Here is a 144,179-nt window from a genome sequence, read left to right as displayed (position 1 = left end):
TGCACCTGCCAGTGAAGGAGAAGTGTTGGAATAAAAATGTGTCTCTGCACCAGTTGTTTTGGAAAGGGAGAAGTCAGGTTGAATTGGATATTACAGTAGCCCAAGACACATTGTAGGTGCACCAATGGTCACAAGTCTGTGCCTCAAAATGAATGAAAAGTTCAAACAAACAGCTTTTGTATTTGCTTCAGTTCAAGTTACATTTTCCCTTCATTTAAATTCTCTTCTGAATACAAGAAATTAACAAGACTTAGCAACCAGCGTTGCTGGGATAAATTTGATGGAAATGATGTCAGATGACATCTCAGTACTGGGATGTACTGCAAATCCCTGTCACTTTTGTCTGAAGGAGCCTTTGAACCACTAGGACAAAAAGTCTTTTGCATCTCCAGATTTACATTTTGAAGAGAGAAACCAGGATCTAACTTTGTCTTAGCTTCTCCAAAAAAGGAAGGGAAATGACATTCAATGCATTGGTGATGGGCAGTTCATCTGTTCTAATGCTTTTTTTCTGCTTTTATTCATTCAGAAATGGGAGCACCATTCTGGTTCATCAAGTATTTTTTAGCTTGCCTCTCACCAAAGAGAAAATTGCCTCCAGCAAGAAAGCAGTGAAAGATACTTTTCTTGAAGGAAAATACAATGCAATGTTTTTACCAGGCAAGTAGATTGTTGAACAATATGTTTTGGCAGAGGGAATTTAACATTATAAATACAGTATATATTGTATGACCCAATTGAACAGATGATAGCACAGTACAGGGACTGTTGCACAGAACTGTCGCCATTTTATGTAACATTGTATTGCTGCCACAATTAAAACCATAAACAAATTTCCTGACATATGAGAGTGATGAGAAAAAGAGCTTTGACCTGTGGCCAAACCGGATATCAGAAGTTTTGAAGGTAGGGGACCTCAATCGAGTACGAAAATGCAGCAGCAGGTCTCGACAGCGATGAAGAGCTGTGGCCAGCAACCAATTGGCATTTGGGATTTATTTGCAAGAGCTAATTAAAGGAAGGCATGGGTAGCGCAGAGGCTATAGTCACTGCAGCTGCCATCTGAGTGGACAGAGTCAGAGTGGTGACCGTGAGGCTTTAGCTCTTCAACGCTTCAACAATGAGAGGCTTCAGTAAAAAAAGATAAGGAAACAAAAGCTTGAGCTTAAGTTTTTTTCCCTTTTATATCTGCTCAGCTAGGAGAGTAGAGATGCCAGACAGGACAGTTGAATGCTCCTCTTGCAGAATGTATGAAGGCAGGGAGACCTCCAGTGTCCCTGATGACTACAACTGTGAGAAGAGCATCCAGCTGCAGCTTCTAACAATTCGCGCTAAGGAGTTGAAGCTGGAACTGGATGAACTCCAGATCGTTCAGAAGGCTGAGGGGGTAATAGTTTGGAAATATAGAGAGGTGGTTGCACCCAAGGTGCAGAACACAGGAAAATGGTTGACAGTGAGGAAAGGGAAAGGTGGTAAGAATCTAGTACGCAGTGTCCCTGTGGCAATACTCCTCAACAACAGATATATCACTTTGAATCCTGCTGGGAGTGGGGGGATTTCCTAGCAGAGGAAAGTCACAGAGGCTGGGTCTCTGGCACTGAGTCTGCCTCTGTGACTCAGAAGGAAAGAGGGGAGAAGAGATATGCTGTGGTGATAGGGGATTTGTTACACAGGGGAACAGAAAGGAGGTTCTGTGAGTGAGAACAAGATTCCTGGATGGTATGTTGCCTTCCAGGTGCTAGGGCATGGAAAATCTCAGATCGAGTCCTCAGCATTCTGAAGTGGGAGGGTGAACAGCTAGAAGTCATGGTCCATGTATGTACCAATGACAAGGGCAGGATGAGTGATGAGGTTCAGCATAAGGAGTTCAGGGAGTTAGATGTTAAGTTAAAGGGCAGGACCTCCAGGGCTGTGCTCTCAGAATTACTATCCATGCCACATGCTAGTAAGGCCAGAACTAGGAAGATTACACTAGTAAACTCATTCTAGTAAACTGAGGCCATCTGGTTCATCGAGTCTGCTCCACCATTCAATCACGGCTGATCCTTTTTTCTATCTCCTTCTCAACCCCAGTTCTCAGCCTTCTCCCTATAACCTTTGATGTCATGTCCAATCAAGAAACTCTCAATCTCTGCCTTAAATACACCCAATGACCTGGCCTCCACAGCTGTCTGTGGCAACAAATTGCACAAATTCACCACCTTTTGGCTAGAGAAATTTCTCCGCATCTCTGTTTTGAAAGGGGTCCTCTCCATGCTGAGGCTGTGGCCTTTTGTTCTAGACCATGGGAAACATCCTTTCCATATCTACTCTGTCTAGGCCTTTCAGTGGCTAAGGAGTTGGTGTAGGAGGGAAGGCATAAAATTTTTGGATCATTGGGCTCTCTTCCTGGGAAGGTGGGACCTGTAGAGAAGGAACGATTTACACCTGAACTGGAGGGAGACTAATATCCTTGTGGGAAGGTTTGTTAATGCTGCACAGTGGGGTGTAAACTGGAGTTGCATGGGCATGGGAACCTGAGTGGCAGAACAGTTAGTGGAGAGGTTAAGGAGGTAGATGTTGGTTAAGATCTCAGATAAAGTTAGGAATCAAAAGGTTCAACATGGTGTGACTAGTGTCCTGAGCTGCTTGTATTTCAATGCAAGAAGTATTGTAGGAAAGGTGGATAATAGTGCTGAAGATGAGGTAGCTGGTTTACAAACAGAGGCAATGCCTAGTGAGGAGAAGCTGTTGATAGGGCACAATTGCAGTCAACAGGATGAATTGTAATGTAAAAGGCAAACAAAATCGAAAAAGGTGAATACAGGATTGATGGTATATTTCAATGAGCACAGTACACAGAATAAGACAGAAGAACTTGCAGCACAGTTGCAAACTGGTAGGTATGAAGTTGTGGGCATCACTGAATCGTGACTGAATGAAGATTATAGCTGGGAGATTAATGTCCAAGTATACACATTGTATCAAAAGGACAGGCCTGAAGGCAGAGGGGGTGGAATTGCTCTGTTGGTAAAATAAATTAAATCGAACTTTAGAAAGAGGTGACATAGGATCGAAAAATATTGAGCGATAGTGGATAGACTTAAGGAATTGCAAGGGTAAAAAGACCCTGAAGACCCTGTTGGGAGATGTATACAGACCCCCCCCCCCCACCTCCAAACAGTAGTGAGGAAGTGACCTAAAAGTTACAACAGGACATAGGTAATGCATGCGAAAGCGGCAATGTTACAATTGTCATGGGGGACTTCAATATGTAGGTAGACTGGGAAAATCAGGTTGGTGCTGGATTCCAGGAGGGAGAATTTCTAGAGTACCTATGAGATGGCTCTTTAGATTAGTTCATGGTTGAGCCCATTGGGGTATCAACTAGTTTATCTGGGTGTTGTGCAATGAACCAGAATTGATTAGAGAGCTTACGTAAAAGAACACTTCAGGGCAAGTGATCATAATATGATCGAATTCACCCTGAAATTTGAGGAGGAGAAGCTAAAGTCAAATGTATCAGTATTACAACGGAGTAAAGGGAATTACAGAGGCATGAGAGAAGAGATGACCACAATTGGTTCGGCATGGACTAGAAGGGCCGAGATGGCCTGTTTCTGTGCTGTAATTGTTATATGGTTATATAATTGACTGACAGGGATGATAAGCAGAGCAGCAATAGCTGGAATTTCTAAAGAAAGAAGACACAACCGTGGTGAACAAAAGAAGTCAAAACCAACATAAAAGCCAAAGAGAGGGGATATACTATAGAGCAAAAATTAGTAGAAAGTTAAGTCCTTTTGTAGCCACTCTACTTCTTCAACACCACCTGCCCCTCCACCTATCTTCATATCATCTGCAAATTTTGCAACAAAACCATCAATTCCATCATACAAACCATTGATATATAATGTAAAAAGAATCAGTCCCAATATAGACCCCTATGGAACACCACTAATCACCGGTAGCCAGTCAGAAAAGGCGCCCTTTAGTCCCATTCTTTGCCTCTTGTCAATTATACACTGCTTCATTCATGCTCCAATATTTCCTGTAATACAATGGGCTCAGTTTGTTAAGCAGTTCATGTGTGGCATCTTGTCAAGGGCCTTCTGAAAATCCATTTTCACAATATCAACTGATTCTCCTTTGTCTATCCTGCTTGTTACTTCTTCAAAGAATTCTAACAGATTTGTCAGACAAGCTTTTCCCTTGAGGAAACCATGCTGACTATCCCTATTTTATGATGTGCTTCCAAGCACCCTGAGACCTCAGCCTTAATAATCAGCTCCAAAATCTTCCCAACCACTGGGGTCAGATTAACTGGCCTATAGTTTCCTTTCTTCTGCCTCTCTCCTGTTTTGAAGAGTTGAGTGACATTTGCAATTTTCAAGGCTTCTGGAATCGTTCCTGAATCTCGTCAGTCTTGAAAGATCATTACTAATGCCTCCACAATCTCTTCAGCTACCTCATTCAGAACTCTGGGGCGTACATCATCTGTCCAGGTAACTTATCTACCTTTAGACCTTTCAGATTCCCAAGAACCTTCTGTCTCTTAATGGCAACTTCACACACTTCATGCCCCCTGATACCTGGAACTTCCACTATACTGTTGGTGTCTTCCACAGTCAAGACTGATGCAAAATGCTTAATCAGTTCATTCGCTATTTCATTGTCAGTACATTTACTGATTTACTAGAATGGTGCATGTCTGAGCATCCATAATTAGAAACATACACTTTTCATGATTGACTATATGTACAGATACTGATCTGATTCATTGATCTATCACATGTACATCAAAACGTATAGTTAAATGATTTTTTTGCACCAAGCACTTGGAACACTGGATGCATGAACTGTTGGAAGAAATAAACTATAGTGTGAAGAAGAGAATATTCCTAACCAGTCAAAACACAAAGCTTGGAGTGACTGGCCTTGTACACACTGGAATTTAGAAGGATGAGAGGGGATCTGACTGAAACATATAAGATTATTACGGGAATGGTCACGCTAGAGGCAGGAAACATGTTCCCGTTGTTGGAGGAGTCCAGAACCAGAGGCCACAGTTTAAAAATAAGGGGTAGGCCATTTAGAACGGAATTGAGGAAAAACTTTTTCACCCAGAGAGTTGTGGATCTGTGGAACGCTCTGCCTCAGAAGGCAGCAGAGGCCAATTCTCTGGATGCTTTCAAGAAAGAGTTAGATAGAACTCTTAAAGATAGCGGAGTCAAGGAATATGGGGAGAAAGCAGGAACAGGGTACTGATTGTGAATGATCAGCCATGACCACAGTGAATGGCAGTGCTGGCTCAAAAGGCTGAATAGCCTACTCTTGCACCTATTGTCTATTGTCTAAAACTTCCAGTTTTTGTATGTTTGATGCAATTTAGGGGTGGCACAGTAGCATAGTGGTTAGTGTAAGGCATTACAGTGCCAGAAACCCCAGTTCAATTCCCACCACTGTCTGTCTGTATGGTTTCTCTGTGACTGTGTGGGTTTCCTCTATTTGCTCCGGTTTTCCCCACATTTCAAAACAGACAGGGAGGGAGGCAAACAAGGTGAGGGAGTGGTATTGCTAATCAGGGATAGTATCACAGCTGAAGAAAAGGAGGAAGTCATAGAGGGATTGCCTACTGAGTCAGTGTGGGTGGAAGCCAGAAACAGGAAGGGGGCAATAACTCAACTGGGTGTTTTTTATAGACCCCCCACCCCAATAGTAACAGAGACATCGAGGAGCAGATAGGGAGGCAGATTCTGGAACAATGCAATAATAATAAGGGTGTTCTGATGGGTCATTTTAACTTACCTAATATTGACTGGCATCTCCTTAGATCAAGGGGTTTGGATGGGGTGGTGTTTGTTAGGTGTGTTCAGGAAGGTTTCCTGAAGCAATATATAGATAAGCCAACCAGAGGAGAGGCTGTACTTGATCTGGTATCGGGAAATGAACCTGGTCAGGTGTCAGGTCTCTCAGTGGGAGAGTATTTTGGAGATAGTGATCATAATTCTATCTCCTTTACCATAGCATTGGAATGGATAGGAATAGATAAGTTAGGAACGTGTTTAATTGGAGTAAGGGGAAATATGAAGCTATCAGGCAGGAACTTGGAAGCATAAATTGGGAAAAGATGTTCTCAGGGAAAAGTATGGCAGAAATGTGGCAAATGTTCATGGAATATTTGCATGTTGTTCTGTATAGGTAGGTTCCATTGAGGCAGGGAAAGGATGATAGGGTAAAAGAGCCATGGTGTATAAAGGATGTAGAAAATCTAGTTAAGAAGAAAAGAAAATTTTACAAAAGTTCAAGAAACTGGGTACTGTTAGAGCTCAAGAAAATTACATGGTTGCCAGGAAGGAGCTTAAGAATGAAATTAGGAGAGCTAAAAGGGGCCATGAGAAGGTCTTGGTGAGCAGGATTAAAGAAAACCTGAAGGCATTCACAAGTATGTGAAGAGCAAAAGGATGAACCGTGTGAGAATATGATCAATCAGGTGCAATAGTGGAAACATGTGCATGGAGTCAGAGCAGGTAGTGGAGGTACTTAATGAAGGACTTTGGCGATTGTGGGGATGACGTTCAATGGATTGACACACTTGAGCATATAGACATTAAGAAAGAGGATGTGCTGAAGCTTTTGAAAAGCATTCAGTTAGATAAGTTACCAGGTCTGGATGAGATATACCTCAGGCTACTGTGGGAAGTGATGGAGGAGATTGATGAATCTCTGGTGATGATCTTTGCATCATCAATAGGGATGGGACAAGTAGCAGAAGATTGGAGGGTTGCAAATGTTGTTTCGTTGTTCAAGAAAGGGAGTAGATATAACCCAGAAAATTATAGACCAGTGACTCTTACCTCAGTGGTGGGCAAATTGTTGGAGAAGATCCTGAGAGGCAGGATTTTTGAGTATTGGGAGAGACATGATCTGATTAGATATAGTCAGCATAGCTTTGTCAAGGGCAGGTCATGCCCTGTGAGTCAAATAACAAGGTTCCCTGTGCAAGGCTCATTCAGAAAGTAAGGAGGCATGGGATCCAAGGAGACCTTGCTCTCTGGATCCAGAATTATCTTGCTCACAGAAGGCAAAGGGTGGTTGTAGATGGTTCATATTCTGCATGGAGGTTGGTGACCAGTGGTGTGCCTCAGGAATCTGTTCTGGGACCCTTACTCTTCATAATTTTTATAAATGACCTGGATGAGGAAGTGAAGGGATGGGCTAGTAAGTTTGCCGATGACACAAAATTTGAGTGTTGCGGATAGTCACAGGGTTGTCAGAGGTTACAGCAGGATATTGATAGGATGCAGAACTGGGCTGAGAAGTGGGAGTTGAAGTTCAACCCAGTTAAGTGTGAAATGTTAGGAAAAATTTGTAATTTATTTTTTTATTGAAGTTCATCAAACAAACATTTCCATAATATGTATTTCAGACACTGTACATATACATCATATTATCATATATATCACAAAATCTCCACAAAGTATTTATCTGGGCTATACACTCATAGAAAAGAGTGGAAAGAAAAAACAAGCAAAAGGAAAGAACTATATACGAATAGGAGTGATTTTTTTTTACAACAGATTCATTGATTTGTGGAAATAAAATCAGGCCTATGAGGCATTATGTAGTTAAACCATTTTTCCCAGTATGAATCAAATTGTTCCAGCTTATGATTAACAGATGCTGTTATCTTCTCCATTTTGTAAATGTACATTGTAATTTCCATTCATGTATTTAAAGTTGGGCTCTCCTGTGATAACCATTTCCTAGTAAGAGTCTTTTTACCAGCCACCAATAGTATATTCATTAAATATTTATCTCTTTTCAACCATTCTTGAGGTATATATCGAAAATATATGGTCTTAACTCTCCAAGGGTATTTCACATTTAAAGAATACGTACACAATGCTGGAAGAACTCAGCAGGTCAGGCAGCATCCGTGAGAAAAGAGTAGCCAATGTTTCGGGTCGAGACCCTTCATCAGGAATGGGGGGAAGAGAGGGCCGAAGCCCAGTAATAGAGATAGGGGAGGGGGTGGGGCCTAGAGGTGCCAGGTGGAAAACCAATCAGAGGAAAGGTAAAGGGGGGAGGGGAAGGGATAAGCATGAAAAAACTGTAGAGATAAAGAAGCAGAAATTTGCAAGGGGAGAGAGGCAGAGGGGGACCTGGGATAGAGGGATGTCCATACATGGCCTCCTCTACTGCCATGATGAGGCCAAACTCAGGTTGGAGGAGCAACACCTCATCTACCGTCTGGGTAGCCTCCAGCCTGGAGGTATGAACATTGAATTCTCCAATTTCCAGTAATTCCCTCCCCCTCCCCCTATCCCAGGTCCCTCTCTGCCTCTCTCCCCTTTCAACTTTCTGCTTCTTTATCTCTACAGTTCTTTCATGCTTACCCCCTCCCCTCCCCTCTTTATCTTTCCTCTGATTGGTTTTCTACTTGGCGCCTCTAGGCCCTACCCCCTCCCCTATCTCTATCACTGGGCTTCGGCCCTCTCTTCCCCCCAATTCCTGATGAAGGGTCTCGGCCCGAAACGTTGCCTACTCTTTTCTCACAGATGCTACCTGACCTGCTGAGTTCTTCCAGCGTTGTGTACATATTCTTTGATCCACAGCATCTACAGTTGTATTTTTGTGTTTCACATTTAAAAATGTCGTAGGGCATTGTGTATCCCCCTCCAATAGTTTTTGATAATAGGGCAGTCCCAAAAATATGATAATGATTTGCATTTTGATTTCCACAATTTCTCCAGCAAACAGGGAGGTTACTATCATAATGGGATTTCTGAGAGGGTGTAATAAAATATCTTATCAAGTTTTTACATCCAAACTCACTCCATTTCTGTGAATTGGTACACTTGCATTGATATCTCCATATTGTTGTCCATTCTTCCTCAGATATAATTATCCCTCCTTCCTTCTCCCATTTTGTTTTAATGTATGAGGTTGAATGTGTTTTAACATTTGACAACCCCTTATACATGCTTGAAATGATTCTACTACCATTATCTGAATTATATGCTTTTCTAAAGAGCTCTATCAAACATGTATTTGCCTTGGTTACATTTTTAAGTGTCTTATTAACACTTTTTGTTAATATTTAACACTTATTGTCGCATCTGTAAATACCGATAAAACCTTGTTTTTCTAATAAGTGTTTCCCTTTAAGCATTTCAAAACTGAACAGTGTTCCTTCTTTCATTATGTTGCAAAGAACTGTTATTCCTTTAGCTGTCCAGTCCTTAAATCTAGCATCCGATTTTTTTGGTGTAAAATCTGAGTCATATGCACACCATTTAAGAATTGCAATATCCCCCTCTAGATTATATTCTTTTATAGTGGTTTTCCATATTTTAAGAGTCAATTTCACCCATGGGTTATCAATAGTATTTATGTACCTTTGCAGGTTGTTATCAGCCAAAATTGCTTGTATGGGGATGGGAAGTACCCGCTCCTCAATGTTTTTCCATTGAGCATCATATGATGGGTTGCATCAACATATCACAGCTCTCAACTGTGCTGCAAAATAATAATCTCTAAGAGAAGGCAAGCCCCATACCCCCTTTTCCTTTGCTAATTGCAAAGTTTTGAGACCAACTCTAGGCCTTTTACCCTGCCAAATATACCTTGATAGCATCTTGTTCCATTCATTGAATTGATTTTGATTAATCTCTATTGGTAGGGTCTGAAAGAGATATAACAGTCTGGGCAGTATATTCATTTTAGTAGACTCAATCCTTGAACTGAGACTGAAAAAAGAAATCAGGCTCCATCTTGCCACATCTTCCTTAATTTTTTATATAGAGGCTGATAATTACATTCTGATAATTTTGCCAAATCTTTTGGCATAATGATGCCCAAATGTTTGAAAGACTCTGTGTGCCATGCCCAGGGGTATCGACTTTCAATTTCTTTTGGTGGGCTATAGTAATATGAAAGTAATTGGGTTTTATCTATGTTGATCTTGTATCCTGATAATTGACCATATTGTTCAAAGGATTGCATCAATTTAGGTAAAGAGTAGGTTGGTTGCCCGAGATAGATCAAAATGTCATCCACATAACAAGCCAATTTATGCTCTGTCCCTTTAATAGTAATTCCCCTGATATCTTCATTTTGTCTGATGCATTGAGCTAATGGTTCCAGATATAACACGAAGAGTAGTGGTGACCATGCAAAACCCTGTCTCATGCCCTGTTCTAGGGTAAGACTATTTGATAACTATCCATTGATTTTAATCCTAGCAGTAGGATTGTCATATAATGTCTGTATAGTTTTAATAATTCTGTCGTGGAAACCAAATCTATGTAAAATTCTGTAAAGAAAATTCCAATTAACCGAATCAAATGCTTTTTCAGTGTCCATGCTTATCACTATTGCTTTGATTTTATTTTTTTGTATATGATCCATAATGTGAAGTGTCCTTCATATATTGTCTTGAGTCTGGCATTGTCGTATAAAACCTGTCTGATCATTACGTATCAGTATGGGTAGAAACTCCTCTAATCGTTTGGCCATGATGGAGGTAAATAACCTATAATCTACATTAAGAACGGATATTGGTCTAAATGACCCACATTCCATTTTATCCTTGCCTTCTTTCGCTATAGCTGAGATTATCACTTCCTTCCAACTGGGTGGCATTTGTGCCTTTTTTAGAGCCCAAGTTCAGAGTGGGGAGTAAAACAGGAATTAACTCATTTTTAAATTATTTGTATCATCTGATCCTGGTGACTTGCTTAATTTAAGCCTACTAATTGCAGCTTTTAATTCAACTTCAGTTATGTCAGCAGTCATCCTTCTATTTTGTTCTTCGCTTAAAGTGGGTAACTCTAGAGAATTCAAGAAGGTGTCAATTTGGGTTATTCTTCCCCCTGGAACTTTGGAATATAGCGTTTGGTGAAACACTTCAAAAGCTTCTTGAACTACACTTAGCTTATTTTTTATCATTTTCATTCTTGGGTCCCTAATTCTATGAATTGTATTTTCTGCTATCTTTTTTTTCAGTTTCCACGCCAGTATTTTCATAGATTTCGATCCACTTTCACAATGTCTCTGTTTCAGAAACATTAAGTTTTTCCTGATTTCTTGCGTAGCCAAATTACTTATTTCATTCCTAATTCTTTTAATTTCCCCTAATGTATCCTGTGCCAAATTCAATTAGTGTTTTTCTCTAATTCCTTCAGCCTATTTTGTAACTCCTCTAATGTTTTATTCCTTATTTTTTTCTTATATGAAGATATCGCTATAATTTTCCCTCTTAAGACCAGAGTATCCCATAAAATGGGAGGTGAAACCTCTCCATTATCATTAAATTCTAAGTAGAGACCAATTTCTTCTTTAATTTGTTCCTTAAAGAATGGACCATTGAGTAGATTTGAATTTAGTTTCCAAATAGTATTCTTTTGTTGTAGGTCAAAATCAACAGATAAATACATAGGTGCATGGTCACTTACATCTATTGTCCCAATTCCACAGGTATTTATTTTGTCTTTGTCTTTTCCAAATGTTATGAAATAGTCTATTCTTGTATATACAGAATGTGGAGCAGAATAATAAGTGTAATCCCTTCTGTCAGGGAAAAGGTCCCTCCATATATCAATTAAACCAACCTTCTCAACAAGTGTATTAACTTCCTTATGTAAAGATTTTGTTTCATAGGTTTTTCTATTGGAAGAGTCTAAGTTTGGTTGTAATTGTAACTTTAAGTCTCCCCCACATAAGGTGTATGAGGACACCTTAAGTCCCTTTGCACCTCTGATGTTTGAATCTTCTCCCCATTTAGATAATCATCTGCGCCATTGTTCCTTTTACCAAAATGCTTTTTCATGCATTTCCTAACACTGTATTCTATCTGCCACTTTTTTACCCATTCTTCCAATTTGTCTTAGTCCTGCTGCTTTGCTTCCTCAGTACTACCTTCTCCTCCACCTATCTTTGTATCATCCGCAAACTTTGTCACAAAGCCATCAATCCCATTATCCAAATCGTTAACATACAATGTGAAAAGTAGTGGTCCCAATACTGACCCCTGAGGAACACCACTAGTCACTGGCAGCCAACCAGAAAAGGCCCCTTTTATTCCTACTTGCTGTCTCCTGCCTGTCAGCCATTCCACTATCCATGCCAGTATCTTTCCTGTAATGCCACAAGATTTATCTTTTTAAGCAGCCTCATATGTGGCACCCAAATCCAAGTAAGTGACATCCACTGTCTCTGCTTTGTCCACCCTGCTTGTTACTTCCTCAAAGAACTCTAACAGATTTGTCAGGCAAGATTTCCCTTCACAGAAACCATGCTGACTTTGACTTATTTTATCATTAGTCTCCAAGTACTCCAAAACCTTATTGTTAACAATAGATTCCAGCACTTTCCCAACCATTGAAATTATGCTAACTGGCCTATAATTTCCTTTCTTTTTGCCTTCCCCCCTTCTTAAAAAGAGTTGGATGATGTTTGCAAGCTTCCAGTCCTCCAGGACCATATCATAATCAAGTGATTCTTGAAAGCTCATGACCTATGCAACCATTATCTCTTCAGCAACCTCTCTCAGGACTCTGGGATGTAGTCCATCCGGTCCAGGTGACTTATCCACCTTAAGACCTTTCAGTTTGTTCACACTTTTACCTTGGTAATTGCAATGGAATTTACTTCTGCTCCCTGACACTCATGGACATCTGGCACACTGCTAGTGTTTTCCACAGGGAATACAGATGGAAAGTACCCATTAATTTCATATGCCATTTCTTTGTTCCTCCATTACAACCTCACCAGCATCATTTTCCAGTGGTCCAATATCGGCTCTTACCTCCCTTTTACTCTTTGTATAACGGAAAAAGTTTGTAGTATCCTGCTTTATATTATTGGCTAGACTGCCCTCTTAGTACATCTTTTCCCTTCTTACAGCTTTTTTAGTTGCCTTTTGTAGGATTTTAAAGGCTTCCCAATCATCCAATTTCCCACTCATTTTAGCTTCGTTATATGCACTTTCCTTATCTTTTATGTAGTCCTTAACTTCCTTCATCAGCCACAATTGCCTAGCCCTGCCATTTGAGAACTTCGTCTTCTGTGGGACTTAGCTATCTTGCTCCTTGTGAACTATTCCCAGATACTTCAGCTATCTCTTCTTCTCCTGTCCACCTGGGCTACTTCCTCGCTCATGCCTCTGTAATTCCCTTTATTCCATTGCGATACTGATACATGAGAGTTATGCTTCTCCATTTTAAGTTGCAGTATGAATTCAATCATATTATGATCTCTGTCTCCTAATGGTTTCTTTACATTAAGCTCCCCTAATAAGATCTGGGTTATCACACAACACCCAATATAGGACAGCCTTTCCCCAAGTAGGCTCAAGCACAAGCTGCTCTAAAAAGCCATCTCAGAGGCATTCAACAAATTCCCTCTCATGCAGTCTGGCACCAACCTTGCATATTGAATTGCTTTATTTCTTATATCCTTCACATACATGAGGGGTAAAAATCTTTACGGTACGTCGCCATTTAAATGTGCAAAGTGCAATCATGGTAATTCATAATAATTTATAATAAATAGAACAGTCAATGTGATATAGAGTACACTCAGGTCAGTGTGACTTCATCAGTCTGATGGCCTGGTGGAAGAAGCTGTCCCGGAGCCTGTTGGTCCTGGCTTTTATGCTGTGGTACCACTTCCCGGATGGTAGCAGCTGGAATAGATTGTGTTTGGGATGGCTTGGGTCCCCAATGAGCCCATAGGCCCCTTTTACACACCTGTCCTTGTAAATGTCCTGAATCATGGGAAATTCACATCTATAGATGCGCTGGGCTGTCCGCACCACTCTCTGCAGGGTCCTGCGATTGAGGGAGGTACAGTTCCCACACCAGACAGTGATGCAGCCAGTCAGGATGCTCTCAACTGCGCCTGTGTAGAAAGTTCTTAGGATTTGGGGGCCCATACTAAAACTTCCTCAATTGTCTGAGGTGAAGGAGGCGCTGTTGTACCTTTTTCACCACACAGCTGGTGTGTACAGACCACGTGAGGTCCCGGGTGATGTGGATGCCAAGGAACTTGAAGCTGTTCACCCTCTCAACCCCAGATCTATTGATGTCAATAGGGATTAGCCTGTCTCCATTCCTCCTGTAGTCCACAACCAGCTCCTTTGTTTTTGTGACATTGAGGGAGAGTTTGTTTAGTTGACACCACTGTGTCAGAGAGATGATTTTTTTCCCTGTAGGCCACCTCGTTATTGTTTGAGATAAGGCCAATCAATGTAGTGTTGTCGGCAAATTCAGTTAGCAGATTGGAGCTCTGGGTGGCAATACAGTCATGGATATACAGGGAGTAAAGGAGAGGACTTAATACACAGCCCTTAGAGCTTTCTGTATTGAAAGTCAGAGGGTTAGAGGTGAGTGAGCCCACTCTTACCACCTGCTGGCGATCTGACAGGAAGTGCAGGATGCAGCTGCACAAGGCAGGGTCAAGGCCCAGGTCGTTGTGCTTTGTGTCAAGACTGGATGGAACTGTGGTGTTGAATGCTGAACTGTAGACCAAGAACAGCATTCTCACATAAGCATCCTTCTTCTCCAGATGTGTAACAGATATTGCATCATCTGTTGATCGGTTGTTTCGGAAGGTGAATTGTAGGGGGTCCAGTGTGAGTGGTAGCATGCTGCAGATGTAGTCCTTGACCAGCCTGTGAAAGCATTTGTTTATTATTGAGGTGAGTGCAACAAGCTGCCAGTTGTTCAGGCATGTTACCTTGGTCATTTCTGATACAGGGATAATGGTGGATAATTTGAAGCAGGAGGGCACTCTAAGCTGGGAGAGGGAGAGATTAAAAAATTCTGTAAACACATCTGCCAGTTGTGCTGCGTACATCCTGAGTACTTGCTCTGGGATGCCATCCGGTCCTGCAGCATTGCGACTGTCCACTCGTTGGAAACATCTGCGTACCTCAGCATCAGAGATGACCAAGTTGCAGGTTGTAGTGGTGGCTTTCCTCGGAGGCTCAGAGTTAGTGACTTCGAACTGAGTGTAAAAGTGATTTAGCTCATTTGGTAGAGAGTCTGTGATGTTGACGGTATCACAACGTTTAGCTTTGAAGTCTGCGATTGTGTGCAGCCCTCGCCAAAGGTCATGTCTGCTATTCGTTGTGAATCTTGACACAATCTTCTCCCTATATTGTTGTTTCACAGTCTTGATAGCAGATAATAGTTGGTTTTCTTGAGCTCTAGTTGATCACCAGCAATGAAAGCTCGAAGTCGCGCGGTAAAGTGCTGCTTGCACGGAACTATTGATTCAGGGTTTCTGGTTTGGGAAGACCCTGACCAACTCCTGGGGTCAAAATCGTCAATGCACTTCCGGGTGAAACGCATGACTCCACTTGTGAACTCGGACACATCCTCATCATGGAAGATATTCCAGTCTACGTCATCAAAGCAGTCCAGCAGCATGGAGGCCGATTGGTTGGACCAGCAATGGCCAGTTTTAACTATGGCCGCTTCTTGTTTCACCTTCTGCCTGTACGTCAGCAAAAGCAGGATTGAAGAGTGATCTGATTTTCCCAAAGCTGGGCGAAGGAGAGCTTTGTAAGCGTTGCGGAAGGGAGTGCAGCAAGTGGTCAAGTGTGTTATCTCCACGAGTGCACACCTGGATGCGCTGACAAAACTTCGGTGAGACTTTCATCAGCGATGTTCGATTAAAGTCACCGGCGATGATGATGAAGGTGTGCATTCTCCAGCATGTTGATGGTCTCGTACAGTTCCTTGAGAGCCAGATCAGTATCAGCCTGTGGCGGAATGTACACGCTGTGATGATAACAGCTGTGAACTCCCTAGGCAGCCAGTATGGTCTGCACAGCAGCACCAGGGATTCCAGGTCCAGGGAACAAAATGATTTGAGTGCACACACATTCTGGGCATCACACCAGGCTTTGTTAACTATGAAACATGCCCCTCAGCCTTTACTCTTCCCAGAGAGGTTTCTCGGCCTGTCTGCCTGGAACGGGGAGAACCCAGAGGTTCGATAGCGTGGTCTGGTATCTCCTCTATCTCCATGAAGCACAAAATGATAGGAGATTCTGGCTCTCAGTTCACAAAGCTTGCTGTCCAGGGACTGAACATTGGCCAGGAGTATGCTAGGGAGCGGTGGCCGATTTGCAACCCGTCTCAGCCTCACCAGGATGCCAGCCCTTCTCCCTCTTCTCCAGTGCTTCTTCCGAGGTAGTGGCGGTGTAAGAGATGAATCTCCCATGAACCGCAAAAGCAAAGGATCCAAGTGTAGGAAAGGTGGCACATAATGGGTAAATACCGTTTCTTTGGATGTTCAGAAGGGTCAGTCTATCATATCTGATGTGACTATCAGCTACTTGAACAGAAAATGCTAAGAAACTCATAGAAATTAGTCCTATACTGTAGATTTGGAACGGAGCTCACAACATGGCCACCATACGCGGCACCATCTTGGCAGTCATAACATTTCCTCGATTACAAGTCCTCCATTACAATTGTGTCATTAACCTTATTACATGCCTTTTCCTGCTTCCTTTCCAACCTCAGCCCTACATCTTGGCTATTATTTGGAGGCCTATATATGATTTCCATAATGATTTTTTAATCTTTGTTGTTTCTTAACTTCACCCACAAAGATTCCACATCTTCTGATCCTATGTTACCTCTTTCTAAAGATATACATAATTCCATTCCTACCAACAGAGCCACACCACCGCCTATGCCTTTCTAACTGTCCTTTCGATAAAAGTATATCCTTTGATGTTAAGCTCCCAACTATGGCCTTCTCTCAGCCACAGATCAGTGATGCTTTGTTGATAACTGGGAAGGTTTTAGCATAGCAGAGTTGAGGATGTAATCAGATCAGCCATTATCTTACTAAATGTGGAGTATGGATGAGGGGTGGATGGAGGAGGGATCAGGTGGGCTAATTCTTATGATCAAACAGGGATCAGCTTGGAGAGGCTGATCATTTCTCCTTGGAAAAAAGGAGGCCAAGGGGAGATTTAATTTGAAATATACAAGGTTATTGCAAGTTTGAATAAGGAAGTCAAAGTAAAGTTGCTCCAACAGCAACCAGGGTCCATAGATTCTGGGCTTCAGAGAAGAAATATACAAGTGCTCTGCAGAGAAAATATTTTCACACAGTTGGTGGCAATGAAACAGAGTTGATTAATGAGCACTCTGAAAAATAAATGCAAAACATAGATTGGGGAATCGGTCAGTTTGGGTCATTCTAAACAGATCTAGCATGAAGATAATATAGTCCAAATGTCTTATTTCCCTGTCATAATGGCTCTATCTGCATTTCTCTTTGATATCTGAAAGATTGAGTGGACAAAATATGTCTGGCTGCTTTTGTTTCCTTACTTTGAAGGAATTTGTATCTTTTCAGAACGTATTCTGTCAGGCCCAATTGCCCGCTAGGGATCTCTGTTGGTGGAATGTCCAGTGCAGGTATCTGTCCTTTGCCACACCGGCTGATAGAAACTTCTGCCAGCATGAGCTAAAGCAGACAACTTAGTACAAATATTTCTCCAAGTACCTGTCTGTAAGATTAAAGACGATTTTAGTTTCATGTCCGAGTAGCACAAAGCTGCAGTGTTAGCCCCTGGCATTGTCGTCTGTGGAGCATCAATTCTAGTTTAACACAAACAAGCCAATGTGGAAAGTACTGGGCAGGTGAATAATAAAGTAAAAGAAATAGGAACAGGACTAGGTTAACTCCATCAAAGACCTCCCTGCCAAGCCAGAACTTATCAAATACACTCATGGAGCATGACATAAGCTTGGGGAAACTAGACTGTTTACCTTTTGGAAAGCTATATAATATTTCCTTCAACAGAAGATGAAATTCCCTGCACCGACAGCGAATTTGGAACAACAAAATTTAAATCCATTGCGGAAATCCCCTGTCAGGGAACGGAAGGTGTTAGGAAAAGAAGATGTGGAAAGAATGGGAAGTATGATGATGAACATGATTTCTGTCTAATACCTGCAATTCATAAACTTCTTAAGGTAGGTACTGCAAATAATGTACTCAAATATAAGGTTTAACCAAAGTTCAAAGTTCAAGGTAATTTTTTTATCAAAATCGAAACATGCTATCATATTGAACACTTAGAATCATTTTCTTGTGGACATACTCAATATATCCAAAAACCATAACAGAATCAATGAAAACTTGCACCAGCTGGGTGCACTGCCGGTGTGCAAAAGACAACAAACTATGCAAATACAAAAAGAAATAATAATAATAATAATATTATTAGCTAGAAAGAAACCAACAAAATATCACATCAACGCTATGCTAGAAAATAATGGAGAAGCGCTGATAAAATACAATTACTTTAACTGCTCCACAACTTGATAGCAGCAACAACAAACACAGATGTTGAACCTCCACAGAATGCTGACAATGAAGCTGAGCTTACAGACAAAATTATCCTAATATTTAACACCACACTAACAGAATATATGGGCATTGACCCAACAAAAAGACCTTACATTCCAAAACAAAATACGACATCAAAATTTGCAAAACATTATTTGCAAAAATCTCAACAATATTATAATACCACAATATTTAGGAAAACATGAAACATTTGAAGAGCTACACATGATAATATACTGTGCAGCATTAACAACACTGTAGTATAATGACTCCCAACTAGAGGCACTCATTAATAGAAGCACCAAAATGGGAGAAAAGATTAAGAAACAAAATTGAAGTCTTTAGAACAGAAATACCCCACCTAATGGAGTATAAAATGGATAAGCTGAGTAAGAAAGTTAAGAGAAAAGCAAAGGACATACTAAAGAAATATAAGGTCCATACAAGATATGATCAACTTAACAAAAGCATTGTAGAATTTAGAGATATGCTAAAACAAATGTTTGGTGCGTACAAAGCAAGATAAATAGGAACATGAAATGTGCCAGTTGAAGAAAGCAGAATGGTCAGTTTAGAAACAATGAAAAGGGATTTTACAGGACATTGAAACTAAATTTGAGGTGCGAAAATGTCACCAACCCTAGCACATAATTACCAACAAACACAGAGATAATGAACTTTTGGTCTAATAACTGGTCAAACAGGGTGATGCACAATGATGAAGTAAGCTAGATCAGGGAGGAAAAAGAATGCACTCATATAAATGAGTTGCTAGGAAAGTTGACAAGGGTAAAGCAGTGGATGTTGTCTATATGGACTTCAGTAAAGCCTTTGACAAGGTTCCACAGAAGGTTAGTTAGGAAGATTCAATTGTTAGGTATTAATATTGAAGTAGTAAAATGGATTCAATGGTGGCTGGATGGGAGATGCCAGAGAGTAGTGGTGGATAACTGTTTGTCAGGTTGGAGTCTGGTGACTAGTGGTGTGCCTCAGGGATCTGTACTGGGCCCAATGTTGTTTGTCATATACATTAATGATCTGGATGATGGGGTGGTAAATTGGATTAGTAAGTATGCAGATGATACTAAGATAGGTAGCGTTGTGGATAATGAAGTAAGTTTTCAAAGGTTGCAGAGAGATTTAGGCCAGTTAGAAGAGTGGGCTGAAAGATGGCAGATGAAGTTTAATGCTGGTAAGTGTGAGATGCTACATTTTGGTAGGAATAATCAAAATAGGACATACATTTTAAATGGTTGGGCATTGAGGAATGCAGTAAAACAGAGTGATCTAGGAATAATGGTGCATAGTTCCCTGAAGGTGGCATCTCATGTGGATAGGGTTGTGAAGAAAGCTTTTGGAATGCTGGCCTTTATAAATCAGAGCACTGAGTACAGGAGTTGGGATGTAATGTTAAAATTGTACAAGGCATTGGTGAGGCCAAATTTGGAGTATTGTGTACAGTTCTGGTCAATGAATTATAGGAAAGATGTCAACTAAATAGAGAGAGTACAGAGAAGATTTACAAGAATGTTACCTGGGTTTCAGCACCTAAGTTGCAGAGATAGGTTGAACAAGTTAGGTCTTTATTCTTTGGAGCTTAGAAGGTTGAGGGGGGACTTGATAGAGCTATTTAAAATTATGAGGGGGATAGATAGAGTTGACATGGATAGGCTTTTTCCTTTGAGAGTAGGGGAGATTCAAACAAGAGAACATGAGTTGAGAGTTAAAGGGCAAAAGTTTAGGGGTAACACGGGGGTTAACTTCTTTACTCAGAGAGTGGTAGCTATGTGGAACGAGCTTCCAGTAGAAGTGGTAGAGGCAGGTTCGATTTTGTCATTTAAAAAAATTGGATATGTATATGGACAGGAAAGGAATGGAGGGTTATGGGCTGAGTGCAGGTAAGTGGGACTAGGTGAGAGTAGGCATTCGGTACAGACTAGAAGGGCTGAGATGGCCTGTTTCCATGCTGTATTTGTTAAATGGTTTATATGGTTAAATGAAGAGATGCAAACACCTGAAATTACAATGAATATGATAAAAGCAATTATAAAAATACTTCCAACTGGATAACCAATAGCAGTGATGATATTTGTAATTATTGGTATAAAAATTTACTTACCCTTTATCTGTACTTGTTATTAGACATCAACAATTTTTTTAAAAATTCTGAAAACCTACCCAAATTTTTGATAGAAGGTAAAACATATCTCTTATTGAAAGGAGAAATCATAAATGATCCATCAAAATATTGTCCTATTACTTGTTTATAAACTATATATAAAGTTGTAGCAACATGCATCTCGCAATGAATCACCACTCACTTAGATAATCACAATATACTTACATAAAAGCAGAAAGGATGTCGTAAGGGCAGGAAAGTATGTAAAGAACACCCGATAACAGATTCTGTAATTTGAAACCAAGCCTGGCAGAAAAGTCAAGATCTTTCATGTTGTTCTATTGAGTACCAAAAAGCATTTCATTCTATCCCACACTCACAGTAAATAGAAGTTCTTAATATAAACTACACCCAACACTTGTGAAATTTCCTCAACGTCTGATGAAGCATTGGCGTACTAAAATCACTCTATCTATTAACAACCAGAATAAACTGAGGCATTTTCCAGGGCGAGCCTCTAAGCCCGCAATGGTTCTGTCGAGCTTTAAACCCATTTTCTAATTTACTGAATCGAATGAAAATTGGGAATCAAATCAGAAACAACCAACTGAATTAGACCTTGACACAACTTTTACATATGGACACATCTTCATCAGTAAAGATAAAGCAATTAATTCAAATAGTAGAACTATTTTCTAAAGGTATAAACATGAACTTCGGACTTGATACATGCACAGCATCAAACAGAAAGAAAGATGCAATAGAGCTGCTGGAATACAAAACAGAGCAGCAGGATACAATACAACCAATGCATGAATATTAAACATACAAGTATCTGGTATATCAACAAGCAAAGAAAATAAATCATCATGCGATATAAGAAAAGCTTCCAATAGAATTTATTTCAAGGCTTAAGAAAATCTTCCAAAATGAGTTCAATAGTAAAAATATAACAAAGCAATATACACTCTTTTGTTATATCTATGTTAAAGTATTCTTTTCTTGGCATTGTACCTTGGTCCAAAACTGATCTGGAAAGTTTACAAAGAAACCTAAGAACATAAAATGACAAATTTTAGAAAACACAATGGACATTTGAATGTGTTTAGGTTAACACCACCTAGGATAGAAGGCAAAAGAATATCAGATATAATAAATTTACAGAACAGTTATAAGCAACTTGTAAGGATATATTTTCATCAATGAATACAGGATTCAGCACTCCACACATTGCAATTCTGATCAGAAGTACGCACCATTAAACTTCAATGAAAGCACAACCAAGTAAAATGAAGAAATTATCAATATAAAAGAAAAAGTTAACCAGTGGAAGAGCATGACCCTACTGGGAAGACATCCACATGATCTGAACAAAATAGTTCTCGACCAGGAAGCATCACATGCCTCAATCAGAGTTGGTGACCTCTTCCCAGAAGCAGAAGGATTCCTTGTGGCAATATATGACCAGGTGGTTGAAACAGAAATATTATCTAAAATACATGGTAAAAGACCATCACATGCAAGATGACAAATGCAGAAAATGCCAAGAGAATCCAGAAAGAATTCAGCACATTTCAGGATCCTGAATCAGTTCAATTCAATTTGATTACTGACACAGGCATAACAAGTGGTAAAGATAATTCACCAAAATCTTGCTTTAAAATACAATCTCAAAAGGAAACTATACCTTACTATAAATACAAGACTGAATAAGTTTTAGATTCAGAGTCCTACAAATTATATTATTCACCAATCTGTTAGTACAGTTCAGAAAATCCATAATAACCATTTGGATATAATAATAGAGGACAAACAAGCAAGAACAAATTACTTAATAGATCCACAAATGTGAAAAAACCTGTGGATGCTGGAAATACAAAGCAACACGCTCAGAATGCTGGAGGATCTCAGCAGACCAGGCAGCATCTATGGAGCAGAATAAGCAGTTTTGGGCTGAGACCCTTCATCCAGATTACATTGTTCCAATAGTAACATCTACAGCTGGTATCATCCCAAAGTCACTACACAATAGAATTAAACAATTAGGCCTACACAACAGTATTTCTGTAAATCTTCAGAAACCACAATACTAAACAACACTATAACAGTCTGAAAGTTTCTAGCAATTGAGAAATGAATGTGCTTGGTTTTGCCTGTACCTCAGGTTTTACCAGTTGAGCTGAGAAAAAATAAAAATACTCCAATAATAACAAAAAATAAGCAACAGATACTGAGAATGTGAATGCAAGTATCCTTGAAAGTGGGTCCACACGTTGTGGGAACAGTTTAGTGATGGGGCAAGAGAAGGTCAATGAAGTTATCCCCTCTGGTTCAAGAGCCTGATGGTTTAGGGGTAATAACTATTCCTGAACCTGGTGGTGTGAGTGAGTTCTGAGGCTCTTGCATGTTCTTCCTGATGGCAGCAGAGAGAAAAGTGCTTGACTTGTGTGGTGGGATTCCCAATGTGATACAACGTAAGGATTTAACCAAACTCTGCAGTAATTTAACACATCTGAGAGTTGTTTTAAAGTTGTTGTGCTATTGATCACTTGAAACATAGAAACATTGAAAACCTACAGCACAATACAGGCCCTTCGGCCTACAAAGTTGTGCCGAACATGTCCCTACCTTAGAAATGATTAGGCTTATCCATAGCCCTCTATTTTTCTAAGCTCCATGTACCTATCCAAAAGTTTCTTAAAAGACCCTATCTTATCCGCCTCCACCACCGCTACCGGCAGCCCATTCCACGCACTCACCACTCTGCGTAAAACAACATACCCCTGTCATCTCCTCTGTACCTACTCCCCAGCACCTTAAACCTCTGTCCTCTTTTGGCAACCATTTCAGCACTGGGAAAAAGCCTCTGACTATCCACACGATCAATGCCTCTCATTATCTTGTACACCTCTATCAGGTCACCTCTCATCCTCTGTCGCTCCAAGGAGAAAAGGCCGAGTTCACTCGAACTGTTTTCATAAGGCATGCTCCCCAATCCAGGCAACATCCTTGTAAAGCACCTCTGCACCCTTTCTATAATTTCCACGTCCTTCCTGTAGTGAGGCAACCAGAACTGAGCACAGTACTCCAAGTGGGGTCTGACCAGGGTCCTATATAGCTGCAACATTACCTCTCAAATTCCACGATTGATGAAGGCCAATACACCATATGCCTTTTTAACCACAGAGCTTGCTTTTGGAAAGGTTTGAAGAGATGATTACAATAATAAAGAGATCACACTGTGACCAGTTTTATACTCAAATAGTCATCCCTCAACACTGTAACCAAAGGAGTATAGCTTGGGTGTCTGAAGATTGTGCTCAGAAGCTCTCAGAGCAGTTACCCTGATTGAATATTCACAGGGATTCTGCTAGTTGGGATGTGCTCTCATTGTGTAAATGTAACACTTACCCAACAGGCTGGTATACTTCTAGGGGAAAAGGAGATCCAGCCACTCACCAACCCCACCTCCTGTACACGCAGGTGCTGTGAGAGTAAAGTTTATGCCCTGCGTAGACACACAATATCAAACTCACACCAGATACCGTTATGGAATACACTTTAAAGATTTTACTAAAACTAAAAGAGTACTATGCAGTAAAGTATATATGAAGGAAAAGAAAATAAAGTAAAAGGCGCCAACTTATCAAAGTTCAGTCAGTTTAGTGGACATCGTTGGAGCTTAACCATCGAACCAATCGACCCCTCGTCACTTTCCTCCGACCTCCACGTCCTCGCACCTGGGACCACCCTGGTGGTCGACCGAGCAGTGCAGCGCACGTCCACCTTCCTCGGCGTCTTCTTCCCGACTCCCTGAAAAGACCGCGAAAACCCCCAAGCTCCCTGCCCCACAAGACAAAATAACATTCCCCCATTGGTCAACAAATGAATACAATTCTGATATCAGCAAGTCTAAAGCTAAACGGCTGCGAGAGAAAGCACTTATCATACAAAGAAGCATTCCTACTCTTAACAGAACAAAGAAGCCATTTTGATTAACATACACAGTACATTGTACATAAAGGTCCTTAGAAGCATTTCTACTTTGATTTTGCAGAAGACTCCTGCTGAAGCGACAAAGAATTTTTCCAGTCTTCTTCATGAATTATCTACGGCCTCACATAAGCAAAACATCAGCAAACCTGGAAATGTAGAAGCTGTCGTAACCATCCTGACGACATTTTCAGAAGTAAATAATACTGTTAATGAAACAGATTTGGAGGTAAGAACAAGCATCTAGCAGGAAAAGTCCAGGGCATTTTCTGCAATGTGTCTTTTACCATTAAAGTGGTTCAGCAAGGTGAACAGTATGTAAGCAGTTTGTGGAACCATACTTGAGGCAGCACAATATTAAGCCCTGAAGCCCATGGGATCACCTGCAAATCATTGTGAAACGGAAGAAAGCTGTGTTTGAAATGATCTATGGTGTTTTACAGCCAAAAATCATGGATATAGAGGGTCAAGTGTAATTCCTAGTAGTTCACCCCATTCTCTACAGTAGTCACAGAGGGTATCAGCATTTAATGCCACATAAAGAGGCGACATAACTCCACCGACCTTGGAGGAAATAGAGGCTTCAGCGATAAGACAGGCAGCCTGTAGATTTACTGAACACGATCTGGACTTTCTCATTAGTTAGATAGATATAAAGAGGGAGCTCCTGTGTAGAGTGAGCCCAGAGCTCTACCAAAGACACCACATGAAGAACCTGGTGTCAATGTGTGGCTGCTTCCTCCATTGTGTCAATACGCCCTCACATCCTCAGGAAATGTCAGGGTGAGCTGCTCAGTTATATTGACAGACTTCAGCAATGGGATCAGAGATTCTTTCATTACTATGTTCTGATTGTTGCAGGTAGTCCTGCAAATGAGGGACATGTCATCAGGGCTCACTTGGGATAATAACTGATGAACATTACAGGTGTTAGAGACAGTGACACACACAAAATGCTGGTGGAACACAGCAGGCCAGGCAGCTTCTATACATAGATGTTTGAATTTCCAGCATCTGCAGATTTCCTTGTGTTAGAGGCAGCGGGTGGTTTTCTGGACTATGATTATGTATTCTCCTTTGATAAGATGTTTCTTGTCAATGGGCTCTTTATTACCGGTGTTCTCCTGGAACATCCTCCTGCTCCTCTGCCTACTCCTCATGCCCCGAAGGATTTTGTTCTGTGTGCTGACACTTACTACTCTCTTGCTGATGCACCATCAATAACTCTCTGAGACGTGAGGCGAGATATCAGCTTTTATTGGCTGGAAGAAAGAACAAGCAGCAATTGACCACTATACTTGGGGCGGAGTCCCCAATCGCCTTTATACCGGGGTCCGTGGGAGGAGCCACAGGAGCAGTCAGCGGTGGAGGGGGGGGGGAGGGGGTTGTCCAGGTAGGTATATGTAGTTCACCACACTTGCAATGTTCAGGTTGTGGAGCAAACACAAGAAAATTGGAGCAGGAGCTGGCCACCAGGCTTCCCCAAAGCCTGTCCTGCCATTCGATATGATCCTGGCTGATCTCAGCCAGCCTAAATTCCTCTTCTGTGTCAGGTCCCAAAAGCCTGACGTTCTCTGATCTTTCAATTACCCTAACTATACCTATTTATCAATTTCTGATAATCCACCAATCATAGGGGCAGCAATTACAGACTCACTACTCTCCAAGAGAAGGAATTTCTATGATTCTAGGTTTTAAATGACTGGCCTTGTAACTATAAAACAGACAATGATTTCATTTCTGCAACCACCAGGATGTCCCTGGACGGATGTCAGCATTGGGATCCCATTTTCTTGGAACACATTAGAGGTCCTTTGGCCCATGACGTGCCAACCTTTTCACCTAATCCAAGATCAATTTAATCCTTTTCTCCTACATAACCCTCCAATTTTCTTTCATCTATGTGCCTATCTAAGAGTTTTTAAAATGCCCCTTATGTATCTGACTTAATCACCACACCCATCAGTACGTTCCACGCACCCTTCATTCTCTGTGTGAAAAACCTAACTTTGACGTTCCCCCTATGCTTTCCTCCAAACATCTTGAAGTTATATCCCCTTGTATCCACCCTGGGAAAAAGGTTACTGGTTGTCCACTCTATCAATGCCTTTCATCATTGTATTCACCTCACATCCTCCTTCTCTACAAAGAATACAGATCACGTTCACTCAACCTACAGTATCTTCATATGACATGCTCTCCAATCCAGGAGGCATCCTGGTAAATCTCCTTTGCACACTCTGTAAAGCTTCCACATCCTTTCTATAAAGAGGTGACCAGAAGTGAACACAATACTTCTCGTGTGATCTAACCAGAATTTTACAGAGTTGCATGACTTTCAAATCACGTCACGTTTAGTTGTCATTCAAACCATACATGGATACAACCGAATGAGAGAGCGTTCCTCTGGGGCCAAGGTGGAAAAGACACACACGACTGTTCAAAATATCAAGAAAGAAAAAAGAGCATAGAAAACACATTTTTAGTCCAAGAATCTGAGCAACAAGTCCCGCAAATTGATGGTTCCCAGCAGTTCATCCGGTAACACTTGAGGACAGCACTGACGAGAGAAGCCACCCCCAACCGAGCCCGGACACCATGCTACAACACAAGCCAGCAACTAGTGGCCGAGTCCTCACTACAACAGGTGACACTGCTGCCTCGCCGCCTCATCCATCACCAATCTTGGGAAGCAGGCCTGCGGCAATCGTTGTCTAACAGGGTCCTGCCATCGCAAAAGTAATGACCAAGACGGTCGCTCACAGTTTCACTGTATGCCACCTTTGCTCCATCTGGTCCCAACGTATCGATGCAGCTATAAAGAAGGCAAGAGAGCGCCTATAATTCATTAGCATTTTGAAGAGATTTGGTGTGTCAACAAATACACTCAAAAACTTCTATTGATGTATTGTGGAGAGCATTCTGACAAGCTGCATCTCTATCTGGTATGGGAGGGGTGCTACTGCATAGGACTGAAGGAAGCTGCAGAGGGTTGTAAATTTAGTCGGCTCTATCTTGGGTACTAGCCTACAAAGTACCCAGGACATCTTCAAGAAGCAGTCTCTCAGAAAGGCAGTGTCCATTATTAAGGACCTCCAGCACCCAGGGCATGCCCTTTTCTCACTGTTCCCATCAGGTAGAAGGTACAGAAGCCTGAAGGCACACACTCAGTGATTCAGGAACAGCTTCTTCCCCTCTGCCATCTGATTCCCAAATGGACATTGATCCCGTGAACATTACCTCACTTCTTTAATATGTATTATTTCTGTTTTTGCATGATTTTTAATCTATTTATTGCACATACAGTGTAATCTATTTATTTATTTATGATTATTACTTTTCTTCTTCTATATGATGTACTGCATTGAACTGCTGCTGGTAAGCTAACAAATTTCAGGACACATGCTGGTGATAATAAACCTGATTCTGATTCCGAATCAGACAATAATACACAACCACCTGCACATTTGGAAGTGGAAAGCTTTGTAAGTGAGTAAATGATTGAGATTTTTATGCCCTGATAGGGACATGTGTGTATTCAGGGATCTATGCAGGCTTCATCTCCTCTCTGTACCAGATCCCCGTAACACCTACTAAACTTGCAAGAATCTCACTGCACAGGCGATTCCACAGATGTTGGAAATCTTGATCAACACATGCAGAATGACAGAGGAACTCAGCAAGTCAGGTTGACTATGGAGGGGAATAGACAGTTGGTGTTTCGGACTGAGACCCTTCATGAGGACGGAACCGTTGACTATTTATTCCCTTCTATAGATGTTGCCTGACTTGCTGACTTTTTCTAGCATATTGTGTTTGTTGTTCTGTATCTTACTGCACAAGGTCCCACCTGCTCTTCACTGAGATAAAGTGGGTGAAATCATCTCTGTACAAGCACAGTGCCTGATGCAGTCATGAGCAGCAGATTGCAAGACAAAGTGGAGATTTAGCGGAGGTATTTGGAAAGATCCCACGGTGTGGAGGTTGGGAATCCACATGACCCTGAGCTTTGTGAAGCTGAGTGTGGTTAATGATCCTTATTCAGCATTTCACATATTTCAGTGATGACAGTTGTTTGTTGAAATATTCCGGTGTGATGAATCTCTGGAATTCTCTATCCCAGAGTGTTGTGGAGACTCTGGGGGAATTTAAGGTGGAGGAATCAGGGAATGGAAATGAATGTATCAGAATGTATCAGGGAATGGAAAGCCCTGGGAACTGGCATAGGAAAGGAGATGAGGCCTTGTTCATATTGAATGGCAGGGCAAATTTGAGAAACCAAATGGCCATTTCCTGTTGATACATTCATACTCCCTCATGCAGATAGGATATGTGTTTTTGCCATTCTTTTTTGGGGAGGGTGTTTCTCTTTGAACTGACTTCCTTGTTTTTTTTGTTTTGTGATAATCGGGAAAAGAAGAATCTCAGAGTTGTTCACTGCACACATACTTGGATAATAAATGAACCTTTGAACATTTAACCCTTGTTGAAGCTTTGAAGATGGTGGAAACAGGCTGTTTGCATATGGCCTCCTGCCCTGTGCTCCTCAATCAGTTCTGCAAGACTAATCAGTCCAATGATGCAGTTGTTTCCTTCAGTAATGGGGTGCTTCCTGCAGTGGCTATCTTACAACAGTGAGAATCTGATTAAGAATTAAGAATTAAGATTAAGATTAAGAATTAGATCCAGTTCTTTGGTCAATAATCAGCGCAGCATGAACTACCAGCTCTGTTCCTTTAGCACTGGTGTCAGACACTACAGTTACATTTGTGTTTGTGAATGGCCTTGAAAGTGATGTTTATCATCACAGTGAATAGGTTTGTTAACAATTTCAATATTTCTACACTTGAAGTGTTCCCTCTGATGGGAGAATAGGTTAAATGATATTTTTGCTTAAAGACAATACATCTTGATGGTCCCAACAGAGAATTAGATTTCAAATTAGGTTAATTATGTGCACAGGTCACTTTAGTGCTGTGACTAATCTAGAGACACATCAGCAGAATAAACAGGATATTGAATGATGTTTATAGAACCACTAAGTGCTTGTTAACAATTACAAGCTTTGAATAGACTTTTGGGACACATTGCATAGTTTTTGTCCCTTTAAGTGGTTGAAGGATAGTAGATTGGCTAATGTTTGGAAAAAAAAGAATAATTCATAACACAGAACATTTTACAGATTTGGCAGTTTAACAATTAGGGAGGACTCGGGTCAGTCACTTGTCCTTTCCAGGAAGAGGAGGGTGTTCTTCTCCCAGAGTAGCTGAAATATTTTTCTGTCTTGGGTTGTCCCTCTGCAAGCCTTCAAAGAGAAATTGCAAAAGTTCTTGGCTGAAGCAAACATCACATTGTAGAAAAAAATGTGTTTTCAGTTCTTGTACATATAACAAGAATGATGTTCTAGAGTGGTTTTGCTATGGACAGCTGTGGAGCCTAAGTCATTGGGTATATTTAAAGTGGAGGTTGATAGGCTCTTTTTTAGTAATGGTGTTACTCATAAAGATGGCTGTTATCAGCCATGGTAGAATTACCAAGCAGACTTGATGGGCCAAATGGCATAAGTCTGCTCCTATGTCTTCTCGTCTTAGAGTCATAGAAAAGTACAGCAGAGAAATAACCACTCAGTGTCAAACCATTTAAACTGCTTACTTCCATCAACCTACACACAGACCATAGCCCTCCATACCCTTATCATCCACATACCTATCCAAACTTCTCTTAAATGTTGAAATCAAGTTCGCACGCATCACCTGTGCAGGCAACTCAATCCAAATGCTCACGATCCTCTGAGTGAAGGCGTTTCTCCTCATGTTCCCCTTAAGCTTTTCACCTTTCAACCTTAACCCATGACCTCTAGTTATAGTCCCGCCCAACCTCAGTGGAAAAAGCCTGCTTGCATTTACCCTGTCTATACCCCTCATAATTTTGTATATTTCTATCAAATCTCCTCTCAATCTTCTACATTCCTAGGAATAAAGTCCTAACCTGTTCAATCTTTCCTTACAACTCAGTTCTTCCTTGTAAATTTTCTCTGTACCCTTTCAACCTTATTTACATCTTTCCTATAGGCAGGTAAGTAAAACCTGCATTCAAAAATCCAAAATAGGCCTCACCAATGTCTTATACAAATTCAATGTAACATCCCATCTCCTGTACCCATGCTTATAATCATCCAAGGAGGTGGGGGAAATAATGTTTCCAAATTTTTGTTTTGACTTTACTAGCCCTGGCTTTTTCTGGTTCAGTATCTCTGAAGATATTTTGAGGCTCTGGGGAGGAGGGGCGCTGGTGGGGTTGAGTGAAGTTTGAGTCAACTTACTTCAGTCATTTCTTGAATGTTCAAGTCTTTATCTTTGTCCATTTCTATTTCAAAAGTATGTGAATTGCTGAGAATTACATTTGATTGATTAATAAAGCATTCTTTTGTGTTTTACAGAATTTCTTGGAAACTGTAAACTCCGTGATTTCTAATGAATCAATAGAAACCTGGGGTATTCTCTCCAGCACGAAAAATGAAACTATCAGTTCTAAATTATTACAGTCAGTGGAGAAATTTAGTAGTCGTCTCAACCTGACGAGTAACCCTTTAGATGTTAAAAAGGAGAATCTACAGCTCAGAGCTACTAAAATTGACAGCCGTAAAACAAAAAGCCCCTTTAATGTAACCTTCCATAATTTTGGCACTGAAAGCTACACCAATTTATCTACTAATTTAACAATTCCCACTGATGCACTTGAAAAGTTGGTAAACAATGTAGTTGTCACAATTGCATATCCAACATTGATTGATATTTTACCCAGCAATGCAAACTTCGAAGGAGATTTCTCAATTAATGGTCTTGTTGTGACAATAACATTAAGTGATAAGAAACCCATTAAAACTAAGATGAACTTCTCAACGAGAAACCCTACACTTGATTTTAACTCTGCCCAATGTGCATTTTGGGACTTTAGTCATAATGGTATATGGAATAATGATGGCTGTACGCCAGATCTTGACGGAGAAAACATCATTTGTAATTGTGAACATTTGACATCCTTTTCCATTTTAATGTCCACTAAGCCAGTGAAGGACAGTATTCTGAGTTCTATAACCCAAATTGGAGTTGCTGTTTCTCTAGCAAGCTTAACAATAACCATCATTATAGAAGCAGTGGTATGGAAGCACGTGACCAAGAGTAAAAAATCACATATTCGCCACGTGGCAATTCTGAACATTGCTATCAACTTGCTGATAGCAGATGTATGGTTTATCGTGGCAGACTCCGTAAAAGAAGATTCAGGAGTTTGTGTGGCCGCGACCTTTTTCATTCATGTTTTCTACCTCGCCTTATTCTTTTGGATGTTCACCCTTGGCCTTCTACTTATGTACCACCTGGTTTTCTTACTCCACAATATCAGCAAATCTGTTTTGATGGGAATCTCATTTGGCATCGGCTATCTGTGTCCAATAATAATTTCAGCCATTACAATTGGAGTTACCTATCCACAGAACAGTTACATAAGAAAAGATGCCTGTTGGCTCAGTTGGAGGGAAAAATACCCGATACTTGCTTTCGTTATACCGGCTTTGTCTATCATCGCAAGCAACTTTATTGTTCTAGTTGTGGTCATATTCAAGCTCCTACGACCAACAATTGGAGACAGGCCCAGGAGCCATAATGAGGAGAAGGATACAATAAAACCGATTGTGAGGAGCATTGCAGTGCTAACCCCAATCCTTGGACTCACGTGGGCATTTGGAATACCAACCTTTCAAAAGAATCCCCATATTGCTTTCCAATACATATTTACAATTCTCAATGCATTTCAGGTATGTATTAAAAAAGGATTATGACATTTGATGTATAACTGTGTAGTTATAAGTGGTTCAGTTCAATAGATGATTTGATAAAAGTCTGCACAACATTTTCTATGTGACAGTAACTAAAGTCCAACACATGGATGAGTCCTGCAGCGTAGGGATCATGGAAAATTTTGTTTTTTGAGAGCCCATTCGCCATGACAGTGAAATAGAATATCACTGAAGTTGCTTGATCTGAGTGTTTGCCGCACTTTGTTTTTTATTTCAGATTTCCAGCATCTGCAGTTTTCTTGATTTCTGTGTCACTACTCCATGGGGCGCTTCTCGGAATTGCAATTTCAACATTGTCAGCGCATCTCAACATGCATCATGGGGGAGCACTGCCATACTTCTAAAGGATAACCACAATTGTAGTGAAGACAAAGAACAATAGATAATAGTTAATCAAACCACTGAGGTACTTCAGGGTTAAATAAGTGACACAAATCTCAATCCAAAAATGGCAGCTGGAAAATTTAAATTCAATAAGTTAATATTGAATCTGAGGAATAAACTGGTACCATAAACACTGGAACATTAGAATTCTACAGCACAGTACAGATCCTTCAGCCCTCAATGTTGGGCCAACCCATATACTGCTTAAAACGAGTACTAAACCCACACTACCCTGTAACCCTCTATTTTCTTTCATTCATGTGCCTGTCCAAGCGGCTCTTAAATACCCCTAATGTTTTAGCCTCCACCACCTTTCATTCCAGGCACCCACGACCCCTGATGTCTCCCCTAAACTTTCCTCCTTTAACATTGTACATATACCCTCTGATGTTTGCTATTCATGCCCTGGGAAACAGGTACTGGCTATCCACCCTTTCTATGCCTTTCATAATCTTGTAGACCTCTATTAAGTCCCCTCTCATCCTTCTACGCTCCAAGGAGAATAGTCACAGCTCTGCTAACCTAGCCTCAAAAGACTTGTTTACCAATCCAGGCAACACCCTAGTAAATCTCCTTTACATCTCTCCATAGCTTCCAAATTCTTCCTATAATGCGGTGACCAGAACTGAACACAATACTCTAAGAAGCATCTATAAGGAGAAGCGCTGTCGATATTTTGGGCCGAGACCCTTCGTCAGGACTAACTGAAAGGAAAAATAGTAAGAGGTTTGAAAGTAGTGGGGGGAGGGAGAAATGCGAAATGATGGGAGAAGACCGGAGGGTGTGGGATGAAGCTAAGAGCTAGAAAAGTGATTGGCGAAAGTGATACGGAGTTGGAGAAGGGAAAGGATCATGGGACGGGAGACCTCGGGAGAAAGAAAGTAGGGGGGGAGCACCAGAGGGAGATGGAGAACAGGCAAACAACTAAATATGGGGTAAGAAGGGGAGGAGGGGCATTAACGGATGTTAGAGAAGTCAATGTTCATGCCATCAGGTTGGAGGCTACCCAGCCGGTATATAAGGTGTTGTTCCTCCAACCTGAGTTTGGATTCATTTTGACAATAGAGGAGGCCATGGATAGACATATGAGAATGGGAGTGGGACGTGGAATTAAAATGTGTGGCCACTGGAAGATCCTGCTTTTTCTGGTTAGTCCTGACGAAGGGTCTCGGCCCAAAACGTCGACAGCGCTTCTCCTTATAGATGCTGCCTGGCCTGCTGTGTTCCACCAGCATTTTGTGTGTGTTGTTTGAATTTCCAGCATCTGCAGATTTCCTCGTGTTTGCACAATACTCTAAGTGTGGTCTCCCCAGAGATTTGTAGAGTTGCAACATGACCTCTTTACTCTTGAACTCAATCCCCCTATTAATGAAGCCTAGCAGCCCATAGGCCTCCTTAACTATCCTATCAACCTGCGCAGCGACCTTGAGGGATATATGGATTCGAACCCCAAGGTCCCTTTGTTCATCCACACTCTTAAGTAACTGACCACTAACCCTGTACTCAGTCTTCTGGTTTGTCCTTCCAAAATGCATCACCTCACACTTATCTGGATTGAACTCCATCTGCCACTTTTCTGTCCAACTCTGCATCCTGTCTATATCCTCTTGTAGCCTTCGATAACTTACAGCTCCATCCACAAGTTCTCCAATCTTTGTGTCATCTGCAAACCTACTCATCCATCCCTCCGCCTCTTCATCTGGGTCACTTATAAAAATCACAAAGAGCAGGGGTCCCAGGACAGATCCTTGCAGCACTCTACTAGTCACCGACCTCCAGGCAGAATTCTTTCCTTCCACTACTACCCTCTGCTTTCTTCCCATAAGCCAGTTTTTTTATCCAAACAGCCAAGGTTCCACTGACCCATGCCTCATGACTTTCTGGATGAGTCTCTCGTGGGGGATCTTCTCAAATGCCTTGCTAAAATCCATGCAGACCACATCTACCACACTACCCTCATCAATTTCTTTTGTTAGCTCTGCAAAAAACTCAATTAGGCTCGTGAGACACAACCTTCCCTTCACAAAGCCCCGTTGACTATCCTTGAGTAGACTGTACTTCTCCAAATGCTCGTAGATCCTATCCTTAAGAATCCTTTCCAATAGTTTGCAGACCACCAACGTAAGACTCACTGGTCTATAGTTCCCAGGATTCTCCCTATTACCTTTTTTAAACAAGGGAACTACATTTGCCATTCTCCAGTCCTCCAGCACCTCCCCTGCAGCCAAAGAGGATTCAAAGATAAAAATAAACTGTTTTACTAATTCACTTCTATACTCTTGGAAGGAAATCTTGTTGTTTATATTGGTAATTGGTTAATTATTGTCCCATGTCCTGAAATGCAGTAAAAAGTCTTGTCTGCTCACCATCCATGTGGATCATTCCGTACACAATACATTGAGGGAGTACAAAGGAAAGAAATCAGAATGTAGAAAATAAGGTATCATAATGACAGTGAAAGAGCAGTACTTTCTTACTTACCTAATGCCTGTTACACCACTGAGTTTTTGGGCAATGATGAAGGTCCTCAATCTCAGTCTATATAAACGCATTCTTCATTGCTCTTTCTGTAAATTGTTTTTTGACTGGCCAAGGTTGATAGTTCTGAGCTGGACCACCAAACCTAGAATGGAATATTACAAAATGTTTGTAAGGTTTTATGGATCTATTTGTTAATTGCTGAAAATTATTTTTCATTTCTAGGGTTTCTTTATTTTGGTCTTCGTAACATGCATGGATAAAAAGGTGAGCTTCCGCTGTTATCTTCACCAGTTTTCCTACAATTTGTTTTGAAGCGAACCTAAAAATATGTTTTATTCTTTTTTTTAAAACAGGTGCAAGAGGCTCTATTGAAGAAGTTCTCATTGATTGGATTTTCTTACCGATCAGAGGTAAGGGAGTTAAAATAGCACACAAACAGAGCAGATTCTGAAAAAGAAAATAACTTTTTATGGTATGTTTAGGGGTTTGGAGAAATGTGGGTAAATGTGAGGTCAGAAAGATGAGTTTGGTATTGGTTTCTCATGGAAACTGGAGAATTAGAGACATCAAAACACCTGATGGTCCTCGGGACAGGGATCAGGCAGCACAAACTTCCTGTGCAAATGAGAATGTAGACAGCAAGAAAAAAGGACAGTGTCAGGAGTCTGAGAGATGGAGATAGAAAAGGATGAAAGAATTGGACAAGATGATAAGTGTTTCTAAGACAGAGAGTTGTGGAGGAAGGGTCACCCACCCACCACACCAACTCCACCTTCACCATCAACAATCACTGAGTATGTTAACGATGTGACAAAGTGTAATATGGTGAATGCATCTCTCCATGAATGGTCCAATTTCAGTTCATGTGCACACTTCTCAAAAATCAAAATAAAATCATATCAAGTTTAATTATCTTTCAAACCATACATGGATATAACCAAATGAGACAGCATTCCTCTGTGCTAAGCTGAAGAAACAGACAAATGCAATCAAAATAACGAGCAAAGAGAAAAAAGTACAAAGTCACATTAGTAAACACATTTTTAGTCAAAGTCAATGAGTGACAAAGTCCACAAATTGATGGTTCATGGCAGTACAACCTGTAATTCCACTAACCCAACACCGGAGGGCAGCACTGACTGGAGAGGACACCCCCAAATGAGGCCATACACCACACTACAAAGCATGTTCAAAGATTGACCCTAGTCCTCTCTACAACCAAGGCGACATACTGCCTCACCGCCTGTCTGACCACCAAACATGGGAAACATGCCTGTGGCAATCAATGTCCAACAAGTTCTTTCAATCGCAAAAGAAATAACCAAGATAGTCACTCATGGTTTCACTAGATGCCACTCATGCCAATTCAAAAGCACCAACTCTGGTGCCTTGAAGTAGTAGGCAGCAGCATTGTCTGCACCCAGGTCAGCTTTCTGAACAAAGTCGGGCTCCTCCTGCAGCCCAACAGCCCGACACAGTTCCCTCAGCCCAAAGGTTGACTTGCCTCACTCGGCCCAAAGGTTGACTTGCCTCACTCGGCCCAATGATCTGACTCGACTCCCTCAGTTCAACAACCCGATTCGCCTCCCTGACTCGCCTTCCTCAGTCTGACGACCCAAGTCGCCTTCCCTGAACCGTCAGCTGGCTCTTCGGAAAAACGAGCAGCTCACTGAGGCAGTAGATCCATTGTACACGGAGTGATTGCAGTCAAGAATAGTCTTAATATGTATTAAAACACATTTAACAAAGAAAAGATCTGCTTTGGTTGGCCCCCAAGAGGCTGCATGTATACATGCCACCACTTTACCAGAAGAAACCCTAAGAAAGAGTAAGATAAGGAAACACAAACCCCATAGAGGGATCAGAAATGGAGTAATTTCAAGTTCCTGGGTGTTAAGATCTCTGAGGATCTAAACTGGTCCCAAGTCTAAGTTTACAGAAAGTCGTAAAACTAGTCAGCTCCATTATAGGTACTAGCTTCCATAGTATCCAAGACATCTTCAAGGAACTGAGCTTAAAAAAGGCCATGTCCATTATTAAGGACCCCCATCACCCACAGTATTCCTTCTATTGTTACTATCAGGAAGGACGTACAAAAATCTGAAGGAGCACACTCAGCAATTCAGGAACAGCTTCTTCCCCTCTGCCATTTGATTCCTACATGGACATTAAACCAATATTTCTGTTTTTGCACTGCTATTGTTTATTTGACTATTTAATACATATAGATATACTTACTGTAATTTATTTATTAATTACTATATTTATAATGTATTGCTTTTTACTGCCGCCATTAAGTTAGCAAATTTCACGACATATGACTGTGATATTAAACCCAATTCTGATTCTGATTCTTCATCTGAGTTGTGAGAAATTGTGAGGAAAAGGTGGAATCAACATTGGCTTTTCAGTGAATATATAACAATATGAAGATGGAATGAAATAGGTCACTGGACAAGCAGTCATTACAACCACCGAAAAAAAAATTATGTAAAATTCATTGGTGTTTAGGTCCACGTATCCATGCCTATCAAGATATGTATTTAGTCTTGCAGATCGTTTCTTTTCATTGTGCTGGTTTTAAACAATTCGGATATTTAGAAAGTAAAAGAGAGGCAAGTGTGGAAATCAGCCCACTGGAAAATGACTCTGGGGAGGTAATAATTGGAGCCAAAGAAGTAGCAGGTGAAAATAATAAGAATCTCACATCGATCTTCACTGTGGAAGACATGAGCAGTATGCCAGAAATTCCTGAGTGTCAGGAGCAAGAAGAGAGTGTGGTTGCTAAGGAGAAGGTGCTTGTGTAGTTGTAAGACCTGAAGGTACATATGCCACTGGATGGTGGGACTAGATGGATCACACCCCAGAGTTATGGAGGTAGGTAGTGCTGAGCAAACTTGTGGGCCTAAAGATAGACAAGTCCTCTGGTCCTGCTGGAATGCACCTCAGAGTACGGAAAGAAATTGCAGAGGTTATAGTTGAGGCTTTGTTGACAATTTATCAAAATTCTCCAGACTCTGGGCAGGTCCCCATGGATTGGAATATGGCGAATATTCAAAAAAGAATATAGGCAAAACCAGGTAGTTTATAGGCCAATTAGTTTAACATCTATTGTTGGGAAGATGCTTGAAGTTATTATTAAGGAAGAAATAGTTAGGCACTTGGAAAGGACCACGACTGTTCACAATATACATTAACGATCTGGAAAAGGAGACCAAGTGTAGTGTATCTAAGTTTGCTGATGACACTAAATTGAGTGGAAAAGCTAATTGTGCAGGGGATACTGAGAGTCTGCAGAGGGATATAAATAAGTTAAACGGGTGGGCAAGATGAGGCAAATGGAGTACAATGTTGGTAAATGCAAGGTCACCCACTTCAGAATGTAAAATGGATGATCAGATTATTATTTAAATGGTAAAACACTGCAGCATGCTGCTGTGCAGAAGATCTTGGGAGTGCTTGTGCATGAATTGCAAAAAGTTGGTTTGCAGGTGCAGCAGGCTATCAAGAAGGCTAATGGAATGTTGGCCTTCATTGCTAGAGAGATTGAATTTAAGAGCAGGGAGGTTGTGCTGCAACTGTACAGGCTACTGATGAGGCTGCATCTGGAGTACTCTATACAGTTCTGGTCTCCTGACTTGAGAAAGGATATTCTGAGTTTGGAGGTAGTGCAGAGGAGGTTTACCGGGTTGATTCCAAAGATGAGGGGGGTTAAACTATGAGGAGAGATTGAGTCACCTGAGACTGTACTCAGTGGAATTCAGAAGGATGAGTGGAGATCTTATAGAAGCATCTAAAATTATGAAAGGGCAGGAAGATAAAGATAAAGGCAGGAAAGTTGTTTCCACAGCAGGTGAGACTGGAACTAGGGGACATAGTCTCAAGATTCAGGGGAGAAGATTTAGGATGGAGTTGAGGAGAGACTGTTTTTCCCAGAGAGTGTTGAATCTATGGAATTCTCTGCCCAGAGAAGCAGTTGAGGCTTCTTCACTAAATATATTTAAGACACAGTTAGATAGGTTTTTATGTAGTAAAGGGATTAAGGGTTATGGGGAAAAGGCAGGTAGATGGAGCTGAGTTTACGGATGGATCAGCCATAATCTTATTGAATGGCGGGGCAGGCTTCATGGGCTGGATGGCCTACTCCTGCTCCTATTTCTTATGTAAGGTTGAGGGGAGTAGATTCAGGATGGAGATAAGGAGGAACTGCTTTTCCCAGAGAGCAATGAATCAGTGGAAATTTCTGTTGAATGAAGCAGTGGAGGCTATCTCAGTAAATATATTTCAGACGAGGTTGGATAGATTTTTGCATATGAGGGAATTAAGGATTATAGGGAAGAGGTAGGTCGATGGTCAGATCAGCCACGATCCTACTGAATGGCAGAGCAGGTCTGACAGGCCAGATTGCCTACTCCTGCTCCTATTTCGTATGTTCTTGTGTTCTCAGAGTGGTAGCTGAAGAGATTGTGGAGGCGTAAGTCATGAACTTTCAAGAATCACATGGTTCTGGAGGACTGGAAAATTGCAAATATCACTCCACTCTTTAAGAGGAGAGTGAGGCAGAAGAAAGGAAATTATAAGCCAGCAACCCTGACTTCTGTGGTTGGGAAGATGTTGGAGGCAATTATTAATGACAAGGTTTCAGGGCACATGCAGACAAGTGATGAAATAGGCTGAAGTCAGCATAGTTTACTTAAGGGGAAATCTTGCCTGAAGTATTGGAACTCTTTGAGGAAGTAACAGGCAGCTATACAAAGGAGAGTCAGCAGATGTTGTTTACTTGGATTCTCAAAAAGTCTTTGACAAGGTGCCACACATGAGGCTGTGTAACAAGAGTCTACGGTATTGCAAGAAAAAAAGCATGGACAAAGCACTGGCTGATTGGAAGGAGGCAAACAGTGGGAGTAAAGGGGCTTCTTTTAGTTGGCTGCCGGTAACTAGTGGTGTTCTACAGGGGTTAGTGTTGGGACTGCTTCTTTTCAAGTTATATTTCCATGAATTGGATGATGGAATTGTGGCTAAGTATGGAATATTGAAAGTTGAAGATAGAATGAATGTGGAGAGGATTTTTCTATAATGGGTGAGCCTAGGACCACAGCACGAGTATAGAGGGAGCTCGAACAGAGATGAGGAGGAACTTCTTTAGCTAGATGATGATGAATCTGTAGAATTCATTGCCACAGGTGGCTGTGGAGATCATTGGATGTATTTAAAGAAGAGTTTGATAGGTTCTTGATTGGTCAGGGTGTCAACGGTTACATGGAGAAGGCGGGAGAATGAGATTGAGAGGTATTATAATATGGCCTTTGTGGAATGGTGGAGCAGACTTGATGGACCAAATGGCTGAATTCTGCTTCTATGTATTAATGGTTTTATGGGCTAATTCCATAGAAACATGGAGATATTGTTAGGTTCTAATTACCATAGTTGTTGGTTTTTGCCCTTTATTGCAAGATGTGCCAGAGGTATGGTGAGCACCAGATGAGGAATTCTTGTTGTAACTGTGTGCAGTCAACTTATTTATAGCAAGCTATACTTACTTGGGAAGTAGCACATATTTTTTCATTTGATTTCATCCTGAATACAAGTAAAGAAAGAACTGGGCTTAGTCCAGAAAAGTTAGAGGAGATTTCATAACACAAAAGGATGTTATTCCCTGTACCCTGTGCCCCGACCAGCCTTCCTCCATGCCTCAACCTTTACCACACTTAAACTCCAGGGGGCTGGAGGCAAATAGTCATTGTGGTAAACTTCAATAGTTCTTCTTTGGAACAGTGTGATATCTGAGATATGGTTTATACAGTTATTTATTTATTTATTTATTTATTTCAGATACGGTGGAGAGTAGCCCATTCCAGCCCTTTGAGCCATGCTACCCAGCAATCCCCAATTTAGTATGAGCCTAATCATGGGACAATTTACAATGACCAGTTAACCTACCAAATGGTATGTCTTTGGACTGTGAGAGGAAACCCATATGGTCAAGGGGAGAACGTACAAACTCCTTACAGACAGCAGTGAGAATTGAACACAGGTTCCCAGTACTGTAAAGCATTGTGCTAACTGCTGTGATGCTCATAGTTCAATGCCTCCAAGAGGGAACATCATTTTTGAGTAGGAAAGTTTTATGTAGTTCTCAATTGCATTCTCATAATTGCTGATGTAGGTCCCTGGTTAAGGTTTCTACTGCTATGCTCTGAGATATTTTATTTTAACAGTTTTCTGTTGAAGCAGTGTGTTCTGTTGGAAAGAATGTTTCTGCTTTGGCTAAAGACAAGGAGCCATGTTGTCCAACTTAGGGATGTTGTGTCAGCCAATCAGGATTGCTGGATGTGTGAGAAGATTCTGGAGAGCTGGGGGGGGGGGGGGGGGTGGGGAAGAGTTTACTGAAGGACAGCTTTTTGGTGGGAGGTGCAGAGAGATGAGCACCAGGGGAGATGCCTGTAGGATCCCATCCGAGGGGGTGACCTGATTGCAAGAAGTGCTTCATAGGTGGATGATTCCAAGAAGGGAAACTCTACTTGCAGTTGCTGATGAGCTGTCGCGCTGTGACTAGAGTGCTACACCCAGCAAATACAGGAATGAGTCCTGATAAAGGGTCTCTGCCAGTAATGTTGACTGTTCACTTGTTTCCATGGACGCTGTCTGGCCTGCTGAGCTTCTTCAGCATTTTATTTGTGTTGTTAATGATTATGAGCACACTTAGACTGGTTTAACTATAGTGGGCCCTTTTATCTTTTTTCTTTCTCTGTTAGCTGTTTGATAAAGTAGAAAGTTGGTAATATCTGATCTTAAAAAACTTATGCTGGTGTATGATCTGTCTTTTCTGGGTTACCGATAACTGTGCATGGGCAGTATTTATAAAGCATTTGCTCAAGTTGATGTTTCTTTAATTGGAACAGCACAACATTCCTGTTTGGTTGAACCCCATATCGTATATATATATAGCCATCCGTTAGTCTCATGAGACCATGGATTTGTGCCTTGAAAGGTTTCCAGGTCGTAGGCCTGGGCAGGGAGACCGGCAGTTCCCCAAGCTGGAAGCCTTTCCCTCGCCATGCCACCGATGTTGTCCAAGGGCACTAGGACCCAAGCAGCTTGGCACCAGTGTTGTCGCACCAGTGTTGTTAAGTGCCTTGCTCAAGGACACACAAACACGCTGCCTCAGGCTGAGGCTCGAACCAGTGACCTTCAGGTTACTAGTCCAATGCCTTATCCACTAGGCCACACACCAACACAACCCCATATCAGACTGACCCTATATGTTTATTGCTTAGGAAAGGTGGCCTTCTCACCATTGAGTAATATGGCTGTTCACAGAGTTAGCTAATGAGCCAAGTTGGTGTTCGAGCCCCGGTGACAGGATTGCACTGATAAGTGTTAAAGAGACATTCTGAACTGAGAAATGGATAAAGGAGGAATTAGAAGGAAGCTGTTTCTTCATGCATTGACACCATCCCTTTACTTTTTCAGTCTGAACAGATTCCTTTCACAGGAAGGGTTATCTTGAAGCATGAAATTGCACTTTCTGGGAGGATAAGTAAGTATAACATAAAACTGAGCACAGCTGGTCTGAAGTAATTACTATAACTTTCTTAGAAGTAGCTATCATTTAGCAGTGAGTAAATCAGTAGCTTGTAGTATTTTAATTATTTGGTTAAATTGGCTACATAGACCTGATTGAGCATAGCATAGAACAGTACGTCACAGTAACAGACCTCTTGGCACAGAATATTGTGCCAAAAAATTAATAATCAAACAGCCAACCAAACTATTCCCTTACGCCGACACAATGACCATATCCCTCCATTTTCCTCACATTCTTGTGCCTATCCAAACGTCTCTTAAATGTCCCTAATATATCTGCCTCTACCATCACCCAGGCAGCACCAACCAGTCACCCACCATTCCGAGTAAAAATTCTGGTCTCTCACATCACCTTTAAAATTGCACCCCCCGAAACACTTTAAATCATGCTCTCTGGTATGAGGCATTTCATCTCTCGGAAGAAGATGCTGTCTGTCTACTTTATCCATGCTTCGCTAATCTTATAAACCTCCATCCGATCTCCCCTCAGTTTCCACCACCCCAGAGAAATCAACCCAAGTTTGTCCAACCTCTGCAATGACAGAAGCCCTGTCTGCCAGTAAGATTGCGTGTTTACCCCCTCAGTAATATTCGGTATCTCCACTCTTGCCTCTCTCCCACTACTGCCTGTTTCTAAGCTTGATGAATCCTCTCTTGCCAATCACCCAACTTAGACTAAACCTCATTGTAGCTTCTACCCTGCCTGTGGTATTCTCCCTTTCCATCTTTTTTCCCTTAAGTGTTTCTTCACAGGATGTGAACTAAGTAGATAAAGCAAAGTGTGTTGCCTTTCCTAAAATGCCTTCTTATTGATTGGATAGTTTAACCTATTTTGGATGGTATTTATTGTGAGCCAAGTCAAGCACTCTTTATATCCAGTGAGGAGAGTATACTTTGGCTGGCTGCAATCAGTGCAGAGCATAGTGAAAGAAGGAAGGTGAAAGCAGTTAGACTATTGTGAGAGTTGGTCAGTATTCAAGTGGTCAATCTTTGGCTCCACAGGGTCAGTGTCAAAGTGGTTTGGGATTGGCTCAATAGGTTTGGATGAGAGCAGTCTTGGTCAAGCATAGGTGGAGGTTCTATGTAAGTAAATGAGTAAGTTTATTTCACACATAGCTAGTGCACTGAGAATGGGTTCAGAAGTAGTGGTATGTTCTTTGTTTGAGATGTGGCAACTGTGGGAAGCCTCCAATTTCCCAGATAGCTGTATCTGCATAAACTGCACTGAGCCTTAGAGATCGTGTTAAGTACCTGCATCTGCAGCTGGATGACCATCAGCTCTCATGAGAAAGTGAGGAGGTGATAGATAGGAGCTACAGGGAGGTAATCACCCTAAGAGAATAAAATTTTAAAATACTGCCCATACTGCCTTATTCTTCCTGTGTTTGACACCTCCCCCAGAATTACGTTATAGTCTGTGTTCTCTGCTCTTCCTCCTCACTCAACCCATTAGATGATAACATTTGGGTATCTCAGTTTCACACTCTGAGCTCTGTCTACCAATCACTCTGCATTTCGTCTCTCATCCTTTTGAAAATTCCTCATATGATCATAACTTTGATCATCTTTCCTCGCTTTTCTCCCATCGTAGCTCATCAGGTTCTAATCACAGTGCTTCATTGGCAGAGAAATTGCACTGGAAGTACAATCTGTTGTTAAAACTGATGTCTTGTTCAGTACTGAAGTAAAGCAGCAGATGAACCAGTAAAAAGATGTGCATTAATATGGCATTACTGCTTAACTTTAACCATATAATTTCCTGTTGCTCTTTCAGAGAAGTCCAATATTTCAGGTTGCTTACATTCAGATAGCAAGGACAAACTCCTGGGCTATTCTACTCTGAATTAACTGCTGAAGCTCAGAAGACAGAACTGACTCTTCAGATGCAGAGGAGATTTGATTACCAGCTCAACAAAACTATTTCAGCAGTGAATTAAGAAGAAATTATTATTTATGACAGAAATTTCAAAACTGTAGGGAATATTTGGTATGTAAATAATATGCATTATTCCAAAGGATAAGCATTTTTTTCTTTGTATCCTAGGGCAATAATTAATATCAATGAAGAATAAGAACATTGTGGATATTAAAAACAATTAACTACTGTATTATATAGATTGGCATAAGATTTTGCCATTAATTAAATAATTCACTCACATAGATTTTTCAAACTGGGTAATTTAGTCATGCAGACAATATTCAGATTTAATTTTAGATAAAAGACACAACATGCTGGAGGAACTCAGCAGGTTAGGCAACATCCATGGAAAGGAACAAACAGTTGATGTTTCACACCATAACCATTCTTCAGAACTTCTGCTTTGGATTTCAAACATTTCAGAGTTTCTTTTGTTTATTTTTTTCACTTTAGATAGCTATATTTGTGTACTGCTTATTTTGTCTGATTACAGGTACCTCCCCCTACAGCCAGTGCAATCTCAGGTATATCTTTATCTCCTATAATGAATCTGCTGAATTTCTCATGGCTTCTTGTGTTTTGTACTTTTCCAAAAGCATAGGATTACTCTCAGCCTCCAAAATTTGCTTTGTTTCTCATTGGAAGGGCGTAGAACTTTGCAGAAACAATTCTCAGGCACATTGGACATCATTACCTTCCTTTACTAACCTTCTTATTGAATACACCACAGATCAGCATGAAGATGTCATTTGGGTGTACAGAAGATAATAGTATTTCATGGGCAAGGGCAATGAAATAAAAATATGGGTAGGAAAGGGGATATAAATTTGCCATAGTATCCACTTTTGATTGCTGTTCCCTGAACCCTGCTGTAACATATACTTGTTTGGAAGCTGCGTGATGTGACAGGAGCAGGCTTTGGTGTGATTGAGTTGCCACTTGTCATTCACTGACTAAGTCACACACATAGGATGGGGGAGATCCTTGAAATTATGCTGTATTTGGAACCAGCACAAATGCCTAAACAAAGGTTAAAATAGACCATCCATTCATCCTCAGTAATATGATTGTATCAGGTTTGTCTGCGTTTAGAGTAAAAAATTAAAGGATCTCTTCCATGTTTTTCATTGCTCTTTTGAGAACTTGATTGATTACTTCCCAACTCCTATCAACATTACCATTTAAATTTATCAATATGTCATCCATGCTGTGGTGAACTACATACACCTGTCTGGACACGCCCCCTGCTGACTGCTCCTGTGGCTCCTCCCACAGACCCCGGTATAAAGGCAATTGAGGCCTGAGCCCAGCCTCTCTGTCTCCAGGATGTAGTATGGTGGTCAACCACTGCTTGTTCCTTCTTCCAGTCAATAAAAGCCGATATCTCGCCTTTACGTCTCAGAGAGAGTTATTGATGGTGCATCACATGCATTCCTCTCTCTCTCACTTACACAGACGATTGAAAGCTTCTTGTGGAGCCAGGAGAAAACTCATAATTCACAAGGGAGGGAAAATGAGCCTTCTCACAGCCTTCTCTAGAGCATTTCACATCGAGACAAAAAAATCATTAAAAGTACTCAGAAATCTAGTTTGTTGCTTTGTGAATCAAAACATTTCAAGTGCCCTCTAACTAACAAGTGCAATAGTATGAGAGGTTATAGTACGAATTACTCCTACCACTGTGCAATTGTTGCCTAGTTCTTTGTTCGACATCATTACTGCTCACTGTGCTGTCCTGTTTCTGGGCTTCCACACGTCTCACACTGTGGTACCTTCTACAAATCTGTGTGTTCATTCCACAGCAAGATTCAATTGAATGGCAGATCACTCACTGTTGAGAGGGAGCAGGATGCTCATTCAATATGAATTTCCTAACTTCTTGGCTGTTAATTTGAAATTATAGAATATTGCTCATATTATTGAATATTGATAGATCTAAATAGAGTGGATATGGAGAGAATGTTTCCTTTCGTGGGGGATTTTCAGACCAGAGGGCACAGGCTCAGAATACAAGGATGTCACATTAGAACAGAGTTGAGGAAGAATTCCTGTAGTCAGAGGGTGGTGAATCTGTGAAATTCATTGCCACAGATGGTGGTGAAGGCCAAGTCACTGTGTATATGTATGTTCTTGCTTAATAAGGGTATTAAAGATTGCAGGAGAAAGGCAGAAGAATAGGGTTGAAGGGACACTGATAGAATGGCAGAACAGACTCAATAGGCTGAATGGCCTAATTCTGCTCCCATGTCTTAAGGTCTTAAATGCTGTTTGAATCAATGAGTACTGAATCAATAACACTGAGGTGCTTTCTGTTGAGTCTTCCTATTGCATGACATTTCATGATGCATTTTGCTTTCCCTTTGGAAAATTGCCCAGAAATATTTCAGTTTAGTGCTTTTGTTTCAGTGCATGATATAGAGGAGAACATCCTGGGAGTCAGAGATTAGGAATATTTTCTTTATCCAGAGAGTGATGAATCTGTGGAATCCATTGCCACCGATGGCTGTGGAGGGCAAGTCATTGGGTACACTTAAAGTGGTAGGTTCGTGATTAGTAAGGACCACAAGGGTCACAGGAAGAAGACAGGAGAATGGGGTTAAGAGGGAAAATAAATCCGGCATGACAGAATGGCAGAGCAGACTCGATGGGTCAAATGGCTGAATTCTCCTCCTATGTCCAATGGTCTTATACTTGCAGCTTGATCAGTTGTGGGTGCTGTATTTCACCATAGCTGTATCCAGGGTAATTGTTGTATATAAATTTATTGTTATGAATCTGTTTAAATACTATGAGTACACTAAGGAAGAGACATGATAGAAGAAGACATAGATATGTAGACAATTAGAATATCTCCCTGGTGTAGAAATGCTGAACACCAGAGGATATAACTTTAAGGTTTGCTGTTGGGGGAGGGTTTAAAGTCCACATAAGGGGCAAGTTTTTTTATGCATAGAATAGGTTACCGGGGTAGTAGTGGAAGCTGGCAGTTTGCTGGATTTAAATAGCTTTTAACTAGACGCATGAATATGAATGGAATGTAGGAATATGAAGTAGGCACAGGAGAAGGATATTTAATACCAATTGGCATCAAGATCAGCACAACATCAACCTATGTTCAATGTATTATAGTAATTTTAAACTGTTAGAGATAATTAACAAGGTTCAAAATACTCCTGGGCAAAGCATTTTTGTGGCAGATGGAAGCATGTTGCTTTCATACTTCAATTTTCCTTTAATAATATCTTAAGTATTGAAACATATGTTTGTTTAAAATATTTTTTCTTGTTAGGGGAACTTTTATCAACAAAAAGTTATGAATGAAATATAACTTTTGTAAATAATTGGAATTCCACAGTCATCGTAGCAGACACCTGTCAGTATATTCTGTTCCTCTTCATGCCTTACCATTGTATTTTATGATATTTGTGAATACAGAGTACAAACAATTGTAATAGATCTGATGTAACTTGTTAAATAAGTGATATGCTGTCAATAAATAAAATCAATGTGAAGTGAATGTAATAAACATATTGACAGGCAGTACAAAGTCAATGCTCACTATTCATTCTACTGTACAGATTTATGTTTGTTCTCAATATAGTGCTCTCTTATTTCTATAACCTCCAAGAGAAGCACAACCTTGTTGAGATTTGAAGACTTGTGTGGCTCGATGACTCAGAGAGCTATGTTGGCTGGAATTAGTGCTATATGCTTTAGCTCTGGTAGGATCACCCATGCCAAACAGGTCAAAGCGTAGAGGCCAGACTTAGAGTGGTTCATCAGTCCTCCAGGATAGAGGGGCATCCATTTAAAACTGAGATGCAGAGACATTTATTTAGCTAAAAAGTGGTGAATTTGTAAAATTTGTTATCACAGGCAGCTGCGGAGGCCAGGTCATTGGGTATATTTAAGGCAGAGCTTGATAGGTTCTTGATTGGACGTGGCATCAAATATGATGGGGGGAAGCCAGGGAGTAAGGCTGAGGAGAGGAAAAAGGATCAGCCATGATCAAAGGGCAGAGCAGACAGGATGGGCCAACTGGCCTAATTCTGCTCCTATGTCTTATGGTCTCCAGGTTTGGGTGCCCAGCTCGGGGCGAATAAACCTGATTTTTGCAGAAACAGCAATGAAGAATCCTTTTACATCTGAGTGTCTAAAGACAGAGATGGAGGACCGTCATTGCTGCCCTAAGTGCCAGCAGCATAACAGGCAGTAAGAATGTAAGTTAGTTCTGTAAATATTGTATCTTGGGAGCAAAGTTTTAATAGGTAACAGGAAAAAAATACATTTCTGGTTATCAGCATTAGAACTGATGAGAGACAGAGACTCTTACAACATTTAAGAAGTATCTAGAAACATACTTAACTTGCTAAGACAAAGAAGGCCACAGACCGACTACTGTAAATGGGGTAAGTGTCATTGGGTATTCAATGGGCAAGCTGAGCCAAAGGGTCTGATTCTGTGCTATATAATTCTATCACTCTTAGAACTCCCTGCCCAAGCCCTTATTACCAAAAGTAGAGCTTTGGCTGAATTTTTCCACTTAAAAAGGGAGCCAGTTTAGTGATCAACATTGTCCAAGCTGAAAGCAATAAATTCAATGCAGGCCAATGACTAAATATTTGCTTTCATAAAACAAATGCCTTAGATTTTTTAATGTGCTTTTTTTTTAAACACATCAGAGTAACAGTTGCAGCAAAGTCTAGCTGGTAACTTGGCCACGCACTGAGTAAATTTGCTAAACTGCTGTGGAAACTTGATCTCTGTAATTCCTGATATGATTATTGTTTCTTAATGAGACAATGTTCAACTTGTTTCAGATGCAACATTCAGAACAATTAACAGAACAGAATGGATCTTCATTTCCAATATTGGCTCAGAGGGTTAGTCCTGACAAAGGGTCTCGGCCCGAAACATCGACAATGCTTCTCCTTATAGATGCTGCCTGGCCTGCTGTGTTCTACCAGCATTTTGTGTGTGTTGTTTGAATTTCCAGCATCTGAAGATTTCCTTGTGTTTGCTCTTTAAATAGTACTCAGAATGTGTATCATGGAGTCTTTGAAATTGAATCCACAAGCTTAGAGATAAACTCTGTGAAATTATCCGCACAGGTTCAGGAGTCTGATGGTTGAAGGGTATTAACTGTTTGTGCACCTAGAGATATAGGATCTAAGGTCCCTGCACCACTTTCCCAATGGCAGCGGTGCGAAGAGAGCATGGATGGAATGAATGTCTAGGGTTGTGAATGGGGCTGGAGTGAGACCATACTTGGAATATTGTGTGCAATATTCATCTCCCTCCTTAACAAAGAATATGCTTTCGATTGATGAAGTTCACTGATTGATTCCTGTGATGGCAAGCTGATAGCTGACAAAAGGTTATAGTCTGTGAGTCAGTAGGGTGGGTCGGTACCATCTGAGGGGAATAATGCTCATAGTGATTTCTGGCAAGGTATACATCTCTAGAGTTAGAAAATATGTGATAGCGTTGCACCAGTGGTAGCTGTATATGTGCTATCATGCATTTTATAACACTACCCTAAAATAAGCGTTTCTGAAAAGTGGCCAATATGAAGTACTATATATATTTTATATGTATATATTCAACCTAGTGGTATTTTGTCATTAGTGTTCCCTCAACATTGAAATCTGTCACAGTGGTAGCTGAGTTCAAGCACTTTTCATCAAATGTTGTTATAAAATTCTACATTGAAAACTATGCCATCGATGGCACTTGCAGTACAGTGCCCAATTACAGTAGAGTGAATCATTTCATTTTTAGAAAAATATTTGTCTGTTGTTTATTTTGGAAAAGTCAATAAAAATCCTAGGACACATATAATCACATGGATTTGTAGAGAATTTATTCAGGAATTCAAATAAGTATTGTTACAAAATCCCGTAACTGGATAACTTACCAGCAAAGATAGAGAGGTCCATTGAAGTCTGATGTCACTATTTTCAAACGTTTTTATTTATAAAGGGACACAAAAGTAAGGTTAATACATACATTCAGATAGTGCACATTGTCAACACTCAATCTAAAGCGCGGGTATAGTAATACTCATCATTAAGAAGTGAGCTCTGCTGGTGTCTAGGGGTTAATAGATTGTCCGTTGGAAAGATAAAAGTCACTCAGTAATCTGCAGGCCTCAGCCCTTTGAAAATCGCTGGGTTTCACGTGGGGCGACCGAGAGAGAGAGATTGGGGAGAAGAGAAAGAACTTGCCGAGTCTTGATGAGGCTTCCGTGAAATCGGGGGGGGAGGGGGTGGAAGCGTTGGTTTCCTCTCCCCGATGTTAGTTAAAAGCGGTTTTCTGTGATTCCAGCCACAAATTCCAATCCCGGAATCTAACGCACGTGGCTTCCTTCAGAATGGCTTCCCACTGCTGCGGGAACACTCTCTCGTGTCTCCTTGATGCGTCTAAGGGGGCTGTCCCCCAGAGACTCTCCTTTATACTTCCTCACGGGGTCGCAGGTGTCAATCAGGTTGGGATGATGCAATCTCTCTCTCAACCAGCCCACCTTGCACGAGGGCTTTTCACGTGGTCTCCATGAGACAATAGTCATTGTCGTCTTATTCTGCATCCCGGGTGGGACGTGCAATTTGGCACGTCTCTCTCTCTCTCATCTACTGGGTCTACTGACCCCCCACCCCCCTTCGACGGGTGCTCTTGCGATTCTCACAAAGGAGGGGGCTGGGATCATAACACCTCCCCTCTTAAAACGTTTTTACCAGCAGTTAAAATGGAGTGGTACACAGTCTTACAGGAGTTTTGAATCTAACACAATACACAAGTTTTTCTTTTCACAGAGTACTACCGTTATACATTCAAGTCAGTATCTAAATAGTTAACGATTACAGTGTCCCTTTCTTTAATATCTTAACATTGCAAACCGTACATCAGACTTCAATTCAATAACCACCTATTTTTTTTTCTTAAGCAACAAAACTAAGGAGGTGTGACCGTAGCTTAGGTGCATTTACAAAAGTTTATGCGAATACTAATCGTTTCAGTCGTTTAACTTAACCGGCAGGTCTCCAAAGGGCTGTCTTTATTATTCACAGGCTTTGGCGCAAACCCGTTCAACCTGCCTGGCTGTCTAACAATGGCATCTCCATTAACCGTCGCCTCTTTTTCGGCGAGCCCCCCAGTAGGGAACTTGAGTAGTTTTGCGTGGTGAACTCCCGCCCGCCCCGTTCATCGGGGTTATTTTAGCATCACCATGCCCCAGACTTAGACCATCTGCACCCAATTCTTTGATTTTACCCAGGTGGCTGGCCCTTTTATCAGTCCCCTTCAAGCTATTGGTGTTTGATTCGAACTCTTCGCTCAAGTAGCATGTCGAATTCAGCCTCTTCACACCCCATCCTGGCATAACAATAGAGTGGGGGGCCCCGCTATCCCCCTGCTCACTCTGTGGGCGATCTGCCAGGTTTAAGATTTCTTCCTTCGATTTGGAAACTACAGACTTTCTGTTTCCTTCAACAACAATCCTCACCCCCCCATTCTTAAATTCGGCATTAACTTTGAACCCACCTTCGAGTACAAACACCGGGGAACTCACACTTCCCCCGGTTACCAAGGTTAACTCTTTTCCCACTGAACCAAGTCCATCTGACCCACAAGGACGGCCGCCCCGTTCCACTGAATCAGATGCCTCAGACTTCTTCTGAGCTCCGTTACCAGGTTCAGCACCTCATGCATCCCCATCTCGGACACACTCAAACGGGACATTGGCCTCTTCCAGGCTTTCACCACCCGTACCTTTTTCAAATTCTAACTTCCCCCGATCCTCCCAGTTACTCTCTGGGAGGGTCCCACCCGGGGAAGGCACAACCCTGCGAGCTGAAACAACCTCCTCGGCCCTTTCATCAGACTCCTTCGAGGCAAGGGTATCCTTTCCATCTAGGACTGCCCTCGTCTCATTATCGGGAACACCTTTAGAACTCTCAAGTTCTTTAAACAATTCTGCCAAACCAGACAGATCATCTATGTCCAACTCTGGACCTTTTAACAGCTTTATCTGTTTCTCATCTTTATTTCCTACCTTTAGGACCTTTCTCTTCGCTAAGGGCAGATCTATCTCCTTTCCCCTATGCCCTTTCACTTTACTACTCTTTGTCTTACCACCCTCTAAACCGTCATGGCACAGGGTCAGCAAAGACGTCTCGGCCAAATCAAAACTGGCCAGATTTAAACTGCTCTCGTTCACAGCTGTCTCTCTCGACATGCTGCGAGTGACCGCGCCGGCGAGAGGGTCCTTGGGCGCTGGGGCGGGGCCACCACACTCTCCGGTCACCAGGTTGGCAGCATTGCTGACCAAACCTTACCCCCTGCTAAGTCTTTTCCCAGCAGGATGTCCACGTCAGCTCTCGGGAATTCTGAGGGCACCCCCACTTCAACTGATCCATACACCAGCTCACAATCCAGAATGACCTGATATAAGGGCACCATTTCTATCCTTTTATTTATTCCTTCCACCTTTACCATGCCCGTTTCCCGACCAAATTCTAGTACCTTACGGCTAACCAGGGAGAGTTCAGCGCCCGTATCCCTCCAGATTCGTACGGGAACTGGTGTGTCTCTCCCCGTCACAGACATGGTTCCGTGTGACAGACAACTCCCAGAGCCTTCTCGTATTCTGTCTACTCTTGGCTCTCTGGTCGATTTGCTGATTATCACGGCACACCCGATAGGGACTGCGGCTTTCCCTCTTCCTATCTCCTTTCTCGGAGCAAAGCATCGAGATGCAATGTGCCCCTCCTTTCCACAATTAAAACAGGTCAAACCCGGAACCCTCTGACCGTCTTGCCTTTCCCCCTCAACCTTACCGCTAGCTCCCGGTGGGACCTCTGCCTCACTCGTCGGACTTTCTCGATCGTTCCCACGGTCTCTCTGGGGACCTTTATTCGAGGAAGTCTTTGTCTTGTGGGTTAGGACATATTCGTCTGCAAACCTGGCAAATTCTGAAATGGACTTATCCGGCTTCTCATTCAAATACATCCGGATCTCCTCCGGAACACAACCTTTAAATTCCTCAATCAAAAGTAACTCCCTGAGACGCCCATAATCCTCGTCCACTCTTTCCACGGTGCACCAACGGTCCAAGAGCACACCCTTCTCATGGGCTAGCTCGGTATACGTTTGATTCCACCCTTTCCTTAAATTTCTAAACTTTTGTCTATAGGCCTCAGGTACCAATTCGTAAGTCCGGAGAATGACCTTTTTTACCTCATCATAATTCTCCACTCCTCCCTCCTCCAGGGACAACTCCGCATATGCTCGTTGGGCCTTCCCCTTTAACACACTTTGTAACAACGCCACCCACTGCTCTTTTGGCCACTTCTGATTTACTGCCACCTTTTCAAAAAGCAAGAAATAACTATCGACATCTGTCTCCTCGAACGGGGGCACCAATCTCAACTCCCTACTAACATTAAACCGCTCTGCTTGGTCTAACCCTTGATCTCTTCGCTCGTTCTTCATCTTCTCAATTTCCCGGTCATGTTGCCTCTGTTTCTCTTTCTCGGACGGTTCCCTTTCTTTCTCTTCTGCTTCTAGCTTCTTTAGGTGAATTTCATGCTGTCTTTGTCTTTCTCTCTCTCTCTCTCTCAACCCTTTCTCTCTCTCTCTCAGCCACTTCCAGCTCTTTTAACTTAATTTCATGTTCCAACCTTAATTTCTCCACCTCTAACTGAACAGTCCCACTTGATGGTACTTTGTCAGGGATATCTTCCAATACCTCATCTTCAAACACATTCTTCCCAATGTAATACTGAGTTATGGCCCTTCGTACCTCCCGCTTTTTCATGGAGGACCTCACTTCTGTGAGGTTCAACCCCTTCGCTAAATTTAACAAGTCTGATTTGGTGGCCGCCTCTAGCGCCCCCACCATCGGGTTTTCCATAAATTCACCCACGTCCATCTTTGCTGGTTTCCCGTCTGGCTACCCGCGTAACCAGATTCAGGTTTTTGATTTACAAGCCCGATTCACTGGCCTCCCAATTTTGTGTCAAGTCCCGAGACGAGAACCCCAACTGTTACGAAATCCCGTAACTGGAGAACTTACCAGCAAAGATAGAGAGGTCCATTGAAGTCTGATGTCACTATTTTCAAACGTTTTTATTTATAAAGGGACACAAAAGTAAGCTTAATACATACATTCAGATAGTGCACATTGTCAACACTCAATCTAAAGCGCGGGTATAGTAATAATCATCATTAAGAAGTGAGCTCTGCTGGTGTCTAGGGGTTAATAGATTGTCCGTTGGAAAGATAAAAGTCACTCAGTAATCTGCAGGCCTCAGCCCTTTGAAAATCGCTGGGTTTCACGTGGGGCGACCGAGAGAGAGAGATTGGGGAGAAGAGAAAGAACTTGCCGAGTGCTGATGAGGCTTCCGTGAAATCGGTGGGGGGGGGGGGGGGGGAAGCGTTGGTTTCCTCTCCCCGATGTTAGTTAAAAGCGGTTTTCTGTGATTCCAGCCATAAATTCCAATCCCGGAATCTAACGCACATGGCTTCATTCAGAATGGCTTCCCGCTGCTGCGGGAACACTCTCTCGTGTCTTCTTGGTGCGTCTAAGGGGGCTCTCCCCCTGAGACTCTCCTTTATACTTCCTCACGGGGCCGCAGGTGTCAATCAGGTTGGGATGATGCAATCTCTCTCTCAATCAGCCCACCTTGCCCGAGGGCTTTTCACGTGGTCTCCATGAGACAATAGTCGCTGTCGTCTTATTCTGCATCCCGGGTGGGACGTGCAATTTGGCACGTCTCTCTCTCTCTCATCTACTGGGTCTACTGACCCCCCACCCCCCTTCGACGGGTGCTCTTGCGATTCTCACAAAGGAGTGGGCTGGGATCATAACAGTATCACTTTTTGTTTATATTCCGTATTAATATCAGTACAGCAGAAAATGTTACCCCACCCCCCAAAAGGTAAAGAAAAAACCTCATTTGGAGAGATTTCTGGATTTTTATCAATGTCATGATATTTTCCATATTGTTGTATCAAATCAAAACAATCTTAAGCATTTGTCATAGCATATAGAATTACAGTACAATAATTCAAATGTGGGGTTCCACACAGCCATAACCTAGGCCCCATTTGGTTGTGAAATGAATATATTTAATCAAAAACTGCTTTCCATACTTACATAACCTATTAATAATCGTAATAATTTTCCAAGTCTTCCACACCTTCCATATCTTCATCTGAACTTTCTACGCTCTCTGAGGTGGATGCCTGGTTCTCACAGTCTGCCAGTCTACACATGTCAGTACACCTCAGGCCATTTGCAACACACATACATTTGTTTGGACAGTTACAGACTGGTAGATCCAGGACGGCATCGGGTGCTGGCTGGTGTTCCATCCAGGGCACCACCAACTGTTCAGCTTCCTCTTCACTCTCCATCTTCCAACCTCTGCCAACAGGGCTTGGCACTTTTGGGTCCTTCTCCAAGCATCTTCTCCATATACCAGCCTGGTAGTTGGCTCGCTGTGCATGTTTTGTTAAGCAGTCCTTGCATGGTGGGAATTGATGACTTTCGATTTTACCATTTTTTGGCACAGAAAAGGTGATACCTAAGCTCATTGACCCTGGTGGTCGATGCTTTTGGGATATACAGGAGACATGTAAATGCCTCCAGTTTGTCCAGCAGTTCTGGGGAGAGGTCCCATTCCTGACCCAACTTTAAAAATGAGTCCTGAGTTTCCCTGTTGCTGGTCAGAAGTTTTAGGGCCCTTTGCCTGCAATAGCAGTTAGTGTCACATCCTGTATATGCGTGCAACCCAATGAAAGCTACCACCACTGCAATGCTATTATATATTTTCTAGCACTACCCCTAGTGTACCTCGCCAAAAATCACTATAAGAACTATTCCCCCCAGATGGTACTGGTGGCCCAAATTTGGGGTCCTGGCTCACAGACTATTAATCGAACTGGGTGTCTACTCTCCAGAGTTTACAAAAAGAGAAGGGATCTCATTGACATATTTAAAATTCTTGCGTGCTTGACTTCCTGGATGCAGGAATGATGCTTCCCTGGCTGAGCAGTAAGTGATGCTGAGGGGGAACGATCAGTAATGATTTTGTTGAATAGCAGAATACATGCAAACAGCCAAATTGCTTTTACGTGTCATGTTCTGATATTCTTATGGAGTGCCAGTCAATCAGGCTGCTTTGTGTTGGAGTCAAGCTTGTTGAGTATTGTTATAGCGTTACTCATCCAATCAAGTGGAAGAGTATTCCATCACACTCCTGACTTCCACTATACTGATGATAAAAGTGTCACAAGCTGAGTTATTCTTCATAAGGTATCCAGACACTGTTTTGTTTTATTTACGTGGCTGGAGTAGCTATGCTCCTCATCAGCTGTGATCTCTTGAACGTCGATGATTAATAACAATGGTAAGGTAAATTTCAAGAGAAAGTGGTTTAAGTTCCACTCTTGATGGAAAGAGCCATTACCCAGACTTCCTGTGGCATGCTTGTTACATGTCACTGATGTCGACATTTCTAGGTCAAGCTACATAAGAAACAGGAACAGTGTGAACCATTTGGCTCCTCAAATCTGCTCTACTATTCACTAAGATAATTGCTGCTCCAAGATTGGCCTCATAACCATTTATCCCCTTTCCTCCCAAGTGAATTGATTCCATTGGAGTTTAAATACATATTAACCTTGTCTTTAAAATATTCAACAACACCTCCACAGGTCTTTGGGATAGAGAATTCCAAAGATAGACAACCCCTGACAGTAATTTCACCCTCTGAAATAGCTAATCTCCCATTTTTGTGCCTGGTTGTAAACTCCTCATTTAAAGGAAGCATCTTTTTTAGCAATACTTTGTCAGTTTGCTTCAGAGACTCATTATTGACGCCTCCAGAAGTCAGGGTCAACCACAGGTGTTAAGACCATAAGACCATAAGATATAGGAGCAGAAGTATGCCATTCAGCCCATCAATACTGCTCTGCCGTTCAGTCCTGGGCTGATCCAATTCTTCCAGTCATCTCCACTCCCCTGCTTTCATCCTATACCCTTTGATGCCCTGGTTAATCAAGAACCTATCTATCTCTGCCTTAAATAAACCCACTGATTTGGCCTTCACAGCCGTTTGTGGCAACAAATTCCATAGATTTACCACCCTCTGACTAAAGTAATTTCTCCGCACCTCAGTTCTAAAAGGACGTCCTTCAATCCTGAAGTTGTGCCCTCTTGTCCTGGAGTCCCCTACCATGGGAAATAACTTTAGCATATGTAATCTTTTTAGGCCTTTTAACATTCAGAATGTTTCTATGAGATCCCCCCTCATTCTCCTGAACTCCAGGGAATACAGTTCAGACTTTCCTCATATGGTAATCCTTTCATTCCTGGAATCATTCTTGTAAATCTTCTCTGAACCCTCTCCAATGTCAGTATATCCTTTCTAAAATAAGGAGCCCAAAACTGCACACAATACTCCAAGTGTGGTCTCATGAGTGCCTTATAGAGCCTAAACAACACATCCCTGCTCTTAGATATTATACCTCTAGAAATGAATGCCAACATTGCATTCACCCTCTTCACCACCGACTCAACCTGGAGGTTAACCTTTAGGGTATCCTGCACAAGGATTCCCAAGTCCCTTTTCATCTTTGCATTTTGAATTCTCTCCCCATCTAAATAATAGTCTGCCTGTTTATTTCTTCTACCAAAGTGCATGACCATACACTTTCCAATATTATTTCATTTGCCACTTCTTTGCCCATTCCCCTAACTATCTAAGTCTCTCTGCAGGCTCTCTGTTTCCTCAACACTACCCACTCCTCCACCTATCTTTGTATCATCAGCAAATTTAGCCAGAAATCCATTAATCCCATAGTCCAAGTCATTGAATACATCACAAAAAGCAACAGTTCCAACACCGACCTTGTGGAACTCCACTGGTAACTGGGAACCAGCCAGAATGGGATCCCTTTATTCCCACTTTCTGTTTTCTACCAACCAGCTAATGCTTCACCCACATTTATAACTTCCCTGTGATTCTATTGGCTCTTATCTTGCTAAGCAGCCTCATGTGTGGCACCTTGTTAAAGGGCTTCTGAAAATCCAAGTACACCATGTCTACTGCATCTCCTTTGTCTACCCTGCTTGTAATTTCCTCAAAGAATTGCAGTAGGTTTGTCAGGCAGGATTTTTCTTTCAGGAAACCATGCTGGCTTTGGCCTATCTTGTCATGTGCCTCTGGGTGCTCTGTAATCTCATCCCTAACAATCGATTCCAACAACTTCCCAACCACTAATGTCAGGCTAACAGATCTATAGTTTCCTTTCTGCTGCCTTCCACCCTTCTTAAATAGCAGTAACATTTTCAATTTTCCAGTCATCTGGTACAATGCCAGAATTTATTGATTCTTGAAAGATTATCGTTAATATCTTTGCAATCTCTCCAGCTACTTCCTTCAGAACCCAAGGGTGCATTCCATCAGGACCAGGAGATTTATCCCCCCTCAGATCATCAAGCTTCCTGAATACTTTCTCAGTCGTAATTTTCACCGCACAAACTTCACTTCCCTGACACTCTTGAATGTCCAGTCTACTGCAGAGATTTCCATTGTGAAGACTGATGCAAAATATGCATTCAGTTCCACTGCCATCTCTGCATCTCTCATTACAATATCTCCAGCATCATTTTGTATTGCTCCTATTTCTACCCTTGACTTTCTTTTACCCTTTATAAAAAAGCTTTTAGCATCTTATTTGATATCAGTTGCGAGCTTCCTCTCATAATTTATCTTTTCCTTCTTAATAGACCTTTTTAATTTCCTTCTGCAAGTTTTTAAAAGCTCCCCAGTCCTTGATCTTCCCAATAGTTCTCACTTCCTTGTATGCCCTCTCTTTTGCTTTCATTTTGGCTCTGATTTCACTTGTCAACCACAATAGTGTTCTTCTTCCCTTTGAAAATTTTCTTCTTACTTGGAATATATCTGTCCTGTGCTTCCTTCATTTTTCGCAGAAACTCCAGCCATTGCTGCTTTGCTATCTTTCCAGCAAATGCCCCTTTCCAGTCAACTTCAGCCAGTTTCCCTAACATGCTATTGTAATTTCCTCTATTACACTGAAATACTGACTCATTGGATTTTATTTTTTCCCTCTCAAATTTCAATGTGAACTTGATGATATTGTGATCACTGTTCCCTAAGGGTTCCTTAACCTTAAGCTCTCTTATCACCTTCAGATCATTGCACAACACCCAATCCAGCAAAGCCGATCTCCCTGGTTGGCTCAACAACAAGCTGTTCTAAAAAGTAATCCCTTCGACATTCTATAAATTTTCTCTCTTGAGGTCCAGTACTGACCTGGTTTTCCAAATCCACTTTCATGTTAAAGTCCCCAACGACTGGCTTTCTGACATGTCTTTTCTATCTCTGCTATAATTTATAATCTTCATCCTGGCTGCTGTTAGGAGGCCTGTATAAAACCCCATTGGGGTCCTTTTACCCTTGCCATTTCTTAACTCAACTCAAAGAGACTCTACACCTTCCAATCCTAGGTCATCTCTTTCCAAAGATTTAAATATTATTTCTTATACACAGGGCCACTCTAACCCCTCTGCCTACTAACCTATCTTTCCGATATACCGTATATCTTTGGACATTCTACTCCCTTTAGCCAAGTTTCAGGGATGGCCACAAAGTCATATTTGCCAATTTGTAGCTGAATTTCAAGAACATCCAAGTTATTCCTTATTCAAATACAACACTCACAGTCGATTCATTCTTCAATCTTTTTAGTGATTTTCAAATAAAGAATATACAAATCAGAGGAGGAGTTTAGCAAACGGATAATATAAAAGGCATATAAACAGCAATAAAAAAAACAGAAAATATATAATGTCAAAATCAGATAGGTAAAATGTTATGCTATTATATAGACAATGGTTAAAAAAAACAACTACAACTCTTCATAGCAATCATAAAAAAAGATTGGGAATTTTATTTGATGAAGGGAGAAAAAAAACCCACTAACTAAACTGAAACTAAAATAAAAGAGAAAGAAAAAAGAAAGAAAAAGAAAGATTGGGTAGTCCAATTGAGGATAAAATTTTAAAAAAAGAGAGAGAAAAATAAACATCCTTCCAGTCATCTCCGAACCTTCATGGATAAGGATTTTCTCAAAAGAGAATAAAGAAAAATAAATAAATTAAAAATAAATTAAATCATGTGAAAATATTGAATAAAGGGTCGCCAGACTTGTTCAAAATTAAAGGATGCATCAAATGTCTGGCTTCTAATTTTCTCCAAGCTTAGACATGACATAATGGAGGAGAGGCAATAAAAAACAGTAGGTGTTAGATTCTTTCCAATGTAGCAAAATAGCTCTTCTAGCCAGTAAAGTTGAAAGGCTATCACATGTTAAGCAGAAGCAGACACTTTGCTTGCTTCCTCTGGAATAATCCCAAAAATTGCTGTAAGTCAATTAGGTTGAACATCCACATCTATACCTTTAGATAATATTCCAAACACATCCCTCCAAAAATTGTTTAAGCTTATACATGACCAAAACATATGAGATAGAGTAGCCACTTCTACGTTACAACTGTCACAAATAGGGCTTATATTAGGAAAAATATGCACCAATTTATCTTTGGACATATGGGCCCTGTGTACTATCTTAAATTGAATTATGGTATGGCGTGCACAGATAGATGAATTATTGACTAGATAATAAATTTTACTCCAATGATTGTCTGAAAGTGAGCGTTGAAGTTCTACTTCCCAGATGCGTTGAACCCTATCATTAGGCAAAATGTGAGCATTCATTAACTGTTTAGAAATTAATTATTTTTGAAAAGGTTTAAGCTGAAAAATAACATAAGCCAAATTTAAAGGGAAGGCTAAGGGGTAATTTGGTAAAAAATCACGTAAAAAATTCCTAACACTCACAGTCCAGTATTTGTTGCTTTCTGTTTTAACTGCACCACATCTCTATTGCCCTGTAACTCATTCCACTGGCTTTGATTATGCCTCATCTCCTGCCTGTTCTTTCTATAATCTCTGTTGCACGCTATCTTTGATTTATTTCTGTTTTCCCCTCCCTCAGCCCTATCACTCCAGTTCCCATCCCCTCCCTAACAGCTCTATTAAATGTTCCCACTTGGATATTGGATCTCTTTGGGTTCAGGTGTAACCCGTCCTTTTTGTACAGGTTGTACCTCCCCAGAAGAGGCCCCAATGATATAGGAATCTGAATCCCTGCCCCCTACACCAGTCTCTCAGCCGCACCTGATCCTACTATTCTTGCACTTGCTAGCACGTGGCACAGGCAGCAATCCTGAGATTACTACCCTAGTCGTCCTGCCTTTCAGCTTCCTACCCAACTCCCTGAATTCTCTCTTCAGGACATCCTCCTTTTTTCTACCCATGTCATTAGTACCAACATGTACCAAAACTTCTGGATGTTCACCCTCTCCCTTCAGAATATTCTACACCCAATCCAAGACATCCCGTACCCTGACACCTGGGAGGGAACACACCATGTGGGTATCTCTATCAGGCTGACAGAACTCCTGTCGGTCCCCCTTACTATGGAATCCCTTATGACTACTGCATGCATCATCTTCCTCTTGCCTTCTGCACCATGGAACCAGGCTCAGCTCCAGGGACCCTAGCTGTCTAGATATGGACTGTTGCCCATGTTGGAAGCTCGCCCTTTCCAGACGTCTGAGGAACCCGAAGGAACAGCAGAGTTTGGTATCAGCAGCCTTGCAGGAATTGCCAGACAGCATTGAGCTCAACGTAGGACTGTCTTTGGGACTCCAGCTCTGGATTTTTCCCTTGGGGGGTTAATCCTAAAGCCTTCCCCTCAAATGGGTTTGAATCAGAGTTTTCCTTCTCTTAGATGAGCTGCCAACCGCGCTGATGAGCCCTGTCTGCCTGAAACAAATGGTTTTAGGACACCAGTAATCTGTCTTTGCCTTTTCTCCTGTCAGTAGAAACGGTTCCGCTGGGATTAGTAAGTAGCTAAGCCACACATGAAGTCTAGGAACTGGACTTGGTTGTCAGAGGCTATTTGAGACACATGCCATTGGGAGCATTTAATAGGTAGTGGGAGCTTAGCCCCATTACCACCCAGGCTACACAACCTTAACAAACCTGTTTCTATTAAGATTGCTGCTCATTCTTCCAAACTCAAGTAAGTTTAGACCTGATATTTTCAAACTCCCTTAATATGTCAGCTCATATTTTCCAAGAACCAGTTAAGTAAACCTTCATTGTACTACCTCCAAGTCAGTTAAAATCTTCCTTATATATGGAGATCAATACTACACAAACATTCTAAGTGTGTTCTCACCAACCTGGACTACTTTATTTTCTGATGAATTGATAATGGAATTGAACATGCACAATCATCCTTGAACTTGCTCACTTCTGAACCTGTGATGGAAGGAAAATTAACAATGAAGTGACCGGGGCTCAGAGCACTGCCCTATGTGATATCACAAGGTGGGGAGATTGGCCTCCAACAACCGCAGCCATTGTCCTTTGTGCAAAGTGTAACTTCAGTCTGTAGTAATTGTGAGGTCATCTACAAAATGAAAGAGCAGATAATTATTTAGATAGTAAAAAATTGTAGCATGCTGCTGTGCAAAGGGATGTGGGAGTGTTTGTTCATGAATCACAGAAGTTTTGTTTGCAGATGCAGCAGGCTATCAAGAAAGCAAATGAAACTTGGCTTTCATTGCTAGAGGGATTGAATTTAAGAGCAGGGGGGCTATGCTGGAACTGTGAAGGGTGCTGGTGAGGCCGCACCTGGAGTACTACGTGCCGTTCTGGTCTCCTTACTTAATGAAGGATATACTGGCTTTGGAGACAGTGCAGAGGAGGTTCACCAGGTTGACTCCAAGCTGAGGGGAATAGACTATGAGGAGAGATTGAATTGCTTGGGACTGTACTAGCTGGAATTCAGAGGAGATCTAATAAAAACATATAAAATTATGAAAGGCATGGATAAGATAAAGGTAGGAAAGTTGTTTCCATTGGTGGGTGAGACTAGAACTAGGGAAAATAACCTCAAGATTCAGGAGAGTAGATTTAGGACAGAGAGGAAGGGGAGCAATTGCTTTACCCAGAGACTGGTAAATTTGTGGAAGTTTTTGCCGTATGAAGCAGTGGAGGCTAACGCAATAAATACATTTAAGGCAAGGTTGCATAGATTTTTGCATAATAGGGCAATTAAGGGTTATGGGGAGAATGCAGGCAGGTGGAGGTGAGTCAATGGCCAGATCAGCTGGGATCTTTTTGAATGGCGGAGCAGGCTCGACGGGCCAGATAGCCGACTCCTGCTCCTATTTCTTATGTTCTTATGTTTTTATGGAACATCTTTTCAGTCCCTTATCATCTTTAGATTGTTTTCCCTTGATGCCCATTGATGTCAGATTTACTGGGTTCTTTAATGCTGCACACAGTTAAATTCTGACTTGATGCCAAAGGCAGTCAATCTCATCTCACTATGGGAAAACAGTACCTTTGTTCAGCTTTGAACCAAGGACGTGATAAGTTTCCCGTTCCACGTGATTGTGTTCAATGTTTTTTTTTTGTATTTTGGGATTGCTGTTTAGGTCTTTTTCCACTTATGTTCCTTCCATTCCTATGTTTCCTAGGAATGTTTCGGCAACCTCTCACTGCTATGGGTGGAAGTTCCCACTTGCTTCAAAAGAATAATGTGAACTGCTGTAATGACTGTCGCCCGGTAGCACTCGTATCAACAGTGGTGAAATGCTTTCAGAGGTTGGTCGTGACTAGTCTGAACTCTTGCCTCAGCAAGGACCTGAACCCACTGCAATTTGCCTATCGCCACAATAGGTCAACTGCAGATGCAATCTCCATGGCTCTTCACATTGAACTGCTGCTTCTAAGTTAACAAGTTTCACGACACATGCCGGTGATAATAAGTTGATTCTATATGTTCTTTGCTTCTCTAGAAATCTGACAACAATCCATGCCATGTTGTATCCACCTGTATGAAGCCAAATGTGTACATTCTGGGCAAATTCTGGGCCTCACTATGAAGATCTTGAACAGGAATTGATCAAAAAAAACTGTTACATTTCTGTTGAAATCTGCTTTCCAGTCTTTTAAATTGAGTTTGAAAAGTCTGATTTATGGAGGATTAAGACAGCTTTGGGGATGGTTGAACATCGTACATTGTACATTGGTAGAAAACACTTAAAACATCACAACTTCATCAAGCCCATTGGTAGTTGCGCTTATGTCTTGAATAATTTCTGACACTTCACTTTTATGTACAATGACCTAAATGAAAATTTGTTGAATATTTTCATGATTAGTACTGAAGCTTTTACTCCTGACAATTCTTTTGTTTCCATTGCTATAAAGAGAAATAAATTCAATATTGTTTAATGATGAATATTTGTACCAGTGTTTCTTGTAAAACATTTATAGCAATGATTAACCAGAACCATAAATGCACTGTATTCCATAAATGAGTTGGATTTCTGACACACTTCCTTGACTATAGGGTCTGTCAATAGTAACCATTCCAAATATTAACCTTTGTTCAAGGTGCTTGCATAACAACAGGTACTCAACCTAAAAGTAACTAATTATGTGAAGTACTTTGATAAGATGCTGTATAAATTAATATGTAATATGTGCTTCCTCAATACAATCATAAATTGAAATCAGATTTACAATGACCATATCTGCTTTCCATTCTGTTTAGTTGTTATATTTATGAAAGCTAGACATAATAATATAGATTTTCAATACACAAAAATTAATTATAACCATAAGTTGAGGCAGGCAATAAAAGTCATAGATTTGTCAATGTTTAGGGTTGATCATACAATTCAATTTGCTCTACTAAAGTGTAATTCATGTTCTTGGTTCTTATAAAGAAGTAAAAACAATAATTATTTTTTGTTTATCCATTTTTTAGGATGTGGGCATCACTGATAAGGCCATTATTTATTGCTCATTCCTAATTACAACATATAACATAGAGCAGTACAGTACAGGCCCTTCAGCCCACAATGTAGTGCTCATCTTTTAACCAGCTCCAAGGTAAATCTAACCCAAACAGTTTTTGGTTACCGCCACCTTGGCTCCCAGACCATATCCCCAGTACCCCACTCTTCCTTTCCGGCCATTACATAAAAATTATAAAGAATTTTGATTTATGATGCACAGTGAAAGAAAATAGGAACTGCAAATTGAAAGAAGTGGCAAATAATTGCTAAAATTATTCCAATCTATTTAAAGCTACAAGTAAAGTTATTTCTTTAGTTAACTGCAGTGAAAATTATTTTGGTTGATCTCCCTTCATCCATGGCTGCTCTAACTTCCTCCTGGATGAGCTTGAACTTCTCCCTTCCCTCAGCTGTGCAATATCTGGGGGCTGGGAAGCTTCTCAGACCAGCTCTTCCATGGGTCATTATGTCCCACCAGGACATCATGGCACAGCCGAGATTCGGCCTGCTGCATGACCCCTTCCACTCTTCACTTCCTCCCTGTCTTTACCATGAAGCCCGCCTGGGCCACCTTTGGGTGGCTGGAGTCCCTATACTGCATCACCTCTCTCACTCTTGTCACCTTGAACTCCTCCTCCAAGGATTTCAGGGCCAGGCACAGCCTGGCATTCTTTCCATAGATGCTGCCGAGAGTCCTGGGCAAGCCCAGCCACTTCTGGAGAAAGCTTTATCTTTAAAGTTCAAAGTAAAATCTATTATCAGTGTACATACATGTCACCACGCACAACCCGGAGATTCTTTTTTCAATGGGCGTACTTAGCAAGTCTATAGAACAGCAACTGTAAACAGGATCAATGGAAAACAAACTATGCAAATGCAGATATAAATAAATAGCAGTATATAATGAGCATGAAATAGCAAGATAAAAGAGTCCTTAAAGTGAACACCAGAAATAGAATGAGTGTAGTTATCCCCTTTTGTTCAAGAGCCTGATGGTTGAGGGGTAATGATTGTTCCTGATCTGGTGGTGTGAGCCCCAAGGCAATTGTATCTTTTACCTGATGGCAGCAGTGAGAAAAGACAATGGCCTAGGTGATAAGGATCTTTGATGATGGATGCTGCTTTCCTACAATAGCACTTCATGTAGATGTGCTCAATGATTGGGAGGGTTTTACCCATGATGTACTAGGCAAAATCCACTATCCAGGTAATTTCTAAAAGTAAGTACATGTTTGGCACAGCATTGTGGGCCAAAGGGCCTGTATTTTGCTGTAGGTTTTCTGTGTTGCTATGACTATGTATCTTGTTATTTCATCCTCTCGTTATTTATTGTTATTTATTTATATTGTATTTCACAGTCTGTTGTATTCTATGCTCGACTTGTTCTTTCAATGATACTGTTTATAGTTACTATTCCATATATTTACTGAGTATGCTCTTAGGAAAAAGGACCTCAAGGCTGTATGTGGTGACATTTGTGCATTCTGATAAATTTGTTTGCTTTGAACATTGAATAAGTTTGAAGGAAAACAGAAAATTTGACAAGGGTGTTGCTAGCAACTTGAGAATCAGAGTTATGGGGGAAAGTTGAATCCCTGGTATTAGCAAGGGGAGATTTGATTAGGGTTTACAAAATTGTGAGGAGCATAGACAGGATAAATGCAAACAGGCCTTTTCCACTAAAGTTGACAGAGACTGGAAGTAGAGATCATGGTTAAGGGTGAAAGACAGAATGTTTTGGAGAATGAGAGAGAAATTCTTCACTCAGAGGGTGTGCGTGTGGAACTAGCTCCCAGCAGAAGTGGTGGATGTGGATTCGATTGCAACGTTTAAGAGAAATTTGAGTGCATACAAGGATGAAAGCGGTAATGTGGGATATGGTGCCGGTGCAGGTGAGTGGGATTAGGGAGAATAACTGCTCGGCGCAGACTAGGTGAGTCGAAAGGTCCATTTCAGTGCTGTTGTGCACCTTGACTTGACAACTCTGTTCAGAACAGTAACAGCTCCTCACAGCACATTGAGTCTACCCTGCCTGATTATACCCACGTGAGCAAGGCACTCAGAGCACTGGAAGAAGCCCATGCAGTCCCAGAGAGAAACTACAATCTCCTCCCAGGCAGTGGCAGAATTGAACCTAGGTCTATCACACTGCAATAGTGCTTCACTACCTTGCTGGCCAGTCATGTCAATTGGTATGCAGTAATACTACTTTAGGGCTTAATAATCACACAGAGTACCCTCTTAAGCCCTGCATGGGTGGACATGTCTTCAGTGGAATGAAAGAAGTAAGCTCCACCCCTAGCACTACCTGAAGGGATCATTAATTATTATGAGTTAACTGCTAACAGATGTTTCTGTGGCTGCTAATGTGATTTTTGCAATATTACTTTCTGTAATTGCTTTAAGATAAAAAGCCTACTCTCAGCTACACTCCCTTAATGAACCTACACATTAGACACTATAAAAACTGAAAAAATACCAAAGCAAACAATTCATTTTTAAGATTATATTATATACAGCATAAAAATCAGCTAGTCCTTTCTAATGTTGCTTGTGGTTGCAGTATGCTGGGCAGTATGGAAGTCTGTAGTGGAGCCTGCGAGTGGAATTAGCTCTGGGCCCAAAAGGGCGAGCGTTGGACTGACTACTCCATCATGTGCAGCTGCAGTAGGCTTGCTGGCTGAGAATCAAGAGCAAGAACATAGGTCCATGCCTACACAGGACCGGGAACGCAGCCATCCTGGGATCCCTGCCCACAAGGATCTTTTACCTTCTTCCAAATGCAGCAAACCATTCACTTTCTTAAAAACATTCTTTTCACTTATTCAATGTTAATTAAAAACATACAATGATGAATAGCAACATCAGGATCTGGAAATGAGGAAATACTTACTTAAAAGCCAAAAATTTCCAGATTACTGCAATACCCTAATGCTGAAATACGTCCTGGTATGTGCTGGCATACGTCATTAGTGATCTCAGCATCAGGATATTGCAGTAATCTAGATTTTTTTTAACATTCAATTCCTGAATCAATGCAAAATCATCACATTTCTCAATTTATAGCAATAGTATTTACTTAATCCCAAGGGGTTAAAGACTATGCTCAGAAATTAACTCATTGGCACCACCTGCTGGTACATCTTCTACAACCACCAATCAATCATGGTCTTTGTTACTGATCTGCATTTTCTGTTAAAATACTTCAGCTTTAATCTTCAGTTTATTTATTTGTTTGTTTCTTTGTTTGTTTAGAGATACAGCGTGATACAGGCCCTTCCCGCCATTCGAGCCACAGCGCGCCAGTAATCCCTGACAGCCTCAATTAACCCGAACCTCATCACAGGGCAATTCACAATGACTAATTAACCAATCTGGTACATCTTTGGACTGTGGGAAGAAAACACAGAGCCTGGAGAAAACCCACACGTCCCACGGGGACGGTGCATGGAGATTCCTTACAGTACAGCGCCGGAATTGAACTCCCAATGGCCCAAGCTGTAATGATGTTGCGCTAACCAGTACATTACTGTGGTGCCCATCATGTAGTGAGAGAAGACCTAAAGTACTGAAATTAAATTTATACAATGTAAAAACCTTATTAAGTGAAAGTTATCCAGGCTTGAAAAAAAAAGAGATCAATGTACAAATTGAATTAGATGGTCCAGTTTGAAAGGTCATTGTATGGAAGTATAAAATGCATTAGATAGTCTGAAGGGCCTGTTTCTGTGCTGTACTTTTCAGTGACTCTATGACATACTGAATTTTATCTACTAACAAATAATCCCCAAATTCATTATTTCTTTGTAGCTTCCTCTTCAGACAAATACAATAATGCTTTATTAAACATTGGATTGAACAGCATCAATAAAAAAAATGAAGCATAGACTTACAGCTGAACTTCCTATATTTTGACAAAGATATGCTCAGCTGTACACCAATCACTGACTCCATGGCTCAGCTGTACTAGTGAACTGTTTCCTGGCTGCCCTATCAGTTGCAGTGCTGCGGAGTACTTTTTATTACTTCCTCTGTGTCATGGAGAAGCTCACATGTGCCTTGCTGTTTGCAGGATTATCTCCAGAGGATTAGTTTTTCAATCCAGAAGACTGGGTGAGATCTCTGATCCAGCTGAATCTGTGGATTGCTGCTCTCCGTCATTGTTCCTGATCACTGCACCGAAGAATATCTGGAAGGCAGCAACGGGAGTTGTGATCTTGATTCATCTCTGTGGCAGAATCTTGAATGGTGTTTACTTTTTGAGCAATCTTCTGGGTTTGCAGTTAAAAGAAATTAAACAGTTCACAAAGTGCAGATTATTTATGTTGGCAGTTAATTCGTTCCAGGAAACATCATCTTTCATTGTAAGTTTTTGTTTAGTTCTTTACATTTCTTTTTCCATGGCCAAACTATAAGTACAAGGGGATTTATATCCTTGAGTCACTCTATCTTTGATGCGATATTTGAATTATTTGTATCTGGTTCAAATCATTCATATTTCAAGCGGATTTCTTAAAATATGAGAAAGCTACTTTTATGGTTTTAGAAGGGAATGTACACGTTCAAGAAGTCATATCACTCTTAATAATATCAGTCTAAGAACCCTCCGAGTTTATCCAGGTCCTCCAATTCTAGCATCACGATTATTGCCAGTTTTAATTCTTCCACCCGTGGTAAGTGTTCTTTCAGCTGCTAAGGCCGTTAGACTCTGGGATTCCTTTCCTTCATCTCTCCACCTCTCTATCGCTCTCTCTTCTTTTAAGACATCCTTTAAAACCCATAACATTGATCACGGTTTTGGCTGCCTGCCCTAATATATCTTTATGGCGACACTTGAAATTGTTTGCTGAAGTGTCCTCTCCGGCTTCTGCTTGAGTTAAGTATTGTTACAAGATGTTGTTTCTCCCTCAACCTCCATGAGGAACATGACATCAATAAATTACAATAACAATTTTCATAATCACCTGGAAATGATGTCTCCTTTTTTGGATAAACAATTATCATTACCTCAAAATGCAACAAATTCTTCATTATTTCATGTTGTACCATTTGATTCAACTGTATTATCTCTAATCCCAAATGACTATTAATTTTAATTTCCTGTTTTTGATTTTTTCTTGTTGCTATGATGTATTCCTTTGAAATGGAAATATTATGTGTGCTAAAGTTTCCCAGTAGTGACATCCATGTTAATGATTTGGCCCCACCTCTTTATTACGATTTGGAGCTCTATATCGAATATTGATATTCACACATAGGGAATAGAGCTTTTAATCAACTATTTCTTAACAGATGTTTTGTAAACAGCATTTTTGAAGTAGAATTGAAGAATTAAAGCAATTTTCATTGGAATGACTAGAATTATTGAGAAGATCTGGATATATTTGTTGGTGCAATATCCAATCATGAATGCTGGAGTACTTCATAGAGTTTGATCTGACAATCAAAAATAATGGTGAATAAAATACAGTTTAGAGTAGACTTCAAACTACTAGCTGTACTAGATAAGGTACCAATATCAGAATGTAATTTACTACACTCTGTTGTTTACTGCTGAGGTAGATTGGAGAGTAAGGTCTCCCCATTAGGTGCTGGATGTCATGAGAGCAAAGTTTAATTGGTAAGTCATCAGAAGAAGTGAGAAATCTTTACAGCTTTTCTTCTTTGGCTTGAATCAACATCCCCTGAGTATGAGGAGCATGTTAACTATGGTTCCTAATGTGGAGTCCATTAACAGGTCTAATGCCCCAGTGGATGGGAACCTCTGAGTCCTACTGTAGCTATGATTGGATCTAAAGTATAATTAGATGATTGGTGGGACTCATATTTTGCTATATAAACAGCAGATGAAAAATTCTCTGGAAGGCAATTACTGTACTGTTTAGTTGGAAAATGAGACAAGTATGTTGCTGGGTCTGGTGAGTGTTCTATTTTGATTAGTTGAACCAATGGTGAAATCCTTTAAGTTTTACATTGTATCTGGAAGCTTTGGAAGCTTTATTAGTGAACATATCTAGATGAAGAAATGAAAACAAGAAATGATACCATTAATGATGATGATCAAAGTGTATTCTGTTTCTGGTTAAACTCGAACCCATGTTTTATGTCAGTTTATCTGTCTACTTCCAGAGAACAATATGAAGTCTTCTATTCTCTTTCGCTGAATTTGTCTTTCAGTCAAATATAACTGTTCGTTCAAGCATGTGATACTTTATGATTTTTATTGTGTGTGTTTTCTAGAAAGTTCTTACTGAGCCGTTTCAGAAAATTAAAAGGACAAAGATGTGACAAGTCAAAGGGGTTCCATTTCCAGGTACTACAAGTTTATTTAAACTCACTGACTAGACAGTGCTTCAAAGAAAATCAGTGTTATCTCTCTTATCACTAAGCCATAATCCTAAAATGAAAATAACATTTATTGCCACAAATAAACATAATATTACAAGTTATTAAATTAAGCAAGGAAACGGGAAGAAAATTTTTGCTAAAGTGTGTTAAAATTAGGATTGCATCTTAGAGATGTATTTTAATTTTGATCCAATCCATTCAATCAGATTTAGAATCAAGTTTATTATCAGTGACTTGTATGATGTTAAATTTGTTACTTTGTACCAGTAGTACTGTGCGCAGACTTATTGTGTGCAGCTTTGGTCACCTACCTACAGGAAAGATGTAAATAAGGTTGAAAGAGTATGGAGAAAATTTACATGGGCGATGCCAAGTCTGAAGGACCTAAGTTATAAGGAGAGATTGAATAGGTTAGAACTTTATTCCTTAGAACATAAATGATTGAGATGAGATTTGATAGAGGTATACAAAATTATGAGGGATATAGAGTAAATGCAAACAAGCTTTTTCCACTGAGGTTGGGTGGGGCTACAACCAGATGTCATGCATTAAGGGTGGAAGGTGAGAAGTTTAAGGGGAACGTGAGGGGAAACCTCTTCACTCAGAATGTCGTGAGAGACTGGAATGACTTCTCAGTGCAAGTGGTGCATGAAAGCTTAATTTCAACGTTTAAGAGTAGTTTGGATAGGTACATGGACGATATGGAGGGCTATGGTCCAGGTGCTGGTGGATGGGACTAGGCAGTTTAAATGGCTTAGCATGGACTAGGTGGGCTAAATGGCCTGTTTCTGTGCTGTATTTTTCTATGACTCTATAAAATTACTATAAACTATAAAACTAAATGAATAATGCAAAGCAAAAAGGAATAACAATGGAACATCCAGTGGTCCATTGACTTCAAGTGACTGATGGCAGGGGGTGGGAGAAGAAACTGTTCCTGATTGTTAGGTCTTTAGGTTCCCATACCTCCTCCCCAATGGTAGTAAAAGGGATAGGGCATGTTGCAGATGATGAGGATCCTTAATGATAGATGCCTTTTAGAAGCTCCACTTCTTAAAGATGTGCTCAATATTGAAAAGGGTTGTTCCCATGATGGCACAACCCTTCTTCAACCATTCAGAATGCTCCCTACTGTACACTTATAGAATTTTTTGTGTCTTTGGTGACATACCAAATCACCTCAATCTCTTATTGAAGTAGAGCTGCTGGTGCCCTTCTTCATGATTGATTGCATTAATGTGTTAGCCTCAGGATAGATCCTCCGAGATGTTGACACCCAGGAATTTAGAGATGATCACCCTCCTCACTGTTGACCCTTCAATGAGTACTGATATGTGTTTTCCGGATTTCTCTTCCCTGAAGTCCACAATCAGATCCTTGGTCTTCCTGACATTGAGTGCGAAGTTCTTGCAACACCACTCATCGACCAATCTGCCTCACTCCTGTACACCTTCTCATTGTCAACTGCAGTGGCGTCGTCAGCGAGTCATTACGTACAATACGTTTGAGCTGTGCTTAGCCACACAGACATGAATATACGGGGAGTAGGAAAGTGGGCTCAACATGCATCCTTGAGGTGTGCCCGCGTTAATTGTCAGCAAAGAAGAGATATTATTTCCAATCTGCATTGATCTGCAATAAGGAAACTGAGGATCCACTTGCAGAAGCTAATTATGTTCATTATTGCATTATTGGATGCATAAGAGGGATGGCTTGAACTATTCCTTTGCACCTTATTTTCAGCTAATTTTTGATTCCTCATTCCAGCAGTGAACATATTTAGCTATATGCATACCTCTAAGGGAAAGCTATTGCAGTTAAATGATAAATTATATAATTTCATTCATATTAAAAGCTTTGATAAGAATTTGGATCTTAATGGAATGAACGCATGAAATTTTATTTTATTTTAATAGATAAAATATAGAACAAGCCCTTCTGTCCCTTTGAGCTGTACCCAGCAACCCCAGATTTAACCCTAGCCTTATCACGGGACAATTTACAATGACCAATTAACCTACCAATTGGGTCATCTTTGGACTGTGGGAGGAAACCCCCACAGTCACAGAGAGCATGTCAATGAAATATCTTTTATAATTGATACCTGTAGCCAACTGGAAGCCTCAGATTTATTTGTCATATCTGCTGGGAAAGCACTCAAACCTTTTTAAAATATGTAGTGCAAAAATAAAAATAAAAAATGTAGTGAGGTACTATACATGGGTTCGGGCATTTGGAGCTAAAAATAATCTTGAGTGGAATATAAAATCTAGTTTATTTTCATGCTTTTTGCATTCCGTGGATCAATTACTCTCCCTTTTTTTAAAAAAAAGGAAATATTTGGGTCACGTCTTCTGATGACTCACTCACTTACGAAGGGCAACACCAGTGTTGCAATGTAGTGGTTAGGACATTGTCTTTCAGTTGTGGCAATGGAAGGAGGCTGCACTCTTCACTAAGTTGCTAGTCAGATGACAAAGTTGGCAAAGGATTCCATATAGTTTTATGTATACATTTAACAACCTGCCTAAAATTAATATGGAATGTTAAATACATTCTAATGATCATGATCAAGCAAGGTATTGTTCACTGTTAAAGTAATAAAAATGTCGCTTTGGTGCCTCAATGTTCTTCAGTCACAGTGAGAAAAATCACTATTTGCAGCAATAATATTGAATTCTGCTCACTAAACACCAATGTTAATGATTAATATATATTGTAATCATACTGTATTTGTTTATTCTGATGACACCTTGTGAACTGGAGTAAGGCCACCACATGATACCGAGTCTCAAGAAGTCTTGAAATAATCTGAGGGAACTAAGGCAATATGAGAGGAGCTGCAGAACCTGATGAAGGAAATAAATCCTGTTGAAGAGATTAGCTCATTTGAGATTGATTTGAGCTTGGAGTTCTAAACTCCAACTGGAGTTCCAAGGATTGCTGGTTTCCCATGCAGCAGAGAATCAGGCTCGGCATCGAATAACCCGTGAGGCAGGATGCAACTCCCCAACTGGAAGTGGCTCCAGATTGAGACAGTTACTGAAAACCAGTAGCTGACATTTCAAGTCCTAGTCCTGACGAAGGGTCTCGGCCCGAAACATCGACAGTGCTTCTCCCTATAGATACTGCCTGGCCTGCTGCGTTCCACCAGCATTTTGTGAGTGTAGCTGACATTTCAAGTTGAGGCACTTTATCAGGACTGAAATGTCAACTGCTTATTCCTCTCAATGAATACCGCCTATTCTGTTGAGTTCCTCCATGTGTGTGTGTGTGTGTGTGTGTGTGTGTGTGTGTGTGTGTGTGTGTGTGTGTGTGTGTGTGAGAGAGAGAGAGAGAGAGAAACTCTGAACTTCCAGCATCTGCATAATCCTTTCTGTTTATAAGAAGCCAAATGGATGAGTGAACAGGGATTAGAGATTCATCTGAGAGGGGGTGGGTGGGGCAATCTGGGGGAAGAAACAAGTTATTAAAATGGATCAATAAAGTCTCCCCAGAGCCATGGTAGCGTAGCGATTAGTGCAACACTGCTGGAGCTCAGGGTGTTGGAGTTTAATCCCGGCACTCTTCTGCGCTGTGTGGAATGCACGAGTTGCCTCCGGGTGCTCTGATTTCTCCTACTGTCCAAAGATGTACTGGTTGATAGGTTGATTGGTCATTGTAAATTGTCCCGTGATTAGGCTAGAGTTAATTCGGGGGTTGCTGGGCGACACAGCTTGAAGGGCCGGAGGGCCTATTCCACTCTCCATTGCTAAATAAATAAATAGTCCAACATCCTGCATTTAGTTTCAGGAATTCAAAGAAAACACTTCTGATTTCAATATACCAGCGCATTGTAAGCACCAAAACTGTCCTATTGAAATGTTTTCTTTGTCATTTTCCTTCTTGCAGTTGGATGCAATGGGATATTAAAGAGAGGAGTCAGCAGAGAACAGGAATTCATGCTGAACATGAACATGATGAACATGAATGTGAGCTTCATAATTGCAGATACAGTGGAACGCTGCTATAATTCTGTGAATGGAACATGTTTGAGAACAACCCGCTCCCATGGTCTTCGAGTATTGCTTTATGCGTTTGGTGCAATGGCAGTTCTGGTTACAATGTTTGGCAACTTGTTAGTAATTGTTGCAATCTCCCATTTCAGACAACTTCATACACCCACTAATTATCTTGTTCTTTCTTTGGCAATTGCTGACTTTCTTCTGGGATGTATGGTGATGCCTTACAGTTTGACAAGGTCCATTGAAAACTGTTGGTACCTAGGCGACTTGTTCTGCAAGTTTCAAGCAAGCTTTGACTTCATGCTCTGTGCGTCGTCAATATTCCACCTGTGCTTCATTTCTGTTGACCGTTACTACGCGGTGTGTGACCCACTGAAATACAGAACCAGAATAACTGTTCACACCGTCCTAATCATGATCCTCATCAGCTGGATTATCCCTGCATTTGTGGGTTTTGGCATGATATTTTTAGAATTAAACTTGATAGAAATTAGAGAGCTTTATTACAAAAACATATCCTGCTATGGTGGCTGTATTCTAGTGATGGGGAAACTGTGCTCGGTGATCTACTCGATAGTTTCCTTTTACTTCCCGGGATTTATTATGCTTTGTATTTATACAAAAATATATTTCGTCGCGACAAAACAGGCCCGTGCCATAAATGACATTACAAGGCAGGTGCAGTCCATCAAGGAAAACAAGAGTATTGCTTCCCAGACAAGTGAACGAAAAGCTGCAAAGACTCTGGGGATCGTGATGGGGGTGTTCTTAATGTGCTGGACTCCATACTTCACTTGCAATTTCATAGACCCTTTCATTGAACACAAGACACCCTCCCTAATGTTCGACGCATTTTTTTGGTTAGGGTACTTGAACTCAGCATTCAATCCCGTGATCTATGCATTTTTTTATTCGTGGTTCAGAAAAGCTCTGAAAATTATTCTAACTTTTAAAATATTCAGAACTGATTCCTCCAGGATAAACCTCTTCTAATTTGACTCCAGGGAGTGAAAACTTGGGTGATGGCTGGTCCTGATGTCTCCCTTCCGTTTAGAAGTCATTACAAATATCACTTGCAATTATATAACCAAAAGCTGTGAAATTAGTTTGGAATACTGTTTCTATCCTGTTGCCACTTTTCACTCGCAACTCAGAATTTTCAAGTTCTTTGGAATGAACGCAAAGTTGTATGATCTTATTCATGAATAAACAATTTCTTCCATGATGTGTACTGGGTTTTTAGTGGAAAATTTATGCTACATTCAAGGAATCTGCTCGTGATGTAGACGATGTAGTCGGATGAAAATCAGAAAGAGACACAGCACTGAAGCAAATCCTCAGTCCAATGGCAAAAACTCATTATTACAATAATCCCATTTAACCCATTCTGTTTTCCCATCTACCCACCTCAAGATTCCATCATTCGCTAAACACAATGAGCAATCTATAGCGGCCAACCAGGCTGCAGACTTTTTTGTGGGGTATAGGGAGAAACTGGAACAGTGGCACATGGAAAATGTGTCAGGACCCACACGTAGGCAACACAGGTAAACCCGGATTGGAGCAGTAGTTTATCAGTTGCACCACTGTACCTACATCTCCATTGGTAGGATGCAACTGAAAAAGTTGTCAAGGAGGTTTACTGGGATGCTGCCTGGATTAGAGAGTATATGTTATTCGAGGGGTTGGACAAACACAGGATGTTTTCTTTGGAGCATCAGATTATGACTTCACTTCTAAATCAGAGACCTGCCTAAATGTAATATTAAAAAAGGAACAACTTGATTAAAGTTTATAAAATGATGAGAGAAATATGAGAAAATTATAAGGTGCCATGGTAGTGTAGTGCAACATGTATAATAAGCTGGAGGAACTCAACATAATAAGCTGAGTTTATTGTGTAAATAATAAATAAGCTAATAAGTAAATAAGCTAAGTCAACGTAATAAGCTGGAGGAACTCAAATGAGCAGTCAACCATTGAAGGGTCTTGGCCTGAAATGTTGACTGCTCGTTTCCAGGAATGCTGCCTGACCTGCTGAGTTCCTCCAGCGTGTTGTGTGTGTTGCTTTGACGCAAGCATCTGCAGTGTACTTTGTGTTTATGGTAGTGTAGTGGTTAGCACACTGCCTTGTAGTACTAGTGACCTGGGTTCAATTCCCACCACTGCCTGTAAGGAATTTGTATGTTCTCAGCGTGACCACATGGATCCATCCAGGTGCTCCAGTTTCCTCCCACTGTCCAAAAATGTAGTTTAATTGGTCATTCTAAGTTGTCCTGTGATTAGGCTAGGGTTAAGTCAGGCCACTGCTGGGCGCCGCAGCTCAAAGGGCTGGAAGGGCCTATTCCACCCCATGTCTCAATAAAATAACTAACTAAATAAATAAATACCTAGATAGAGTAGATAGTCAGTTAGAGCTTTTGCCCAGGGGAGAAATTTTAAATACCAGCGGCATGCATTTGAGGTGCAGAGGGAAAGTTTAAAGGCGATGTGTGGAGTCATTTTCTTTTTGCACGGAAGTGGTTGATACATAGAATGGACTGCCAGGTGGAGTGGTAGAAATATATGCCATAGTGGCATTTATGTGGCTATTAGGCAGTCATATGGAGAGATGTGGATCATGTGCAGGCGAAAGATTTAGATGAATTTGGCATCACATTTGGCACAGATAATGTGTGCCTAAAAGCTTGTTCTTGTGCTACATTTTTTGTTGTGTGTACTCATTAGACGATGGAAAATTAGTAAATATCTACAGAGGGCTCTCCCATTTGTCTCCTGTAACTTTGGTGGAAGAATAGGCAAATGTGAACTTTATTCTCATTGGCAGATTCATTCTATCTGTGCAGAACCCCAGTGCACATGGGACTGAAAGGTACAATAAGATGCTATGCAAATATTATACTGCTGCATTGACCTTATCACAAATATTCACAGAAATGATAAGGCATGATATTTATGGTATTAGTTATGGGGTCAATTCATAGAAAAGTGCCACCTGTTTCATAGAACAGTTTATATCTTTGCAAAACTAGGGAGCACCAGTCTTTCACAATCCCCTCAATTGACAGCTTGTTCTTTTTCACTGGTCTAGTTCAGCACAACTTCCTCTGTGCTTTACTTTGCAAACTGTTAATTCTTTGGCGTGAGCACATTCTGAGGATTTCGTAGGCAGGTAGACTGAATCAAATTATTAGTTCCTTGGCATTAATATACATTGATTTTAATTTGTTTAATGTAAAATCAAAATGAAATGCCATCATGATATCAGTCAGACACATGACATTTACCTATTATTAAAGTTCATGTCCTAATGTCAACTGCGTCAAACAGCTTGTTTAATTATCTTCCTGTTCTTTGGAATATCTAAATTAAAACTGGATTAGAAAGAACACTGCGCAGTGGAAGTTGCCAAGACCATACACTGCTTGCTCACTGAAAAGTAGTATCTGTATAAGACCCTAAGAAGTCCAATAATCCACTGTTCCAAAGCACAGAGCTCATAATTGCCCAATTTAGACAGTCAAAAGAAATGAACATTTATCATCAAGGACCTCTATAATCCAGGTCATGCTCTCTTCTCGCTGCTGCCATCAGGAAGGAGGTACAGGAGCTTTATGTCCCACACCACCAGGTTCAGGAATAGTTATTACATTTCAACCATCAGGCTCCTGAACCAGCGTGGGTATATTCATTCACTTCAATATTGATCTGTCATTGGGTGTATTTAAGGCAGAGATTGATAAATTCTGAATTAGCCAGGGCATCAAGGGAATGGGGAGAAGGCAGGGGAGTGGGGATAACTGGAAGAAATGGATCAGCCCATGATTGAATGGCGGAGCAGACTCAATGGGCCAAATGGCCTACTTCTGCTACTATATCTTATAGTCCCACGGACTCATTCTCAAGGACTCTACAACTCATGTTCTGAATATTATTTATTTATTTAACGTATCCACCCATTCATTCATTCCTTTGTTCATTCATTCGTCAGCTTATTTATTTATTTGTTTGTTTGTTTATTCATTTGTACAATTTGTCTTCATTTACACACTGGCTGTTTAACAGTCTTTCTGTGCAGTTTTTAAAAAATTGATTCTATTGTATTTCTTTGCTTCTTTGAATGCCCGTAAGAAAATGAATCTCAGGGTAGTATATTGTGAGAAACACATACTTAGAGAATAAATTTACTTTGCACTTTGAGATTGATGTGAGATGTGGCAGCTTTACCAGTTGTTAAGTGTAACCACTCCCTTGTTTGTCCAAAGCACAGTCCTCTAAATTCAGCTCCTGATTCACATAGACTAAAGGGCTTATCAAAATGGACTGATTATATTACAGACTAAAATAATACTAAAACAATCATGTTGAGATGCAGCAATAATCCTGAATGTGGCAAATTGATCACATTGTTTGCTATTCTGTGGTCCCCTCCCTGCTTTCTCTGTTTGATCTTGCTGCTCTCCAAAACCTTATTTTCTAATTTATTTCCATTTTTGTTTCCATCTGGCTATCATCTGCCATGTTTTTACAGCTTGACCTTTCCACTGATTTTGCTCTCCCCATTTATTTTTGCAGCTGACACTAAGATTGGGGTTGTAGTGGACAGTGAGGGAGGCTATCATGGCTTGCAGAGAGATCTGCATCGGCTGGAAAAATGGGCCGGAAATGGCAAATAGCATTTAATGTGGGCAAGTGCCAGGTTTTACACTTGGGTAGGACCAACCAAGGTAGGTCTTACACAGTGAAGAGTAGGGCACTGAGGAGTGTGGTAGAACAAAGGGATCTGGGAATACAGGTCCATAATTCATTGGAAGTGGTGTCACAGGTAGATAGGGTTGTAAAGAAAGCTTTTGGTACATTGGCCTTCATAAATCAATGTATTGAGTACAGAAAATGGATGTTATATTGAAGTCGTGTAAGAAGTTGGTGAGGCCTAATTTGAAGTACCGTGTACAGTTTTGGTCACCTAGCTACAGGATAGATGTAAGCAAGATTGAAGGAGTGCAGAGAAAATTTACGAGGATGTTGCCGGGTCTGGAGGACCTGAGCTTTAAGGAAAGATTGACTAGGTTAGGTGTGTATTCGTTCGAGCGTAGAGGATTGAGGGGAGATTTGATAGAGGTGTACAAAATAATGCAGAATATAGACTGGTGAACGTAAGCAGGCTTTTTTGTCTGAGGTTGGGTGGGACAAGAGGTCATGGGTTAAAGGTGAGAAGTTTAAGGGGAACATGAGGGGAACTGTTGTGGGCTGTATCAAAGGTGGTGATGTATCAGTATATGATAGGGAGATTGAAAATTTGTCTGAGTGTAATAATAGCAACCTCTCACTAAATGTCAATAAGGCCAAGGAACTGATATTAGATCAGGAGAGGGAAACCAGAGGTCCATGAACCAGTAATCATTGGAGGTTCAGAGGTGGAGAGTGTCAGTAACTTTAAATTCCTGTGTGTCGCTACCTCAGAGGACCTGTCCTGGACCCATCATATAAATATAATTGTAAAAAAAAGCAAGACAGCACCTCTACTTCACCAGGAGTCTGTGGGGATTCAGCATGTCATCGAAAACCTTATCAAACTTCAATGGATGTTTAGTGGAAAGTGTGCTGACTGGCTGCATTACGGCCTGGTATGGGAACACCAAGGCCTTTGAGAGGAAAATCCTACAGAAGTTAGTGGATTCAGCCCAGTACATCAAGGGTAAAACCCTCCCAACTATTGAGAACATCTACTTGAAATGTTGCCACAGAAAAGTAGCATCCATCATCAAAGATCCTCACCACCCAGGCCATGCTCTTTTCTTACTGCTGCCAGGGCCTCAGGACTCCACCACCAGGTTTAAGAAAAGTTACTACCTCTCAACCATCAGTCTCTTGAGCAAAAAGTGATAGCTACGCCCATTTAAGGACTCTTACCTTATTATTTCATGCTCATTATTTATTGCCATTTATTTATTATCTGCTTTTGCACAGTTGTTTACAATTTACAGTTCCTGATGTTTACAGTTTACAGATCCTGTTTACAGTTACTGTTCTAGAGATTTGCTCAGTATGCCTGCAGAAAATAGAATCTCAGGGCTGTGTATGGTGACATGTTTGTATGCTGATGATAAATTTTATTTTTTCACTCAGAGGGTGATGAGAGTGTGGAATAAGCTACCAGCTCAAGTGAACCATGCGAGCTTGATTTCAATGTTTACGAGAAGTTTTGATAGGTACATGGATAGTAGGGGTATGGAAGACTATGATCCCAATGCAGGTCGTTGGGAGTAGGAAATCTAAATGATCTCAGCATGGATTAGATGGGCTGAATGTCCTATTTCTGCGCTGTATTTCTCTATGAGGAGAACCAGAGAGGCAAGAATGGACAGGAAGGACTTGATGGTGGGTACAATGATTCATTTAAATATTTTATTTTATCTAAAACTTCACTTTGATGTTTACCTTATTAATATGAATTAAATTATGTATTTCTCTTTTATACTTTTAAACCAATCTGACTGCTTTAAAACAGAAATATTTTACAAGGATGTTACCAGGTCTGGAAGACTTTAGTTATAAGTAAAGATTGAATTGATTTGGACTTTATTCCTTGAGGCATAGAAGATTGAGGAGATTTGTTAGAAATATACAAAATTATGAGTGGTAGTGTAACTCAGTTTTTTTCTCTATATTAATTTGTCATGTATTTCATTGTATAGCTGCCATAAAGTTAACATATTTCATGACATCTGCCGGTGATATCGTATCAAATTCTGATTCTGATTCTGCTGAGGCTGTGTGGGACCACAACCAGAGGTCATGGGTTAAGGGTGAAAGATGGAAAGTTTAAGGGGAACACGAGGGGAAACTTCTTCACTCAGAGGGTGGTGAGAGTGTGGAGTGAGCTGCCAGTGCAAGTGAGGGTTTCAAAGTTTAAGAGAAGGTACGTGGTTCGTAGGGGTATAGAGGTATATGGTCTGGGTGCAGGTCGATGGGAGTAAGCAGTTTAAATAGTTTGCATTGACTAGATGGGCTGAAAGGCCTGTGTCTTTGCTGTAGTTTTCTATAACTCTATGACTTTAGAACACTTAATGTGAAAAAATCTAATTTCAATAGGCTGTTTAAGATCGTGGTATTAGTGTGAAGATTTGAAAGGTTTGTCACATCAATCACTTTAACTGTATCACCTGCAATGCTGTTGATGCTTTTTCAAGATTCAAGTTCATTTATTAGCAAAGAATTTATAAATTTTATAGCTTGACATTTGATTGCTTATAGGCAGTCACAAAACAAGAGCCCTGAAGAACCTAATTTAAAAAAAAACATAAAAGAAGGAAAGACACATCATGCAAACAATAGAAGCAGACGACAGCATTCCAAACCAGAATGAGTCCTTAGATCTACTCCCCAGAGCAGCAAGAGTCGGGCCAAGTCTGCTCAGATCATCCATCTCAGTCCATCATATTAGCAGTGCAAAAACACCGCAAAACTCGCAGAGATGACAGCAGCTGGAGAGAGTGATGAGCATTGCACGATAGCAAGCAAGATCAGCGCAATCCTCACCTCCGGTCCCAAAGCTCAGGCTTTCCAGTCCATTTGGGCCGCCGTTTAAATTGTCCAAGCACTGAGCAGCACCTCACTCCAGGCACCTGGATCATGGCACAGCGACGTGCTCAGGCCTCTGAGTCCGAAGCCATTCCTGACCTCACCAAATCAGCTCAGCACTTGGGGTGATCCAACCTCGCTCCTGGGTGACATTGAAGCTCTCCTCCATTGACTCTGTCTGCGACCCCGTCCTGAGCATGCTGCCCCTCGGCTTTGTGATACACCTGCATAATGCTGCTTTCCAGGGATATGGCTGAATTCGTTGGCGTCTTGTTTACTCTGAATTGCTGGACATCACCTTGTTGTGGTGGGGAGGCTTGTGAGTTACTGAGATGCTGAGAGCTCAGCCACTTGGTGTTCAGCTCCTGGTGGGGTCACGCACAGTGGGGAGGTCAAGGGAGAGGTCCAGACAGTGATCCAACCAAGACCTGGTGGAAGGTGAAATATCAAAACAACAGTGAAGATGGAGAAAGGCTACTGCAGTGAGAAATCCCCAGGACACTGTGCCACTGGACCCTGACCCTGATCTGCCAAGAACCGTGCATCAGCATCCCCACGTTAAACAAAGTCACGCACAGTCATTCTCCATTAAGGGAATCCATCCTAACATCCTGGATTATGTCCCGTGGTGATAAGCAAATAGGGAAGGGAGCAGGATTGTGAGGACTGGACGAGCCCAGGATCCATGGTATTGGGCTTTAGAAGGACAACCGAAGGAGGATAAGGGTGATTACTCTTGCCCATACAGCACCAAAAGTATTTAGGCTACATTTTGGTAGGAATAATCCAAATAGGACATACATGGTAAATGATAGGGCATTGAAGAATGCAGTAGAACAGAGTGATCTAGGAATAATGGTGCATAGTTTCCTGAAGGTGGAATCTCATGTGGATAGGGTGGTGAAGAAAGCTTTTGGTATGTTGGCCTTTATAAATCAGAGCATTGAGTATAGGAGTCGGGATGCAATGTTAAGATTGTACAAGACATTGGTAAGGCCAAATTTGGAGTATTGTGTACAGTTCTGGTCACCGAATTATAGGAAAGATGTCAACAAGATAGAGAGAGTACCGAGAAGATTTACAAGAATGTTACCTGAGTTTCAGCACCTAAGATACAGAGAAAGGTTGAACAAGTTAGGTCTTTATTCTCTGGAGCATAGAAGGTTGAAGGGGACTTGATAGAGGTATTTAAAATTATGAGGGGGATAGACAGAGTTGATGTGGATGGGCTTTTTTCATTGAGAGTAGGGGAGATTCAAACAAGAAGACATGAGTTGAGAGTTAGGGGGAAAAAGTTTAGGGGTAACACGAGGGGGAACTTCTTTACTCGGAGAGTGGTAGCTGTGTGGAATGAGCTTCCAGTAGAAGTCGTAGAAGCAGGTTCGGTATTGTCATTTAAAGTAAAATTGGATAGGTATATGGATAGGAAAGGAATGGAGGGTAATGGGCTGAGTGTGGGTCAGTGGGATTAGGTGAGAGTAAATGTTCGGCATGGGCTAGAAGGGCCGAGATGGCCTGTTTCCATGCTGTAATTGTTATATTGTTATATGGTTATATAATATAAGTATATGGATCCTGGATCAGCCCCCAAAGCCACCTGAGGTCCCACCAATAGACAATATCTTAGAAGAACATCATCCTCAATTGATATGGTCACTCTACTGCTACTATAGTTGCTGGAAGATCACTTCTTTCGATTTCAGGAAATTGGAAAATAGGTGGTCTTGCTAGTCTTTATTCCTTATTCCAATCTGGGGTCAAACAGAACTACTTGTTTGCAGATTTATTGGATCAGTATTCACCTTGTCTTAATGGTCTTCCTGTCAGGTCGCCAGCAGGTGGTAAGAGTGGGCTCCCTCACCTCTGCCCCTCTGACCCTCAACACAGTGCCTCAGGGCTGTGTACCAAGCCCCCTCCTTTACTCACTGTATACTCATGACTGTGTCGCCACCCACAGCTCCAATCTGCTAATTAAATTTGCTGACGACACTATACTGACTGGCCTAATCTCAAATAATAATGAGGTAGCCTACCGAGAAGTCATCACCCTGACACAGTGGTGTCAAGAAAACAACCTTTCCCTCAATGTTGCAAAAACAAAGGAACTGGTTGTGGATTATAGCAGGAATGGAGACAGGCATTGACATCAATCCCTATTTCCATCAATGGATCTGGGGTTGAGAAGGTGAACAGCTATAAGTTCCTCGGCTAAACATCACTGAGGATCTCACGTGGTCTGTACATACCAGCTGTGTGGTGAAAAAGACACAATAGCACCTCTTTCACCTTAGACAGTTGAAGAAGTTTGGTATGGGTCCCTAAATCCTAAGAACTTTCTACAGGGGCACAATTGAGAGCATCCTGACTGGCTGCATCACTGCCTGAAAAGGGAACAGTACTTCCCTCAATCGCAGGAGTCTGCAGAGAGTGGTGCAGACAGCCCAGCCCATCTGTAGATGTGAACTCCTCACAATTCAGAACATTTACAAAGACAGGTATGTAAAAGAGCCCAAAGGATCATTGGGGATCTGAGTCACCCCAACCACAAACTGTTCCAACTGCTACCATCCAGGAAACTGTACCACAACATAAAGGCCAGGACCAAAAGGCTCCAGGACAGCTTCTTCCTCCAGGCCATCAAACTGGTTAATTCATGCTGATGCAACTGTATTTCTATGTTATATTGACTGTTCATATTTAACCATCTTGTTACTGTCCTGTTGTACATACTATTTATTATGAATTGCTATAAATTGCACATTGCACATTTAGACGGGGATGTAACATAAAGATTTTTACTCCTCATATACATGAAGGATGTAAGTAATAAAGTCAATTCAATTCAATTCAATTCTTCTTTATTTTCAAGAGGATTTTTAAAAAGAAATGTTTACAAATTGGCTGCAGAAAATCAAATCTGCAGCAAATTTCCTTCCATTCCTGAAGCAATAATCAAATTTTTAATTGGAGTTTCAGGTGCACTGGGAACGATGCCACAAATATGTGAATCACGTCTTTGTTATCACCGTACTGCAATCATTTGTGTTAGATTAGAAAACACTACGGATTGCTCAACACTGACGTGACAGATAATGTTTTTGTGCTTGTATCTTTTATTTGTATGAGCAGTCTGACAATTAATTAATTAGATACATGTCTATTTACTTAAATGTTGTGATCAATCATGAACTTTTGGAAGTTTTTTGCCCGTCGAGCGGGCAGCGGAGTCCGTGGAAGCAGAGTCCTGGGCTTTGGCTAAGTGGGCTTCAGCGTAAGGGGACTTCGGTAAGCCTGTGTGATTGCTTGCTGAGGGGAAGAAGGTAAGGTCGCTAGGTGCTTTTTAGACTTATTCTATTAATCCAGTTCAGGTATGGGGGAGACAGTCAGAGCACTGGTGTGCTCCGTATGCAGTATGTGGGAGGTCAGGGTCAACACAGTTGTCCCTGATGACCACACCTGCAAGAGGTGCGTCCAGCTGCAGCTCCTATCAGACCGAGTTAGGGAGTTGGAGCTGGAGCTGGATGAACTACGGATCATTCGGGAGGCAGAGGCAGAGATAGATAGGAGTTATCAGGAGGTAGTCACACCAAAAAACCAAGAAGTAGGCAGATGGGTGACGATCCAGAGAGGCAAGGGGAGCAGGCAGAGAGAGCAGAGCACCCCTGTGGCCATTCCCATTAACAATGTATACTGTACTGGATACTGTTGATGGGGATGACCTACCAGGAATGAGTTGTAGTGGTCCTGCCTCTGGCACAGAGGTTGAACCCTCAACTAGAAAGGGGAGGAGGGAAGAGAAGAAAGCGATAGTTTCAGGGGATTCTATAGTCAGGGGGGCAGATAGGAGATTTTGTGGGGCAGATCGGGAGTCTCGGATGGTATGTTGCCTCCCTGGTGCCAGGGTCCGGGACATCTCAGATCGGGTGCAGGCTATTCTTGAGAACGAGGGCATGAACCCAGATGTAGTGGTCCATGTAGGGACCAACAATGTAGGTAAGGTGAGTGAGGGGGTCCTGCTTAGAGAGTTCAGGGAGTTAGGAGTGAAGCTGAAAGGCAGGACCTCCAGGGCGACAATCTCGGGATTGCTACCTGTGCCACGTGCAAGTGAGGCGACGAATAGAATGATTATGCACATCAATACGAGGCTGAGAGCATGGTGCAGGAAGGAAGGGTTCAGGTTTTTGGATAATTGGTCTTTGTTCCAGGGACATTGGGATCTGTTTCGAAGGGACGGTCTACATCTGAACCGAAGGGGTACTAACATTCTTGCAGGAGTGCTTGCCAGTGCTGCTCGGGGGGGTTTAAACTAGATATGCAGGGGGCAGGGATCCAGATCCAGAGGGTTGGTCAGAAGGAGCATGAGGTTAAATGTGTAGAAGGTTTGGGTGATCTTGAGAAGGTCATCAAAATTCAAGGTGCAATTAGCCCGATGGAAGTTCAAGGAGCTGGGTTAGGTACAGTAGACAGTGTTTTAAGCAAAGAGAGGAGGAATGGGCTAAGAATTCTATACTTGAATGCGCGTAGTGTCAGAAATAAGACAGATGAGCTTGAAGCTCAGATGAAAATGGGGAACTACGATATTGTTGGGATAATGGAGACATGGCTGCAAGGGGATCAGGCCTGGGAATTGAGTATACCAGGGTATACGTGCTATCGTAGAGACAGAAATATGGGAAGAGGGGGTGGGGTGGCCCTGTTGGTGAGGAATGAGATTCAGTCCTTAGCAAGAGGTGACTTGGGAACAGGGGAAGTAGAGTCTGTGTGGATTGAGCTGAGGAACAGTAAGGGTAAAAAGACCCTAATGGGTGTTGTGTACAGGCCCCCAAACAGTAGCATGGATATTGGGTACAAGTTGATTAGGGAGTTAACATTGGCATGCGCTAAAGGTAATGCAGTCGTTATGGGAGATTTCAACATGCAGGTGAACTGGGAGAATCAGGTAGGTGCTGGACCCCAGGATAGGGAGTTTGTGGAGTGTCTAAGGGATGTATTTTTGGAACAGCTTGTGCTTGAGCCAACCAGGAACGAGGCTATTTTGGACTTGGTGATGTGTAATGAACAGGAATTGATAAGTGATCTTGAAGTAAAGGAGCCATTAGGAAGTAGTGATCATAACATGATAAGTTTTTATCTACAATTTGAGAGGGATAAGGGCAGATCAGAGGTGTCAGTGTTGCAATTAAATAAAGGAGACTACGGTGCCATGAGGGAAGAGCTGGCCAAAGTTAAATGGGCGGATGCCCTGGCAGGAAAGACAGTGGATCAGCAGTGGCAGATATTCTTGGGGTTAATACAAAAGATGCAAAAGCAGTTCATTCCAATGAGAAGGAAGGATTCAAAGAGGGGGAAGGGGCCACAGTGGTTGACAAAGGAAGTCAGAGATTGTATAGCATTAAAGAAAAAGAAGTATGACAGGGCTAAGATGAGTGGGAATACAGATGATTGGGAAAGTTTTAAGGAACAGCAGATCTTAACTAAAAAAGCAATACGGAGAGAAAAAATCAGGTATGAGCTCAGTCTAGCCAGGAATATAAAAGGGGATAGCAAAAGCTTTTTTAGCTATGTGAAGAGAAAGAAGATAGTTAAGAACAATGTTGGCCCCTTGAAGAATGAATTGGGAGAAATTGTTATGGGAAACAGGGAAATGGCAACAGAATTTAATGCATACTTTAGATCTGTCTTCACCAGGGAGGACACAAGCAATCTCCCAGATGTATGGATGGGCCAGGGTCATAAGGTATCAGAGGAATTGAGACAAATTGACATTAGGAAAGAAACTGTGATGAGTAGACTGGTAGGACTGAAGGCTAATAAATCCCCGGGTCCAGATGGTCTGCATCCGAGGGTTCTAAAAGAGGTGGCTCAGGAAATTGTGGATGCATTGGTAATCATTTTCCAATGTTCCTTAGATTCAGGATCAGTTCCTGAAGATTGGAGAGTGGCTAATGTTATCCCATTTTTCAAGAAGGGAGGGAAGGAGAAAACGGAGAACTATCGCCCTGTTAGCCTAACGTCAGTCGTGGGGAAGATGCTTGAGTCCATTATTAAGGACGAAATAGTGGCACATCTTGATGGCAGAAATAGGATTAGGCCGAGCCAGCATGGATTTACCAAGGGCAAATCATGCTTGACTAATCTGTTGGAGTTTTTTGAGGGTGTAACAAGGATGTTAGATGAGGGTAAGCCAGTGGATGTTGTGTACCTAGATTTTCAGAAGGCATTCGATAAGGTGCCACATAGGAGATTGGTGAGTAAAATCAGAGCTCATGGCATTGGGGGCAGGGTTTCAACATGGATAGAAAACTGGTTGGCAGATAGAAAGCAAAGGGTAGCAGTGAATGGGTGTTTCTCGGACTGGCTGGAGATGACTAGTGGGGTACCACAGGGCTCTGTATTGGGACCACAGCTCTTTACGATTTATGTCAACGATTTAGAACGATTTAGGGCATTGAAAACTATATCAGCAAGGTTGCTGACGATACTAAACTGGGTGGCAGTGTGACATGTGAAGAGGACGTTAGGAGAATACAGGGAGACTTGGATAGGCTGGGTGAGTGGGCAGATACTTGGCAGATGTCATTCAATGTGAATAAATGTGAAGTTATCCACTTTGGAAGCAGGAACAAGAGGGCAAAGTATTGTTTGAACGGTGTAGAGTTAGGTAAGAGAGAAATGCAAAGAGACCTAGGAGTCCTAGTTCACCAGTCAATGAAGATGAATGAGCAAGTGCAACAGGCAGTGAAGAGGGCAAATGGAATGTTGGCCTTTGTTACAAGGAGAATTGAGTACAAGAGCAAGGATGTCCTTTTGCATTTGTACAGGGCCCTGGTGAGACCACACCTGGAATATTGTGTACAGTTTTGGTCTCCAGGTTTAAGGAAGGACATTCTGGCAATTGAGGAAGTGCAGCGTAGATTCACTAGGTTGATTCCTGGGATGGCAGGGCTGTCTTACGCAGAGAGATTGGAGAGATTGGGCTTGTACACGCTGAAATTGAGGAGATTGAGAGGGGATCTGATTGAAACGTTTAAGATAATTAAAGGATTTGATAGGTTTGAGGCAGGAAATATGTTCCAGATGTTGGGAGAGTCCAGTACCAGAGGGCATGGATTGAGAATAAGAGGTCAGTTATTTAAAACAGAGTTGAGGAAGAACTTCCTCTCCCAGAGAGTTGTGGAGGTGTGGAATGCACTGCCTCGGAAGACGGTGGAGGCCAATTCTCTGGATGCTTTCAAGAAGGAGCTAGATAGATATCTGATGGATAGGGGAATCAAGGGATATGGGGACAAGGCAGGGACTGGGTATTGATAGTGAATGATCAGCCATGATCTCAGAATGGCAGTGCAGACTCGAGGGGCCGAATGGTCTACTTCTGCACCTATTGTCTATTGTCTATTGTTAACAAGATGAGGACTAGACTTTCTCAGTGAGATTATCTGAAAAAGGCATTTACCTCATATTTAGAAACATTCAGTCATACTTTATTTGTCTTTGATCTCTCTTAACATTTCTTTCATCTTATTGTTTGAAATCGCTTTGCAAAACTATTCAATCCCATGATCTGTGCAAATACCTTGCAAATTGAATTACTTTCAATATTTTTCCTCAATAGTGATGTGCACGTTCAAGCTTAAGCACAGCAAGCTGTCAGAAACATCAAGAGAATCCTTTAAATGATTCCTTGCCTTTTTTTTCCCTAGAAAGGATAAGGATGATTTAACAGAAGATCGAATAGCAAGATGTAAAGATAAACTAACCAAGAGAACACAATAATAAGTCTTCTGTCAAGTAAGTCCATACATGGGATTGCTGCCATCATTCATTCCCATCATGCCAACTGAAAGGCTATTGGTGTGTCATGTTATGGTTAGCGAGGCCAACTCTTGTCTGACATGTACTGAATTTACTGTCTCTCATCTCACTAAGTTCACTACTGTCTACTTTTTCCAGACCCCCCTCATGTAAGTGGTGGCAAGAGTTCTCCCTGCAAATTTCCTTCTATCACTGACCCATTACCATCACACTTTGTGCTCACAATTTTCAAGGTAGCAGGCTCTAGGAGACTGAGGACAGCAAACTCTCCTACCTCCCATCTCAACACACTGGTAAGGGTGAAAAGTTCTTAAGTCTTATTGTGATTGTTTCACAGGAAAATAAATAAACTGACACATGTAAGTAAGGCACTTATATCTATATAACTGATCTGTGCAATTGAAATAAACAGATTTGACAGGTCCCTTTTTTGAAGGGACAGTAGGGAAAAAATTTAGGCCTAACATTACATTCACCACCCCTTTATAAAACCATTCAAGGCCGGGAGAAATTTCCAGATCCGGCTGTGCGAATGCATAACATTCGTGCATATGTGATATGGTCATAGGAACTTGTAATATTTGTATGTAGATATTTTCAGTCAAATCCAAACATAATTACGTGTTCCAGTAAATATAAGCAGCAATATAAGAGATGGTCTTGACTGATTGCCAGAGGTGTAAAAGTGCCTCACTGATGTGACACTTCCCTTCACAATCTGCCAATGTAAAGGGCTCCCGTGCATACAATTCACAGTTGAAAACTGACAGTCACACATAGAAGATGGAAAACTTTCTGGCAGATCAGCAAAGGAGTGAATCTACTTTAGCTGGTATCACTTGAACTACGAAGAAAATGGAAAACTTGGAAGGTCTGTGGCCCAAATTCCTTTACAGACGTGGTTAGAACACTGTTGCAGAATGCTTGCTGCAGATGCAAGAGCTGCTCCATCGCCCGGTCAAAAGTATTGGGACAGAGGGCATTGAGTCTGGAAATTGTGTACAGATAAATCTTACTGGAGGACAGCAGATCATGTTGAGTGCATAATTGCAGAAAAAGTCATCTTCTCTGTCAATGGTCTTGCTATAGTAAACAACAAACAAGAAACCTTCAACTTAGTACTGAAGAATGTTCCTGCGCAAAAGTTAAACCTGTCACCAATGTGCAGAGACTCATAAGTGGTCGTCCTTCCATTTCAAGAAATCCTTGTCAGCCATGACCAATCTGCCAGCTGTTATTTACATTTTATATTTGCTTGCCACACAAAAGGTGATCAAAATAAGTTAGTTGACAATTGTACATACCAAAGTGTTCCTTGGAATTTTATTACACAATTTATTTTTATAAAAATAAATTCTTGCTTGGCTTCCAGTCAAACCACTCCTCCAATTATTACTCTTTGTGAACTCCCACATAACTAAAATATTTCATTAACTCTAACTAGCTCCAATTCTAGTCTGTTGTGCAACCTCACCTACTTCACCATTGACTCTGCTTTCAGCTGGGTATGCCTAAAATTTTGTAAGTTATGTGAGAAATTATATTCTTTCTATCTTTAATCCAACTTTTAATCATCAATCTTATTGTACGTTCCTTGGCCTAGTGTGAATTATTTCACCACCTGTGAAATGTTCTGGGATTTTTGCTTGATTTAATTACATCATTGTTGATAAGGAAGAGTTGTAAGAGGTTTAAAGGCACAAGTGACTACTGGCACTGGAACCTGGAGCAACAAATAATCTGCTGGAAGACTCAAAAGGTCGAGCAGCATCTGCGATAGATTCCGCTCCACCATAAAGTACCTACTGCAACACACACAAAACACCGGAAAATACTGGGCAGGCCAGGCAGCATCTTTGGAAAAGAATCAACCGTCGATGTATCGTGCTGAAACCCTTAAGCAGGACTAATGAAGGCTCTCATCCTGAAGCATTGACTATTTACTTTTTTCTGTAGATGCTGCCTGGCCTGTTGAGTTCCTCCAGCATCTTTGGTATGTTTGCTTTGACTTCCAGCCATCTGCAGATTTTCTCTTGTTTGTGCTTCGAAGAACCTACTGCAAAGAGTTTGTTATTGTAGGAGATTTAGATATCACTAAACTACTCCTACAGCCTGGCAATATCTTCTGATTACCAATGCTTTTACCTCTTTGAGTTAATATGGAAGTTTGCCAAGATTAAATATCATCGTTGATTTCCTACACCAGGATTGATAAGGTTTGTAGTTACTGTGCTTCACCCTGACATCTCATCAAGTTTACCGCAAATAGTCTCAGGTTACCTACTGCTTTTGATCACCTTCTGTTTGGTATGGAATTCAAACCTCTGAAATACCTAAATCCAAGTAAAGAAGCATTTGATTCACTGAAAATTAGGGACGTAGTGCGATCTATTTCAGCAACATTATGGAACCCAAATCTTTTCGGTGGAAGATTTACTTAGTGTTTTAAATTTTCCCTTGTTATCATATTAATCAAATTGCTTCCTTTTATATCTTTGAATTATTACAAATAGTACATATGGATATTCGTAGGATATAATGATTCATCAAAATTAAAGGTTACTCATCTTAAATTGTTAATCATTAATCCTTTCCAAAGGCAATACACTTCTGGTAACATCTGTTGCTTCTAATATATCAGAATTGCTTCATCACTCGGAATACAGGTGTATTAATTGGTCTCACCTGCACATTTTCACAAAGGCAAAAGCAGGCTGTGATAGGTTAATAATTACCTTGTGTTCATTTTGTAAATGAAATAACCTATTTTATTAAAAGTTGTTTACCCTAAAGATTAGACTTGGGATTCAAAATTCTGTTGGGTTCTACATTGTTCACCAGTTGTATGCAAAATAAATTTATAGACACTCACATTGATCACTAATTTCATTTTACTTATTTACTTATTTTACTTACTGATTCAGCGCAGTAATAGGCCCTTCCAACTGTGCCACCCAGTTATACTCATGTGACTAACTAACCTACTAACCCATATATCTTTTGAATGTGGAAGAAAACCAGAGCACCCGGAGGAGACCCATGCAGAGAAAATAGTTAGTTAGTTCCATAGGGAGAACAGAAGTACTTCTGTTCTCCACCCCTTGGGGAGCATTGGATGACAACCTTGCCACTCCTTTAGCATTTGTCTGTGTTTTTAACAAGGCTGAGTTGCAACCTCGACACTCAACCCAGCTCAGATGGAATGTGTGCAAGGAACCGGCCGGATTTGAATCCGGGACCATTCACCTCGAAGTCCAGTGCAGATGCAAATAACTATCGGCTGGCATATGGGGAGAACATACAAACTTCTTACAAACAGTGGCTGAAATGAACTCTGGTTGCTGGCACTGTAAAAGCATTACACTACCATGCCACTCCCTAAGAACTTCAGCTTTTCCATAAGACGATAAGATGTAAGAGCAGGATTAGGATACCTGTCCCATCGAGTCTGCTCTGCCATTTCATCATGGCTGATCCATTTTTCCCCTCAGCCCCAATCTCCTGCCTTTCCCCTGTATCCCTTCATGCCCTGACCAATCAAGAACGTATCAACCTCTGTCTTAAATATACATAAAGACTTGGCCTCCACAACTGCCTGTGGAAATGAATTCCACAGATTCACCACCCTCCTCATCTCCATTCTAAACAGATGCCCCTCTATTTTGAGGCTGTATTCTCTGGTCTTAGACTTTCTCACCATAGGAAACATCCTCTCCACATACACTCCATCAAGGCCTTTCACCATCGATAGGTTTCAATTAAGTCATCTCTAACTCTTCTAAATTCCAGGGAACACAGGCCTAGAGCCATCAAATGCTCTTCATGTGACCAGCCATTTAATTCTGGCATTATTTTCATGAACCTCTTTTGAATCCTCTCCAGTATCAGCACATCCTTTCGAAGATAAGGGGCTCAAAACTGCTCACAATCCTCCAAGTGAGGCCTCACCAGTGCTTTATAAAGCTTCCACATTATATCCTTTCTTTTATATTCTAGTCTTCACGAAAGGCATACTAACTTCACATTTGCCTTCCTCACCACACTCAACCTGCAAATTAACCTTTAGGGAATCCTGCACAAGGACTCCGAAGACCCTTTGCACCTCTGTTTTTTTGTACTTTTTGTTCATTTATAAAATAGTCAACCCTTTCACTTCTTCTACTAAAGTGCATAATCATTCACTTCCCAATGCTGATTGACATCTGCCATTTCTTTGCCCATTCTCTTACTCTGTCTAAGTCCTTCTGCAGTCTTCCTATTTCCTCAAAACTACCTGCCCCTCCACTATCTTTATACCATCTGTAAACTTTGCAACGAGGCTATCAATTCCATAGTCATTGACATAGAGTATAATGTAAAAAGAATCGGTCCCAACACAGACCACTGTGCAATACCACTAGTCACCGGCAACCATCCAGAAAAGGCTCCCTTTATCCCCACTCTTTGTCTCTGTCATTCAACCACCGCTTATCCAAGCTAGAATCTTTCCTGTAATACCACGGGCTCATAGCTTGTTAAGCAGCCTCATGTGTGATGCCTTGTCAAAGGCATTCTGAAAGTCAAAATACACAACATCAGCTGGCTCTCCCATGTCTATCCTGCTTGTTATTTCCTCAAAGATTTTCACCAGATTTTTTGGGCAAGGTTTTAACCCTTGAGGAAACCATGCTGACTACTTTATCACATGCCCCCAACTACATCCTTAACAATCAACTCCAACACCTTCCCTACATTAAACGGAGTTCAGTTTCAAATCATAGTGCTATTCATGGGACATTATATGACTAAATAAATATTAATGTTGTTATATTGGAGGATTTTGTTAAACTAGAACAAATTTAGTTCTTATTGGAATCATTCTTTTAACTTGCAGGATTGTACAATGAAGTATTTTGAAGACCAACAAGGATTGTGGGGGAAGGAGAAGAAATAGAAGAGTTTAATCTAGTTTTCTTCTTTTGATCATTGCCTGCTGTCTCATTTAGAATGTACATCCTTGTGGCCATTAGATTGTGATCAGCTTGAACTCAGACAATGTCTGGAGTTAAATATCTGGTCAAGGTGGTGCCAAGCTGCAGACTCCATCGAGATCATGGCTCAGACTTACTGTAGTTGTTCTTTTAAGTTTGTTGGGATGGTTATGGGGATAGAAAGGGAGTTAGGGGTCAGGTTAGGCTTTAGGGACAGGGATGTGGAGGAGTCAGAGTACAAGCTGGAATACAACTTCCACTCTGTGATCCATGTTTGAAGTCCAGCAATGTGGATGGGTGATGAAGGACATCCACAGTCTAGGCCTCTACTCTGCACATGAAGGCCAGCAATGTGGACATAGGATGAAGGACATCTGGAGTCCAGGCTCCGACCTTGAAGGCCAGTGATGTAGATGGGTGACAAAGAAAATCCATGGACATCGAAATGTCCCAGGTTGGTGGGTCTTGGATTTGGATATCTGTTTGAGCAATAGGAAACTGGGGTTCGAGCCTGGAGTTTGGGGTCCCACCATTGGTTAGTCTGAGGCTCAATAATGAAGATTGGAGCAAAAAGGCCATTCAGACATTTGGAAGTCGAGGCCCGATGGCCAAAGACTGGAGGCCCAGTGGGCTGGAGGTCCTGGATGCCTAGAGGAGTGTGTGTGTGTGTTGCCATCATTTCAATGACGGAGTGAAACACCAGGACCTCAAAAGTTAACAAGGAATTAATTTGTTTCAGAACAAGTGAAGAAGCATATGGGCAGAATGATGGGCAAAAAAATAAAAAGAAGTTTCCACAATTTTTGAATTAGTAATATTAAGAATTAAATTTAAGCTCATAGTGAAATCTCTAAGGATTGGATCAGAAGGTTTGGATTGTCACCAAAGTCATGAGCGTACCTCTATAGTGAGCCTTCTGACAGACTGCATCACCGTCTGCTGTGGACACGCCAATGCACAGCGTCATATGATGCTTCAGAGGGTTGTAAACTCAGTCGGTTCCATCATTAAGGACCGTCACCGTCCGGGACCACCTGCTTCTCATTCCTGGCATCAGGGAGAAGATAGAGCAGCACAGAGACATTTTAGGAACAGCTTCTTCCACTCTACCATTGGATTTTTGAAAGGTCCATGAACCCATGAACACTGTCTCACTATTACTTATTTCTTTTGTAGTAATTTGTTAAGCCTGTATTGTACTGCTGCCACAAAGCAACACCGTTCACAATACTGTAACCCACTGGGTCGTTCTCGTCTAGGGGGAGCAGCCTTCAGCCCCACCATACTGGGTAATCAGCTGGTGTGGATGCTGTGTGATGTCCCCGCCTCGCCCAAAAACAGACAGTACACCATAAGCGATTAAATGAGTACAATTTATAATGGTTACTATAACTAAGTCATTAATAATGATACAGTATATATGAAGAGAAAATTAAAGAAAAGGCGCCAAACTTATCAAAGTCCAAACCACTTCATGCACAACCGTTGGAGCTCAATTACTGAAGTCTTCTGGCCACCATTCGATCCCCTCCGAACTCCTCGACTCGCAGCTCAGGACCCTCCGAACTCCTCGACTCGCAGCTTAGGACCCTCCGAGTGGTCAACCAAGCACATCTAGCTTCATCCCCCCTCCTCGGAGAAACTCCTGGCCTCGGACCCCCGCTTGGGGTCCGTTCCTCGCCCAGCTTACAGCATTGCGTCCTCTCTTTCGACCCCCTCGCGCCGATCTGCTCAACAGCCCATCAACAAAAGCTTACAGACTCAGAAGAAAGAACATTAATCCCCATTTGGTTTACAAAGGAATACCATTCTCGTTATCAGTAAATTAGCATTCCTGCTAGTTAACAAAATGAAGATACCCTTTCCCAACAGCAACAAAGAAAAAAAGAAGAAACCCCCTTTACATTCTCCCTCCACCAAATAAAGGTCATGTCCTTATGACTACTAAATAACTCGCCACCTTTTCTGCCAACACACCATAACCCAAGCACAAACAGTGACATCTCCTCCCCACACAGTAACCCCCACGCCCTGTTCCTCAGGCGCTACTTAGGCCAACTATCTGGGAGTTCCCAAACCCTTCTGAGGCCTCCGTACCCCCTCACCTAAACCCTTCAGGCTCGGACACAACTGGGGATACCTTGGGCCCACTACCAACTCCTCTCTCAACCTCTCACTCATGCCCCACACTGCACACAGCTAACCCTCCCCGCTACACCTGACTCAATGGGAGAAGGGCCAAAGGTCTCTTCCTCAATCAAGGGAAAGTCAGCAAAAGGCAGCATGTACCACACATCCAGCACATCATCCATCGAATCTGTATTCTTCCTCATTTCTGCGATCGGTAGCTGCTGTTTGATCTTCTCCAAACGGAAACACGTGGCCTGCACTGCTCCCGCAGTCTCTTCAGCCTCCTGTTCAGTATTCACTGCACTTCTCTCCAGCTTTTTCTTCCTCATGACTTCTTCCAGATCAACTTTCAGGTTTTGCCCTTCATTTGAACTGTCAATGGTCATCTTCCGGTTCCCTTCAAGCTTCCACTTCTCTCTTCTGAGATTTGTCTGTAATTTCTTCACCTCCGCAAACTCCCCTCTCCGGGTTCTCAGTTTGCTATTACCCTCAGTCAGACAACTTTCTTCATTTTCTCCAACTTGTAATTCTTCCGAATGGTTCCAGATCACTGTCTCCAGTCTCTCCGTCTTCATTTCAAACTTGATTCCATAGAGACAGTCACTCACGAGCTGCGACCTTCGCCAGCCCTGGCACGTGTCCAGAAAACACTTTAACTCGGTAGTTCTCAGCTGCTCCTGCAACGACCTCACTTCATATTCTCCTGAGGCAAATCCAAATACCAATAGATCATCCACATACACCAAAACTCCAAACGCCTCCACATCCCCTATGGTCTTCCACCTGCCCCACAGGAAGGTTGCAAGGGCTCCAGATATGCCCTGTGGCATCTTTTCGGACCCGAAGACGCCTAGGGAATTTATAACGGCCGTCTTCTCCTTGTCGGCCTCACTCATCGGGATCTGGCAACATCCACTCCTCAGATCCAGCACCTTAAACCATTTCGCACCACCCAGACAGGCCATCGCCTCTTCGGCCCTCAGGGCCATATTCTGGTCACTGACAGTGCGCCTCTTTAACGCAATATAATCCACACACTCGCTGCCTACGTCTTCCACGGCTGTAGGGGCCAGTCACTGCAACCTCTCTCCGAGGTGTCTTCAGCAGTCAACTCCCCTCCCTCGTGGTATTTCGCAGCGTCCACTAAGAGGGTCTCACCCTCAGATACTTCCCCCAGCCCATACCACCACTGGCTCTTGTTTGAATTCGGTATCGGCCCAATGCTGCTACACATGTCCGCACAAGTAGCTCGAAACTCTGGGTGCATCGACAATGCCTCCAAACAGCGCTCACCCGCCTCCTCCGGGCAGGCCCCCAAGCGCAACAGCAGGATATTGGTTCTCTCTAGAACAGAAACGCTGCCCGTCTCAACAGGGTCCGGACACATCAGCATTAATGATTCACGAACCTCAGTCTCCTCCACATTTGCCTCTAAGAACTCCATTTTCACTGACCAACAACCGTTGTCTGGATAATCACCGGCACTGGTACCCCGAATCTCCAGGTGTCCTCAATGTCGTCAAGGGTAAATGCTTCCAATAACGGTTATGAAACAAACTGTACAGCAACTTAACCGGTGCCAATCCCTGTCGCTCTCCCTCAGCCAAGAACTGCCACTCACCCAACAACTGAGGGGTCCGCTCCGCCCACGCCTCCGCCCCTCTAGGGCTGGACATTATTCCAACAACCAGGCGGAGCTCACCACTGCTGTAACATCCCAACCTGTCACTCCTCACTCTCCAAACAGTACGGACAGCCCATGGTCCCACCACCATTTCGTCAGCACTAGTCGGAACTCAAACAACGACCTCCAGGCTACCAACAGTAGCCACCCCACCCAACACACGCGCAGTGATAACCAGCAATTGTGCACCCACAAAGGCACACCAGCTCTTCGCCGCAGACACAATTTAAAGAGGGTGATCACACAGCTTCCACAGAAATCAACCCCGGACGAGCCCCCACAATGTAATCCCCTGGGTCGCCTCAGGCTCGCTCAGCTCGTTCTCATCTAGGGGGAGCAGCCTTTGGCCCCGCCAAACTTTGTAATCAGCTGGTGTGGATGCTGTGTGATGTCCCCGCCTCGCCCAAAAACAGACAGTACACCGTAAACGATTAAATGAGTACAATTTATAAAGGTTACTATAACTAAGTGATTATTAATGATACAGTATATATGAAGAGAAAATTAAAGAAAAGGCGCCAAACTTATCAAAGTCCAAACCACTTCGTGCACAACCGTTGGAGCTGAATTACTGAAGTCTTCTGGCCACCATTCGATCCCCTCGGAACTCCTCGACTCGCAGCTCAGGACCCTCCGAACTCCTCGACTTGCAGCTCAGGACCCTCCGAGTGGTCAACCAAGCACATCTAGCTTCATCCCCCCCCCCCTCCTCGGAGTAGCTCCCGGCCTCGGACCCCTGCTTGGGGTCCGATCCTCGCCCAAATTACAGCATTGCGTCCTCTCTCTCGACCCCCTCGCGCCGATCTGCTCAACAGCCCATCAACAAAAGCTTACAGACTCAGAAGAAAGAACATTAATCCCCATTTGGTTTACAAAGGAATACCATTCTCGTTATCAGTAAATTAGCATTCCTGCTAGTTAACAAAATGAAGAAACCCTTTCCCAACAGTAACAAAGAAAAAAAGAAGAAACCCCCTTTACAATACTGATCCTGAAATTTTGAATTTTATCCTTAATAATAATAATAATAATATGTACTTTATTGAATCTGAGTGGGAAATACTTCCATTACTGCAGCAAAATTTAAAAACGCATTTAGCAGTGTGCAGATTTAATTAATGATAACGTACAGAATAATAATATGCACAATAATAATTTACCCATGTGCAATAATACTGTAAGGTACAAAATAATAAAACAGAGATTATTATACTATGGTGTGTGTTCTCCTGTCACACAGAGATGAACTTGATTATTGTATTTGTTATAGAAGATTTTCTATAATGATCCTTCTGACAGCGCAGCTGAATGAGTCTGTTCGAAAGGGTGCTCCAGTGCTTGTTCAGTCGGTCATGGAGAGGATGTGCCTGATTGTCCATAATGGATGACATTTTGTTTAGTGACGTCCTCTCCATCACTAACTGAAAAGAGTCCGGGTTGTAGCCAAGGACGCAGCCAGCCTTTTTAATGAGTTTATTTAGTCTTTTTGCGTCACCAGCACCGATGTCACTCCCCCAACACAAAGCAGCAAAGACTGCACTCGCAACAACAGACTGGTAAAAGATCTCCAACATCCCTCTGCACACACTGAGGGATCTCAGCTTCCTTAGAAAATAGAGTCTGCTCATCTCCTTCTTGTAAACAGCCTTGGTTTTGGCTTTCCTGTCAAGTCTGTTGTCGAGGTGAACGCCCAAGTATTTTTACTCATCCATCACCACAATCTCTTCTCCCAGAACGTATACAGGACCTGTTACCAACCTGTTTCTCATAAAATCAATCACCGTCTCTCCGGTTTTGGCCACATTCAGGAGCAGGTGATTCCTCCCACACCACTCCACAAACCTGTCCACCAGTCCTCTGTTCTCCGTGTCCTGCCCGGCTCTGATACACCCAGCCCCCTCAGTGTTATCAGAGAGCTTCTGCAAGTGACAAGCATCACTCTGGTAGGCAAAATTTTATTTGTTAGTGTTTAAATAAAATTTAGACATTCACAGTTAACTTACTGCTTCCATATACATCAGTCAATTCCACCAAAGCAAAATTAAAGCAGATTCCTTTGAAATAAATTATATTTTGGAGTAGATTTTATGTATCTCCCTCTTCCAGGTTTTGCATGTATTTTCTGCATCCCACCTCTTTATAACTCGACTACTTTAAGCAATGGCCACCCTGAGCTCCAATTGTCTGCTATTTCAATTCCCCTTCCCATTCCCCCATTAACTCATCCACCCTTGACCTTCTCCACAGCCAAGGTGAGGTCCAATGCAAATTAGAGGAATTTCCCACCTGTGTAGTCTACAAGTAGGTAGTCCAATTTTCTGTTTCTTAAATCATATACAATCAATTTAATCATCTCATGGGTGGCTGTGGCGATGACAAAAGTTGCAGAGATGAATCATCTTCTCAGCACTTCTGTTTAAAGTGCATGTTGCAACCCTGACTTTGATGCTTAAGTGCTGTGCTCTGCATTTATTTACAGGACCTCTTTATTTATTTAGAGATGCAGTGTGGAACAAGCATTCCTGTCCCAGCACGCAGCAGCTCATCGATTTAACCCTAGCCTAATCACAGAACCATTTACAATTGGCCTGCTAACCGGTACGTCTTTGAACTGTGGGAGGAAACCAGAGCCCCCAGACGAAACCCACATGGTCTTGGGGAGAATGTACAGACAGCCCTGGAATTGAACTCCAGACTCTGATGATCCAAGGTGTAATAGTGTCCTGTTACCCACAATGCTGCTGTGTTATCTCAAATGAGGATATGGATATTCTTTGAAACCCTTCCCCCCATTTGGGCTTTAATTTTCTGCCATGATTTACAATCCATAAAAATGATACTGTATAGAATTCTTTTCTTGTTCCCCAAGTGCTGGATTTGATGCCCATCTGTCACATCAATAACTCCAATACCCGATCGGGGTCTGCTTGTGGAGCACATTTTCTCCATTCACCACAAAGAATGGAGTTACGGGTAGCCACTCATTTCAATTCATCTTCCCATTCCCATTCCAAAGTGACCTTTCCTGGCCTCTTCTACTGCCACGATGAGTTTACACTCAGGTTGGAAGAATAACACCTTATATTCCATCTTGGTAGCCTCAATCCTGATGCCATGAATACTGATTTCTCTAATTTACACTACTTTCTACCTCCCCTTCTATTTCCATTCCCATCATGCTTCTCCTGTCATCCTTTCTCTTCTCACCTGCCCATCGCCTCCCTATGATGACCATCCTGCTTCCCTTTCTTCCACAGTCCAATGTCCTCTCCTATCAGATTTCTTCTTCAGCCTATCTTTACCTCTTCTACCTATCAACTCCCAGTATTTTACTTCATTCCCCATTTCTCTTCACCTGGTTTCATCTATTACCTGCCAGAACGTACTCCTTCCCTCACCCCCACCCCCCACCTTATTCTGGTTTCTTCCCCCTTCTTTTCCAGTGCTGATGAAGTGTCTCAGCCTGAAACATCGACTATTTATTCCCCTCCATAGATGCTCCCTGACTTGCTGAGTTCTTCCAGATTTTGTGTGTGGTTGTTCAAGAATTCCAGAATCTGCAGAAACTGTTGTGTCTATGGTTTGCTGCTTCAGCAACAGTACTGGAGCCAGTAAGCTGCAGCTTATTATTAATGGGAGACTCATTTCTTGGAAATCTAGCCATCTGCTGAATCTCCTGAATAATATTTCTGATGTCCAAGTGCAAAGTGGCTTCAATTGCATTATAAATTGAGGGGGTTTTATGCTGGATGTCCGATCAAAGTTTAGTGTAACACCATCTTACAAGGAAAAACAAACTTGTTTTGGATCCATTATCAGAAAGACTAAGGGTTTCAAACTGAAGTGATAACTTTGTTCCTCTGCCCATAAATGTTTCCTGATCTGCTGAATGTTCCCTCCACTTTCTGATTTTGTTTCACATTTCCTGCTTTTGCAGTTTTTCACTTCCATTGCTCAAACCCTTTTTGAAATCCTTCAAAACATACAAGTGCTATTTGTGATATAATTTGCCATGAAGCCACAGTGAATTTTCAATTGGAACAAAGCCTGAATCATTTGTAGCTTTTTAATCGAGATGACCATAACAATAATCTGACGGATGAAGTGTCACAGAAGTTGCATATCCACTGCAATTATCTGTCTTCAGAACCTTTCCTATGAACTTATTCTCACCTGCTTTTTTCTTCAAATAGTATTTACTTAAATATATTTTGTTTGCTGTTAATTTTTTGAGGATTCTGCTTACTGTCGTGGTATTCATTATCCTAGTAAGTCTCTATATATGATGATACTTTCTGCATTATCTATTAGCTGACAATCTGTGCTGCTGATTTACACAGCAGTGGGAGGTTGAAAACAGTTTTCCTTACTCCTCTTAGTCAAAGCTCAAAGTTCAAAGTAGATTTATTATCAAAGTTTGAATACGTTATACAAACTTGAGATTTGTCTCCTAACAGGCAGCCAAAAAATGAGCACCAAAGAACCCGTTAAAACAAAGACCATCAGGTACCCAATGTGCAGAGAAAAAAAAACAAATTATGCAAGCAATAAACGCAAGGAATTTGCATTCTGAACTCAAGTCCACAAAGAGAGTCTGTCCACAGATCCACCGAGCAGAGGAGTGAGCTGAACTGGCCTATTGCTCACTTTGGGGCCTGACCCTCTGACCGTTACAATCTGGCCCGACACCTAAATCAGTGTCCAAACATCAAGTTCAGTCACTTTGATACAGTCTGGGACCTGGACACTGCCATTGCAATTTGGCTGAGACCTGACCTCTCCAATTCGGCCCAGTGCTTAAATCGTCATTCAAACATTGGGTTCTGTTGCTTCGATACACTAAGGCCTGGAACCTACCACCTCAATTCGACCTGTACCCAACTTTTCCGATTTGATCCGAAGCTTAAGTCATTGTCCAATCATCAGGTTCAGTGGCTTTGGTGCATTCTAGGGGCTTGGACCCCACCAGCCACGATTGGGCTTGTAACCGAGCTTTCCAATTCAGCCCGACATTTAAGTCAATAAAACTTCAGGTCTTTCTCGCTGTTGGCGATGTTCCCGCTGCCTCACCTTGCCAAGGTTCTGCCGCGTTGAATCGCCTCCAAGTCCAAAGGGAGGTTACAGGCTATTTGTTTGTGATGATCATTTACCAGAAAAACAAAGTTGTTGAGAATCACCAGCACCATCTTAAACCGGAATCTTCTAAATTTAAATGAAGATAAGCTGTCTATTTTAAGTTGTCCTGTTTTGACTAAAATTAAGTGCATGTATGCATAGGTGCAATGGCAAATTTGACTTCTACAATGTCACAGGCACATAGCATCAGATAAAAAACGTTCACAAAAAACATAAATTAAACAGACAGCCAGACATACTTTATCGATCCCGAGGGAAATTGGGTTTCGTTATAGCGGCACCAACCAAGAATACTGTAGAAATATAGCAATACAAAACCATAAATAATTAAATAATAATAAGTAAATTGTTCCTAGTGGAAATAAGTCCAGGACCAGCCTATTGGCTCAGGGTGTCTGACACTCCGAGGGAGGAGTTGTAAAGTTTGATGGCCACAGGCAGGAATGACTTCCTATGACGCTCAGTGTTACATCTCGGTGGAATAAGTCTCTGGCTGAATGTACTCCTGTGCCTAACCAGTACATTATGGAGTGGATGGGAGACATTGTCCAAGATGGCGTGCAACTTGGACAGCATCCTCTTTTCAGACACCACCGTCAGAGAGTCCAGTTCCACCCCCACAACATCACTGGCCTTACGAGTGAGTTTGTTGATTCTCTTGGTGTCTGCTACCCTCAGCCTGCCGTCCCAGCACACAACAGCAAACATGACAGCACTGGCCACCACAGCCTCGTAGAACATCCTCAGCATCATCCAGCAGATGTTAAAGGATCTCAGTCTCCTCAGGAAATAGAGACGGCTCCGACACTTCTTGTAGACAGCCTCAGTGTTCTTTGACCAGCCCAGTTTATTGTCAATTCGTATCCCCAGGTATTTGAAATCCTCCACCATGTCCACACTGACCCCTTGGATTAAAACAGGGGTCACCGGTGCCTTAGCCCTCCTCAGGTCCACCAACAACTCCTTAGTCTTTTTCACATTAAGCATCAGATGATTCTGCTCACACCATGTTGTTACGCCTGCAGCCCCCTCCTTTTTGAGAATCGCAGGATTGCTATGGATTGGGGTCAGGAGACCCAGGAAATGAGAGAGAGACGTTTGGAATGTCTTGACCCCCCCACCCCCGGTGATATAAAGCTACGGGAAACGGCCATTGTCTCGTGGAGATGGAATTGTGTATTAAAATACTGTGCTACGTGGAAGCCCTCAGGCAAAGTGGGCTGGTTGAGGGAGGGATTGCATCATCCCAACCTGATTGACATCTGAGACCCTGTGAGTCAGGATAAAAGAGGGTCTGTGGGAACAGCCCCTCAGTCGCCCCAGAAGAAACACTAGTGATCCCGTAATAGCAAAAGCCAGTGGGAAGGCCACGTGTGTCCATTTCCATTTGCCCTGGAATCGGTGTGCCTTGACCATGGAAGAACGGTTTTTAGCTAACAACGGGGAAGTCAACTCCCAACGACTCTCGAAGGATTGACATCATAAAAGGACTGGGCAAGTTTTAACCCGTCTTTCTCTCAAACCAGAAAGCTGCACCTTGAACGAACTAAAGTGACTTTTATATTTCCATCAGACAATATATTATTCCCTAGACAACGATAGAGCTATTTCTTATTGATTATTATTATACCCGCGCTTTTAGATTTAGTATTGACGACGTATATTATCTGTATGTTTGCATTGATATTATTTTTGTGTATCTTTATCAATAAATACTGTTAAAAATAGTACCATCAGACTTCAATGGACCTCTCTATCTTTGCTGGTAAGTGACCCAGTTACGGGGTACGTAACAATGTAAACATATTACTTACAACTTTTGCCAGAAAAAAAACACAAATAGATCAGAATACCACATGGTTCATTGTAATGCAAAGTGTTCACAGTGTTGCTAAACTGGGGTAGAGATTAGGTTTGTGCAGGCTGGTTCAAGAATTCAAAAAGTTGAAGGGAAATAACAGTTTTTGAACCTGATGGCTTCATGACACGATAAAACCACTGGATTCAGGAACAGCTTCTTCCCATCTGCCATCCGATTTCTGAATGGACATTGAACCCATGGACATTACCTCACTACTTCTTTTTATTTCTGTTTTTTGCCACTACTTGTTTAATTTAACTACTTCATACACATTTTCTTAATGTAACAATTTATTTCTCTATTATTATGTATTGCATTTTACTGCTGTCTCAAAGTCAACATATTTAACGACATATGCTGGTGATCGTAAGCCAGATTCTGATTCTGATTATGAATAACTTCAGACTTTGATGCTTCCTGCCTGATGGTCACTGAGAGAAGAATGGGCAAAAGGCCTTTCAAATCTGAGCATAAGCACTTTGGTTGTGTTATATAATTCTGGGCAGAGATTCCATTTTCAAGCTAAGTTACTGCATGCTATGACACACCCATTACTGGAAGAAGTTCTCTTATATGCTTGGAAAACAATCTGCTAATTTTAGATTAGGAACTTAAGGATGAAAATTGAGAATCACCCATCAGAATGTAAATATTCATATTTCCTGGAATAAGAAATCACTTCCCATTTCAAATGTCCAATCAACGCCCAGGAATTGTACAAACATTTAACTCTTCTGGCTGAAATGCAGCTCATAATAGTCCTCTGAACTCTTCTGTTTAAGCAGGTGGAAGAAAAGTAATACATTTTATTACCCTTTATCTTGTCTGTATAATTGTCATTTATAGCATAAGTTTATTTTAATTATACACTTTTTTATTTCAATATACAAATGTTAATATAAAAATAAATAGTAGCATGGAAAGGCTACTGAATCATTTAAAAATATATTTTAACATTAGCATTTAATGTTGGAATATAGTGATTAGCGTCAGAACCATCGTTCCCTTAACAACCCATTCATTGATATTGTTTGCCATTAGCTTTATGTTTAATTGACATTTTGGCTGTAAAAGGCATTGTCAAGAAATCATTTGAACAGAGCAATTCACAGTATTCTGCTGTTGGTAAATATTTGCAAATGGCTTACAAAATTCATAAATAAAAGAAGATGTTTTCTATTGGGTGTTTTCTCCTAGTGAGAAGTTTAATTGTGTGCATGGCTTTAAATTGCAATCTCTCAATGGTTGTGTGCATAATTGTAGAATTGGACTTGTTGGAGGTAAGCTATTGTTTCCGATTTTTGAAAAGACAAACACTGATAGCAGAACGAAGCAGGGGGTGAATAAGTGGCAGTGGTTTCAGCTTTCTCCTCTCAGCTTTCTTTCCGACTCCTGAATGATACCAGGTATTGTATTATTTGTATTATCTGTTCTTAAACTATTTTATAAATAAGCAGAATAATGATATTATCAACTAAAAGCCTCATAGTATTTTTACAACTTGTAATGTTATCCACAGTATGAGCCTTATAAAGCCATAATGTGAACAATACTGTATACCTATAGGGAAGAATGAACAGGAACTGTTAAGAATGATTCTCAGTTACTTCTCACGTAAATGAAAATTATAATATGCCAAACTGGTCTCGTGTTGAGTTTGTTAATGGATTGATACACTTTTATATTGGCAAAGATGCTAACATATTAAATTTTTAAGTTTCATAAGAGTTGATGCTTTGATTTTGCAATTTCAATCTACTTATTATAAAAATTCCATCAAAATCAACCACTCAGTCAAAATTCAAGCATAGGACAGAAGCTAATGTGTGTCAAACGAAGCAATCCTTGCACTTAAATTTGGCAATATCTCACCTAATGGAGCTACACTATAGAAGCAACCAGAGTAATTTTATCAGCGGCACTTTCAGCTTTGTGTGAATACCTTATCTTCCAGTATTTATGCCTTTCTGTGAGTCAGCCAACATTAAAAATGTTACTTGGGAAAATCACCAGATTTCTCCATGGATCTAATCCTCTGCTCATTTCTACTGTTGTTAACTTGCTACTTTTTTTTTCACTTAATTACTCCTGTAAGAAAACACAATTTTTTTTAGATAGAATATAAAACATAGAACATACAGCACAGGACAGGCCGCTCAACGCACAACATTGTGCCAAACCTGCTAAAAAGCAAATCAGAAACACCCCAATGCTAATCCCTCCTACCTACACCATGTCCATATCACCCCTTCTTCCTTATGTCCACGTGCCTAACCAAACATCTCTTAAAAGCCTCTAATGTAGTTGCCTTTGCCACCATACCAGGCAAGTCATTCCAGGCATCTACCACACTCTTACCTCTCACATTCCCTTGAACCCACCCCTTTTCACCTTCAATGCATGCCCTCTGGTGTTAGACATTACAACCCTGGGAAACAGATACTCTCTGTCCACTCTGTCTATGTCTCTCATAATCTCCATCAATAGAGGTTTACAGTATTATTAGAAGCACCTCAGCCTCTGACGCTCCAGAGAAAACAACCTAAGTTTGTCCAGCCTCTCATGATAGCACAGGCCCTCTAAACCAGACAGCATCCTGGTGAATCTCTTCTGCGTCCTCTCCAAAGCCTCAACATTCTTCTTATAGTCAGGCGGCTCTAGATGTGGCCTAACAAGAGTTTTCTAAAGTTGCAACATAACCTCCTCCCTTTCCATTTCATTTACTGAACTTATTCCATCATCTACTTCAACCATTAAGCTATGAACAAAAGGAGATAACTTCACTCATTTGCCCCATAATTGAAATTTGATTTTTATAAGTGACCTGGATGAGGAAGCGGAGGGATGGGTTAGTAAGTTTGCTGATGACACAAAGGTTGGAGGTGTTGTGGATAGTGTGGAGGGCTGTCAGAGGTTACAGCGGAACATTGATAGGATGCAAAGCTGGGCTGAGAAGTGGCAGATGGAGTTCAAGCTAGATAAGTGTGAAGTGGTTCATTTTGGTAGGTCAAATATGATGGCAGATTATAGTGTTAATGGTAAGACTCTTGGCAGTGTGGAGGATCAGGTGGATCTTGGGGTCCGAGTCCATAGGCCACTTAAAGCTGCTATGCAGGTTGACTCTGTGGTTAAGAAGGCGTATGGTGTATTGGCCTTCATCAATTATTGAATTGAATTTAGGAGTCGAGAGGTAATGTTGCAGCTATATAGGACCCTGGTCAGACCCCACGGAGTACTGAGCTCAGTTCCAGTTGCCTCACTACAGGAAGGATGTGGAAGCCATAGAAAGGGTGCCTGGATTGGGGAGCATGCCTTATGAGAATAGATTGAGTGAACTCAGCCTTTTTTCCTTGGAGTGACGAAGGATGAGGCGACCTGATAGAAGTGTATAAGATGATGTAAAGTGTTGATCGTGTGGCTTTCCCAGGGCTGAAGTGGTTGCCACAAGAGGACACAGATTTAAGGTGCTGGGGAGTATGTACAGTTGTTGTACAGTTTGTCAGGGGTAAGGTTTTTACTCAGAGAGTGGTGAGTGCGCGGAATGGGCTGCCGGCAACGCTGGTGGAGGCAGATATGATAGGGTCTTTTAAAAGACTTTTGGATAGGGACATGGAGCTTAGAAAAATAGAGGGCTATGGGTAAGCCTAGTAATTTCTAAGGTAGGGACATATTCGGCACAACTTTGTGGGCCGAAGGACCTGTATTATGCTGTCGGTTTTCTATGTTTTAACCAATGATCTCACTTAAAGGACTCCTTGTGTTATTATCTCATGTTCTCATTATTTATTGCATTTGTACAGTTTGTTGTCTTCTGCACTCTGGTTGATCTTTCAGTGATCCTCAAAATCTCAGGGCTGTATGTGGTGACATACATGTATTTAGATAATAAAATTTACTTTGAATTTTGAACTGTCGATTTCTGCCAGTCCCTTGCCAACATTTTTCCTGAATATTTTTTGCTATAGAATGAACCAATACTTGTAGCATTAACAAGAGAAAATTTGCAGATGCCGGAAATCCAAGCAACACACACAAAATGCTGGAGGAACTTAGTCCTGCTAAAGGTTTTCAACCAGAAATGTCGGCTGTGCTTTTTTCCATGGATGCTGCCCGGCCTGCTGAGTTCCTCCAGCATTTTGTGTGTGTTGCTTGTAGCATTACTTTATTTTTTTGTTCAGTCTGTTCTCCAGTGTCAGGGATCTTCTTTCAATGTCATTATCAACATCATTATGTGATATGATGTGGGTAATCATGGTCTAAGTTCTTTAAATTTGTATATTTATTCAGGGGATATCAATAATGCTAACAAGTCTGAGTTGTTCAGGTGAAGCAAAAACAAGAATGCAATCATTGCTACCTGTCACAGCACATGTGATGTAGGACTTAATTGCCTGCGCAATGATATAACTTGACAGGTATTAGTGACTGGATTGGAGAGTGTCTCCAGAGGACTTCTACTTGTTTCTGAACAAATAGGTGTTGGTTATGACAAACCTGTGCTCCAGGCATTCTGTTAGTTGGAGGATGCAATTAGCTTTCGCTTTTCTTTCCGAATGGTGCCTTCTCAGATGGTTGCAAATTTTTCAACCCAGGAGGATAAGTTTCAAACTGTCTGCAGCAATCACTCATGTCCTTAGCGTACTCTTTCCCTTACTTATCAAGATCACCAATTTTTCCTTGCTCTTTACACAGGACCAAGCCTAAAATAGTTTGTTTCCAATCCACAGTTATACTGAGACTACCTTTGTGCATTTGATTTGTTCAGCCTTGTGAAGAACAAAGTAATTTAAGGTTTTTGCAAGCATCTTCCTCTGGATTTATTGTTGTGTCCTATAATACGAGATCATTCAATTATCGACAGCCCCATTTTGGATTTCCCTTGTGTGGAAGTGTAACAGGAGCCTCCTGGGAGAGAGCTTCAGCTGAGTCTGACTTCAGGTTGGTAGCATCGGTTAAAATGGCCCTAGTGTATGTGATTTGAAAGATCAGGCATGTGAAAAATGTTAATCTTTTGGTTTTTGCAACAAAGTATTAATTATTCCAGTTTTTATTCTTTCCTTTCACTACAGTTTAAACATCAGTATAAGAGTGTGAAGCTAGTGGATTTGCAGCCTGACTGCTCCATTGATACTGATTAACCATCCATTTCCAGCATTTTCTATTATTATTTTATCACAGGTATTATTAAAGGAGATCGTACTTTTTGTTTAAATAAATGCTGTTGATATATTCTGTTATGAATTCATAATGGAATATGAATAAAAGACACTATCCTGGTGTCTTTCCCCCTTCCTTTTCAGTTCTGATGAAAGATCTCAGCCCAAAATGTCAATTGTTCATTCATTCATAGATGCTGCTTGACCTGCTGAGTTCCTCCAGCATTTTGAGTGTGTTGCTCTGGATTTCCAGCATCTGCAGAATCTAAAAAGCAAACACGAGGAAATCTGCAGATGCTGGAAATTCAAGCAACACACACAAAGTGCTGGTGGAACACAGCAGGTCAGGCAGCATCTATAGGGAGAAGCACTGTCGATGTTTTGGGCCGAGACCCTTCGTCAATCTCTTGTGTTTATACCATTCAATGGTGCCTTTTCTGTACTAATTGTAACTGGCATTACATTTCAACAGCAAATTTACATATTGAACTTACTTTGCTGTCTAATCGCAAAGAAAGGAATACGCTGAAATGTTTTTTGGGATATCCTTTAAAACTAACGGGAATGTCATATTAGGAGAGTAAATGTACCAAAATATTCATTGCCCGAGAAGATCAATAAATGTGTTTGTTAACGCTTCTGGAATTCTCATAGATTAAGTGTATGATGTTTATTCGTTATGAGCTGTGATATAAGATGTGATCTTTCAACATGGTCAAACATGATCTTTCAATGACCAGGATTGTTCCTGACAAATTTTTCTACAGATGTGATTTTTTTCTTCTGGGCGGTGTCTTTACAAGACAGGTGAACCCAGCCATCATCAATACTCTTCAGAGATCGTCTGCCTGCAGTCTGTGCTTACATAACCAGGACTTGCGATATGCACCAGCTTTTCGTACAACCATCCACCAACTGCTCCTGTGGCTTCACGTGGCCCTGATTGGGGGGGGTTAAGCAGGTGCTACACCTTGCCCAAGTGTCACCTGCAGTCTAGCAGAGGGAAGGAGTCCCTTACACCTCCTTTGGTAGAGATGTATCTCTATCCCAACATCCAGGTGTATGACATAGATCATATTACTAACACAGTAGACAGAAAATAGTATTTTGTTTACTCAGTAATGTTATTTGAATCATGTGCTAAACACTGACATAATGGAACATAGAACAATACAGCACAGGAACAAGCCTTTTGGCCCATGATCTTGTATAAAACTAATTGAACTTGTTCTTAAACACTTTACAAAAGTAATCCCTTCTGCCTCCACAATGTCCTCATAAATGCCTCTATCGTATTATCATATTTCAAGACCAGAATCAGAATCAGGCGTATGTCATGAAATTTGTTAACTTAGCAGCAGCAGTTCAATGCAATAAATAGGTCAACTACAGTATATGAATATTGGAGATTAAAAATCATGCAAAAACAGAAATAATATATATTGAAAAAGTGAGGTAGTGTTCATGGGTTCAATGTCCATTTAGGAATCGAATGGTAGAGGGGAAGAAGCTCTTCCTGAATCGCTGAATGTGTGCCTTCAGACTTCTGTACCTCCTATCTGACGGTAACAGTGACATGCCCTGGGTGCTGGAGATCCTTAATAATGGATGCTGCCTTTCTGAGACACCACTTCCTGAAGATGTCCTGGGCACTTTGTAGGCTGGTACCCAAGATGGAGCTGACTAGATTTAGAATCCACCGCAGCCTCTTTCAGCCCTTTGCAGTAGCAACCCCTGCCCCCCCCCCATACCAGACAATGACATGCCAAATCTCTTCAAACTCCTAATGAAGATTAGTCGCTGTCTTGCCTTCTTTATAGTTGCGTTGGCAAGTTGAGACCAGTTAGGAGGTTAGGTTCTCAGAGATCTTGATACCCAGTAACTTGAAACTCCTGATCCCTCTATGGGGATTGGTATGTGTTCCTTCGTCTTACTCTTCCTGAAGTCCACAGTCGGCTCTTTTGTCTTACTGATGTTAAGTGCAAGATTGCTGGTGCAACACCATTCTGCATTTGTATATCTGGCTCCTTTACGCCCTCTCATCTCCACCTGAGATTCTACCAACAATGATTGTATCATCAGCAAATTTATAGATGGTATTTGATCTACACTTCCATTACCACCCTTGTCATTGAAATTCCAGATACCCACTGCTCTCTGTGAGAAAAAACTTGTCCCACACATCTCCACATCTCCTTTGAACTGACTGCTCTTACCTTAAATGCATGACCTTGAATATAAGACTCTTGGTACCTGGGAGAAAGATAACAGGCATCTCTTCTATTTATGTCCTCCATATCCTTACGAACTTCTATCAAGTTTACCCTCAGCCTCAGCTGCTCATGAAGAAACAACCCAACTTTGTCCAAACTCTCCTTATAGCACATGCCTTTGAGTCTAGACAGTTTGATAAACCTCTTCTGCACCTTCTCCAACTTGCTCACAATCTTCTTATAATTGATCAGTGATCAACATTCCAGATCCAGTCTAACCAGAATTTTTTAACTTCCTGATTCTTGAACTTAATGCTTCAACTAATAAAGACAAACGTACCCGAAGCGTTCATGACCCTATCAACCTTTTTGGAGAGCTATGAATTTGGACTCCAAAATCCTTTTGTATATCAACATATTTCAATGTATACACTCTCTTTATGTACTAACTACCGATATAATGGGCTGCTAGCGATGGTGGTGGAGGTGGGTATGATAGGGTATTTTAAGAGACTTTTGGATAGGTACATGGAGCTTAGAAAAATAGAGGGCTGTGGGTAAGCCTAGTAATTTCTAAGGTAGGGACATGTTTGGCACAAATTTGTGGGCCGAAGGGCCTGTATTGTGCTGTAGGTTTTCTATGTTTCCATGTTTCTATAATCTGTGGATTGCGTAGGTTTTCCCTAGGTGCACCAGTTTCCTCCCACAGTCCAAAGATGTATCATGTAGGTTAATTGGTCATTATTAATTGTCCTGTGATTAGGTTTGGGTTAATTGGGTTTGTCGGGGTTTGCTGGGGGTGGTGTGGCTCGGTGGACTGGAAAGGCCTACTCCATGCTATATTGCTAAACAAATAAATGGCAATTTGTTCCACAGATCATTGATATTAAACATCAGGATTACTGAGAATCAAGTAACTCTGAAAATGTAACCCAAGCTAAAAGGATTTCCATCGATATGTATACAAAGGTAAGATAACCCATAGTGATAATATAATGGAAAATACTGTAGGATATTAAACCACAATGTGAGTACTTTGAAAATCTTCATGCAAATATTGATTTCAATGGAACATGAAAATACTTTAGAGTCTTGGATCGGAAAGTAACATTTCCAGCTGTTCTGTCAACAGTTTCCAGATCCCAAAACTAGTAGAAAAAATACTAAGACCACTTATACTACTTCATTACAGAGATCTAGTTTATAGAAGAACGTAAAACACTAGAGCACAGTACAGTCCCTTTGGCCCACAATGCTGTGCCGATCTTATAACCTATTCTAAGATCAATTTAATCCTTCCCTCTTACAGAGCTCTCCATTTTTGCTATCATCCATGTGTCTGTCTAAGAGTTACTTAAATTCCCGTAATGTATCCGCCTCTGCCATCACCCATAGCGGGGTGGTCCACCCATTTACCATTCTCTGTGTAAAAACCTAACCTCTAACATCCCCCCGACACGTTTCTCCAATCACCCTTAAAATTATGGCCCTCCTCCCCCTATTAGCCATCAGCACCTGGAGAGAAGACTCTGGCTAGCCTCTCAATCTATGCTTCTTAGCATACTGTACACTCTTTCATCACCTTGACTTCGATGATTAATACTGATACCTTTTCATGCAATCTTAGAAATTTGTTATTTGGACTCACACAATCCTGAGTATCATGATTTTTCTAATACTTGAAATGAAATCAAATGTATTTTGAACAAGATTAGCATTTCCATTTAGTCAGATATTATTTAACTCTTAAAAGATTATTTAATTCAAAGTTCAAAGTACATTTAATATCAAAATATGTATACTATATTCATCTCCTGATGGGCAGCCACAACAAAAAGGAACATAGAAACATAGAAAACCTACAGCACAATACAGGCCTTTCTGCCCACGAAGCTGCGCCGAACACGTCCCTACCTTAGAAATTACTAGGTTTACCCACAGCCCTCTATTTTACTAAGCTTCATGTACCTTTCCAGTAACCTCTTAAAAGATGCTTTCGTATCTGTCTCCACCACCATTGCCGGCAGCCCATTCCACGCACTCACCACTCTCTGAGTAAAAAACTGACATCTGACATCTCCTCTGTAGCTACTTCTAAGCACTTTGAAACTGCTCCCTCTCGTGTTAGTCATTTCAGCCCTGGAAAAAGGCCTCTGACTATCCACATGATCAACACCTCTCATCATCTTATACACCTCTGTCAGCTCACCCCTCATCCTCCGTCACTCCAAGGAGAAAACGCTGAGCTCACTCAACCTATTCTCATAAGGCATGTTCCCCAATCCAGGCAACATCCTTGTAAATCTACTCTGCACCCTTCCTATAGTTTCCACATCTTTCCTGCAGTGAGGTGACCAGAACTGAGCATAGTACTCAAAGTGGGACCTGACCAGGGTCCTAGATAGCTCGGCTCTTGAACTCAATCCCACGGTTGATAAAGGCCGATGCAGTGTATGCTTTCTTAACCATAGAGTCAACCTGTGTAACAGCTTTGGGTGTTTTATAGACTGGGATCCCAAGATCCCTCTGATCCTCCACACTGCCGAGAGTCTTACTATTAATGCTATATTCTACTATCATATTTGATCTACCAAAATGAACCACCTCACACTTAACTGGGTTGAACTCCATCTGCCACTTCTCAGCCCAGTTTTGCATCCTATTGATGTCCCGCTGCAACCTCTGACAGTCCTCCACACTATCCACAACACCTCCAACCTTTGTGTCATCAGAAAACTTACTAACCCATCCCTCCACTTCCTCATCCAGGACATTTATAAAAATCATGAAGAGAAGGGATCCCAGAACAGATCCCTGAGGCTCACCACTGGTCACCGGCCTCCATACAGAATATGACCCATCTACAACCACTATTTGCCTTCAGTGGGAAAGCCAATTCTGGATCAACAAAGCAAGGTCCCTTTGGGTCCCTTGGATCCCATGCCTCCTTACTTTCTCAATAAGCCTTGCATGGGGTACCTTATCAAATGCTTTGCTGAAATCCATATACACTACATCTGCTGTTCTTCCTTCATCAATGTGTTTAGTCACATCCTCAAAAAATTCAGTCAGGCTCGTAAGGCACGACCTGCCTTTGACAAAGCCATGCTGACTATTCCTAATCATATTGCCTGGTCTATAATTTTCTGGGCTATCTCTACTCCCTTTCTGAATAGGGGAACAACATCTACAAATCTCAAATCCTCCAGAACCTCTTCTGTCCCCATTGATGATGCAAAGATCATTGCTAGAGGCTCAGCAATCCTCTCCCTTGCCTCCCACAGTAGCCTGGGGTACATCTCATCTTGTCCTGGAGACTAATCCAACTTGATGCTTTCCAAAAGCTCCAGGACCACTTCTTTCTTAATGTCTATATTCTCAAGCTTTTCAATCCACTGTAAGTCATCCCTATAATTGCCAAAATCCTTTTCCGTAGTGAATACTGAAGCAAAGTATTAATTAAGTATCTCTGCTATCTCCTTCGGATCCATATACTTTCCCACTGTCACACTTGGTTGGTCCTATTCTCCCCTGTCTAATACTTTTGCTCTTCACATACTTGTAGAATGCTTTGGGGTTTTCCTTAATCCTGCTCTCCAAGGCCTTCTCATGGCCCCTTCTGGCTCTCCTAATTTCATTCTTAAGCTCCTTCCTGCTAGCCTTAAAATCTTCTAGATCTCTATCAATACCTAGTTTTTTGAACCTTTCATTAGCATTTCTTTTCTTCTTGACTAGATTTACAACAGCCTTTGTACACCAGGGTTCTAATACCCTACCAATCTTTCCCTGTCTCATTGGAATGTGCCTTTACAGAACACCACACAAATATCCCCTGAATATTTGCCACATTTCTGCTGTGTATTTCCCTGAGAACCTGTTCCCAATTTATGCTTCCAAGTTCCTGCCTGATAACTTCATATTTCCCCTTACTCCAATTAAATGCTTTCCTAACTTGTCTGTTCCTATCCCTCTCAAATGCTATGGTAAAGGAGATAAAATTGTGATCACTATCTCCAAAATGCTCTCCCACTGAGAGACCTGACACCTGACCAGCTTCATTTCCCAATACCAGATCAAGTACAGCCTCTCCTCTTGTAGGCTTATTATGTCAGGAAACCTTCCTGAACACACCTAACAAACTCCATCCCATCTAAACCACTTGCTCTGGGGAGATGCCTATCAATATTAGGAAAATAAACATCTCCCACCACGACAACCCCGTTATTATTACATCTTTCCAGAAACTGTCTCCCTATCTGCTTTTCTATGTCCCTGTTACTATTTAGTGGTCTATAAAAAACACTCAGTAATTGACCCCTTCCTGTTTCTAACTTCCACCCACAGAGACTCAGTAGACAATCTCTCCATGACTTCCTCCTTTTCTGCAGCTGCGGAACTATCTCTAATCAGCAGGGCCGCGCTCCCACCTCTTTTGCCTCCCTCCCTGCCCTTTCTGCATAGCATTCCTTCCCTTAAACTATCCATGTCTCTGTAATGGCCTCAACATCATAGCCAAGTTCTGATCCCTGCTCTAATCTCATCCGCCTTGTTTACGATGCTTCTTGCATTATTATAGACACATCTCAAACCATTGGTCTGAGCACGTCCCTTCTTGATCACCCGCCTATCCTCCCACTCGCACTGTCTCCAAGCTTTCTCTATTTGTGAGCCAACAGTTCCTTTACCATCTCTCCAGTTTGGTTCCTAACCCCAGCAATTCTAGTTTAAATTCTTCCCAATAGCCTTAGCAAACCTCTCTGCCAGGATATTGGTTCCCCCTTGGTTTCGAGTTCAACCTATCCTTTTTGTACAGGTCACGCCTGCCCCAACAGATGTCCCAATGATCCAGAAATCTGAATCCCTGCCCCCGCTCCAATCTCTCAGCTATGTTTTTATCCTCCACCTCATCCTATTCTTATACTCACTGTTCCTACCTTTGTGGTCCTGCTTCTCAACTTCCTTCCTATCTCCCTGTAGTCTGTTTTCAGGACCTCCTCCTTTTACTTAACTACGTCATTGGTACCAATATGTAACATGACCTGAATACCCAAGACCCAATAAACCTATTAAAAAGGAGACCATCAAACAACGACTGAGCAAAAATAAAAGCAGGTAACTTTCAGAACTAAAGTTCATGAAAGTGAGTTCGCAACTGCAAAGCCTGTTATTTGCAAACGTGAAAATATAACTTGTTTGAGTAAATTGTGGAATTGATTAATGTCTATGATATGTTTTGCCCCTCTTCTAGTTCAAGTTGATGTGATGGAGAACAGAAGCAGTGAAGAAACCTCTTCTGCAAGGATTTGGGATTAGATTGAGAAATCAAATATTGACAACCCTTTAAAAGAAGGAAATGGGCACAAACTCCTGTGCGGGAACAGAAATTGTTGATTACTGTTATGAATTTGTAAATGGATCTTGTATTAAAACCACCCGATCGAACAGCCTTCGAGTATTCCTGTACACATTTCTGATGTCAATAATTCTTTCTACCATCATTGGGAACCTATTACTTATCATATCAATCGTTCACTTCAAGCACCTTCAGACACCCACCAATTACCTAATTCTTTCCTTGGCTTCTGTGGACTTTCTGTTGGGATGCTTGGTTATGCCTTATAGCATGGTGAGATCAGTGGAAACTTGCTGGTATTTAGGAGAGGCCTTCTGTAAGGTTCACAGCAGCTGTGATGTGATGCTCAGCACCGCTTCTATATTGCATCTTTGCTTCATTTCTGTTGACCGCTACTTTGCAGTGTGTGACCCACTGAGGTACAAGTTAAGAATAACTTTGTTCTCAGTGCAGATAATGATATTCATTATCTGGAGTGCTTCTGCTGTTTTCGCCTTTGGCATGATCTTTTTAAAATTAAATTTGAAAGGAGTGGAGGAATTTTACAGCAAGGAAATCACTTGCCGTGGGAATTGCACACTTATGTTCAGTGAAATATCAGGGGTAATTTCTTCTTTCATTTCTTTCTACATTCCAGGAGTCACCATTCTCTGTATTTATTGTAAGATTTATTTTGTGGCTGTAAAACAAGTGAGGCAGATAAACAGAGAAACGGTTCAAATTCAAGACATTGGAGTAAATAGAGTCTGGTTTCCACGAAGATATGAAAGAAAAGCTGCCAAAACTCTAGGAATCGTGGTGGGCATATTCCTGATTTGTTGGTCCCCGTTCTTCATTTGCAACACAATAGATGCATTTCTTAATTATTCAGTACCACCTGTTTTATTCGATACTCTTGTCTGGTTTGGTTACTTGAATTCTACATTTAATCCTATGATCTACGGCTTCTTCTTTTCTTGGTTCAGAAAAGCTGTGACAATTATTTGCACATGTAAGATATTTCGGTCTCAGTCCTCTAGAATAAACTTGTACTGTGAGTAAAATCTATTTGTTTCTTTTACTAATTAGCATTAGCAATACTTTTATAAATTTGCAAATGTTGTGTCTAGAAATGTGTTGCCCAGAGTCCAAAATCTTACTTCCTTGCTATTGGTTGGCTTTACAGACAGTGCAAACATCCATTCCAATGCCTCTCCTGACTACTCAATCTATAAATCCTTAAAAAATCCATACTCATTTTGGAAAATCTAGCAGCAATCCTTTTAAGAAATGCTCTTTGGACTTCTCCCACCCAGTTTTTCTATTACCTTGAAATCCCTTCTAGATCCTTTATATATTGTGTGACTCAGAATTACCTCCTTCAGTAAGATTTGTGCTGGTAGTCGCTGGAAAATGGTATTAGACAGGATTAATGTGAGGAGTTTGTAGGATAGGTGGACATGAATGAGTGAGGAGAGAGAGGGGTAAAACTCATAATACTCCCTTTTTACTCCCTGTTCCCCGATAATCTTCTCAATATATCAGGAATATTGTGCACTTTAATTTGATTTGCATGGCATTCCAGAACCTGTCTTTTTATTTTTAAATACAGTTCTAAACAAAATTCATGGAATAGTTTTAACTTTAACCACCATGGAGCAAAAATAGATATTCCTATAAATGGACATGAATACCAGAGTGCGATTCCTCTGTATCTCGGAACCAGATTAATTATGCTTTCAGTGTACTCTCAACACTGGCTGCATACTACCTCAGTGGAGTGGGGGAGTTTGCAGGAATAAATTTTACTTGAGTGGCAAACTAATGATAGCGTGCCCTTCATAGTACGGCCTAGAACAGGGCTTCCCAATCATTTTTACGCCATGGATCCCTACCAGTAATTGAAGGGTCCATGGACCCCAGGTTGGGAACCCCTGCCATAGAAGATGATGCCTGAAAACATATTTTCTACTGAAGACCATTCTTCATTGTCTTCTCCATTGAAAATCAATGACCTTCCACTAGCTATCTGAAGCTATTTGGTAAGCACCAGGAAGAATTTTGACAACTGGCAATGGCACTCTGAAGATGGCCTGAAGAAGTTAACTGATGTTTATGCAAAATCTGGGATGATTTTATAAGATCATCAGATATAGGAGCAGAATTTTGCCCATTGAGTCTGCTTTGTCATTTCATCATTGCTGATCCATATTCCCTCTCAACCATAATCTCCTGCCTTCTATTTATGTACTTATTTAGAGAAACAGCATGAAGTAGGCCTTCCGGCCCTTCAAGCTGTGCTGCCCAGCAACCCCCCGATTTAATCCTAGCCTAATCACAGAACAACTTATAAAGACCAATTAACCTACCAACCTGCACATCTTTTGACTGTGGGGGAACACTGGAACACCCGGAGAAAACCAACATGGTCGTGGGGAGAATGTACAAACTCCTTACAGGCATTGAAAGGAATTGAACCTGGGTTGTCTGCACAGTAAAATGCAGAGCCAGCCACTACACTGCTGTGCCACCACATATCCCTTCATGTCCTGACTATCAAGAAACTATCAACCTCTGCTTAAATAATATCCAATGACTTGGCCTCCACAGCTGCTTGTGGCAATGAATTCCACAGCTTCACTGCTCTCTAGCTAAGGAAATTTTGCCCATCTCCATTCTAAAGGGACACCCACCTACTCTGAGGCTGTGTCCTCTGACCTTAGACTCCCACGCCAGAGGAAACATCCTTTCCACATCCACTCTACTAATGCAAAATACTTATTCAGTTTGTCCGCCATGGCAATCACAACATTGCCCTTTTGACGTGCATTTTCTATCTAATGTTGCAATTTGTAGACAACATACTTACTACTGTTTGAGGACTGTATATAACTCCCATCAGGGTCTTCTTACCCTTGCTGTTTCTTAGCTCTACCCACAATGATTCATACCCTACCCTTTGCCACTTCTTTCCACTGATTTGATTTCATCTTTTACAAACAGTGTCGCACCTCCTCCCTGCCTACTTGCCTGCTCTTTTGATACAACTTGTATCCTTGACGTTATGGCCCCACCTATAACCTTCCTTCAGCCACGATTCAGTGATACCCACAACATCATACTTGCCAATCTGTATCTGTGCCATGAGTTTGTCTACCTTATTCCGTATACCGTGCACGTTAATATAACACTTTCAGTCCTGTATTCGCCCTTTTTGATTTTGTCCACCTTTTACATTGCAACTGATCCTGTTGATTGCAATTTTGCCCTAATATCAGCCACTCCTTTGCTAGAAGTCTCACTACACACTGTCTCTGTTTGTAAACTAACTACCTCTTCCTCAGCACTTTCACTCCACCTCCCATTCTCCCACCAAATTAATCTGACTCCTAAGACAGCTTCAGGTGGTTTATTTTGCATTGTGTTTTATTTTGACTCTGTGGCCAAATAGACACAGATAATCAGCAAATTTTGGAAAATGGCTCATTGAGATTGTGTTTATGAGAAACACTGCGGGACAAGTTGATTTCAGATACTTTAATATGAAAGGGCCTTTCTAGATTGTCTCCTCCCTTCTTCCTACCTACCTGCTGTAAAACTGGGCCCTGGTGATAATGAGAACATGTAGTCTTCAAATGTCACCCACCATTCATACAGTGGCATGCAAAAGTTTGGGCACCCCGGTCAAAATTTCTGTTACTGTGAATAGCTAAGCAAGTAAAAGATGGCCTGATTTCTAAAAGGCATAAAGTTAAAGATGACACATTTCTTTAATATTTTAAGCAAGATTACTTTTTTTATTTCCATCTTTTACAGTTTCAAAATAACAAAAAAGGATAACGGCCCAAAGCAAAAGTTTGGGCACCCTGCACAGTCAATACTTAGTAACACCCGCTTTGCCAAGTATCACAGCTTGTAAACGCTTTCTGTAGCTAGCTAAGAGTCTTCCAATTCTTGTTTGGGGATTTTCATCCATTCTTCCTTGCAAAAGGCTTCTAGTTCTGTGAGATTCTTGGGCCGTCTTGCATGCACTGCTCTTTTGAGGTCTATCCACAGATTTTCGATGATGTTTAGGTCGGGGGACTGTGAGGGCCATGGCAAAACCTTCAGCTTGTGCCTCTTGAGGTAGTCCATTGTGGATTTTGAGGTGTGTTTAGGATCATTATCTTGTTGTAGAAGCCATCCTCTTTTCACCTTCAGCTTTTTTTTACAGACGGTGTGATGTTTGCTTCCAGAATTTGCTGGTATTTAATTGAATTCATTCTTCCCTTTACCAGTGAAATGTTCCCCGTGCCACTGGCTGCAACACAAGCCCAAAGCATGATCGATCCACCCCCATGCTTAACAGTTGGAAAAATGTTCGTTTCATGAAATTCTGCACTGCATCAGGCTTGTTTAGATGTTCCTTTGCAAACTTTTGATGCTGAATTTTGTGGTGAGGATGCAGGAAAGATTTCCTTCTGATGACTCTTCCATGAAGGTCATACTTGTGCAGGTGTCGCTGCAGTGTAGAACAGTGCACCACCACTCCAGAGTCTGCTAAACCTTCCTGAAGGTCATTTGCAGTCAAACTGAGGTTTTGATTTGCCTTTCTAGCAATCTTACGAGCAGTTCTCTCGGAAAGTTTTCTTGGTCTTCTAGACCTCAACTTGATCTCCACCATTCCTGTTAACTGCCATTTTTTAATTACATTACAAACTGAGGAAACGGCTACCTGAAAATGCTTTGCTATCTTCTTATAGCCTTCTTCTGCTTTGTGGGCATCATTTATTTTAATTTTCAGTGTGCTAGGCAGCTGCTTAGAGGAGCCCAGGGCTGCTGACTGTTGGGACAAGGTTTGAGGAGTCAGGGTATGAAAGCTTTGAAATTTGCATCACCTGGCCTTTCCTAACGATGACTGTGAACAAGCCATAGCCCGAACGAGCTAATTAAGGTCTGAGACCTTGGTAAAAGTTATCTGAGAGCTCAAATCTCTTGGGGTGCCCAAACTTCTGCACAGTGTTCCTAACCTTTTTTTCACTCTAAAATTGTACAAAACAAAAACAATACACTAATCTTGCTTAAGATGTTGAAAAGAATGCTTCATCTTTAACTTTATGACTTTTGGAGATCAGTTCATCTTCTACTCACTTAATTATTCACAGTAACAGAAATTTTGACCAGGTGTGCCCAAACTTTTGCATGCCACTGTATTCATCACCACCTGCCTTCAGTACCCCTTTAGGCAGTGTTATCTTGATTTCAAGCACCCTCTGGAAGAAAAAAATTCTACTCATTATTCTTCTACACCCTTTCCTTAAAGCCTTAACTTCTAATTTTGGACACCGCTGGAGGAGCATGATGTATGTAAGTGGATAATTCTTTTCAACCCTTGGCCACTCTCCGTGAAATTCTGGAGGTCTGAATAAAGTCAACCAGCCTGGCAACTCTGAGTGTTAGTGAATGATTTTTCTACTGTCAGAGGGGCCATACATCAGATAAAATGTAAAGTTCCTGTCTGATCTTTCAAGTGGACATACAGATTTCATAGTACTATTTCAAGAAAGAGTTCATTAGAAATTCTTGAGACCCCAGCCAATCTTTATCTCTCAGATAAAAATAAGTTAATTGGTTAATAGCAGATTGTTGTTTATATGAGATTTGTGTGCATGAATAGGCTGGTGTGTTTTTCTAAGTCACAATAATAGTTCAAAAGTACTTCATTAGTTGTGAATCGATAAGTAGATAAAAGGTACTAAAATTGTAGGCCTACTATTTCATAGAAACATAGAAAATCTACAGCACATAACAGGCCCTTCGGCCCACAATGTTGTGCCGACCATGTAACTTACTCTAAGAGTTGCCTAGAATTTCCCTACTGCACTGCCCTCTATTTTTCTAAGCTTCATGTACCTATCTAAGAGTCTCTTGAAAGACACTATTGTATCTGCCTCTGGCAGTACATTCCACACACCCACTGCTCTTTGTGTGAAAAACTTACATCTGACATCCACCCCCATACCTACTTCCATGCACATTAAAACTATACCCCCTCATGTTAGCCATTTCAACCCTGGGGAAAAGCCTCTGGCTATCCACACGATCAATGCCTCTCATCATCTTATCCACCTCTATCAGGTCACCTCTCATCCACCGTCACTCTAAGGACAAAAGGCTAAGTTCACTCATCCTATTCTCATAAGGTGCATTCTCCAATCCAGGCAATCTCCTCTGCATGCTCTCTATAGCATCCACATCCTTCCAGTAGTGAGGTGACCAGAACTAAACACTGTTAGATTAAGTTACTAGTGCTTATCTCTCTCAACAGCCATCTCCTTAGCTAAGCATTTGCAACATTTTTAATTTGCTTTTTTTGTCCTTCAAATGTTTGTTACTTTGAATTTTGTGATATTGCACACCGATACCTGTTTTTTTAAACAGGATATTTCATTATATAATGATATCCATCCTGAATTTTATCCATTTTTGGGAGTTTCCATGCAAGAATATTTTGAGTCATAATTGAGGTGTAATATGCTGTCTGCAATGATACTGCTCATAATAGCATTGATATAGTGTTAGTCTTAAAAAGAGTGATATCTTTTGGTTGTTCAGTTATCTAAAGATCATTGCATGCAGATGAATTGCCCACAAGATAAAATTGCTCTGGTCTTTTGCTCTGAAAACGCTAAAGCACTAAACTGTGCAAATGGTGACACTACTGAAAGGAAGTTATGTAACTTCAGGAGCACACACATAAAACTAGTTGACCATTAAATGAATATTCAATTAATGCTATTTTCAATAATTTCATTATTGGTTCTAACATAAAGAAGAAAATTGAGAACAATAAGTATCAGACATGGAGAAATAATATTAAATCACAATGTGCTATGAGATTAGAAAACGGCATTATTTCTATTAAATATTAATTCACTTTAATTTTTATCTGCTTTGAAGTTGCAATTTTCGATTCACATTTTTCATTGATTTGCACTATGAAACCGACAGCAGGTTCTGCAATATCCATGTTAAAGGTGAAAATCCACAAATTACAGTACTTTTGAATCACTGGTCTCACAAGCTTTGCAATATTTTCCAACACAATCTTCAGAAGTCAGTGATTTGACAAGAGCATAGTTATTTAAGACTGTGTTATACTTTCACTGTTAAATTCCTTGGGAATGTAATGCTTTGCTTCATATCTAAAAGTGTCAAGAGTGTACCAAAAATAATTACTGCTTAGCAACCTCTGTGAATTTAAAAAAAATTATATGTAAATTATAAATTCTTTATACTTTATTCCTCAAATAAAATTGATTTAAAGTAATGACTTTTTGTCCTGAACTGACCAGGATCTGGAAGGGGGGTATTGAGCATAAAGTTTCTCTTTATGCTGATGACTTATTACTTTTTCTTTCAAATCCGTCCACATCCTTACCTCCAATGTTTTCACTTCTTGATCAGTTTAGCCAGTTTTCTGGCTATAAACTTAATTTACATAAGAGTAAACTTTTCCCAATTAATAAAGAAGCACAAGAATTAGCATTTCGTGACCTCCCTTTTAAAGTAGTTCATAAACAATTTACTTATCTTGGGATTATAGTTACAAGGAAATTTAAAGATCTTTTTCGTGAAAATTTTGCCAGTCTTTTATACACAACAAAACAGAGTCTGTCACAATGGTCAACCTCTATCTATGTCCTTGGTAGGTCGTATTAATGTTGTTAAAATGTATGTTCTCCCTAAATTTTTATATTTATTTCAATCAATCCCAATTTTTATTCCTAAAACCTTTTTTGATTCTCTAGACTATTATTTTGTCATATCTGTGGAAGAATGAGCGCTCTAGAATTAATAAAGTTTATCTTCAAAAATCTAAAAAAGAGGGTGGCATGGCCTTACCTAGCTTTCGTTTATATTACTGGGCAGCCAATATACGTTGTGCTACCTTTTGGTCTTTTTTCCATGGCCAACCCGAGTGCCCTAATTGGGTGGCAATGGAGTTGAGTTCCACTAAAGATTTATCTATTTCTGCACTTCTTGGCTCTGTACTCCCTGGTAGTTTGTCTAGACTAATTGTTAATCCTCTTGTTAGACACACTTTGCGAATATGGGCTCAGTTTAGGAAATTTTATGGTTTTTATGGTTTTTCCCTTTCTAGTTCTATCTTACATAATCACCTTTTTTTACCTACTATGTATGATTTAACATTCTATGATTGGTATAGGAAGGGCTTTAGACATTTTGAAGATCTTTTTATCGATAATCGCTTTGCATCTTTTCAACAGCTCTCTGCTGTTCAATCTGCCTAATGCCCATTTTTTTAGATATCTCCAAATTAGACACTTTATTAATCCTTTAATTCCTAACTTCCCTGAAATGCCTGAGAAAAATGTTATGGATTTCTTTCTTTCTATTAATCCACTGGATAAAGGTTTAATATCATTTATTCATGATAAATTAGCATTCTTACGGCGTGCCCCTGTGGATAAAATTAGAATGGCTTGGGAGCATGATTTAAATATCTCTTTATCTGATGAGATTTGGGACTCGATTCTCAAATCGGTTAATTCAACCTCTCTTTGTGCTCGCCATTGCCTTTTACAGTTTAAGATTGTTCATAGAGCCCATATGTCTAAATCTAAATTATCTCGATTTTACCCTAATATTAGTCCTCTTTGTGATAAATGCAAAAGGGGCGAGGCTTCTCTTATTCATATGTATTGGTCCTGTCCTGGCTTAGAGAAATTTTGAAAAGACATTTTTATAACTTTATCCTGTATTCTGAATCACCACTTAGAACCTAACCCTTTAACTGCTCTGTTTGGTTTTTTGGGTGAAACAGATATACGTTTGAGTTCGACTAAGTGTTGAATATTATCTTTTGCTTCTCTCCTGGCTAGACGTTCAATCCTCCTTAGATGGAGAGATGTTGCCCCACCCACGCATGCTCAATGGCTTAATGATATTATGTCCTGCTTAGACCTTGAAAAAATTCATTATTCAATTCTTAATTTATTTTAATAATTTTTTAAAATACTTTGTACTTCACTCTCAGTTTTAATTTCATTTGTTCTGGTCTTCTGGAAAGTTAAAAATTGCAGTGGAGCACACAGAGAATGCAGGAGGAACTCAGCAGGTTAGGCAGCATCTATGGAGAGGTATAAATAGTAGTTGTTTTGGGGATGAGATCCTTCATCATTATTCACCTGACAGCTTTCACCGTCCGCTTTTGCTGCTCGGCTCTTTTGATGAGATCACTGACACTGGCAGACAATGATTCTATTGAAATAAAGATCTGCAGCCCAAAGGCTTCATAAAGGGGAAATTCTACACTCTGGTGATCACGAGATCATTATGGGTATACTTCTCCAAGGTCAGTGATACCAGCCTACTGCCTGCATAGGATTAACCCTGTAAACACATGATTCTGCAGATGCTGGAAATCCAGAGCAACACACACACACAAAATGCTGGAGGAATGCAGCAGGTCAGGCAGCATCTTTGGAGAGGGATGAACAGTCAATGTTTCAGGCTGAGACCCTACATCTGGTCTCAATGAAGGGTCCTGACAAAAGATACTGTTGAAAGGTCTCAGCTTGAAATGTTCTCTGTTTATTCCTCTCCACAGAATTCTCTCAATGAATCTCAAGGTTGTATATGTGCTTTAATAATAAATTTACTTTGAACTGAACCTTAGATGCTGTCTGACCTGTTCAGTTCCTCCAGCATTTTCAAGTCAAGTGGCTTTTATTGTCATTTCAACCATAACTGCTGGTACAGTACACAGTAAAAATGAAACAACGTTCCTCCAGGACCCTGGTGCTACATGAAACAACACAAAACTACATTAGACTTCATACCTACACGGGACTACATAAAGTGCACAAAGCAGTGCAAGACAGTATAATAATTAATAAACAAAACAATAGGCACAGGAAAGGGCAAATTACAATATAATAATAAATAATGTAAATTTTCTGGGTGTTACCTAGGTGAGGCAGCCTGTCACCTTTATAGAAAGCATTAAAAGATAAATTAAGGGATTTCCTCAGCCTTTGCCTCCATTGGATATAAAATGAGCCATGTCAAGTAATTGAATGGCTCGATCTCTCTTGCTAACATAGCCCCAGCAGACACCCATTCAGGCTGTAAACGTACAATATTCACACTGAAGCTCAGTAATAGCTTTCAGCTGACTTAACTGTCATTGCCTTGGGATCTTTGGGTTGTTCTACACCAAACATTGAAGATTAAAAATGCAAGCGTTGGAAATTTGAAATAATAACAGAAGATGCTGGGAACACTGAGTGAATGAGATAACTATGGAAAGAGAAGCAAAGGCACCATTTCAGAACCTTCATTAAATGCTACCAGATTTATTGAGTATTTTCTGTTTTTATTATACATGAAAGATGCGGTGTTTGTCAGTAGAAAGGATTTTTAATATTCACTGCTAAGGGTGGCAAAATAAAAATAATTCTTAATATTTTCAGAAGTATCTTTTACTCTTCAATACACCGAACACACTGGATTAAATATGTTTAATTGAACCAGTAATCACTGATGCATTTTGATTTTTGCACTTAATATCACAGGATTATTTGTCATATTTTTTAGAATCAGGTGATAATGGGAATGTTTATTTAATAACCGAAAGATCATGTTATTCAATGAGTTACATAACAACGTTCTTGCAAAACATGAAGGCAGACACATTTCAAAGAAAAGCACGTCACTTACTGGAAGCACGTTAGGTTTAGTCCTTTGGAAAATGACTACCAACCTCATGGCAGAACTTGTAGTTCTTCACAGTCTTCATTCAAAGGAACAGGTGCAATAATTTGTGATGGTTTTTTTCAAAGTCGTTTTAAACTTCCTATGAACATAAAATTCTCATACTAACTGAACAAAATCATAAGCAACACACATGCCCTTCTCCAGAACAGTCTCAGCCTGAAATGCTGACTTCATTTCCATAATTGCTGCCTGGCCTGATGAGTGCTTCCAGCATTTTGTGTGCGTTGTTCTGGATTACCAGCACCTGCAAACCTTCTCGTGTTTATGAAAGGAGTCATGCTGGTCAGATCAACACACACAAAATGCTGCAGGAACTGGATTTCCAGCATCTGCAGATTTTCTCTTGTTTGTGATGCCAGTCAGATCAGTGGCTTCCACAGGTGAAAAGTATCTGACTTTCTATTTAAATATTAGAGTACTAACCTGACAGTCTTCATTTTGCATGGGATACTGAGAGTTATCTAACTTGTTGGAAGGAGTAAGGGGAAATACATTCCCATTACTTCACAGAGAAAATGACAGCAAACTGTACTCTTAATCTAATTGGATCATTTTCGAAGGCATCATGGAAGGATTTAATGATTGTTCTATAATTATATTTTAGTTTTGTTACAAGAGACAGGCTGTTCAAAAGAGCCGAGACTAAGTACCCATTTACAAGCTTCTTTTGCAACTCAGAGGCCGAATGCATAACCGAGTTCTTAACGGTTTGATGAATTATTGAAAAACAATGTATAAACCCACCCACATTTTTCCAGTAAACTGCTGATATTTCTGTCTGAAGTCATTAGGGTAGATTGGGATCACTTGAATATAATTTTGTTAAAACTGAGAAAAGGAGAAAACTGTTATAGGCCTTTTATGTAAATCACTGGGTGGTGGGATGGAGTTAAGTCTCTACCAAAGGAGGTGTGAGGCACCTTCCCTCTGCTGGCTTGCACGTCACCCCGGGCAAGGTGTACCACCTGCTTAGCCCCCTGATCAGGATCATGTGCAAAGTCATGGGAGCAGCTGGTGACATGGTTATGTGACCCCATAATCAGACAGACAAGCTCTGAAGAGTATTGATAATGGGTGGGGTCACCTGTCTTGTGACCTTCTTGTGAAGGCAATGGCAAACACCTGTACAAAAAAAATTGCCAAGAACAATCATGGTCAAAGACCACGATGATGACGATGTAAACCAGGCCCTCTTTTCTGTGGACTGTCATCTTGTCGTGTTGGAGAAGCTTGTGTGGTCCTGAGGTCCCGAGAGCGATGCCGTCTGGAGCTATGCTCCTGGTAAGGTCACCCATGGTGGTAAGGTCGAGGGTGAGGTCCCTGACAAAGAACAATCCAACCAAGACCTCAACGGTGGAACAGGCAGATGAAGTTATCTCGAACTCAACGGCTGTGAAGGTGGATGAAGGCTGCAACAAATCCATCAGCTCCAATCGTCGTGGTTTCCATGCCATTGGAATCAGTTGGTTGATTTGTGAAATATCGTGTGCTTTTTGGAGTGCAACATCAAGTACATGTTAAACAAATACACACAAAACAAATACATGCACAGGCATCTTCGCTCTGTACGGAACGAAGACCATGATCCTCGACCTCGAGGGATAGCCATGATGACAATGAAATCAGGCCCTGCAAATCACTACTTTTGCTGCAGGAGCATCACAGTCTGAATAGTAGATTAACGCCAGTGATGCTTCACTCCCAATGCCTTTTCAGTATGCTTTGAAAGGGAGAATAAAATTACACCAGTTCAAAATCCTGCAGCTTCTGGTGGCTCTGTGATCTCTGTTGAAGGCCAATGTCAGAAGACTTTTTTGGTAAAGGTGAAACCTCACAAGGCATCGTGGCCTGATGGCGTACCTGGCATTCTAACTGGTTGCATCACCATCTGGTATGGAGAGGCCACTGCACAGGATCGGAAAAAGTTACAAGTTGTGAGCTCAGCCAGCTCCATCATGGGCACTAGCCTCCCCAGCATCGAGGACGCCTTCAAAAGGCAGTGCCTCAAAAATGTAACATCCATCATTAAGGTCCCCCATCATCTAGGGCATGCCCTCTTCTCATTGCTACCATCAGGGAGGAGGTACAGGATCCTGAAGACGAACACTCACTCTTTCAATAACAGCTTCTTCCTCTCCACCATCAGATTTCTGAATGGGCAGTGAATCCATAAACATTGCCTCAGTTTTTTTTGCTCTCTTTTTGCTCTATCTATTTATTTTATTTTATATATATTGTGTGTACATATATGTGCGTGTGTGTGTATATATATATATACTACTTCTTATTGTAATTTATCATTTTTATTATCTATTGAAATGTACTGCTTCTGCAAGACAACAAATTTCGGGGCATATGCTGGTATTATTAAACCCGATTTCAATTGTGACTCTGATTCCTTCTGTGGATAGCATATCGTTATCTATCTCTTACATTCCTTTGTTGGAATATGTATTTCTTGAGTAAACTTTAATGTTAGTAGAATACTATAACTTCCTCATGGTGCCATAACAATATCTAATTGCATTTAGGTTTGCAGATAAATGCAAATACATTTAGTTTATATTTATTTCTGTTTCGTTAACCTTCCCTGTGATTATAAACATCGCATGTCTCCCAGAGACTGACAACAATGATAATTCCCTAACAACTAAGAACTAATATATAAATCATATTTTTATTATTTATAGATTGAATTTTAAAGATAAATTCTTGTTTATGAATAAATCTGTTCATGCATGTTATCATCTCTCTTTATTAATTTAAGTTTATATGCATACCAAAACCACAAGGGGGCAGAGTTGGTTTACACCTTTCACCTGAATTAGCAATACAATTGGCTTAATTCTGGACAGATACTATAATTCATCATGAATATTCTAAGATCTACAGGGAAAAAATACTCCTCTCATTGTTATTAATGTTACTAAGTTATGAGAACAGTTTAGCGATGCTTGATTCTCCACGTGTTCAATCCATGAATGTAACTTGGCTATCCACATGCATATTGTGAGCTTGTAATGTAAAGAACCTATTGGTAAGAAATTTTGAAAAAGCAATGAAAATACTATTTTGCTTGTATTAGTGTCACTTTACAAACTATACTTTGGTCAATAAGTTGATGATAATTTGAAGCTCTGTCTGCAATTGTATATATATGCTGTTGGCCAGAAAAAAAACTACAGTCTACAAATTAGTGAATTTTAATGAAAGGGACAGTGGGGGCAGACAGCCCAATTGTCTTTGTTCTTGCCATGGGATCGAAGGAATGGTGGCTGCCATTTTGTGAAGGTGCTCAGTAACCTATACCTTGAGAACTGTTTGAGAACTGATTCTAACTCTGGGATAGTCTAATCAGAGTAATTGAACATAGACACGAGGAGTTTCTACACTTGACCTGCTAATCCTGAGATCATTTTCAGGTAAACTGTGTATTGTGTACCTTGGCAGGCTTGCAGAAGTAATCTCGTTACCCTGGTCCAATGTCTGAGTGGTTTGACTGGTTTGAACCAGAGTTGAAGAGAACAAAAGAACTTTCCTAAGGCATGATGTTATCTAGCCCTTAGATCAGAGCCAAGAAGGTGTTTTAGGTCAGTCAAATGACCCATAGTCAATGACACAGAAATGCAACATTTGAAATGGTAAGGAATGAATATAAACTACAAGGAATGCCTGGCTAGCATAGACTCCTTTACCCTGGTATTACCTTTGCTATTCTTTGACTATTCAGGAGAGTCAGGGAGACCTAGTGGGTGTGCACATATATACTTAATGTATGAATTCACATGCTTGTTAGTTTAGGCAACAAAGGTACTTCTCTGATCATTATTATTAAGGAGTATCCTTAACAATGCAAATGTTGCCTCCATCGTGCATCACTGTGAATGAGGCTATGGTGAACTTAATGGTGGAATATTAGCATGATGACAATGTGAAATCTGGATTGGGTCTGGTAATTGTCACAATGTGCACTGACAATATCAGAACCCAAGTCTGGAGGACAGACAGACTCTGATGTCAAGACAGCGTCGAGAGTTTATATATGATAATTCCGAAAGAACATCAGCTGAGCGACACCCAGAGAAGTAACTAGGAGCCTGTGATTAGTACAAATCAGGCATCCACTTAAATAATACGAGAGACGTAGAATTCCCAAGCCTATCAAAATCAACCTAATGAGTTTAAAGGGATAGCATCAGGATACTACATACAAAGAGCGAGCCACTTGAGGAAACTACAAAGAACCCTTAACATTTAACTGCTCCCCTTAAACAACAATTAATCATTTTTTAATCATCCTCACATATACCCCTACTCATACCCTTTTATATGTTTCAATCTAACCACCTCTTACTCTTTTTAATCAAGGGAATACATGTCTATTCTTCCCAATCTTTCTTCATAAGATAACCATCCATTCTAGGTATTAGTCAACTAAGCCTCTTCTCAATGGCTTCCAAGCCCTCTACAACTTTGCTTATTTGATCTTCAAGATTTGGGCTCACAAATGTTTTTTAAAATTGAAGCAAAAACTCCATACTTGTGTATTCATTTCTCCAAATAATAAGATTTTATTAGCTTTCTGAATTGCTTGCTGTACTTGCATACTAGCTTCTTGTGAATCATTTTCTAAAACGCTCATTTTGGTGTTATAAAAACTCCTGCCATTTAGACTTTTATTTGTGTTTTTTTTCCCAAAATGAATATCGCATTTTCTCACATTATACTCCAAATGTATGTCTTTGTCTGCTCTATATCTGTATTGCTTTGTAGTCTTTCTTAAGCTCTTCACAGCTTTTAACCTGGTCATCAGCAAATATAATGACCATATGTTCATTAACCTGTAAAACATTGAGGGCCCAGCACTGATCCCTGTGTAACAATGCTGATTATACGTTGCCAATCAGAAAAAGGCTCTTGCATATCTAATTCTTCTTCCCCAAGAGCCAGTTGGTTCTTCTGTCTACGCACTGTAACTTAGTGTTTCACAGGTTTTCATTACTGCTAATGACTTTGAATTTCTACCTTTATAATTCCTCGTGTAAATCAAAGAACATACATCTACTGTATGTTACTTATTTGAATAACTCCAATAAATTGATTAAAAATTATTTCCCTTGCATAAAACATGTTGACTTTTCTAGAATATCTTTATTCTTTATCTAAATGACCTACCTACTATAATTTTTTTATTTATTATAATTTAATAATTACTATAATTTCTTCCCATTTCTATATGAGCCTTAAGATTTCTGTATTCTGTTTCTATCCCTTTCTGAAAAAGAAAGTTAAATCTTATGGAAGTTTCCCTGAACTCACGAAATTTTGGTAAATTAGCAATTTATTTTGAGACGTTCAGTCAATTCTATCTGAATGCAATGATTTGTCAATCAGAGTTTCAACAAGTGTGTTTTTTTTCCTCTCAACCCATTCTCCTATCTTCTCCACATAACCTTTGACTAACCTTTCTTCCACTGAAGTTGGGTGGGAACACAACCAGAGGTCATGGGTTAAGGGTGAAAGGTAAAAAGCTTAAGGGGAACCTGAGGGGAAACTTCTTCACTCAGAAGGCTCTGAGAGTGTGGAACAAGCTGCCAGCACAAGTGGTATGTGCGAGCTCAATTTCAATGTTTAAGAGAAGTTTGGATAGGTACATGAATCGTAGGGGGATGGAGGGTCTCAGAGCAGGTTGATGTGAGTAGGCAGCTTAATGATTCAGCACAGAATAGATGGGCCAAAAGGCCTTTTACTGTGATGTACTTTTCTCTGATTCTATGACTAATTGCCATGGCATTCTATTCAATTATAGCTAGACTAGTGTGTAAATGTTTACCAAACATTGGATGTATATATGTTTGCTGCCTTCAACAGTCATGACAGATTACAAAGAATAAACTAACAATTGCAGCAGAGACATGATGAAATTAGTTTGACATGACTCAACATCCAGATCTTCGAAGTGAAAATGCTTTGAATATTGAAATCATGTGGATAGTCAGAGGCTTTTTCCCAGAGCTGAATTGGCCAGCACAAAAGGGCACAGGTTTAAGGTGCTTGGAAGCAGGTAAAGAGGGGATGTCAGGGGTAAGTTTGTTTTTACCCAGAGTGTGGTGAGTGCGTGGAATGGGCTGTCAGTGACGGTGGTGGAGGTGGATACGATGGGGTCTTTTAAGAGACTCTGGACAGGTAGATGGAGCTCAGAAAAATAAATGATGGTAACCCAAGGTAATTTCTAAAGTAAGTACATGTTTGGCACAGCATTGTGGGCCGAAGGGCCTGTATTGTGCTGTAGCGTTTCTATGTTTCTAAATTTCTACATCGGCTTTAGGAATATGGGTTGAACGCTGACTTTGGGTGCAACAAGTTCAGGTTTACACATCCTTTGTGTGTGTGTGTTCTCCAATGTCCCAAAGACATGCGAATTATTCACTAGTGCAGATTAACATGAATCAAAGAGGAGGTGATAGGAGTGTGTGTCTGAGGGAGAGAGAGAAGATGTTACAAGAGTGCAAGGAAATACAGACAGGGGGTGAGAGTTGCCTTGGACCTGATGGAATATATAGTTAGCACATAGCTAATACACTGAGAATAGATCTGGAGGTAGTGGCCTGTTTCTTGTGTAAGATGTGTGAACATTGGGAGACCTCCAGGCTCCCTGATAACTACATCTACACAAAGTGCATCGAGCTGCAGCTCCTTAGAAACCCTGTTAAGGTCTGGAGCTGCAGCTGGATAACCTTTGGCCCACACGGGAAACTGAGAAGGTCTTAGATAGGAGGTAGTCACCCTTAAGCTGCAGGAGGGAGGTGGATACCTGGGTGACTGTCAGGAGAGGGAAAAGGAATGGGCAGTCAGAGCAGAGTACCCCTGTAGCTGTACTCCTCAGTAATAATTACACCTCCTTGGATACAGTTTTGGAGTGAGGAACCTACCGGGGCGAGCCGCAGAGACCAGGTGTCTGACTCTGTGGCTCAGAAGGGAAGGGGGAGAAGAGGAGTGGGGTAGTGATCGGGAGGAGCAGAAAGCATGTTCTGTGAATGTGAAAGAGACACCTGGATGGTATGTTTACTCCTAGGATACCAGGCTCGGGTGTTTCAGACTGGGTGCACAGCATTCTAACACCGGAGGGTGAACAGCATGGTACATATGAACAATATAAGTACGAAAAGGGGGGAGGTCCTAAAGAGAGAATACAGGGAGTTAGGCAAAAAGCTGAAAAGCAGGACCTCCAGGGTAGTAATCCACGTGCCAGCAAGGGTAGGAATAGGATGACTTGGCAGATGAATGTATGACTGAGGAATTGGTGGAGGGGGAGGGGTTTCAGTTTTCTGGATCTTTGGGATCTCTGCAGGGCAATATATGACCTGTAGAAAAAGGATGGGTTACACCTGAACCCGAGGGGTCCAATATCCTTATGGGCAGGATTGCTAGAGCTGCTGGAGAGAGTTTGAACTAATTTGGCAACAGGATAGTAACCGGAGTGATCGAGTGATGGAGGATGGGGCAATTAGACGCCGTGTGCAGTCAGACTGTGGCAGATGATGAGGCAAAATCGCAGTCAATGGAATGAGTTAAAGTGTAACGGGGGGGTGCAATATCAAATGAGGTAATGAATACAAGATCTAAGGTGTTATACTTGGATGTACACAGTATACGGAATAAGATAGATGAACTTGTAGCACAGCTACAGATTGGCATCACTGAATGGTGGCTGAAAGAGGATGTTATATTTGTTATCCCAATTCTCATTGAAACTATGGAATACTGAAAGGCTGAGATAAAGTGGATGTGGAGGGGATGTTTCCTACAGTGGGCACAGCCTCCGAATAGAGGGACATCCATTTAGGACAGAGATGAGAAGGAATTTCTTTAGCAAATCTGTGGAGGGCAAGACTTGAGTATATTTACAGCAGAGCAGTAAAGGTTGTGGGGAGAAGGCAGGAGAATGGGGTTGAGAGGGATAATAAAACACCTATTATAGAATGGTGGAGCTGACTCACTAGGCCGAGTGGCCTAATTCTGCACCTATGTCCTATGGTCTTACGGACGGTAACTGGTACGTCTTTGGACAGTAGAGGAAACTGGAGCATCTGGAGGAACCCCATGTATCATAGGGAGAACATGGAGACTCCTTACAGATGGCACCAAAACTGAACTTCAAACACCGATGCCCGAGCTGTAATAGCATTGAGCTAACTGGTACACAACCATGGTACCCCACGAGTTATAGCAATAGAGATAAGAAATATTCTTAAAGGTAAGTTAGCATCTTTGCTCGATACTTCTCTAATGACACTGCACAGAAAATCCCCACTGTATTTCTAAAATATCCTTTACAGTATTGTTCTGCGGAACTCTGATTCCCCACAGATTTACCTGTTAAGTCTAACATGACATACTTCATGTTCCTATAATTCTGATTACCCATTAGTTTATGACTAGAATGCCCGTGAGAATTTTAACAAAGTCTTATTGAGAATCAAGAGGCAAGTGTTGATGAGATCCCATGGTTTTGGAATATAAATAACATAGCATATTAATTGGGCATTGGTGTTTACACAGTACTTTGGGAACCCTGCTTGACGTGATTTGTTCAAATAATAAGTAATCTGGAACCTATTAGTGTCAGGTAACAGACAGAACATGTTGTGCATTGTACTGGGCCACACTGATAGCCAACCAGCAGGTCCATGGGCAAGTGCCAGCTTGCATATTGACTCTGCACTGAGTGAAATCAAAGCTTTGCAATCTTTCCAAAATGATAACAAAACAGTCCTTGGCATCCATCTCCATGTTCAAATCCCAAAAGAAAATCCTGGTAGAATTCACCATTGGGATCCTGAACAATTTTTCTATAGCAGTCACCCAAATCATCTCCCCGAATTTTGGTGTGATGTTCAATGTGGCCAGCCCTTCCATTCTCAATCCTTGGATTATCTCCACTCTATCTCACTCTATACACAATTCTGCTTCTACTCCAGCTGGAAGTGCTTACCATTTGAGAGTTTTAGTTAATGACCCAGTTTGGCCTAGTGTTTATTGTTTTCTTTTCCCTGTAACACTGTTTGCATTAAAGTCTGTGAAATATTGACCCGCTTCAGTGTCTCTCACTCCACATTAGGGCCATATCTGAACTGTTGTGACAAAAAGCTACTAATACATTCCCGAAATACACTCATTCCCAGAATCATTATTGTGAATTTCTCTGGACCCTTTCCCACACCAGCACATCTACTTTTAGCAACTACTCACAATACTTAAAGTGAGTCTGACCAATCCCTTTACAAGCCTCAGCATCATATCCTAGCTCTTACATTATAGTCTTCTCACAATGAATGGTAGCTTTGCATTTGCCTTCCTTACCACCAACTCAAACTGCAAGTTAAACTTTAGGGAATCCTGCACAAAGAATCCCAAGTCCCTTGGCACCTCTGAGTTTTGAATTTGCTTCACATTTATAAAATAGTCTACATCTTTATTCCTTCTATCAAAGTTCATAACCAAACATTTCCCTACATGTATTGCCATTGCTTTGCCCATTCTCCCAATCTAAGTCCTTCAGCAGACTCCCTGCTTCCTCCATACAACCTGCACCAGCAGCCATCGTTGTATCATCTGCAAACTTGGCCACAAAGCCATCAACTCTGACATTCAAATCATTGACATATCATGTAAAAATAAGCAATTCCAATACATCCACTGTGGAGCACCACTAATCATCAGCAGCCAAACTGAATCCTCTTCTTCTTCTTCTTCAAGAGAATAGACCCCCTTTAATCCCACTCTCATCCTCCTGCCAGTCAGACAATCTTTTTTTTCCATGCTAGTACCTTTCTTGTAATACCATAGGCTTGTATCAAGTTAAACAACATCATGTGCAGCACCTTGTCAAAGACCTTCTTAAAATCCATGGAAACAATATCCTCTGATTCTCCTTTGCCTATCCTACTTGTTTTTCCCTCAAGGAATTCCAACAGATTTGTCAGGCAAGTTTTCTGCTTAATGAAACAATGCTGTCTTTGGCCTATTTTATCATGTGCTCCCATGTACCCCGAAACCTCATCCTTAGTGACTGACTCCAACATTTTCCCAACCACTGAAGTCAGGCTAACTGGCCTATAAATTCCTTTCTTCTGCCTCTCTTCTCTTCTCAAAGAGTGCAGTGCCAATTGCAATTTTTCAGTCCTCTGGACCCATTTGAGAATCTAGTGATTCTTGAAAGCTAAGTATTAATACCTCCACAATCCCTTCAGCTACCTCCTGAAGACCACTGGAGTATCCAGGGTCCATCTGGTTCAGACCTTTCAGCTTCTGAAGTACTTTCTCCTTAATAATAGCACTTGTGCACCCTAACACCCTCAAATTTCTGGCAGATTGCTAACATCTTCTACTGCAAATACATAAAGTTTTTCTGCCATATATTTGTTCCCCCATTACTCCCTCTCCAGCATCATTTTGCAGCAGTCTGATATCCACTCTCACCTGTCTTTTACTCTTTATATATCTGAAAAAAATTTCTGGTACCCTCATTTATATTATTGCAAATGTACCTCATATTTCATCTTTTCTCTCATTATGGCTTCTTAGTTGCTTTCTACTGGCTTCTAAAAGCTTCCTAATCCTCTAACTTCCCACTAATTTTTACTCTATTATGACTCCCCCCTTTTTGCTTTTATGTTGGTTTTAACTTCCCTTGTCAGCCATGGTGCATCATCCAGCCTTTAGAATATGTCTTCTTCTTCTATCCTGCCCCTTCTAAATCGCTCACAAAAACTCCACCCATCGATGCTCTGCAGCCATCTCTGCTGGTGTCCCTTTCCAATCAACTCTTTCATGTTACTGTAATTTCCTTTACCCCACTGCAATGCTGATACAGCTGACTTTATCTTCTCCCTCTTAAACTGCAGGGTGAATTCTGTCATATTATGACCACTGTCTCCTCAGGATTCCTTTAATGTCCCGAATTAAATCTGGTTCATTACACAGTTCCCAATCCAGAATTGCTGCTCCCCTGCTGGGCTCAACCATAAGCTGCTCTAAAAAGCATCTCGTAGGCATTCTATGGATTCCTCTCCTGGGTTCCAGCACCAAACTAATTTTGCTAATGTACCTGCATATTGAAATCTCCCTTGCCTATTGTAACATTGCCCTTATTACATTCCTTTTCTATCTCCCCTGGCACTTTATATCCCACATCCTGGCTACTATTTGGAGGCCTGAACGTAACTGCATTAGGATCTTTCTACCTTTGCAGTTTAGCATGACCCACGTGATCCTACACCTTCCGATCTTATGACACCTCTTACTAAGGATGAGATTTAATTTTTTACCAACAGAGCCACCCCATCCCCTCTGCCTACCTGCCTGTCCTTGCCCGTGTTTTTATTTAAATATATTGTGGCTTCATTTCTGACTTGAAAACTCTTCAGGTTATGGAGGATGTGTATGCTGATTCAAGTAGAAATATTTTTTTCTGGACTGCACTCATGTTCTCCTTCCATTAGTCTCTTCACCACAGATAAGAGCTTGGTTTAATCTTTTTGCTTACCTTTAGCTGCAAGATGTATTGTCAATAAAGGTATCAACCTAAATTATGCACTTAATTGTTTCCTTCTTACTCAGAGGCATAAATATTCTTTCTGTGATAAAGCCAATGCAAGAGAGTGCTCAAGGTGCAAAAATACAAATTTCATCTCGTCATAATGATATGTGATTATTTATCAATATTATTTTCTATTTGTCGCAGTGCTTTATGATATCACTTAAATGTTAAATCAATCTCAAAGCACCTTTTAAGATGCTGATAAGGTTATTTGCGGCTTTGATGTGGCATAAACATATCTTATTAACTATCCTCTGTCAGTAAGAGTGCCACATAAGCAAATAGGTTAATCTCCTTAAAGTTTACTCAATTTACCTTCACTAATGCACTTTCTCATGATATGTGAAGAGAAATGGCTCAGAAGATACATTGAAATTGTTATTAAACTTGTGTTATCAGGTTATACTCAGAGGATCCAAGAAACATCTTTCAAGGACAATACAGATGAGGACGACATCAATAAAGGTACTAATCATTTTGTTGCTAGCAATTCAAGGAAATTAAGAAAGTCAGCTACAACAAACTCTCATTTATCTGGTAAATATGTCTCCAGGATTCTCACACAACTGACAAAAATTTCTGAAATCATTAGGAAATTTCATAATTTTTTTGATAAGGCAATATAAATGTGAAAAGATATTTTAAACATATTTCTCTTTATAGCTAAGGGTGGTGCAGTTGTCGGCTGATTTGTAATAACATCCTCTTTGGCACAATGTAATGGTGAATACAAGCCATTTGCATGATTATTATTGCTACATTTTATATTACTATTGCTTAGCTTTATTATATAACATTGCAGAGTAAAGAGACAGCATACAGTTTGGCAGTTTATTTAAATGTTTATGCATAGAAGTGTGATAGACAGTGTTTTGTTTGAGCAGTTCTCATGCAGCCAGCATATGCATGCAAGGTGGCTACAGGATGACTGAGAAAATATGATATTAGACAATAGGTGCAAAAGTAGACCATTCGGCCCCTCGAGTCTGCACCGCCATTCAGAGATCATGGCTGATCATTCACTTTAACAATAAATTTTAATTTTACTGAAATATTTTACAGGAGTGCTCCAACACTTCTCAATTCTTCTTGTCAACCCTTGAGTAAAATATTCCCTTTATAAATGTATTGTACATTGACAAATTGTGCAAATAAATTGTGTTTTACTGGCTGTAAAAGCTAACTGGACCCCCATTAATTTGAAAATAAATAAAAACTGTCAAATCTAATTTTGGAATGAGCCTGAAAATTTCAGCTGAATCAAAAATTAATAATGCATCAGCTCAGAAAAATAACCTTTGCATTTAATGAAGTATTACAAATTGCATGTATAAAGAATATATGGTAAATATGTATATGCAACATTTTTGAAAGAGTTACATGTGTGTATATTTAGGTTGGAAACATAGCACTTTCCAACATTGAATGTGCTTGTCATTCAAAATTTTCAAGTTATAAATGATTTTGATTAAATGATCAACATTTTTAAAATCTCTTAATCTTTTTATGCACCATGAAAATAGATCTGAAGAAATGCAGCTTTCATCTTAAAGATCAAATAATTTAATCCAATAAGCAAATATCTATTTCGTGTCGTATATCTATTCTCAAATGGCATGTATTTTGCTGGGAGGTATTTATAGTTTATTATTGAACTGTTAGTATTTCTATGCGTGACATAGAGATCAGTATTCGCACAAATCCTAATCCTTTTGTTAGCTGTTCACCAGTAAACCTATAGCTTTACTCCAATACAGCACCCCTCATGAAGTCCAGCAGCAGAGACCAAATGTGTGACAATTGCCCTCTTCTTGAGATGGGGAAGCAAGTTGAATATCAGTGCAGTATTTATTTTGGGTAATTTTAATATTTCAGATTGTTTAAG

General features: G+C 41.0%; 3 protein-coding genes across 3 annotated transcripts; all 3 read left to right on the top strand.

Moving 5' to 3' along the window:
• Nucleotides 1–27,076: 27,076 nt before the first annotated feature.
• LOC132400416 (adhesion G protein-coupled receptor F5-like) lies at nt 27,077–44,631 on the top strand. Its single transcript, XM_059981356.1, has 5 exons — nt 27,077–27,181; nt 30,918–32,294; nt 35,424–35,465; nt 35,555–35,611; nt 44,563–44,631. The coding sequence occupies exons 1-5, from the start codon at nt 27,077–27,079 to the stop codon at nt 44,629–44,631; spliced, it is 1,650 nt and encodes a 549-aa protein (XP_059837339.1).
• Nucleotides 44,632–69,728: 25,097 nt separating this feature from the next.
• LOC132400268 (trace amine-associated receptor 1-like) lies at nt 69,729–77,169 on the top strand. Its single transcript, XM_059981240.1, has 3 exons — nt 69,729–70,044; nt 71,921–71,993; nt 75,920–77,169. The coding sequence occupies exon 3, from the start codon at nt 75,970–75,972 to the stop codon at nt 77,023–77,025; it is 1,056 nt and encodes a 351-aa protein (XP_059837223.1). The 5' UTR covers nt 69,729–70,044; nt 71,921–71,993; nt 75,920–75,969; the 3' UTR covers nt 77,026–77,169.
• A 42,762-nt stretch (nt 77,170–119,931) lies between these two features.
• LOC132400415 (trace amine-associated receptor 1-like) lies at nt 119,932–120,972 on the top strand. Its single transcript, XM_059981355.1, has 2 exons — nt 119,932–120,247; nt 120,320–120,972. Exons 1-2 carry the CDS (start codon nt 119,932–119,934, stop codon nt 120,970–120,972), a joined length of 969 nt encoding a protein of 322 aa, XP_059837338.1.
• Nucleotides 120,973–144,179: the final 23,207 nt, after the last annotated feature.

Source organism: Hypanus sabinus, chromosome 10 (genome assembly GCF_030144855.1).
Source record: "Hypanus sabinus isolate sHypSab1 chromosome 10, sHypSab1.hap1, whole genome shotgun sequence".
In the NCBI taxonomy this organism is placed as follows: domain Eukaryota; kingdom Metazoa; phylum Chordata; class Chondrichthyes; order Myliobatiformes; family Dasyatidae; genus Hypanus; species Hypanus sabinus.
The sequence above is the reverse complement of the archived record's forward strand: the minus strand, read 5'-3'. Positions and strand labels throughout refer to the sequence as shown.

What these genes read in the sequence shown, in the direction of transcription:
- LOC132400415 (XM_059981355.1), top strand. Translation starts at nt 119,932, where the DNA reads ATGGGCACAAACTCCTGTGCGGGAACAGAAATTGTTGATTACTGTTAT. An exon ending in GTATTTAGGAGAGGCCTTCT is followed by an intron (nt 120,248 to 120,319) that starts GTAAGGTTCACA and finishes TCATTTCTGTTG; the next exon opens with ACCGCTACTTTGCAGTGTGT.
- LOC132400416 (XM_059981356.1), top strand. Translation starts at nt 27,077, where the DNA reads ATGCTACAACACAAGCCAGCAACTAGTGGCCGAGTCCTCACTACAACA. An exon ending in CAATTCTCAATGCATTTCAG is followed by an intron (nt 32,295 to 35,423) that starts GTATGTATTAAA and finishes TTTCATTTCTAG; the next exon opens with GGTTTCTTTATTTTGGTCTT. An exon ending in TAACATGCATGGATAAAAAG is followed by an intron (nt 35,466 to 35,554) that starts GTGAGCTTCCGC and finishes TTTTTAAAACAG; the next exon opens with GTGCAAGAGGCTCTATTGAA.
- LOC132400268 (XM_059981240.1), top strand. Translation starts at nt 75,970, where the DNA reads ATGCTGAACATGAACATGATGAACATGAATGTGAGCTTCATAATTGCA.